Source organism: Guillardia theta (assembly GCF_000315625.1).
Source record: "Guillardia theta CCMP2712 unplaced genomic scaffold GUITHscaffold_44, whole genome shotgun sequence".
NCBI lineage: Eukaryota > Cryptophyceae > Pyrenomonadales > Geminigeraceae > Guillardia > Guillardia theta.
The window spans coordinates 217,696-344,580 of record NW_005434630.1 but is presented as its reverse complement, the minus strand read 5'-3'; the positions used below and the strand labels follow the sequence as shown (position 1 = coordinate 344,580).

Here is a 126,885-nt window from a genome sequence, read left to right as displayed (position 1 = left end):
CTGAGACGGAAGGGACTGATCTCGTTCTTACAGGAGGCCGCCAGGCGCCTATCTGCAGCAAGCTATCGCAATTGGGGGTTTTCGTGCTCCCGTGAGACAAAGTTCGGGGAGGAGAGGGCACTGGTCAACCTGGTCCACACGTGTGGGGCCGCCATGCAGGCTTGCGCTCTCCCTCCCCCTCTTCCTCGCGCTGACTCGTCATGGGCAGTTTAAAGAGGAAGGGGAGCTTCCGATCCTGCGCGTCCAGATGGTACAGGAGGAAGATCTCTGCTCCTCGGCTCATGGGCTCTGCAGGGAGATGGGAGGATGGAGTGGATCATGCTGTCGGGAGAGGATGGGGCGGCAAGAGGCATGTTCAGCGAGGGGCCGGTCGAGCTCCTGAGGTGGAGGAGAGGAGAGGCGACGACGGTTGCTGCTGAGAGATAAAGCAGGCACTCGTTGATAGCGCAGAACCTGAGGGAGCGAGAGGAGCAAGACTTCGAGGAGGAGAACAGGAGGAGGGGGAGGAGGCAGGTCACACTGCCGGACTACATCGCCGACTTCCGGAAGTCCCTCGACTTCTGGGGGGCAGCGGAGGGAGGGCGTCCGGAGCTCGCGCAGGGGGAGGGAGCAGTGAAGCTCTCCGAGGAGACGAAGCTCCTTGCTGAGGTCCAGGTGTCGCTCATCACCATGGAGAACAGCATGAAGATCGCAAGGGAGAAGCTGCTCGAGCAGCTGGGGGTAGAGCAAGACCTCGTCCGGTTCCACGAGCTTGAAAGGTGGGGGCTCCTTGCAGTCTTGCCGCCCTGCTGACTTGCTACTGCCCACAGCTGCCAGGAGCTCGGCATGTGGAGGCTACAATGGCTCTGTCCTCGTCGTGAGTACGGAGGCCAGAAGGAGGAAGAAGGTAAGGAGAGGAGAGGATGAGGGAGGGAGTGAGAGGAGAGGAGGAAGGAGGGAGGGGGAGGTGAGGAGGAAGGAGGGAGGGGGAGGAAGGGAAGAAAGAGGTAAGGGCCCCACGTATCCTACTCATGCCGATGAACAGACGTACAGCGCTGCTGCTGCGCTTCAAGGAGGACGATGATGATGTGCTTGTCTCACATGAGTGAGGAGCACAACAGGATGTGGCTGCTACCTGACGGCTCCTTCGTTCTCATCAACGATCGCGGAAGCTGCTTGCGAACGTTCGGAGCTGGTACGAGGAGAGCAGGAAGAGCAGGGAGAGGAGGGGAGAGGAGAGGAGAGAAGAGAAGAGGAGAGGAGAGGAGAGGAGAGGAGAGGAGAGGAGAGGAGAGGAGAGGAGAGGAGAGGAGAGGAGAGGAGAGTTCAGTATACAACCATTCTGAGTGTATATCTCCTCTTGCAGGCAAGCCGAGGATCAAGCTGGAAAGGGATGATTTGATTCTGCACCTGCTTGCTCGGCATGTGGCGGAAACCAAGACCTGAGACGTCACGAGCACGAACCTGCGATGCAACTCTCCTTGCTCATCTTCTCTTCTTGTTCCTCTCCGTTTATATCTCCCTCTTTCCCCTGCTATCTTTCCCTTCTCCCTCTCTCCAGCCTCCCTCCTCCCGTCCATACCCCGCTACATTCTTCTCCTCCAGTTCCCCACTCCTCTTTCCTCCTAGAATTTCCCCCTTGCCGTTACTCTCATTCTCATCAAGTTGCCTCTTCTCCTCCACCTCCGTGCTTTCTACACATTTTCACTGCAGCCTATCCCGAGATCCCTCTCGGTCATGTTTCTCAGCTGTTGCAGTCTTGTACTTTTCCAATCGAAGAATTAATAAAGTCAGCAGCACTTGTTAGATTGATTGAAGTTCATGCTTCCGACCTCTGCAATGTTATTCATGTTGGTCGCAGGGATGTTAATGGCAGATCCTATGAACAGCTCCCAAAATCTTGTGATCTTGTTCATGTTGGATTTCTACTCTCACTTGCTTCTCACATTCGACGGGAGGAACAAGGAGGCGAATGCTCGGGGCAAGACCAGGAAGAAAGACCAGGAGGGTAGGAAGTGCGGAAGGAGGAGGGACAGGGAAAGTAGAGAAGTGGGAAGGAGGAGGGGGAGGCAGGGAGGCAAGGGGAAAGGGATATTCGAGGACAATTATGACTCTCTACAGCAAGTGAAAGCATTTCATTCTCTACAGCAAGTGAAGCATTTCATTCTCTACAGCAAGTGAAAGCATTTCATTCTCTACAGCAAGTGAAAGCATTTCATTGGTTTTAAAGACATTTAGATTGAAATGAATAAAATATCCTTCGACATGTACAGCTTTACATTTCCCTTGGACGGGCGTCCCTTTCCTCCTCTCAGCTCAGCGGCTTTGGCTTCCTCTCTCCCTTCTCCTCCCCCCATCCTGGCTCTTGACGTCTTGGAGGAGGAGGAGGAACCCCAGCCTCACCGGCTCGAGGAAGCGCGCGATTGGCGCCGAGTGTAATGGCCCTGACTTCTCCCCGTGCAGGAGCAGCAGGAGCAGCTTCTGTGCTTTGACTCTGCGCAACTTGAGGGGTCAGAGACGCCATGGCGCGAACGCCTCCCTGCGGCTTCGGACGGATAACGCCCAGCCTGGCGGCGAGGTTGGGGGCGACTATGGGCCTGCCATGGCGCTTGAAGGCGGGCTCGGAAGGAGGGGCTGGCTTGAGCGAGGACTCACTAGACTTGACCGAGTCGCTGGAGCTCGTGTTAGAGTCTCTCAGCTTCGACTCCTCCGACGGGGACGCATGGCCGGAGCTGGTGGGCTCCTGCTGGTGCAAGCTCCATCGTTCTCCTGCCTTCCAGTTCTTTGCCTCTTTCGCCTCTTCCTGCTGGACCTTCCTCGTGCTGCCGTTGCCGTCTGGCGTCTTCTTGGCAGCTGCTTGCTCGAGGATGTCGTCGATTCGGATCCCCTGCTGAGCTTCCCAATCCGCCGAGCTCGCAGCTGAGGACAAGGAGGAGGAGGTCGGAGGCCTGCTGACGTCTTCAAGATCGATCTGGTCGGCACCCACCAAGGAACTTCTGCTCGATCCCCTCGACTTGATGGAGGGCCTTGCAGACCCTCGCCGAGCCTGTTCCGGGGGAGTCGGGCCGCGGCTGTACACTTCACGTGCAGTCCTTCTGTTCCTGTAGAGGTCGTCGACTGCCGACCCACTGGACGACATGGAGGCTGGAGTGCTCCTACCGCTTGTTCCCTGGAAGATAAGTTTCCCTCCCGACGTCCCGCTCTTGAAGTGGTGTTCCGCCCCTGGCTTCACATCGAGCACTCCGGCCTTCCCTCCCGGCGCGGACTCGTCGACTTCTTCCTCGCTCTCGTCGAGATCGTACTCATCATATCTCCTCCAGTCCTTGATTTCTGGCTTCTGCCGGATCTTTCCATCATCGCTCCTTGTCGCTTCAGGGTTCACTGTATCCTCCGGGAGTACCGGGGGATAGACACCCGCGGCTTCCTTCACGTTCTTGGAGAAGGCTGTATCTTCTTCCTCTTCATATGAAGGAGACAAGGGCAGCCCACCTGCCTCGCCTGTCTTCAATCTTTCATCTTCGAAGGTGGTTCCTTTTTCATCTCTCTTTCGTCTCAACCGTCGAAGAAACACGATTAGTAGGACCACTAGAGCCAAACTCAAAACTCCGACTCCGATCAGGGTTGCAATGAAGGTAGTCTGGGAGGTGGTGGAGGCTTGCACGTACGCATTGTACTTGGGCATCACATCCTTGCAGTAAGGTATGTTGCTATATGCGATTTCGGTGGCGGTTACTTTTCGGAAGTTCAAACATTTCGCCGAACTGTCTGTGGCTTCTATGGAGCCCACTGTGATGCCATAACTGCAGTTCCTCTGCCCCAGCATTCCTTCCTTCCGCTTCACTTTGATGTAAAATTCTGCACTCCTGCCGCATCAAATTGATCAGTTGAACCTTGCAACCAGCAATCACAGCCTACCTCCTAAGGTAAATCTTCACTTGCTTCGAGACCGAGTTCGACACGTCCTGCATCTCTGAGATGTAGTTGAGGTCTGGGATACATCCCTCAGAGACAAAGACATCGTAGACTCCCCCTAGAGCAGGAGTGCAACGTCCCTGGTCAAGATATTTCAGGATAAACTCGCTGCGCAAGTGTAAGCATTTACCAGACTGCAGGAGACGTTCCAGGGGCTTCGAAGGTTGAAGAACATCTCTGCCTTAGTGTTTGTCCCAGGATCTCCTGTGACATGGTAGATTTGCTCCTCAGAGCAATCCTCTCCTCTTGCCCATCGATCGCAGACTCCGTCTACCCGCTTCGCGTCACAGACGTCGGTTTGACAGAGGCTGAGGAACGATGAGACAGAAGTCTGCAAGAGGCTCCTCCTGCTGGTGAGGTAATCACCCACTACAGAGATAGGTCCTGATTGCGAGATGGGGAAGAGTCCGTAAAGGAACAGGAGCCGCAAAGTCCCTCGAATGAATGTTCCCAGGGGTGGCATGTCTGAGGTCTAGCAAGGAATATCAAGTTCAAGGCTGGGTCATAGCGAATCTATCAGGATCAAGAGCATGAGAGTAAGCTGCCTTGGCAAGGTTTACGTTGGAAGAGTTCGTTGCGTGATCAAAAGGCAGGCGATGACCGCGAATCACCATGAAATTTTCGGAACATTATGAAATCAACACTGAATCAAGGTAGGAGGACGAAGAGCCTGCAGAGGCGATTGAACAGAGGGGAAGGATCACGCAAGTACAAGCAGATGGGCGTGAAGCGATGGAGGGAAGTGTGAAGGAGAAGGCCGAGGGAGTGCAGAGCGCATGGTAACGGCTGCAGCCAGGCAAGCCGCCTGCATGGTCGGTTGGGGGTAAGACAACGGAACCAGGGGGGTAGGGTTCAATGTCAGGGATAGGGGATGGTTGGGGGTGATCAATGGGTAAAGTGGGTAGGGTAGTATGTGAACTCTTCACTGACGGGGTGAGTTAACAGGAATTTGATGGGTAGGGGTGAAGTATTGATGCAGGGTGGGTTGCTCATGTGGACAATAGAGGGTGGGGGTACTTTGACTAGTGATTGATGTAATCGCCACTCGGTAGGGGGTCATGGTTAGATTTTTTGAAAGAGGGGGTTGTGTGACTAGAAAGTAGGGGTACTTGAGATATTGGGTCGGCTATGGGTAGGAGGGGTGGGGTAGTTGACTGAGGACAGCAAAACCGTTGGCGTTCAAGAGAAATTGGGCAGATTCCCACCCCCCCTTTTGAGTATGTAACCACCCGGTACCAAGGGTTCTCACCCCACCCCTTGGGGTTTTCACACACCCGTTCGTTTCTGGTGTCAAGTACCGGTTACCAAAGAATTTCAAATCCCTCCACCCCTCATCCGGTAGATCAAGCCGTTACACAAGTAGTTTCACATGTACGGTATGAGGGGTGTAAGCTTTACAACGAACCGGTGTTATCCACGGAAAAAAAGTAGGTAGGGGCTTATACTTTCTGTTAGGTCCCTGCCTGTGTCGTGAGAAATAACATCTAGAAAGACGGGGTTCAAAGAGGGAAATACAGGGGTATATTTCATACAAGTGGGGTGGGGGTATGTTCTGTAGGGGTAGTCACGCGGGCAATGGCGGCAAAGGAAGTTGGCAGATAGGAGGAGGAGGGAGGAGAGGACAAGAGGGAAGGAAGAGGAAGAAGCAAGAAGGAAATGCAGAGGAAATGAGAGAGCTGGGGCCAGGGGAGGAAGACGAGGACAGAATTCTCGAGCTACTGGGCGGAGGAAACGAGAAAGTCAAGAAAAAGCGTGCGATGGGATTATTAGGATGTAGATGGATCATGAATTAGTAAGAGGAGAAGGGGATCTGACGAGATGTGAGGGAAGCTACATGTTGCAGGAAAAGAAGAAACTCTTGGGAATCCAAAGACGTTTCGAGGCACCACGTGCAGGAACTGACCAGGTTGTTGGCAGGTGTCTTTATGGAGGTTGCCAACGGTGAAGAGTCCCCCGAGCGCGTCCGCTTCCTCGTTGAGCTTGAGTTCGTCCAGTGTCTGGCCAGCCCTCACTATCTCGATTGGCTTGCCAACCAGGGGTACCTGAGAGACCCGAAGTTCATCCGATACCTCGACTACCTGCAGTACTGGAAACAGCCGCAGTACTCCAAGTAAGAACTTTCTGCCCTCCTCCTCGTTAGCCTTGAGGAAGTCTCTCCTGTTTCGATCTGACTGCTTCAACTCTCCTTTCACATTCCCCGCACCCCCTCCTTCCCCTGGGATGTCTTGCGAGCGATGCAGCATGGGTGCCCCCCCACCCCCCCCCCCCTTCCCTCTCCTTGTATTCGATGAGCATTGACTTGAAGGGCTCAGGTTTCTGGTGTACCCTCACTGTTTGAGGTTTCTGGACCTTCTCCAGCACGAGGAAGTAAGGACGGTCTTGACAAACGATCGTTCCATCTGCCTCAAGATCACCGACCAGCAGTTCTATCACTGGCTGTACCGTCGCAGGCACATCGTTGAGCCTGAGGCTACAGAGGCCGAGATAGCAGAAGCGGTAGGTGGAGGCGCCGCTGAAGCTGCGCCAGCTGAGAAGGCTTGAGAGGCTCGGACGGCCTGTACGGCAGTGGCTTCCCGTGAAGTGAAATCTGGGCAGCAAATTCTTAAATAGAAAAACAAACAAAAGATAGAAGCGGAGGCGGAGGGGGTGGCGTTTGTGAAAGTGACGAAAGAGTTTTAGAGAGACAAAACTCAATCCAAGTGAAAATCGCAGCGTTATGGCCGATCACTTGGGGCTGATTGATGATTGGCATAATTTTTTCAATGGGAAGGCTGAGGAGATCTCAGGAAATCTAGCCGAGCCGGTGGCTGCTGATCAAGCAAGTGCTTCCTGTGTGAAGTCTGTGCTAGAGGGCTGTGTATCGCTCTTCGAAGAATCATTCAGGAGGATGGAGGATGAGTTGGAGTTGCTGAGGCGAATCATCTACAGGCACAAGAGTCAGATGAGGAACAGCCTGCACCTTCGCAACCTAAGTCAGATGAGGAAGGCTTGTGAACGGCTCATTTCAGGGGGTCTCCGGCAGTTGCTCAATCAAGCGATCGACGTGGTGTCGCTGGATGCTCCTTGCAAGTCCCCGTCAACGGAGCTGATCGAGTACATGATGGCTAGAAGCGTGTCGAACGGCGTCTTGAGTCTACGGTTGGTGGCGCGCGCAGAGATGTCATTCTTGTCCTGCGAGGAGCTCATCAAGAATGCTCTCTTCATGCCTTTCGCCATCGCATGCTACGCCATCTCTGCTCGCATCCGCTACCTGGCAAAGGATATCAGGTGATTCCTTCTCACGACTTGATCGTAGCATGACCCCATCTGACAGCTCGAACCTTGTCGAGGCTCATCTTCGTCTAAGTGTATTGACAAGTCGCGTCCGCAAACACCCGAAGTTCAGTGGGAAGACTGTGAATGAGATTATGGAGGCTCTTGGTGGATCGAGGTGGCCCACCAAGTATGAGGACCAGCTCAACCAGCTGCTGGAGCTCCTGAATGAACGCCAGGTACTCAACTTGTAACTTGGCAAAGTTGACGCCTTGCTTGTCAGGTTCGGGATGTCAAAGTTCTGTCCGAGGCGAACGAGAAAGATATTCTGGCGGCTGGTGAGAGCAAGGGTAGAGAAGGATCGGTGGAAGAGATGTCGGACAACGACGAGGGAGTCGCTATTGAATTCAGCGCAGCTGTAGAACATACCACAGCGAAAGGGAAAGAAAGCAAGCCGAAGCCAGATAAGGTAGCGACTTCGAAGGATGTTGCGTCGGATATGAAGAAAAAGAGGAAGAGAGAGATGGAACAGCCCAAAATCACACCTGAGAGTGTCGGGAAGAAAGCAAAGGCGAAAGATTTTGGTGGGGAACAAAAGAAGCGAGAGCCGCTTGAATCGCAAAAGAAGAATCAGCCTGCTGAGAAGAAGAATATGTTGGATTCTTTGATGCCTGTTCGTGACACGGACGAGGCGCCGACGGAGGGGAAATGTAATCGTGATTCTCCAGCTAAAGGAAAATCTGCAGAAAAATCGTCAGTGCAGGGAAAGCTCAAAGAAAAACCGCAAGACAAAGTAAAGACTGGAAGCAGCGGAACGAGCAAGAAGGTCGTGAGCGCCTCAAGCGCATGGCAGCTGATGAAACAAAATTCTTCTGTTGCCACTCTGACTAAGATCAACAAGGTTGAAGGAGGCAAGAGCAAGGTTGCAGAGAAGGTCGAGAAACCAAAAGGTTTCAAGTCTCCCTCGCAAGCAGATGTCGCCAAATCTGCTCAAGCCAAGAAGCCCAAAGGGGGTGGAGGTGGAATCTTTGATTCTCTCATGCCAAAGTCAGAATGGGAGTGAGAGAAGGGGTAAGAGAGCATATGGAATGCAATGCTTGTAAGTGATTTAAGGAGAAACAACAAGAATATTGTATCCAAACGTCCAAATTTCGACACGAAGAAATCATTTTGTGAGAGGTGAACTGCGACCGATTAAGTCAAGGAATCGAGCAGCGGCCGATAGCTGGCAATTCAAAAACCAGTCGTCTCACCTGACTGTGTGAATCCCGCACTCTGTCTTGTCCGATCCATCGGGATTCTGCATATTCTGAAACCTTCCAGCCCGTTCCATTCCTTTTCTCTCAATCAGAATTTTCCAACCCTATCTCCTCCTCCTCCTCCTCTCACCGTACAAGAACCACTTCTCCTTCTCCACGCGCAGTGTGCTGTGCATGTCTCCTGCACATGGATCAGCCTCTATCGCGTCCTGTAAGCATCGCATGCGACGCTGGGACGTCACCTAAGGAAGGGTAGCCATCATCATGGAGGGGATGGTAGGGGACCTTGTGTTGCTCGATGTATTTCCAGCAGTCCTGACAAGCACTCACTCCAAGGCCATCGAAACAGCCAGCAGGCTCGCGACACACCTCAAAGGTCCAGAAAGCGATTGGGTTCATCTTCTCCTTCTCCCAGACCTCGAGCGCTGCTCGTTCGAAGCCTTGATCTCGTCTCCGCCCTGCAGGACATGAGCTCTCGGTAGCTTCCGCAGCCTCCTCACCGTTGATCCAGAGTTTGGTCTTACTCTCTCGCAGAGCCCGAAGGAGAGGCTCGACCTTCGCTACCCTGCAAGAAATCAGCCTCACATTGATCGGAGCGACGACACGACTTGTCGTAGGTCTCGATGTCTTCAATGAAGATATCGTCCCCGTACTGAGCCAGAGTGAGCGCTTCATCAGCGTGATAGGACTTGGGGCTTGCCTTCTCATCAAACTCCTCGCGGGTTTCGCATCCTTCGGCCTTGTAGATCACAGCCTGTCAAGCGTCATCATGCCGTACACAAGTATCAAGACTGTCAAAACCTTGAATCCGTAAAACTTCTCAACCTGGAAGAATACACGTGTGAGTACTAATGTTCTGACATGAGGGTTTCACAACCTTCTCAAGAAATTCGAGCGTCTCAGGAAAGAGATGCAACGTGTCGATGAAGACAATCTGTTTCATGGTGCTCAACATTGGAACGGAGTCACAACAAGCAGAGCAACAAATAACCTTCACTTTCGGAAGCAGACCAGACTTTGATGCAACAACTTCAGTGCCCTGCACGACGCATTCGCAGGTTGAACTACCTTGTGCAAGATGTGCAAGATGACGTCGTCCCCCGCAATCAACGCGGTCGTGAACACGGGATTCTCGTACTTCGCTACTGCAAGAATGAGATCGTCAATAGCCTGCACCGAGCAAGGTCAGCTTGTTGTGAGCCACAAACATGCGCTGCTGGAAAAACTACTCACTTGCTGCTCGAGATATTTCAGCCGAGACTCGAGGTGCAGTTTGTTGTGCTCCTTCACGAACATATCGAGCTTGTCTTGCATCCTCAAGACAAGCTTCGATGGTCTGGACATGCTGATTGTGTACGTCACACGTGGAGAAACGCAACGGTCAAGGCAAGATCACCTCTCCTGCTTCGTGAGCTTTCCTAGGGAACTCCGGAGAGATTTGAAATGTATGGTGGGAGTTGGACAGTATGCAAAGGTGTTTGCAACTGACAATGAGAGGAGGACCAAAATGATGCAACTTTTTCGCATCTGTGAATAAGCAGTCATTTGACAGAGGATAATTTCTGAAGATATCATAGTAGCAAAACAATTCCAACATAGATATCCTACACCAGAAAGATCCAGATTCCGTCTCAAGTTTTCACTCCATGACATACACTTGTCCTGAATTACTCTTCGTTTCCTTGACTCAGTTCATATTATCGCCATGTTCTGCGCGAGAATATTTTTCTCCACATTCAGCCTGGGTAGCAGCACCACTGCTCTTGTTTGTTTTGATTCTGCCAACGGTGCTTTGTGTTCTTTCTCCTCCTGCTCTCCTCTGCTCTCCTCCATCCCTCCATCCCTCCTCCTACTTCTTTCTCTTCCATCCTCCTTCCATGCTCCTCTCCCCACCTCTTCCCACCTCCTCTCTCTCCTTCCTCTCCTCGCATCTTGTCACTTCCATTGCCACTGGTAATCAATCTAATCACAAGGCGCATCGACCTACCAGTCTCAACACTCTCCCACCCCCCTTGGCGTCAGCAGCGAAACATTTGATCCAAATGTATATATTCTGTTTTGAAATTTTTAAACTTTTAAAAATAATTTCGACGAAGATACCATATATTTTTGTTTCACCTGAAATATACTCACCCCCCCTACCCCTGTACCACTTACACTGCTGTACACCCCAACACGTCAGTCCGGCCACTAGTCGCCGACGCTAGTGTGCTTGCAGTAGTAGTTTTTACTGCCTTTTGTTTCTCCTAGTTTTCTGTTGAGGCGGATTTGTTAGTATACCCCGGAGTCACTCAGTCTATGAGTCTCGGAGGACTCCGGGAGGCCCTGCCAAGGGCCCGCCGGCTCACTGTCAGCACTGTCAGTCACTGTGGTGCCGGTGTGGTAGTATGGTGCTCACATGGCTTTATACTTTTGTGTCTAGGTTACAGAACTGCACTTAGTGACTTGCGAGGCCTCTAGAGCGACAGCAGGTTGGGATACTCGAGGATGACGTCATCCGCCGTGAGCGACTCCCATGGCTCCTCCGGCACCCAGAGCAGCTGCCGCGGGAGAAGTCAGCAACCTCGTCATGTAGGTAGCAGTGGGCGGAGGAGGACGAGGAGGAGGAGAAAAGGGAGACCGAGGAGGAGATGAATAGAGCAGAGGCGGGGGGCGACAAGACGAAACTTCGGCACATCGGCAGGAATAAGGGGGCAGGGAGGATAACCTCAGCAGCAACGAGCGAGTCCTCATTCAGAGCTTCTGTTCCCAGCGACATGAGAGCCTGCGGTGCTGGGGGTGAGGAGGAGGAGGAAGGAACGCAGGAGGACAAGGCATGCTCACCTCCTTGAGACTCTTACTGTCCCGGATCTCGGGAAGCTTCTTACCCTCCATGGCGACAACCTGAATCAAGCTCTCAGCCGAACCGTAGCTACGGAACAGCAGACTGCTCTCACCATGGTGATCACAGCCATGGTGCTCTTGCCGATGTCCTCGAGCTAGGGAGAAGGTGTCATCACCAGCAGGAGCATGACAAAAAGGACAAGCAATGGAGAGCTGGGGACAAAACAAGCAAGAGGAGTAACCTTTGTCTCCGAGCTCCTTGCTTCCGACTTGTCCTTCCCCGCAACCCTGCAGGAGAAACATTATGCGAGGGAGACCGAAGGCTCATCGAAAGTCTGGAGGGAGGTAAACAGATCCTTACAGGTTGAAAGTCTCCCTCTCCACCTTTGCACGCTCCGTGAAGGACATCTGAGACGCCAGTTTAAACACAAACCCACGGATCGGGGAGAACCAAGACTACCTGCGAGAAGATGTTCTCTCCCTCAGTGATATCCTTGACGGTTTTCCTGACACGATCGCAAGCCCGTCAGGCAATGACTTCATCAGACCATCTCAGCTCACGTCTCAACGGCTGCTGACACCCAATCGACTTCTCGCCGGAGGAGCGCGAGCGACACATCAGACACAAGGCTCGCCATGCTCCTCTGACGCCCATGGTCAGCACCCGAAGGCTAAGGAGACTCCTCTGAGGCAAACCTGCGATCTGCTGTCGCAATCTCGAGCCAGCCTTGCTACTGTACCCAGGAGAGAATTTGGCCCTCTATTGTCACAGCACACCTGGGCCGCAACGTCACGATCAGCCCTGCACGGGGCAGGCATCGGCTTCTCGTACCGCCACTTGGACCTTGGCGATGTTGATACCCGACGTCCTCCCTTGCCGCGCATTCTCAAACATGTTGTACGCCATCGCACCGGCGTAGGCGACCCCTCCGATGACAACGACGTCGGTGAGAAGGGGGCCGTAGAAGAACGGCCTCACGCCAAAGGGAGATAGACCTGCGCCAGAGTTACAAGTTGAAGATGCCGGGAGCCTCCAGCCGAGTTTCAACACCTAGGGGGGAATATCCAAGAGGAGACAGGGGAGGAGGAGCCACTATCACGCCACCTCCTGCCATGAGCAAAGGTCATGATGCTGCTGCATCACAAGGAAACGGGGACGACTCAAGGAGGTGACGTACCTATCTGTCTCTGCGCAGAAGACTTCATCGAAGACCTCACTGACGCCTTCATTGAGCTTCTTGCCGCTGCTCCTGCGCGGAAACCCGATCCTGCTACTCTCCCTCCGCTCTTGGCTGCGAAGGCATCCCCAGGTGAAAGAAGAAGCGCTACCGTAGCAAGTGCTATCACGGCAACGCGCTTGAAACTGAATCTCGATTAGCATCGCAAAGCAGCAAACAAGGGAGTTCCAACCTGTCGACTACACCCCCAGACATGTTTGTCTGCACTAAAGAACTTCTTGAGTTTCTTCTTGAAGATGCAGCTTTTAGATCAACGTATCGAGGTGACTTTGTTGAACATCTCCTCAAGCATTTGTCCAAGTAGACAGGGGACGGAGATTTCGCTGTTTGTAACAAGAAAGCTGAAGACAATACAAGCAAGGACATTCCTAGGATAGGCTTCAGCCAAAAAGAGAAATGCTTCATCTGCAACGTAGAGTCAACAAAGTAAATCGGCTTTCAAGACATGTCCAATATGAAGTTATCATTCCCACACTCAGAAAACAACTCCTTCTTGCACACAGGAAACCACTGTCTTGTTATGTGGAGGAACACAACCCCTTGTTGCATGCAGTTCGTTCACTCCCTAATCCTCAACCTCCAAGTTTGTCATGCTATACCCAACTTGTTGCTCCATGCAGCTCACCCATGCATACTTCCTGGATTCTGTAAATTATGTTGGCCCTATGGTACCTTCCTCGTTCGCCTTCCTTGTAGTGCTGCTAGCTCCTGCTCCTCCTGTTCCTGCTCCTCCTGCTCCTCCTGCTCCTCCTGCCCCCCTTCCACTTCCTCTTTCCCCTCCACCCTGTCCTGATCCACCATTCCCTTTAAAACTGTTCTATCCTTTAATACTGTTATATGGGGTGGGTCATGGGGGACTAGTTACGTCCCACTCAAATGGTAGAGAAAACCTTATAAAATGGGGGGTGGGGGTGTCGTGAGTACCCCACTAGGAATGCCCCGGTTTAAAACAGAGAATGGGGAATAAAACTATTTAGAAACACGAAAACGATTGAAATGAGAACGGAAAGCAGCAGTACTGACCGACATTGCTGCCTCTCAATTCCCACTATACGAATACCTGAGGCGGATTTTTCCCCATCCATACATTTTTTTATCAATTATCGTGGTTGGAGTGCCGGTTTTCGCTGCCTCCTTCGTTTCCTAGTATTTTATTGAGGCGGGTTTGTTGGCTCTATCCTCCCCCTCCTTTGTTTGCTCCGGTTCGTCCTTCTTTTTCAGTCAATAAAGATCTTTTGGACAATTTATTCTGTTCTGTACACGAACACCCACTGGAAATCTACAATTTCTCACTGAGTATCAGGCTCGGAGACTCGGAGAATCGACCACTGCTCTGCTGAGCTCTGATATATAAACTGCGGACAGTGAAGCCTTTGCAGCCGCCTCGACCTTCATCTCGCAAATACTCCATTCAAACTTTGAAAACACCAACGTTGAATTTCATGAGATACAACTCGGAGTTTCACTGGGCCGAGGCAAGCAGCCGATTGATTCTTTCCCTGGCTTCCTTGTGGTCTATCGCCTCAACCAGCTGCGAACATCTGCAGCGGGAAAGTGTCAGGAATCAGTATTAAGCGAAATTCGGTAGCAAACCTGGCAAGATGTTTATGTGCATTGTCGTTGTCTCCCTCCTCAAGATAGAATCGTGCCAAGCTCTATCACCAACTCTCAAGTCAATATTCTGCGGTCTCTTGTGTATCCTCATGTTACCTCGCATGCGTTCAACTCGCAAATCCTGTCTCCAGCAAGAACTGCTGTTTTTACAGCAGTGTGCATCAAACCCAGACCAATTGCACATTTTTCACAGTCGCCAGATGCCTCCTTTGAGCCAGCAGCAGCTATTCGCTTGCACTCGTGAAATTTTGTAGAGCATTGCAACAGCCCTAATTGCAGTTCTGCGAAAGCACGGCAATGTGCATCTCCCGCCAAAAATTCAGCTATGAAATTGCCCATCTTAATGAATCCAGCCGCTACGATCATACGGTCATTCAGATCCGGTTCTTCGCATAGATGGCGGTAGCAGAGCCAGCAATCCCCTTTGTTCAATTCATCCACAAATTCAAGGAGCTCGGACAATTTTACGGGATACAACGAAACGAGTTGACCCAGTGCCACCACCAGATATGATTTGCTCCCAACAAAATCGAAATTCTTGCAATAAGTGAGACAAGATTTGAAGAATTCGAATGCCTTCAGATAATCTCCTTGCATCATGGACGAGTATCCGCACAGATATGCTCCTTTGCACGCACTTCTCTTATGTGAATCCGCAGCAAGAGCGATCTCGCCATAGGAATATGCTTTTCCCCAGTTCTCTAATCGAAGCTCAACATCGCCTGACAGGGACAGCAGGGTAAGATCCTTTGAAAACTCTGATAAAAGACTTACCCAGACAAGTGATAAGGGCTAGGCCACTTGCGTTGAATGCAACTTTCGACACTTGAAGTTCGGAATTCGATCCGAGATATCTGTCTCTGTAAGCCTTCAGGAATGTTTCTGTGATCTCTTCGTATGCATTCCTATCCTCAGGGAATTTACCAAGGAACGGATCTTTGGGCAAGACGTGCTCCTTGATACAAGTTTCGCGTTCTTCTACAGGAAGGGCTGGCATCGAAGTCAGTCGACATAGAATGTAGCTTGTACTATTCACATACAAATGTAGTATTCAGACAAGTTAGACAGTGGTATGCATCTGATTCAAGTCAATAAGCGATTTCATCTTACTAAGGGACGCACCCTTGGTATATTGCCTTCGCTTGGTGGACATCACCCACGGCAAGGTAAATGTCGGCTATTGTCCCTAATGCAACCAGTCGATTTGTTATGGCCCAATCTCCCGCTACCCACTGTTCTGGGCTCCCTACCCACAAGTGATTTCAAATTACACATCGCACATTCGATCGTACCATTCGCGATGATTTGACTTGAAAGATGGAAAGACAGTCTCAAGCTCTCTCTTGCATCATCTATGCGACACATGCGGAACAAGGCTTGCGCCTGGATAAGGTTTTGGAATTTGACAAGAAAGAACGAAAATGCACAGTCATTACCCGGTTACTCAAAATATCTGATTCCATATGCATGTAGCCATTTTTGTGATTCGAAACATATCCCTCAATGGTCAGCGCAGATTGATGTTGTGTTGTGAGCTCAAGAAAGATTTTCATAATATATTCGTCGTTGAAATTCCAGTTGTACTTGCGTCCCAATGGAGGACGGGAGTCCAAAAAAAACCTCATGTTTTCTGCTCTCTCTCTGGGATAAATTAGATCTCATGGAATGGTGAATTTAAGGCACGGACCTGAGTTTTTTCATTGGAACCGCTCCGGAAATCAGAAGCATGCACACTTCAATTGCGATCGCAGCTTCAGAATAGAAATTTTCTTTGAGATAGCAATCGCCGATGGTTTCTAACATTTTGTAAACTGTCGTCGGCTCCGAAGGGTCGAACATATCGTCTTCACCCACATCTAAATGCATGCCCTGTGCACAAAGGAGGAAGCATCATATACCTTCTGAAGCAAATCTAGCTTACCTGTACTCGCACAGCATGTGTGAGCATGATGTAGAAAGACTTCAAAGCCTACATAGACTCCATTAATCACAAACATCGAAGAACGAGTTTCTGATAAACAACTTTGGTATATTTTTCCACACTTATCAGAGCACAGGCGTGAGTTTCTCGAAGATTGAATGCTGGAAATGAGATAAGTACAGTGGTCCTTCATGCGATTAGCAGCACCTTGCATGCATAGAGGATCTTCTTGGTCTATCTCGTCCAACCTACTTTCAAGCTCCTAATATCATAATTTGTCAACCGAATTTATCAATGAAAATCAGCATTACCTTTATCCAAACATCTGGTTGTTTCGGATGGATGACCTTGATTACTTGGAATCTGAAATCGGCTACCTTATAGAACTGAAGCATCGATAGGATTATTCCAATAATTCTTGTCAGAGACGCAAAATACCTTCTTTTTGAGCTCCTCGTCTATTTGATTGCTTTTTCTTAGATGGTCCCAATAGTTCAAAAACCTGCAAGTTTGAGACCAAACACTTCAAAATGTCAGGGATTTCACCGGGAAGTAGTTTGCATGAAATCTTGGAACAACTCCATGTCGTACTCTCTCATTGATCTTCGATACAAGTCACCTAAAGTTCAAGCATCAAAGGTGTACCTCATGTACGTCATGAATGCCAGATCTGTCAGGTCAGAAAATATTTCTTCGGCCCTCGAACAACAATCTTGCAGAGTTTATGTCAGGTGTAATATGCTTGAAGCAACATTACTCACAGATGGTATCTCTGTCTCTGCCAAAATGCATACAAACATAGGCCAGGTCTCCCCACAGATGTCCCTCGCATTCAGGAGCCATGATTAGGAGGATTGGCTCCAATGCTCGGACGCGAGTGCACATCTTGAATACTTCATTTTGTTTCTGTCCGGTTTTGATCAGCTTGGCGGCATACCTTGCCACATCGATCATATCAAAGAAGCATTCGAAGTAGATCATGGGAAGCTCATCCCAATCCAGAGCTGTGTATTTGTTTGGATCGAAGTGCGGTCCTTGAAAATCTAGGATTGCCTTCCTGCTGTGCATCATACAAGTAGCCCTTCCACTCAACCTATGAACCGACCAAACAGGAAATAGCACATGTCAGACCCAACAAAGATAAATGGCTGAGCATCACTCACAGATTAGAGAACATTGCTTCATGCTCCGCACCCAATTGAAGCAGCAGCAGTTGACACTGCTGGTATTCAGTTGCTGATACTCCACCTTGTTTTTGAGCCATTGATTCTTCTACATTGGGAAAGAAATCACGATCCAAGTATTTTGCATGTCCCCTGAGAATCTTCGACAAACTGACAACAGCCAGGAATTCGGCGAGCGAACAAATCTCTGTTGTGCACGCCCTACTGCATTTAGTCCAAGTTTCCTTCCTCTTGATGTGCCCACAGATCCATGATGTGACATAATCTGTCAGATAGATTGCCCTTTGGATATCTCTTATAACTGTATTAAGAGAGACGTTAAGTTGAGATGTCTCGAGCACAGGCATTGCGCACCAAACGCGTTCAGGCAGGATAGCAGGAGCCAGCACTGTCCATCTTCTGCTCGCGTGATCATCGCCTGACAAACATGTGTATGTCATGCAAAAGGTCTCGGTAGGAACAGCTTACCATCGATAACATGATATCTGCAAAAACCGCTTGATTCAGGCACAGAAATTTGTCGTACAGCAAAGTCATGTCAATGTATTGCCGCGGCAAAGCTCTCAAGTAGCTATAATATGCTATACAGAGACTTTTCCAGTTCTTGTACGGCTTCAACCATTCTAAGAGGAAGACGTCAAGATAGGAACGAGTGCACACAGACTCCTCCTTACCGCGGTTCAACGTATCCTCTATTGGCTGAACCTTGGTCGCCATCCAAAAGGCCGGCATGAAGCTCTTCCAGATGCTGTCGCGATCAGCAAAGGACGAGAGGTTTTTGCAGCACATGCCTAGCCGAGCAAAGGAAGGGCCGTCGAGCTTCTGAGCAATGATAACCATGATGTCCTCCCGCCCTTCGATCACTCCCCATTTCTCTCGCGCCATTTTTGCTGGGTGCCCCTCTAGTTCGCGGAAACTTCAAAAAACGAAATAGTTGATGTATTTTATGAATATTTCTTCTAAATTTGAAAAATTGATGAAAAGGAAGTTTGTTACTATGAAATTTAATTTCACTTAACTGGAAGTCACTGTAATAGAGTGGGACAGGAAATGGACTTAGAGAGTGGGACAGGAAATGGACAGAAGGAGGGGTGATAAAAGACGGTCATGAAGGGGTGGTTGTCTGAGGGGGTAGTAGAACTGACACTATTGTTGAGTAAAGAATAAGTTTAACCGTTTGTAACCACTGCTTTCAGTCGGATTGGGCTAAGACGCTATGGCAGAGACTCATTCAGTGGGCAGGAGCGGGAGCAGGGGAGTGAGAGCGGGAGCGGGAGCGGGAGCGGGAGCAGGAGCAGGGGACTAGAACATTGTTGATGGTATCTAAGATACCTGAAGAGACTCGGAGTTCTCATGAACGATGAACACACTAGGTTAGAGTCATCTCATGAATGATTTGAAGCGTGATTCGGAAATGGAACTTGTTGTCCTAATCATGGCTCTAAGATTCAAGCTCTCACAGAATGCGCAATGGGCGCATAACAAGGTTGGTTCACCGTTGACGTAAGATCGATTCCTCCTCCTCTTCTGGGCTATAGCTGCCCATGACTGAGTCGCAATCCTCAAAAGGGGATGACAAGGTACCGTAGCATCTCCCGCTGAACTTCCATCTCATGCTCTGCCACAGTTGTTGGTGTCGATCTCGGGGAACTGGAAGATATGGCAGAACATACATGAGCAGGTGAGACAATTGTAACTAATCTTCCATGGTGATCGGTTCTTTTCAGTTTTTACAGAACGACTATCTACCCTTTGGCGGATTCTTGTGGAAATTCAACCAGCAGGTTGTGTTGAACGTCGAGAGCGACCGATCTCCCAGACTGAAGCATTAGGATGCACAGGAGAAAGAAGAAACTCTTAATATCAACAAGCTGCAGGTGACTTAGTCAGCTTAGTACTATCTCGGAAAGGATTTACACTCTGATACCCAAGGCTGAATTCCTGGAAGAAAATTCCCCGCTCTTTGATCCTTTGGCTGAAGCGTTGAATTGGTAACTAGATTCGCGAGAGAGGAAATGGGGAATCATTCAGCGTTCCAGGTGGAGGAAGCCCTTCCTGTACATATTCGTCTTCGAGTACGATGTACATGTGCGAGAAGAAGCTTGCTGAGGCCGGTGAGGTTGACGGGCCTGCACAGAAAGACAGCCAACACGATCTGATCAACAGATTGAGGCAGTGGATAAACCGAAGGTTGAAGATCACAGTGGTTTCAATTTTGTGCTGATCGCAGGAGCAGGTCGGCAGTATCCGGGGAGTGCCTCCTGCTGTGCGTGAACAGGGAGGAGCTGAATGGCTCCAAGGGAAGTGGAAGTGTTGGGTTGAGATTCATGTCGCCTACCTCCGCAAGCTCCGTGATTTGCATCTGTCATCCTCTCCCCTTTAATGCAGATTCAGGGTGCCCGCAAGTTTGTTGAGAAGCTGAGGACAGAGCTAAAGGTGTTTGTTGCGAGCGTATCGGTGGACTGTGTTTATGATTTCAGCAGTTGGGAAATCGGCTTGTGCAAATTTCTTCTGGCACTGTAGTGAAAGAACCTTGTGCCTTGAATCTTCTTACCTCAAATGGTGCAGGGCCTCTTAGATCAGAGCAGCGACGACCTGCAATCTGCTTTCCACAAGATAAGGGACACGCTGTTGAGCTCTGCCGTCTCTAGGTGATTGAACCGCATTCGTAGATGTATGTTGACCCGTCTATTCTGCAGGATCCAGGATTATCAGCAGCTGATGCAGTCGCAGCATTCGAATGACATCTATCGTGACAGCAGCACCATGTCCTAGTCTTCCACTGATGGCCCGGCGCAGGTCAGCTAGTGATCAGAGAGTCTATCGCTCTCATCTACCTAGCCATGGGCGTGCGCGAAGAAGCTCTCAAACAGTAAGTGATACCTTTCACATGTGCCTCCGACCGTTGAACTCTTGATTTTGACGTGTGGCTGCGCCAGGTATCAGGAGTGCGAGGGTTGTCTTGGACTGAACTCGTCGGACGGAGACGAACATGTGCCGTCTGCTCTGCGGGTCTACAAGTACGATTTTGAAGGATCGGACCTCGAGAACCCCCTCGACAGGAGTCATGTTGTCATCGAGTTCTTCCTGTCCAGATCTGACTTGACTGTCCATTAGCGGCCATATCGCCTCTTGATCTCTCAGGGAGACATTTCCTTGCACTCACTCCAGCTCTATTTCCTTGGGAGAGACGTCGAGCTGAACCTCGCCATGTCCCAACCGGTTCAGGCAGGTCTGCCCTCGACAAGACATGATGTTGTGCTGGAGAGTTGACGGCTCCCAGGTGAAAGAGGAGTCAAGCTTGTCAAGAGGATTCTCGAAAGATGTCTCTCTCCATGGATCGAGCCGGGAGCAGCTCGAGACAGACTCAAGGTGCTTTCGAGGAAGACTGGATGGTGGAGATGTGAAGAATTGACGCAGGAGAGTCACTTGTCTCCTCTTTTCATCGCTTCTCTTGCCATCAATGTCTGTCTCCACATGGCATCGACCTTCCTCGCTATACAGGCCGATGGGGCTGTCAATGTTTCTTATCACAGCAGGGAGAAAGCACTGAATTGCATCATCTCTGAATTCCTGCTCATCGCAAGACGCTACTCTATGGTAGCGGCCCCCTCCTGCCCTCTCGCCTGACTTCCTTGCTCTAGGGCATCTTGGGGACCTTACAAGACCTTGAATTCGATGGGACTCTGAATGCAGACGAGGAGGAGGAGGAAGCAAGCTCGTCGCGGGATAGCCCACTCCTCGACGACTTTCCACAGATCTTTGCGGTACGGGCGAATTTTTGGTGGAAGGGGGAGAGGTTTTGTTGCTGCTGCTGTAACTGATCTTGCAGTCCTCCCGAACTCCTTCTGATTGTGAGGAGGAGAAGCAGACGTTTCCCAGGAGGGAAGGAGGGGTGGAGAGAATTGCCGCGCAAGAGGGAGAGGCCTCCACCAGATCCCCGAAAAGCTCGTCAATGCAGTTTCTAAACCGATTGCATTTCTCTTCCAAGGTTGTATTTTCTGATACCTGAATCTATTCTTCGCCCCTCCTGAAACCCCTTCCCCCCTTCAGGTGAGCAGGAACGGATATTTCACCAGGGGAAGCTCCCTGCTAAACACCCTCCATCCTTCCCTGCGCCGCCGGACACCCAAGACCTCAAGTCCTCTGCACCTGGAGGGGAAGGAGCGGAACAACGAGGGCATGGTGTCCCCGCAACACCAAGTTGACACGGTTGAGGTCGAGACTTCGATCTTCGAGGACGTCTTCAAGCTCTCCCTCTCTCTTGACGACTTCCTTGCCATGCTGAACCCCAAGGACTCGAGGAGGAGGATCTCCGGGAGACTCCTCGCTGCGCTCAGCAGGAGGGGAGGAGTTGCTGATCTCTGCCATGATCTGACAGTCGCGTCCTGCGCCTTCCTCGAGCGAGCGGCACGATTGCGCATGTGCACTATCCTGCAGTACGAGACAGCGCTAGCGATGAGGAGGAGCAGGAAGTTGGAGGTGGCGAGCTCTCTTCTCCGTCGCTGCCTGCTCTTCCTCCTTGTGGACAACTGGAATATCCTGCTTCCTCCCGTCTACCACGAGCTGGGTGAGTGTCTGGAGCAGCTGCAGATGGTTCGACTGCGGGCAAGCTTGAGTCTGGTCCTGCTCGGAGCGAAGGGGATCACCAGGAAGGACAGGAAGAGGGCCGAGGAGCATCTGAAAGGGCTCTCCCGCGAGCCAGCGATGCTGAGGGATGTTGCTTTCAGCTCCGACTCGCTCCTCTCAGCTCAGCTGGTGCATGTGGAGAACTGCCGGTCCTCTTCGCTGTCAGACACTCCTGATCTAATGCCGCAGTCGTCAAGTCAGCGCGAGGAGCTGAACGACGTCGTCACGCTGGACTTGGGGGATGGGCTGATAGTGACGAGCAAGAGGGTGAGGGAGGAGGAGGCGGAGGAGGAACGTGGTCATCGGTTTGGTGAGACAACGAGGGAGGAGAGTGAGAAGTCGGTGTTGTTCGAAGTGGCACTGGGACAAGAGTTCAACCTGGACGTCGAGGTTACCAGCTCTGCGATCGACCCGCTCGCGATCGACGAGATGTACGCGGTGATGGACGTGATACAAGATGAGCATCATCCGGACGGGGAGGGCACTCAACTTCGCGACCCTCCTTCCTCCTCCTCCTCTACACCTCTTTCCTCCTCCTCTCTGCTCCTTCCAGACATCAACAGACCAGCGAGCATGCTGTTCGAAGACTTGGACGGCTCGAACGTAATTCTCCCCAGCGGCTCCATGGTGTTCCCGATGCTCAGCAGGAGCAGGGAGGCTAATGCCTCGTGTTTCCGCAGCAACGGAGCAGTAACTCTCAAGGGAGGCAAGAACCGAGTGATGCTGACTGGGAGCTTCCAAAGTGAAGGATGCTACAGGATCTCTTGCTTCGTCTTCCTGCTCGGCCACCTCCGGCTTGCGCACAAGTCTGCGAGCAACGAGATCTTCTTCGTCCGTCTCTTCCCTCCTCCTGCCGAGCTCAGCGTCTGGAGCTCCGGCAGCATCACCAAGGGACATGAACCGATCGTGCGCATTCAGATTGCCGCCAAGAAGATGGAGGTTGCCCGTTCCCAGCTGACTGTTCAGCTGCCGGACCAGCTGTCCCTCGGCCCTCTCTGCCTCCTCTCCGTCTTCGACGAGGCCCCGGAGGAGGAGCAGGTCAACTCTCGGAGGTTCAATGAGCTGTGTGCGAAGCGGGGGGAGGAGGTGCGATGGTCTTCGAGTCGTGCCATTGAGATCCCGACACTTGGAGCTGGGCAAGCAGCTTTCGTCCTCTTCGGGCTGAAGGTGGGAGAGGGTGGACAAGTCGGGTCCTCCTCCTCCTCCTCCTCCCCTTCCCCCTCCTCCTCCTCCGGGAGCAGCAGGACTGTCACCGTCCGCCTCGCTTCTTCCGTGGAAAGGAATCGATTCTTCCGCGTCGAACGGGAGCTGAGGCTGGAGGAGGAGGAGGCCTTTACCGTCAACAGCAGGCTGCAGTGGAGATCTGAGGAGGAGAAGATTCTGCTGCTCCTCCTGACATGCAACATCCCCATCCACTCCTGCTGCCTCCTCTCGCACCATCTCGCAGTGCCGTCAGGCCTGCAAGCCTCTCCCGCCTCTCGCCATGTCACTCAGCCTACCTGCATGGCCCGTGGAGACGTGGTTTCCCTTGTCTACTCTATCACTCGGAGCAGCGCAGAACAAGATGCTGGAGAGGAAGCGGAGGCACGTCTGGAGATCAACTTTGACGTGGAGCACGAGCACGAGCACGAGCACGAGCAGGTCCAGGAGCAGGAGCAGGAGGGGATCTACAAGAGACTTCACGGCAAGCAAGAGCGCAGCAGACTCACCTGGCAGGCGATGGTGAGGATGGGCGCATGGGACCGCCCGAGCCTCCGATACTCCTTCGCGGCTGGGCAGACTTGCGTCTTCGGCGAGCCCCACGAGGTGGAGCTGCAGCTAGAGGTGTGCTGGGGGCGGCACGAGCTGGGGCGTGAGCTGCTGTGTGAGCTGGTGGCTCGGGACGGCAGCTGGTTCCTCGTCGGTAGGACCAAGTTCAGAGTCGCCGTACCTGTGAGGAGGGAGGGAGATTCTTCTCCTCCTCCCCCGACGCGCTTCAGGTTCCGCCTCCTCCCCCTCTACTGCGGCAACCTCTCCCTCCCCGCCCTTGTCATCTCCAACGTGCCAGCGGCTGCCCTGCACAACGCTAGCGCGTCTTCCTCCATTCACGTGCTGCCCCGTGACGGGACTCGGGTGATGTGCGAGCTCTTTCCTGTTCCCAGCGAAGCGGCAGACGGAGGGAAGTTACAGCTGAGGAGGAAGGAGGTGGGGCAGAAAGGGGGGCGATGAGAGGACGTGGATGTTTGTAAGTAGCTCAGGACAGTTCGAAGAAATAAATATCAAGGTTCTTTCGGGTTTCTTGCAATTGACTTTCACTTCTTCTGCCTCTGGCCACCTTCCCTATCTTCGTGTACAACTTTCTCCCGATTTCAACTTTCCCCTTACCCACTTTCGTCCCTCGCTCTCTTCTTCTCTGCCCTTCTCTGCCCTCGGTCCTCCCTCGCGCCCTCCTTCACTCCCTCCCTCCTCGCTGCCCTCTTTGCTGCCCTCACCCCATTCACTGCCATAGAGAAACCTGCTGGACTGTGAGCTGGAGCAGGTTCGCACAAACTCTGACCGTCCCATCCACCGACGCGGACAGCAGGTAAGTATCCGACGGATGGTATGCGAGCGAGCAAACCTGCATGTCTCGTCAGACAACGTATCATACCATATCATATCAGATCAGATCAGATCAGATCAGATCAGATCAGATCCCTCGAGGAGGCACAGACAACAACTTGACACATCAACATATCTCGGCACTTTGAAACATCACACTATCACACCTTCTCACACCTCAACTCTCTCAACATTCCACATGCAAAACGTCTTCAGATCTTCATGGAACTTACAACGTTGCTGTGCCCTGACAACTTGTGCACTTCCTTGCCACTCACAAGATCCCAGAAGAAGATGTCCCCTGCACCTTTTGTCACGGAACAGCACCCTCCTGACCTCCTCACCTTTCTCCGAACCGCAGACGACATGGGAATCTCCTCTTGTCATACAAGCCTCCACCTGTACACGTGTGACTGTGGCTCTCACCACAACAACTGGTTGTTCAGCATGCTTGCGCTTCAAACTCTCAGACGTCAAGGAACAAAAACTTCCAACCATGTCAACGCGTACACATCTCACCTTGTACGAATCATTCTTGTGCCCAGTGTAAGTGTTGAGCAATTCCCCGTTCGACTTGTCGAAGAGACGAACCTGGAGCGAGGAGTGGTGAGGGGAGGGGCTGGATAGTAGCGACAACTATCACCTTGTTGTCCATACAAGTACACAGAACACAATTCCCATCGTAGGTGAACCTGCAGACAAGTCAACACGGAGGGCCATCAACTACACCTCAACGTATCGTCTTCTCTCCACGAGCTCACCTCACGCACGTCACCGCCTCCCCCACACAGTCCGAGATCATCTCCCCATGACCTGCCGGCAGTCACAGAGTTGCAGACCCGCTGCTGCTCCTCGCTCACGAATGTCGTAGATCCTGATCCATCCATCGACGCACCCCGTGCATATCTCAACTTTCTTTCAGAGTCGAGCGGGGCAGGGCTCCTGACGTACCTCATGCTCCCGCACAGCAAGCGATGTCACACTGTCCGTGAAGTCCGACATAGTCTGAATCGCATCCAGGGATCGAGATCTGCCATGAGAATTACGCTCAGAGAGGAAACGCCGGAGCTTCCGGACGTGCCTGCAATCGTAAATCCTCACTGTCTTGTCGTAACTCGCTGAGATCAACACAGAGGATTCTTCGCCTGTTGAGGAGAAAATGGTGAGATTCAGCGAATACATTCAGACATTGTGCACAGTCACCCGCAAACGAGACTGCATTCACTTTCAGCTCATGTCCTCGGAACTTTCGGATGATGTTTCCACTTGCTACATCCTTGTATCTTTGTCAAAACAACCAACCGCAGGATCTTGATTCACACACCCAATAGAACACCATCTTGTCGCCACCGCAGGAAGCCAATCGACTGCGAACCATCTCAGCATGATGAGGATCCTCCCTCCCTCCCTCCCTCTCCCTCTCCCTCTCCCTCTCCCTCTCCCTCTCCCTCTCCCTCTCTGTATCTCGCTCTCTCTCTCTCACCTGTTGTCATCGGCTACTGCAACGTCGTACACCTGCATGCATCTTCAGCCTCTACATCCCAGTCGTCCGACCGGCCACCTCATGCCCGTGCCCGAGGTATGACTTGATGCACGCTTCCTTATAAGGATTCCAGAGCTTAAGGACGCGATCTTGACCACACGTCAAGCAATACGCGCCATCCTTGTTGAAGCGAACGGCCAACACCTACAGCACGAGTAAGAACAAAACCTGCATGCCCGCATGATCGGCCGCGCTTGAATCTCTTCCATCACAGTGAGCAGCATGGACTTGAGATACGATATGGAATTATCTCTCTCGCTCCTTATCCTCTCCCTCACCCCTCCAACGTGCGCCTTCATCGTCGCTTTCCTTCCCGCCGGCAGCTCCGCCATGACGATTACTAGCTGTCGAGCCGAGCGCTGCCCGTAAATCCTTTGATGTAACGGAGTGTGTAACCGTCCTCACTTGCGAAGAGGCGACAAGATGCCGAGAAAAATGCAGAGGTGAGAGAGATAAAGGAGAGAAGGAGAAGATGAAGGTGAAGGTGAAGGAGAGAAGGAGAAGATGAAGGAGAAGGTGAAGGAGAGAAGGGGGAGAGGGAGAGGAGGGGGAGAGGGATGAGGGAGGACGAGGAAGAGAAAGGGGGAGGAGGATGGAGGTCAGGGTGGGAGAAGGGAAGTTGAGAGGATGGGGGGCAGGGGGAGAAGGGAAGTTTCCCCTGGTTGTGACATCACTTTACTCTTCTTTTGAATTCTCAACAAGTGAGGGCAATGATAACAACCCTGACGTGATTGCTGCAGTATGCATGTATTCGCTGCTTGTGTTATCGGCTTGATGTGTACTAGTTTGTACTTGATACACAGACATTTGCCAAGGCACTCTGGTAGAACTTGATCTTCAAAGAACAATCTTGAAATTGACTTGAATGTTTGCAGAATTCCTTCAGCAAGTCCAGCCCCACCTTCATTTCACTCTGCAGGTGCTGTGCATGTTCATGATGTTTGACCATCGCGCCCATCTTACATGGAGCAATCTTTGAGCAGAACCAGGCGATGATGCTAGGAAGTCAAGACTTCAATCCCATCATGTCGATCCCAACCCAGGGGCTCTTCCTCGCGCCCAGAGCGCGGTCGCTTGCCATGGGAAAGGTGCAAGAGATCAGGAGGGAAGGGTCTGTACTCAACGTTTATGCCAGGTCTGCCTCGACAGCTGCTATGATCAGTTCTTGGTATGCACGAGTGGTCTTGGGTACAGAGCCAGCCGGTACCACGGCAATCCGATCAATGGCAATACGGTAAAGGGAGTAGTGCTGTGAGGAGTGGGTAGGTGATGCTTGACTCCAGGCGGATGTGATTCGTGAGAAGTTCCCATACTGCCAGCACATTTATCAAGACTACTGTAAACCACAATGTTAATGCTGTACATCATGTCGAGGAGAGAGGTGGGAATGTTGCAAGGTTTCTCAGGAAAGTGTTTAACCTGGCTTGCGAATTGTTTATCTAAGACGAGAGCCGTATAGTCATGTTGGTACATTTTATGAAGTATCTTCCTATTATGACAAGTGAGTCGCACCCCCTGACTTGCGGACTTCCTGTCCCTCAGTTGTGAGGAGGAGAAATCGAAGAGCTACAACAGAATGCATGGAGCAGAATAGATTGAGAAACATGAGCGATTTCTGACATGTCTCTTTTAATTATTCGGTGAGATTTTGTACACGGCTGGATTGAACTTTGAGCTGGAATTTCGAGATTATACCCAAAAGTCTTGCAGTCTGCGAGATGCATCAGCAGAGTAGCAACGGGAAGGCAGATCGATGGTTTAGACAGTGAACAGAGGTGAGGAGGTAGAAAAGAAGTGACTTGCATCCTTACATCTTCGGCTTCTTCCTCCACCTCTCGTACAGATGCAACGAGGTGATTCTCATGCAACTTGAGCTGTTTCTCTGCGTCCTGCCGATCAATCTAGTCAGAACTACAAGAACCAGGCATGAAAACTTGTTACTGCTAGCTGCTGCCTAGCCTCGTTCAGAGAGTTCAGCAAGTTCACGTTCTCTCTCCTGCATTCCTACACATCCTCCTCGTCAGAGAGCATATCGCTCAGAACAGCCTGACCGTGAGCTGGAGGTTCAAGTTTTCATTTGCCTCCTTCGCTCGCTGTATTTCGGACTCCAATACGAGAATTCTTTGCTGACAAGTTGTCAGGTCCGCCTTCAAACTTCTAACTTGCAGGTCGTTGCTTTGGAGGATCTAACAGAGTCGTTACACATCTAGCAAGAACAGAAGGTGGGAATCCCACAGTTTCTATTTCTTTTCTTTTCATTGAGAGTTCTTGGTCCTTGGAAACATTCAAATCTTCTGCATATTCCGCTCTGCGTACTTTAGTGACAGAAGGCCATTGCTGTTGCGTACCGTCGCATCAGGTCGAGATTCTCATGATGCAATCTTTCTTTCATGTTCTCCAATTCCGCGTTCAGCTTGTCAATACTCTACTCAAAAATAATCACACAACTTGACAGATTCCTTCGCAGCACCTTCTTCTGAAATTCGATTGTTGCTTGGCGAACTTGCAGCTCCGAGTTGAGATCTTGCACGTTGGACATCAACTCTTTGATCTTCTCATTCGACTTGCTCTCTTGCTGCAAACAGCACATGATCATCACAAGTTTGACGCCTCGAAACAAGCAGGTCATTTCACCTCCTTCAGCTCGGCCACCCGCAGTTGCGATCCCGCAACAGCCTCTGAGAAAGTCTCTTCAATCTCTCTCAGTTGTTTCGCCCTCAGGCTGCTTGATTTCTCGATCTCATCGGTATAAAGATTCTTGCGTTTGAAAATCACCACAACATACTCCACCTCTTCCGATGCTCACCTGTAATCGCTTTATCTCCACTTGATTCTCTCGGTTCCTTTCATCAGCAGCTTGCTTCTCTAGCGTGAGTCGTTCGAGCTCTTGTTTCAACCTCGTCATCTCATTCATGATGTTCTCGGATGGCCCCATATTCTTCTTCCTCTCCTTCTCTATGATATCCTGCAACTCCTTGTTGGTCTTCATGGCACTTGCGACTGAGAACAGATCGTCACATGGCCTCGTCTGCAACATGTAACTTGCATGCGCAGCGCTCACCTTCATTCCTTAATGTCAGGCATTCCTTCTCCAGTCCCGTGCAGGCTAACTCGATCTCTTCCTGCAATTTCTCCCTTTCGTCCTTCTGCTGCTCGATGTCCTCCTCAAGTCTCTTGATGTACTGCAAGATCCTGCTCTACGTCAGATCCTTCTTTTACACAGGAACTCCTCCCACCTTCGTTGATCGACCTCCTCCAATCTTCTTCCAACCTGTCATACCAATCCTGTGATCCTGAGTTTGCAACTCGAACTAACCTGAAGGGCCGAAAGAACAAAGTTCTTGGACGAGGCGAAGGAAGTGATCTCATTGGGGATCGGCTTCCTTGCAACATTCAGCTTCTGAGTGCTCTCTTCAACATTCCGAAGATCTAAGATACCTACGGCATTCTTGTTCAAACTTTGAGCCGCCAAAGGGAGCGAGCCTCTTGCAGATCAGGTAGCTTGAACATGTCCTCCTCCTCCTCCTCCTCCTCCTCCTCCTCCTCCTCCTCCTCACCTTCATGTCTTCTGAGCTCCGATGCTGCGTTCCGAGCCATGATGATGAGCACTGGAGCACTGACCCTTGTACCTACCCGTGACTTCCATTCAAATGCATAAACATACCCCTCCAAATTCCTGTTGATAGCACCGGTACTTTGAACATCCCCACCCCCTTGTGTAACTTTTCAAAATGGGATCATTTGACGGCTCAACCGTTTGCCGCAGGCCGGCCCGCCCCCGCAATCACTGATCATCCGAGTCGGATTGAATGCCACGGTCACGCCGGTAGTACTCAGCCGCCGGCCCGGCCGGCCGCGGCCGCGGCAGACTCGGCGGCCCGGTTGAGCTGAGAGGCAAGTTTCATTGAATGTGCTGCACGGGCCCATTGAGTGGCAATCCGATGATGGCCGCGGGCAGTTCAAAGAGTCACTGCCGCGGAACGCCCGGTCACCCGGGTTACCAGGCCCGGTCACTGATCCGATTGACTTGGGCTGGGGAGGTCTGGGGCGGGTTTCCTACACACGGTTTGCCAGCCTCAGTTGCCAGTCTGTTGCCCTTTACTCAAAGTTAAGTTAAAAATCAGTACGAGGACAATCAGGAGCACTCTTCACTGTATTCCTGAGGCCGGCTCGGTTTCGTCTGACCCGGAATGCCATGCCGGTAGCGACGAGGGGTACGGGAGGGAGGACATGGCGAGGAGCCGCAGGAGGAGTCGCTGGGTGGACGATCATGGCATCGATGACATTGGGGGCAACAGGAGGTGAAAGATCAACTCTACCACCACTGCCTCCTCCAGTCCTACTCGTCTTCCTGCCCTCGTCATTAGTCCTCGTCCTCGTCCTTGCAACCAATCGTCGAGTTCATGCTAATGTCCTTTCCCCAAAGGTTACGCCGACTGGTGGCTGCGTGTTGTCGTGATACCTCAGTTGAAGATGCGTGAGGCAAGGTAGCGATGCTTTCAGCTGAGATCGGATGCCTTCCTGTTTGTCTTCTCTCGCGTGATCGGCTGATATTCCAGCTGCCTCGTCCTCGGAAGTCTCTTGCAGACTTGGCCAACAAAAGATGAATCGCCAGTTCTATCACAAGCGCAGGTTCGACCTGCTCCCTCCTGACTCGCGACTCACGTTGGGCAACTGCAACCAGATCGACATATACGTCTTCCCTTCATCAGCAGCTTGCCTTGCTCAGTACAGGTGACCCTGAAAGCGCGTTGGTTGAATCTGATTGACCTGTTAGGAACACGAGCGATCATTGCGAGCAGTTCCACGGGAAAGCATACATGACGTTCGAGGGGAACCCTTCGTTCGGTGCGCTCCTCTTCATTTCAAAACAACCCTTTGACAAAGACTGTTGGTTTCTTTAGCGAGCAAGCACAAGTTCTTGCAGCAGTATGCGCATCCGGGCTCTTTCTTCGGGTGTTTCTACTCCGAAGACCGGGAGAGGTTGTGTGACATGTTCCTGCTGGGGAGCAACGAGCTGAGAAGGGTCTTTAGGGTGATCTTCGAGCGGTCCTTCAGCTGGGTGCAGATGATGCTCTTAGGCAAGACGCAAGACCCTCTCAGTGCTTCGTGATGTGAATGTTTTCCAGCTCTTGGCCTGACTGTGGGGATGCTGTGCCTGATAATGGCGGTACGGCAGCTCGTCGTCCTGAGGTTGGAGGCAACGTTGGCATGCTGGATCTGTTGTGAACCTTCCATGAACAGCAAAGTCTTGACGGAGAATCGAGAAAGAGCACCTGAAGGTCCTGACTGCAAGGAGTTTCTCTCTTGCATGTACTTGCTGTTGACACTGTTGTCCTCCTTGTCTCAGATGTCACAGCACACACGCCCCTCCGCTTCGAGATGCTGGCAGGTCAGTCGCAAGGGCTGCCTTGAGTGTGCTGTGATGCTGGGAGCAGAGAAGGAGAGTGGACCCTCCAACCCCTTCATGTTCCAGTCGCCCACGGATGCCCACGATGTCGGATGGAGCGAAGAAAACGAGGAGTGAGTTGAAGGTGTAAGCTGGACGATGTTGAGATTGTGTTGGTGCAGGGGACGAAGGCTGGCGGAACATTACAACGTCGATATCAGACGCGCTCCGCCGCCTCCAACGCTAGTGGACAGACAAAGGGAGGGAGAGGGAGAAGGGTCTGAAACACCGGCCATATAATCTAGTTTGTAATGTAGAAAGTTCACAACTCGGTCGTCTCCCTCACAGGTTCTCCTCACTTCAGGAACTTGGTTGCACCCGTCTGAACTTTGCGCTTCACTTGAGAGGCCTGTTGACACATGTCATCATCAGCTCAGAGTTGTCAGACCTTGAGCTCTTTTCCTGCTTCAGCTTGGTATCTGCCTTGACTCCCTCGAACTTGTACACCTTCGCCTCTGTCAGAGCCCGCAGGTTCCTATCTCTCAACGCCCTCACCTGCATGAGACCGAGGAGGGCAGAGAAGGCGAGGACGAGGACGAGGCCAGGAGTGAGGTAAGGCTCGATGTACTTTGATAAGGCTGAATCCAGCGCTTGCGGGACCTGACAAGGCACTTGGTCAGTCCCAGAACATGAAAGATTGCAACCGCCGACCTGCTGCTTGGTAGCAATGAGATAGGCGTCGACAGCGACGCATAGGCCGCAGAACACCTGTCATACGAACAAGTTAGCGTCCTGTCATCTCCACACAGAGGAAACTCACCCATATGCCTCCGGAGACCAGGACTCCGTTGAGCAAGGTTCGTTCGGCTGCCATCCAGTGAGTTCCCTCAGAGCTCCCTTGAACAACTCACCTGCAAACAGAACCTTTGGATCTACTCTCCTCAGCTGAGGGAAAGTGTTAGATCGAGGAGGTACTCTAACACCTCCCCCTCCTACTTCTTCAGTTCCAGGAAGCGACGCTTGTCGCTGCTGCCCAGCCTTGCGGACTCTTTCCTCCCTGCATCGCACAGTGAACAGCAACAAGCAGCTCCTCGTTCAAGTCTGAAGGATGCACTACTTGCTTCTCAAGGCAGCTTGTCTCATCTCCTCCAACGCCAGAGCCCTGGCGTATGACGGTGAGCAGCGTCGAAACATCCTCCTTGTCCTCACCCTCGGGAAGGAGCTTCTTCAGTGTCCGTGGATGCCGGGGAGGAAGCGATCTGTGCAGATGCCTGGCAGCAACGGAGTCATCACAATCTCTCGCTAGTCAGGGCCCACCGCATCCATCATCTCCTCCCTCGCCATCTTCGTGGGTTTCCCCTTCTTGCCCAACTTTTTCTTGCATGGTAACGTTAAGACGCTGGCAGGAGAGGGAGGGAGGGATCACCATCTGCCGCCTCTGCTCTCTGTTCATCGGAGCAGATCCCTGAGAGAAGCACGAACGAGAGCATGTCAGCCTCCTCCCTGAAGCAGGAGAGTCTGCCTCCTCCCCACCTCGTCTTGCTCGAAGTCATCGTCATCGAGCTGCATCCTAACGGTCAAGCACGTCTCCCTCCTTCGGGACAATCCCATGTGAGCCTGAAGGCGTGCAGGAGCACAGCTGAGAAGAGGTGTCAGGTAGCGAGGGAGAGCGTGAAGGAGAGATGCCTCTGAAGCCGAGCCGGCAGCGATGGCGCGAGGAAGCAGGATACAGTTTCGAGATGCAGGAGGGCTGCAAAGGTCGCGATGAGCAAGAAGAACATTCGAAGCAACCAGCTGATCATGATACGTGACACGAGCAAGCGGACATGTGGCACTACAGAACATGCAAACGACCTGCCATGGCGCAAAGTGGGGCTAACCACGAAGTCGGGGCCCTGGGCCTTGTCGTCAGGACGAGGAAGGCAAGAGCAACTTGCGAGAGGGAGGAAGAAGGAGAAGGGAGACGAGGACGAGGCTGAAAGAGAGCAGGAGAGGTAACAGCAGGAAGGAGGTCCAGGAAAGGTAGAAAGCCATGCTATACCGCTGTTGCCTTGAGCCGGCCGCCATGGAATGTGGTGGACTATTTTACTCAACTATACCGTCGCAATGGTGGTCAAGGGGCGATAAATAGGAGCCGGGGGAGGGAGGGACGAGACGGTGAAGGGCGGAACGAGCGAGGACGAGGAGCGGAAGCAGAGACAGAGAGTGGGAAGGGAGGAAGGAGTGACGGGAGTCAGTGGGGAGGAAGGAGAGGCAGAGATTGGGAAGGGAGGAAAGAAGAGGATGATGAAGAATCCTGCAAGGGTCCAAAGGGCTCGACCAGCCGACGACAACCGGGACAAGGCCGTCCACAATCTGTGGAAAGGATGCTCAACTAGAAAAGATGAGAAGCAAGCCAAGATAGCAGAGACCCGGTGTCATCCTGCGAAGGACAGTGGATATACCCGTGCAGGGAAGGGAGATCCGATATGCGTGTTCTTCGCCCAGGGGAGGTTGACATGTGATCCCTGCAATGCGTATCCTCCTCTAACGTCCTACTCCTGACTGTCAGGTGCGACAAAGGTCCGAATTGTGATTACTGGCACAGGATCCCCAACAAGGAGGATGAGGACATGTTGGGAGCCGCTATGGACGTGTTTGGGAGGGACAGGTTCGCAAGTTCAAGGGAGGACATGGGGGGCGTTGGGTCGTTTTCAAGTACTTTACGACGCCCTATCCTTGGCTCCTGACTTTGCACAGGGGAGAATAGAACGCTCTACGTTGGACGTGTCAACACGAACAGAGAGGATGCGGAGAAAATCGTCCACGCCCAATTCTCAGAGTTTGGTCAGATCGAGAGCGTGAGAGTCCTGGCAGGGCGGAATTGCGCTTTTGTCAAGTACAGGTGAAGGGACCCGTATGCTCCTCCTCGTGATGAAGGACTTCAGGCTGAGAGCAGCGGCGGAGTTCGCGAAGGAAGCCATGGCGTTTCAATCCATATTCCCTGGAGATCCAGCATGCAACTTACGATGGGCCACAGAGGATCCGAACCCAGGAGCAAGACGAGCGGAGATGGACCGTGTCCAGAGACAGGCTGCGGAGCATCTCATGGTCCAGTCAGCGAGCTCAAACTTCAAGTACTTAGAGTGTTGGCAGGACAAGGGCGTCTGCCTTTCCGACGCGCCCTACAACTACCCGAGCAACTACAATCTCCCTATCAAGCGTCCTTACGGTGCTCTGAGTAGCGTCGGTGCATCCAAGAACACTTGTATCGACGAGTATCCAGACACGAATCAGCAGTTTGCTCAGGGAAACAGCAGCGTTGGAGGTGAAGGCGAATGGATTACATACATCACTCCGGACGGAATCCCTTACTATCACAACTCAGTCACCCAGCAAACAAGCTGGCAGGTTATTATGGTCGGTTATTTGATCTGTCAGAACTGATTGTTTTCTTTGTTTCCAGCTTCCTGAGGGTGCAGTTCTTGCTCAAACTTCCGAGGGCCAAGACGGAGGATCCGGTCACGTCGGAGCTTCATCGCTAAATCCAGACGACAAGGCTGAGAAAGAACCCGCGGGGCTAGATCTGTTGTTCTCATACGGGGACGAGAGTGACAAGGAAGAGGAATGAACTTTGAATTCTTGAGAAGAGCAAATTTCTTCTCTATCGTGTATTCTGCTTATTCCGCAAAGTTCTGCGCTCGTCCTCTCATCATGCATTGAACCCCGGGGGTCCTGGGCTGCCCGGAGGTCCGGTGCCTCCTTTCATTCCGGTTGGACCGCGATCGCCCTGTGATTACACACGAGGCTTATCCTAGGGAAACTTTGCCCCTCTCGACTTACCCCGACTCCTGTCGGTCCACGTGGTCCTCGAGCACCTTGCGGCCCCGGCGGTCCCTATCAAGGACAGTGACAAGGCAACAAGGCCAAGACTGCAGGAGCTTCTCACCATCTCTCCTTGAGGACCAGGAGGTCCCGGGAGTCCGTCGAATCCTGGTGGTCCAGGCTGACCGTTGATTCCGTTCCTTCCAGGAGCTCCTGGTCTCCCTGGCGGTCCTCGTGACCCAGGACGTCCAGGCTGCGGGGAATCGAGAGATCAGAGGCAAATCGATCGGAGCATGCAGCATGTTTGAATGAACCTGTCCTCTTTCGCCTTCAGGACCCGGGGGACCCTCAAGTCCGGGGGGTCCAGCCTGTCCCACGTCACCTCGATTGCCCTTTGCCCCTGTCCTGCTTTGTTGATGAGCAAGATAGCAGCGAAACTCTTTGTTACTCGCCTTCCTCTCGGGCCTTGGATCCCATCCTTGCCAGGGTATCCTCTCGGCCCTGGATATCCAGGGAGTCCTACAGGGCCTGTGGGCCCTTTATTTCCCATCTTGCCAGGAGGGCCAGTCGGTCCCCTGTCTCCTCGCGGCATGAGAGCAATGTTCACTTTTCTATGAGCATGCGTCTTGAAGTCCGCTTCGATGTTGTAGAAGTCATGTCGAATGCTCTTCACTTTCTTCAACATCTTGTTCACTGGATTGGACAGGACGAGTGAGCGCGTTGCGAACGAAGTAACAAGAAGCTCACCAGCGCCTTCAAGTGACACTGAGCTGAACTGACCGGGAGAAGAGCTTGTGCCAGCATCATTCATCGATCCCAGGCTTGGAAGTTGCTGCCATGCATAAAATTTCACGCCTCTTTCAAACCTGGCAACCATGAACGCACCTGCGCAGCCTCACTGTCGATGCCATTCAGGAGTTCTGCTCTATCCATTGGCCGCATGGTTACAATCAAGACCCCCACTATCAATCCGCAGGCCATCGCCGCCACCACCCCTCCCATCCCAGCCCGCTCCCTCTGCATGATGGGTGTCTCTTCGCGATCGACAAACCCTTCCCCTATCACCCTTACCCCTCCATTGGACCCCTGGTTTCACCCGCTCACCTTCACCCACCCCATACTTTAATGCTGATTATAGGTTCAAGGGAGGGGTGAAAGAAGGTTCAGGCCAACACTACCGGTTTGGGAAATGGCATGCAGTGGTGAGGGGGAGGGGTTGGGGTACCACAAGAAGCCTGGCCAATAGAGTCTGGTAGCAACATGTCAACACCAAGAAAACAATCAGGTGAAAACCTCACACAAGGATCATGTCATAATGAAGACTCCGAAGAGAAGGAGAATGAGACGGTCTCCGAATGGTGATCGTATGAAAGCACATTACATCTTGACGAGGCATACGGCTGCATCCAAGAAGACAAGGATTGCATCCCAAGGTTTGCGATCACAGGCAGCTGAGCCGTCTCATGTCTTGCTTGCTGGTCAACATATCTTGGTTTGACAAGATGGGTATGATTAAGTTTCTCAGGTAAAAGTCATTTGAAAATAAGCATTTGGTCTCGTAGTTGTCAATACAAATGCCATTGTGCTCAATTCTTTCAGCACCACAAAACACACCAAATGCTTCGGTGACTGGAGGAAAGTCTTTCAAAATCTCGATTTGATTGTCAACAAAAAGATAACTTGTTGAGCAGTCAGAAAAAGTCTGCAATAAGTCAGCATGAGACGAATTGTCCCCAATCATGTTGAACTTTATTCAAAGGGAAATTTGGTTATAAAACAATTTCAGAAACGTGCTGTAAACTGTGTGAATTTGGCCTACAAAAGCCATTAATGTTTCTTCCCCTTTCTCTTGTCTCGCTTTGTTTTCGGCAGCTTCTCCTTTTTGAGATGCCTGCACCGAAATGATCAAATCCATCGTCGAGAAATGTTACAAGAAATAAAAGACACTCACCTCTTCCGCCCTTTTCCTTCCTGCTTCTTCTTCTTTGAGATTGGTTTGTTGTCTTGCATGGGCAATGCAGGAAGACTCGAAGTTGCCACAGACTCGCTATGCAGCTGCTCCAAATCCATCTCCTTCACCTTACCACCAAAGTTTACCCCATCATGTTTCAAATACTAGCAAATTACCTCCACCGTGATTGCGTTTGCCTTTCCACCAAAACCAAACTCATAGTGATTGTTTTCTGCCCTTACCTCCTCCTCTCTATCAGACTCAGATTCACTATCGTCGATATCGTCACTATCATTATCCCCTGAGGAAAAACAAAGGCAAAATCACAAAACACATACGACAAATGTCAGACTGAAACAGTACCCCCGTTCATCATGTTTTTCATTTCATTTGAGCGTCTTTCATATGCATCGAGCATATCGCGCATTTTCTCTCTCTTCTCCTTCCTAAATTACAATCACATGCAAGCAAGAAAAAGATTTGATATACCTTTTCGCGGCCTTTTCTTTGTCAACTATCGATTTTTTCGCTGTCTCTCGCCTTTGCTCCTTTCTCTTGCGAAATCCAGTAACAAAAGTCCTGCAGGACAAAGAGGAACAGTCAGGGAAGCTCCCACCAGACGAGAAAGCTTCCTACTTGCGACTCTGAGGATTGAACACGATCTCCTTCACAGATCCAGGCTTCTGAGACCTTGCCCATGGTATGTAGTGTCCCTTCTGCACTTTGTCTGCTTCTGAGACGAGCTTTCCGAATCTCTTGTTCCCCCTGTTCTTCTCTATCGTCTTCTTAGGGCTCATCATCCTTCCTTGTTCTTTCGCCATGGCACGTGAAGTACGACAGTAATCTATCCGTGAGTATCCGTGAGTATCCGTGAACCCGGCGGCGGATCAGACCTTGGCCCACACTGTGACAGCCACGAGCTTGGGCCCGGGGCCGCCGGGCGCTCCGAGTGACATCGGACTGCTATCGCCGGATCACTGGCACATGGAGTTTCAGTGACCAGGCGACGCGACTGACCCGGCCCGGTGACCCGCTGAGCCGCTCGGAGAGTCACGCGGCGAAGTTCGAAGGCTCCGAGCCATTTACTAGCTAACTAGTTATCTCTAAGATGATCAGAGCAACGGCCTCAACCTAAAGCGAGCAACGTAGTCCGTGACCTGCACACAAGGCTCTCAGCAACGTCGCTTGTTTGCAGTCAGCATGTACCATTCTGCTCAAGAAAGCGTTGCATCCCTCAATCCAGGACTATGAGGAACATAGTCACTACCATGTACAGCAAATTTCATCCCCTACTTCGGTGGATCCTCCATGACAGAGGATCGGTACCGGCCAGTGCGCAGCTTCAACGATCAACCGGTCACCCTGAAAGAACCATTGCCTTGTTATAAAACAGCATCGTTGCACACAAGAAGTGAGTTGCCTGGTTCAATGGTTGCCGCTGTCGGCCATCGAATGATACCCAAGCAGGAGCGCGAGCGACAGCCGTGAGCTGCAGCAGAGTCAGAGGCATCGCTCACTTGAGTCTGCAGGGCACTGGACCTGCAGCTTGAGGACGCTGTTGCTGGGCAAGATGATCGGACGGAACGACAACGAATGAGGATTCAAAGGCTGCGAACGTGCTTGAGCGTTTGAAGGAGGGGGGTCAAATGACCGTGAAGAGGATGCAGGGAACTCCAGGATGCACCATGGCGCCACCAGCGGCCTGCAGTCGCAGCAGCTGGTAAGATGACGGTGAAGTCATAGTCAACCACAGTACCTGATTGTAGGCAGTGGAGCCAGTTGGAGTCGCTATGATGAGACCATCCCCCTTTTCGGCTCACTTCAGGGAGGACGTCAACATGAAGCGGGCTCACCTGGACGAGAGTAATGAGCTTGCCGTTGCAATAGCATTCTACGCTAGTCAAGAACGGAGAGGGGCCCCTGACGTTGTCACGGTCAGGCATCCGCCAGAACAAGGACAGGATGACCTGTCCAAGACCATGTCGTTGAGTGCATAGTAGATGAACTCCTGTTCAACAATCAGTTCCATCCTGCGAGGCCCAAGTCCTCACTTGTTTTCGAGCTGCTATGTACATCGTACACTTGAGCCTGACTCTCAGGCCGAGATGAAGGTTGTCACCCTGCCTTTGGAATCAATGTACGACGATACTCTTATACTCCAATACAGTCAAGATCTTATCCAAGACTTCGATGGCCTCTGAATGAGGAGTTCTCGTGATCATCCCCTGCGTTTGCAGATCGTCCAGTCAACCTAGCTTCACCTTCACAATTTTGCTTCCTACCTGAGCATCGAGCCACAGCGGGAGGACCGGAGGAACCTGACGAGGCGAGAGAGGTCAACATAACATGAGCGACCCATGCACAGGGTCTGGAGAGCTTTTGTTGATTACCGGGCCGTCAAACAGTGCGGAAGTAGCGATCACAGACCCATCGTTTCCTTGGAGCAAGGGTCATGAGTTCATTGCACTTGAGTTCTCCGATCGAGTACCGACAGCAATGCAAAAGTCAACTCGAGATAGCCTCTTCTGCATCTTCTTTCGCTGCTCTTCTTGCTTCTTCTCAACGTTCAATTTGGCCATTCCATCATCATTGTCCACCTGCAGATTGGTCAGATGTGCTCTTTGCAAGTAATGCCAAAGGAGGTATTCACCCCGAAACAAAGGAACACAGCTGACTTACATCTTCTTCATCAAAGTCTTCGTCGCAGGCCATCAAGTAGGACAAGTGAGGCAGTTCTCGCTTTATGCGACCCTGAGTGAAGATCTTAGAGGACACGGAGAAGAGTGGGCTTCGGCACCTCCACAAAGATAGACAACCGGAGCTGCTCAGAGCAGTGTCTGCAAATCCTTTCCAAAGCAAGTACACATTTCTGAGGTTACCAAATTTCAGTGAGTACAAATCACTTCCTTGTGCAGACTACATGATCAAGCCGCTTCACGTTCTCCCCGTCTACAGTTCTCCAAGCTGCTCCACAATATCACAGACATTTAACATGCTCTGAGAATGAGTTTCTCATCACCATCGCTCTTTTCAACAATGAGGACCGTCCGCGGTCTCTCAACCCCTGGTGAAGATGACAGTGTCACCATTTGGCTTCGAAGGGCTTTCAAACAACATTTCATGAGCATGAGATTAATGGTCTCCCGATTCTCGATGGCCTGGGGATCAAATCAACCCCGATCTTTCACGGGAGCTCTCGAACCTTGTTCACCCCGATAAACGTTGTCTCCTCTCCCACTGTGCCGCTCTTACTTGGACCTGATCGCCATCAGCGTTTCTACCTCAACCCCCCCACCACTTTCAACCAGTTCGGAAGTCATCCCGTTCGAACGAGTCAGCCTGCATGACGTTCACCAGTCAAAGGCAGAGGGGATGCAAGAGGAGGCTTCAGGAGCCCGGAGGTCTAAGACCTACCTCTTCATTGAGATCTATTTCTGATGATTCTTTCTGGCGAAGAGAGGAGGAGCTACACGAGAAACTCTTTCAGCCCTTGCAATCCGTCGGAAGGTCCGACACTCACAATTGAAGCTGCTCCATGACACGAAGCAAAGCTTCTCCCGCTGCGCCTCGTTAGCTGCCAGCCCACCATGGGCAGTGCATGCTGGCACCTTCAATCTCCAGTGTCCCCTCGCTGGCTTTCGAAGTTCTTTTGAAGGCCACGCAGCCATCTTTGGAATACTTGGGAAAGCAGGTCAGTCAAACTCTTCGAGTTCCATTGCAGTTACCGAGGTCTGGATACCCTGCTCCGCCGCGATTTCAAAGGGAATTCTCGACATATTCCTGCCAGCTCTCTCTCCCTCTCCTCCCTCTCCTCTCCTCTTCTCTCTCTCCTCTCTCCCTCTCCTCTCTCCCTCTCCTTCCTCTCCTCTCTCCCTCTCCTCTCTCTCCTCTCTCCCTCTCCTCCCTCTCTCCCTCTCCTCACTGGGGCTCTGCGACAAACTGAGCGCTCATTGCCATGTTCTCATCCCCCTTCTTCCAACCTGTACATCCAGGGCACGATCACCGGGTGGGAGCTGACCGGCCGCGCAGTGTCCTGACCGGGTGGGTACCTCTGGTATGAGGGGGATGAGTTCGGTCTCTCAAGAAACCTTGGGCATGTCGACTGCCGGGTGCGGAAGGGAAAGGTCGCACAAAAGGAGGAGGAGGGCGAGCTCAGATGAGGAGGGAGAAGAGCGAGGGGAGGAGAGAGAAAAGGATGAGAGAACGATGGAGGGACGAAAGACGAGGAATCTGTGCGAGCACGGGCGGCTCCGATCGCAATGCAAGGACTGCGGGGGAGGGGGCATATGCGAGCACGGGCGGCTCCGATCGCAATGCAAGGACTGCGGGGGAGGGGGCATATGCGAGCACGGGCGGCTCCGATCGCAATGCAAGGACTGCGGGGGAGGGGGCATATGCGAGCACGGGCGGCGGCGCTCGCAATGCAAGGACTGCGGGGGAAGGAGCATATGCGAGCACGGGAGGCAGCGATCGGGATGCAAGGACTGCGGGGGAGGGGGCATATGCGAGCACGGGCGGCGGCGATCGCAATGCAAGGACTGCGGGGGAGGGAGCATATGCGAGCACGGGCGGCAGCGATTGCAATGCAAGGACTGCGGGGGAGGGAGCATATGCGAGCACGGGCGGCAGCGATCGGGATGCAAGGACTGCGGGGGAAGGAGCATATGCGAGCACGGGCGGCGGCGATCGCAATGCAAGGACTCGTGACTGAGAGCTGTGCTCGATATGCAGGCACTTGAAATCCTTCCGGAAGTGCAAACTTCGGTAGCTACACCGTAGCCAGGAGACCCCCTCCTCTTCCTTGACGCTTACCACCACCCAGAATGACTTCAACAAGCTGATCAGTGACTTGAAGCGTCCTTCTTGGAGCACAACGTTGAGTTCTCCTCACTCTACTGTCAGTGTTCAGTGTCGGCTCGTTCAGACTGCATGTCAGTCACACTGGTAGAGCATTGGCAGCTTGTTGAACATCCCAAGCCCCCCTCCCCACCTCCCCCAAAGTGTCCGAGTTCCGAAAATTTTCAAAAGGGAAATAGTAGTTTAGAATACCCTACAAGAAATGTTTTGTATGCTTGACAGAGCAAAATTACCCTTACAAAAGTGGGGATTTAGGGGGGTCATGGGGGTGTCTAAACTTGGTCGAAAATTTCTCCGTCAGGGGTATAAAATTTGAGAGATTGAATCCAATTCTAAAGGTGGGGTGCTGTTTTACGAAATTTTGCCTCCAAACAGGGTGGGGTCCTTTGTCCACAACGTAATTTCTTGTTATGGCAGAAAAGGTTACGGCAGAGGAGGGAAACAAATGCGAATCCAGGCAGTTGCAGGAGTATGAAATCGGGGAGAAAGATAGAGAGATAGAAAGTTTAGGAGAGATGCTGCAGAAGCTACGGCCTGAAGTGAGATGATAACCTTCTAGCTAGGCACCCGCTGGGTTGCCAATGCAAATCGATCGATGGCGAGCCTTCGTTACGGGCAATGTTCACTCCATGAGTTGAAATCTAACAGCCTGCAGTGTTTGCCTGCTGATATTGCATTTCCTTGGATGTTTGATTTGACTTTACTGGGCGCATTGCCGTCTCGTCCACACAATATCGTAGACTTTCGTGAAAAGTCAAAACATGTCTCCTCATCTCAATATGCTTAAAAGAACATCACACAGTTGGAGAGTGATATCCTCGTTCTGTCGGTGATAGTTTTAAGAGAGTGAGCAGCATCGGATGTGTGACGACCCTATGGAGTTGTGTATCCCTACATACACATCCTATGATACATGATCCTCTCGATGTAAACATGGGACACTCCGATCAGTTTTTGCTTGTAAGCGCAACATGTGCAGGTGAACTGGTCCACATAATTGCATCCGAAAATAGTGAAAGTTTGAAGTGCCCACCTTTGATCTCTAGCTCAGCTAACAATGAGCTTCCCTTGGTTCGACTGCTGCGACTGCCGAACAGGGAAGAAGGGATATCCGCCAGATGGCCTTGGCAACTTAGGTAGGAAGCAGCTGCACTCTGAGCGAAGCTATGAATGATATCTTTCCTTCTCAGGCGCTGACAAGCTTTGCGGAGTTGGGATCACTTTCGTCGAGGACACCAACGGAGCGCTCTACGTGAAGAACCTTGTTCCCGACGGATCTGCAGCACGATCAGGACAGATTCAGGTAGAGACTGATTGAACATGGAATTGTGTACTTGCGAAGTATCACTGACTTGATAACAATCAGATAGGAGATGTTCTGTTCGAGGTGAACGGCACAAATGTTTACTGTGAGAAGCCAGAGGCCATTGGGAACCTGCTGTTGGGCACTGAAGGGTCGCCGGTATGTGTGCAGGGGAGCGGAGGTTTTCTTGATCCTTACGGTGTGGCTCAGGTTGAGCTTGTTTTCAAAAGAGCATCGACAGGAAGTCTTCATCGTGTGACTCTTTACAGGACTTCAGGTAGTTTGAATCATTGAGTTTCGACAACACACTCAAAGTTTTTCCGCAGCGGCAACATCTCCTGCAGCTCAAGCACAGGTAATTTCTATTCGACAAGCTGTGATTCAACAATCCAGTTGACTCTTGACCCTGACCTTTTTTTGCCTTTGCTTCTCTCCAGGGGGCAAGTTTACAGAAAGGCAACGGGTTTTCTTCACCTGCAAAGCGACTATAACTGCTTGCGACTGGCGCATGTTTGGCTAGAGCCAGGACGGTCTTGTTCGACCGTGAAAGGAGCAGATTTACCTGTAAATTCCTTATTTAGCTGTTAAATGAAACTGAATGATTAGCTTCAAGCAGCGAATCAGCATTTTACTTGCGCTGCTTGACACCATCTGACTGCTGCGGGGCACATCGGAGTCGAGCACCGAGCAGCATCTAGTCTACAAGATCCTTCTGTGTACTGTGCTACGCGGAATAGATTCCTCGTCTTCTTCTACACCTCCCGCAGGTTCAGCCATTCCTGTGGACGATATGACCTTGGACTAAGATAGTCAAACAAGGATCCGCGACGTCTTCAAGCGTTCAGCAAAAAAGTTGGCAAATTCTGAAACGACTACTTCTTCCCGAAAAATCTCATGCTGTTGTGTCTCTACAGCCTTACAATCTCATCCGTTTACTCATTATTTCTTCTTCCTCCTCCTCTCCATCGTTACTTCCGCTCATCTCAAGATTCTCCATAGCCCAGCGTCCTTGCCGCTGCACCCCTTGATGTGATGCGTGTGCCTTCATGCAGGCTCTCACAGCTTCGTCTCCTCCAGCTTCCGCGATCCTCGACTTGTTTCCAGGGTTCAGGGCCAACCATCGAAGTGCTCCACAGCCCGTCTCTTGTACTCCAGCGTGACTTGGATGCCTTCTCATCCCAGCGAGCAACGTTTGGATCCCTCCTGCCTCTCCGATACGTGCGGTGCCCTGCTCTTCCATGGCCAGGATCCCTAGCAGTCCATTACCCTGCTCTTGAACCCTTTCATCCCCACCGTGCCTGCTCATTCCGGCGATGATGACCTCTATGCCTCCCTGCTCAAGTATCTTGGTCTTGTACTCCGTTTGAAGGGAGAAGTTCCTCAAAGCAAGGCACCCTTGCTCCTGCACTTCAGCAACACCAAGGAGACTCCTCATGCCATGGATCACCGCACCGATGCCTCCCAACCCTGCGATCGACTTGACGTTCTCTTGTGCCCTTGCGCTCAGTCTCAGGATCTGACTTCCCATGGACTGAATCCCACCGTTCGATCCCCAAAGTCGCATGCTTTCTATCACTTGCGCGATCGCTCCCGATCTACTCATCTCCTTGTACTGTGCCTGCAGTGTTTTCTTTTCCGCCGCAGGTTTCTTCAACCAATCGCCCACAGCCAAATCCTTGCCATCAGTCATCGACAACAAGATCCTTATAATTTCTTCATGCACTGATTCGCTCTTGTTCCGATGCAGGAATTGTGCTAGCCTCTCCCAGTCCTTCCTCCTCTCTGCCTCGAGCAGCTCGAACTTGATGTCTCTCACCAGCTCTCGACTATCCACCTCACTGCCTACGGGCACAGCAGCAGAGTCACTAAAATTCACTCTGCCCTTCCGCAGAGAGCACAAATCTTGGTTTGCATTCAAACTGACGACCAACATGGCTGCTGAAGGTCTGAGGGACTGATCCTCTGAGATACAACAGAGCACAAGTCTGCGCATGATATCGTCCCCCTCCTTCTGTTGGAGATATTGCTCACGCAAGTCCTGGCGAGTAGGAGGCTTCTCGCCGGTTACTATGTTCATGAACACGAGCCCCAACGAGTAAACATCTGATGCTGACGTCGACGCTCCTCCCCTCTTCTTCTCCGGCGACATCCAGTCGATGGTGCCTGCTAACCTGGTGCTGCTCCTCGACGGGAGGATAGAGTCCTTTTCCTTGGACAGCCCAAAGTCAATATACTTCGGCGAACCCCGTCGGTCCATCATGATATTCTGCGGTTTGATATCCCTATGAACTATCCTCACTGAGTGCAGAAATGCGAGGCCTTCGGCAAGTTCCATCGCAATGCACAGTGCTCGCTCTCGTCGCTCCTCTGCTCCCAACGTCTGCATGCCAACCAGAAAGCCTTCCAAGGACTCCGGCAGCAGTTCAGTGACCATCATGTAAGAAGCATCTCCGTGGTGGTCGACCGTGACGGCCCCGACAAACTCTACCACATTTCTATGGTACATCTTGTGCAGGTTGTTCGCCTCCCTCATGAAGGCTGCGCGAAGTCGCTCGTCCCTCTGAAAGCAGTCGGAGTCGTGCGGCTCTTTTACTGCTACATCCCTGCCCTTGTACGTGGCACGGAACACAACACCGAAGCCACCCGATCCTAGAGTGTGCTTTGGCTTCCCACGATGATTCGTATCAAATTGAAGATCAGAGAACTCAATCAACCAAGGAAAACTGTGAACTTCTCCTTCATCTGCTTCACCCAAGGAACTTTGTATGACGCTGTCAAGATCTCCACATAATCCCTTGAGAAGTTTGTCGAGGCCAGCATCTTCCAGCAGAGAGCGCTTCAAATTTTTGATAGCTCTAAAGAGTTCGACCTTCTTTCCTTCCAACTGTGCTTTGAGCTTCAGAGCTTCCCGATTCACGGGATCGGAAGACAAGTCAAAACATTCGACATCACGATCACCAGCATCGGCGACGAATGTACAAAGGGATTTCAGCATGATGTCCATGTTAGCAAGAGCCTCCTCTAGATCTTCCTGGTGACAAGCACAACAGCTCTTCTGTGCATGATCTAGCATCTCGGAAACCAGAGTTTGTACCATGTTTACCAGACCAATCACGGATTCCTTGCCAGCTACAATGTGGCACGCCTCCTGATGGAGGCGCTGAAGGGATGAGCGGGCCATGTCAAGGATCAGGCTCGCCATGGAGGCTCTTCGCATTCAAACCTGATCCGCGTCTCTCTCTGCCCTCGCCAGCATGGTTCTACCTACCGCCGCATCGTGCAGTCATCCGATAGCAAGACCCATACGAGAGCGATACTGCCGAAACAGGCGAGCACGCAAACGATGAAAGCCAGGGTCCCCATACACCGCCTCCTGAGCGCATCCATCCCACTCCGCTGTCAGCGTAGCTCCATGGTGATCCGCCAGGTACCAGAGAAACCGCAAAGCGTCAGCATGAAGAAGACCATCCGTACCTGCAGTGAAGGGAAGAAAGGCCTTCGGCGGGTGATGGGTGCCATAACTTGCGCGATGATCGGAAATCTTCTGTTGGGCGGGGCCGGAGAGCGCAGAAAGTCCGACGGGGCTGCCGCTGCTGTTGTAGGGATGTGTCATCGTGAAGTCCAGAACCAGCCCATTCCAGGTGTGGGTGGAGAGGCCAGGGAGCCAAAGGTCGCCCATGTGTCGGTTGGTGGGGCCATGCTGAGGGACGAGGGTCCGGGTGTGTCGCAGTCCCTGTTGATGGAGCTTCGTGACGATACCAGCCTCCACACAAATGTCGCGAAGAACCACAGTACACTGCTCATGTGCAGTGGTCCAGAGAGCAGCGCGATGACGACAGTTGGCCAAATGAGAGACACTGCTTCCCGCCGATGGATCCAGAGCTGTAGCACAACGATCACAGGTGGGAGGCAGCCTAGCCGGGGGTAGCCCATGCAGGAAGCGATCGACACCTCGTGCGAGGTGGATGGGACACTGGTTAGAAGGGTGAACGTTGGTGGCCTCCATCAAAGAGTATTGCAAGCGCCGCTGTGGGTTCTGAGTCTTCCGAAGGAGGGGCTCCAGGGGGAAAGGGGAAGAAGGCTGACTCGCTGACTCGGGGGGATAGAGCTCCACAGTATAGCTGCCATGAGCCCGGAGGAGCCTTCAGCTGCCTGCACCTGAGACAATTGCGCCCGCCGCTCAAGATGAGGGGGAAAAGTCTGCATCAACCGTCCAGTGACTGAGCGCTGGGGGGGGAGAAAAGGAGGTCCGCCCGCGAGCTGAAAGAGCGCTGGAGATGATAGAAGAACAGTCCTCAGCTGTTTCGGAAGGCGCAACCGGGCCCGCCCGGCGGTTATTTTGATTAACTACCACCGTTATCGGTTATGGACGGTTATTGCGAGGATGGGTAGCTGGCAGGATGCCGGGGAGGGCGGGAGTGCGTGAGAGGGAAGGAATGTCGGCGAGGAGAGGAGAGAGGAGGGAGAGGAGGAGAGTCAGGGTGAGAGGATACGAAGGGAGGAGGGATGTTGTAGGCTCTGAGGAAGGCAAGTGACACCATTAGAGTGTCTGATAGACGGCACGGGCTGAAGACGATGGTATGAGGTGGCGAGCACTGGAGTAGAAATGGTGTCTTCCTGACTTTGATCTGAATCGGATGGTTTTCTATGCAGGTGGAGATGTACGGCAGCCTTTCATCGCATGTCAGAGGGGTATGATGTCAGGTTCCGACACGAGCTTGTTTGACAGCGGCATGGATCAAGGGCATCATTCATTCGTTTGCTCTTCCTGAAACTTTCGAGCGTTCGATGGATTCCTTTGCTGCTGGTTGTACCTTGGATCAGCTCCTTTGACATTGTGGTAGTTATTTTCGTGCAGAGGTAGAAAGAAGAACAATTTAGATCAGTGAGGAAAAATGGACTTGTTCGCAAAAGCGGTTGCCAAAGCTCAGAGTACCATCGATAAAACGCTGGGAATCGATGAAGGGCAGGCCAACGAAGCCATGGGTAAAGCCGGCAAGGAGTTTTGCTGGAAGTCTGAACTTCACCTTGCAGAGGCCTCCATGGAAGAGGGAGCGATGTTCACTCAGGTTGCTGGAAAGGTGCTTCCCAAGAAATTGCGGTGGTGATACTGATCGCTCGATAGGTGGTGGAGAAAATCAAAGTCAACCCGACTTCGTTTTCCACTGGCTACTACAAGAGGGACCGAAAAATCCCGAAACCAGATGATTTCTTTTCCAGTGCGTCTGACCTATCGCGAACATTCGGCTCTGACATGCTCTCTCTCAGATATCGGCGGAGACTTTGCGAGTCCAGAAGCTGTCAGCAAGAGTGAGATGAGCAACCACTCATCGCCAGATGCCAAGTCAAGGGGGTTTCAACGCGGAACAAACCTCAACAACGATTTTTCAGATGAAGGGTGGGGGCTGAATGATTCAATTGGTGCGTCGCCCAGCAAGGGCTCGGTTAAGGGAAACGCTGCTGTAAATGACTCTGAGCCTTCTGCTGCGCAACACAAGGTGTTCGATCAGAGTCCCTCCCGGTACCATCCATTAGAGCAAGGCTCCAAGGCAATGGACGAGAACCATTCTCCTTTGAACGAGGGGGTGCCTGCAGCACCCAACACGGTCCAAGCTGAAAGTGAGGAAGAAGTCAAAGAGCAGGAAAATGGTGAAGCTGAAGCTTCCAGGGCTGATGACTTCTTAGACTTTCCGGACCCTCCAGCGTTCTGGGATGAGGCTGAAACACCTGCCGATGCTCTTGTCACAGGTTCAGAGGAGGGGTCGAAGTATGAAACAAGCGCGGCTCCAGTATCAGAAGCGCATGTCACTCCGGCCGAGTCTTCAAGTCAGCCGTATCAGGAGGATTTGAAGGGAGCTGAGCAAGATGATTCTAAGCATGACGGGGTTCTAGAAGGCCCTGACAAGAATTTGACATCTTCCACTGTCGAGTCATCGGCGGAAAGCAATCAGGAAGATGGATCTCAGCTCGGGGCAGAGGGTGAGAAGGAGGCTGATCTGAATTCGAATTCGAATGAGGAAGCTCAGACTGTCTCTGTTGATCATTCATCTCCTGTCAGTGCTGAAAGAGAAGCTCCCATGGACAGCACAGGCTCTGCTAACGACACGACTGACCAAGAGGCCGTTGAGCCAGATGAGATCGAGGAGAGCAAGACTTTGTCTGGTTCTCCTGCTTCACAGGCGCAGAGAGGAGCGGGTTGTGCCGTGTGCAGAGGCAACGAGGAGGCGTTGAAGGAGGCGTTGAGAAGGAATCAAGGGATAACACAGGAGAGGGACTCTCTTCTTGCAGAAATGTCTCAAGTCAAGACTGAGCTCAAGCAGCTTCAAGATGCTCTTGCGCGCAAAGGGACACAGTATCAGGAAGAGATTGAAAAGCAGGAAGCTCTCGAGGTACGCCTGCAAGCTCTCTCCTCGATGTATTTAACCATGATTCCTCCAGGTCACTGTCCAGGAGAAGGAGGGGTTCATCCAGCAACTTCGGAAGGAGTTGAACACGCTGCGTGATTCCAAGGCTGACTCGTCGACAGTCTCTCAACAGCTCAAGGACAGCGAGTCTGCCAGGGAGCAGCTGATGGACGAAGGACGCAGGCTCATGACTGAGAAGCAAAGTCTGGAGAAGATCATCAAAGGGCTCCGAAAGCAGTTGAAAGACAGAGAGAAGGACGAAGAGCGGTACAAGGAAGGGAAAGCAGCTGAAGAAGCGAGGAAGAAAGCCTATGAAGAAAGGCTGGCGGCTCTCGGGGAGCAGGCGCAGAATAGTAAGATGCAGACCGACAAGCTCATGGCTGAGTGCTCGGACCTGAGGAAGAAGCTGCAAGGCAAGGAGAAAGAGATCGGTCAGCACGTCAAGAAGATCGCAGAGCTCGAAAGGACTGTCAAAGACACTCTTAAGTGCAACGAAGACTTGGCAAGAAAGCTGGAGGATGTGGCTTCAGACGCTCAGACAGATGCGAGACGAGCAGTGGAGAAGGAGAAGAAAGCGTACGAGAAAGAAGCCGAAGAGAAGATCGAGATGCTGTCCGATAGCTTGGAGTCCATGCAGGCAGCAATGAGGCGCCTCGAAGCTCAAAGCAATAGCAAGGAGCAGCGCCTCCGAGCGGAGCTGGAAGACGTACAGCAGCGATGCAGAGAGGCGGAGGAGCGAGTGCTAGAGCTTTCTTCCTCCGTTCCTGATGCCACAAGACCTCTCCTGCGTCAGATTGAATCGCTCCAGGTGAGTTGTGGAGATGAGAAGTGGAGGAGACAAGGAGGGAGGAGGATCCCTTTGAAAGAGCTCATTTCTTTGCAGACGTCCTTCGTAGACAAGCAGAGAATTTGGGAGCAGCTTGAGAAGACGCTCAGGCAGCGATGGTACTTGCACTTGCTGCTCACGTCAGAAGTGACTCGTGCGTTCAGCTCGGATGCAGAGGCTGAAGCGAGACAAGCAGTGGAGAGAGAGAAGGTACTGGAGAGACGTGGGATGTTGTGAGGGTGCAGGTAGAGGATCAAGAACACGAGGAGCGGGTAGAGGAGGACGAGGACCAGGAGGTCTGAGCAGTGGGGCAACGAAGAGAGAGGAGGGAAACGAGAGGATGTGAGCCCAGGACGAGAGTGACGCTCAACAGGTGGCTGCTGATCGTCTCAAGAACGAGCAGGAGAGCGTCGCGTCCCTTGAGATCCGTGTGTCTTCTTTACAGGTCTGCTCCTCCTCTCTCGCTCCCCCTGTGAGTTCTCTGTCAGGGCGAGGCCTCCCGCCTCTCGGCTGAGCTGAGAAGCCTCCGAGAAGAGCTCGAGATCGCGAGGAAAGCTGAGCAGGTGAGTCGAGGCGGACGAGGGGAGGAGAGTGAAGTAACGTTTCCCTAGGATGCAACGGCGGAGGTCGAAGTGTTCAAGTCGACTTCAGAGAGGCGCGCAAATGAGATCTCAGAGCTCAAGGCGAGTGCAGACCTCGTTGATTCTTGCTTGTCCTGGTTCTTGCTTGCGTGCTTGTTGTGCTCTCACCCTCCTGTCTGCTCTTCTTTCTGTCCGTCCTGTTGGCCTCCCTGCTGCCCTGCTTCCTAAGTTGACCCTCCTCGCTCTCTCTTTCCTCTCCGGGGCCTCCCCAGTCCCTGATCCCCCTCGTTCAGATGTTGCACCGTGAGAAGGTAACGGAGCTCGAGCTGAAGGCTACCCAAGACCGCGAGAAAGCAGCGGGTAGGAGGCGGTGGGGGGGGAGAGGAGGAGTTGATCAAGTTGCAGAGGAGAAAGCGATGCTGCAGCGACAGATAAGGTCGCTAGAGACTTCAGTGCAGGTCGATGAAGAGCGTCACTGGCTCAGGTGGAGGCGACTGACGTGAGGTTGACCAGACTATCAAGGACGTCAATTATGATCGCAGCAGAGGAGGATCCAGAACAGAGGCTGACTTGGGTGAGCAAGGAGGAGCAGGAGCAGGAGCAGGAGCAGGAGCAGGAGCAGGAGCAGGAGCAGGAGCAGGCGCTGAAACTATATGATCAGGTGGTGGCTACTCGAACTTCTCGCAAGACAGCGTCTTCGATGTCGCCAAGTTTTCCTCTGCCCATTCGCTGCAGGACAGAAACGGTTTCTCCTCCCTTTCTGTTGGCGAGTCTTTCTTTTCGACCGAGTCAGGTTGGGATCGAGCTGGGCTGAAGTTTGTTGAGCCTGACTTCCCTCGAGCAGATGGATCGAAGCACCTCGAAAAACACATCCTCATGCTCCAGCAGGTGCGGCAGACCATCCCGCCGCCTCCTCCTCTCCCTCCTCCTCTCCCTCCTCCTCTCCCTTGTTCCCCCCCCCCCCTTCCTCCTCCTCCTCCTCCCCCTCCTTGTCATCTTGTTGATCCTCTGCAGCGATGTGAAGCACTGGAGAACGAGAGAGACTCTCTCGCAGGTACCCTTTCTCCTGCTCCTGCTCCTTCTCCTGCTCCTGCTGCTCCCTCCTTGTTCATGAACACATGTATACTCAATCCCGTTTCCTCATCTTCCCCTCCTCTTCCCGTTCCTCCTGCTGTCCCTACCTTGACTGTGCCAACTAGACGAGCTCGCATGTGCGGTCACCATACAGCAGAAGCATGCGAAGGAGGCGGAGCTGCTCCCCATCCTGCAGGTCAGCAACATGTTCCAGTGTCGCTGTGTAACCTCCCCATGTAGAACGAGGTCACCTTCCTCCGACAACGACAGGTTCGTTCATCCTCCTCCTCGCCTCCTCCTCCCCTCACTCACCTTGCAGGAACTCGCGCTGGAGCTGCTGGGCGCCAGGGAGGAGGAGCTGGATGACTTGCGGGTACATAGCATGAAACTGACTTGCCTCCTGTCCCTCACGTTGCCCGTAGTTGACTGTAGAAGAGACCCGCCTGATCTACAGGTTATCCCCGCCCCTTCTCCTCTTCTTCCTCTCCTCCTCCAAACTCCCCACCCACCAACCCACCTGCCTTCCCTTCCTCCATCCTTTCAACCCCCTCCCTTGTCTCTCCTCCCCTCCCCCCTCCCAATTCCTTTCTACTCTTCTCCCCCCCCTCTCCATCTTCCCACCCTGTTCTCTTCCCATTACACAGTTTCTCACTCCTCTCGTCCTGCAGGGCGGAGCTCGAACGCCTAATGGAAGTTCTGCCGACGAGCGATCGCTGGCGGATCCCCACCTTCCCCACTTCAAGTGAGCGGATGGAGGAGAAGAGAGGAGACGAAGAATGAAGAAGGCGAGATTGGGAGTTGACCACCTTAGGAGCTGAGGAGAGAACGAGAGGAGGGCGGGAGGGGAGGGCAGAAGGAGGGGAGGAAATCTTGAGCAAACAGGCGTAGAGGAGGTTATGAGAGGTTGAGGAGAGGAGAGTGGAGGAGGGAAGGAAGTGTAAGGAAGTGTGAGGAGAGGAGAGGAGAGCACAGTGACGACACCGCAGGCACAGCAGCAGAAGCAAAGAAGGACGACGATATGGACCCGCTAGAGCTGCCTGACCCTCCCGCTGGCGGGGGAGGGACTGAGCGAAAGGGTTTGACTCGTGTAACTTAGAAGGTTTGAAGAATAAAATTGACTCGATCAAGAAACGAGCGGGAAGGGTAGCCGAAGGGCATTACAATACAACGACACTTGATAGAAATAGAGAGAGAAGGAGATTGAAGAAAAGAGAGGGAGGGAGGGAGGGAGAGGAGAGCGAGGGGGCGGGGGCGGGAAGGAGGAGGAGGCAAGGAGATATTCGATTGAGACACATTCGGTCCTTGGGTCCTCAATGGTTCCTGGGCCCAACAAAGAAATCGTCCGCAGACGTGTCAATGAAGATTTTCTCTCCCTTTCCTGACGCCTGAATCTCTAGTCAGCTCCCCGACTGCCTTGCTCCTCCTCCCTCACCCCGTTGTCGACGTCGTCCGAGATCGCCACGATGTTTGAGACTGCTTCAAGTTAGTCAACAGGCAGAGTCCTATGAAATCACCGGCACCGTTCTTGTCGTGGTCTCTAGGAGGACTCAGACCTACAGGATTCGAAGAATTTCCTCCTACATGTCGTCAGACGCCTTCTATCTGATCACTTTGCGCGAACCTCCGCCAGCCTCCTTTGCCTTCATCTTTGCGATGTACCAATCAGGAGCCTGCGCATCTCGTCACTCCTTCCTCATCATGTCCTGCACCTCCGCCATCACTCACGCTTGACATCGGGTAATGGGGGCAGAGTTCAGGCAGGAGGAAGCAGTCGTTCCACCACGCGTTAGGGTCTGCACTTGCTCCTCCTTGCTTCTTCTCCTCACTTGCCGCCCCTCCTGCTGCACCTTTGCAACAGTCAGAGATCGAAGAGCGTCAAGGAGGATAGGAGATACCCTGCCCTCCGCTCCCGCTCCCGCTCGATCCTCCTGCACCACCTGACCCTCCCAGCCCAGCGCCGCCCCCTGTGGCTCCTGCCGACTGTCCACCAACACCAGCTTGTCCTGACGAACCAGAGTTTGACGCCAGCGCAGCGTTGATGATGTCAAGAGGGGAAGGGATAGAAGGAGTTGACGACTTTTTGCTAGAGCCTGAGGGTTTGAGATCAACCAGCACGTCGGCAACCACAACCTCCAGTTCACCGCGGCCGAAGATGGAGTGTTTGAACTCATCCTTGAGCCTCGCTACTGCTCCTGGAGCATCCGCATCCGTCGACTCGTTCAGGTCTGCCAGCAGGACAAACACCATCACTCACTCGTGCTGACATCACAAACTTTGCAAACCTTTCCATGCATTCTCATCGATGTGGTAGGGGGTGTAATGTCCTGTTCCTGCCGAATCGTCAGAGGGCAGAACTCAAGTCATCTCATCATCTCACCGCTCGGAGCAGAGCCGGACGAAAGAGACTGAGACGACGATTTGTCTGCAAACTTCTTTGACAACGTCTCTGCCGTTTTCTGCACGATATCAGACTTCTGGGATCGGATTCAGATAGGGTGCTCTCACCAATTTCATCTGATATGAGTTCGATGCGTCTGTGATGATCTTGTTTGCCTCGCTAGCATACTTTGAGCTAACAGGAATATCAGACGACTTCAACCCCTCTCTCACCCTTACCTGTCGCTGCTCGCCGCCTCCGAATGCTGGCCCCCACCGTTTCTTCCAATGTTCCACCATGTTCCAACAGCGCCTCCAGCACCACCAACAATCCTCCTCGCTTCCTCATCTTCCAGTATTCCTGATCCAAGACCATCTCTGAACCCTTTCAGCGTCTTTTCACCTTCCCTTCCACCATCCTCCACTATCCCATGTGCTTCCTTCATCAACCCCTCCGACCACTCCCCCAGTTGTCCAGCCAGACCCACCCTCGTCTGATCGCCATGTCCGACTAGAAACACCACCACAACAAGTGCCATGAACGACGATCCTGCCACAAAGACTGCGCGGCTCATGCTGGGCCGCCCGCTACCTCCTCCTGCGCCCTCCATCTTACGCCATCCTGCCGACGCTCTAAAAGCGGAGGTGCAACCACATCCCCACCCATACCAATCAAAAAGTCAAACGATTTGACCACCCGGGTGGCCCGGACAGAGGCCCGTGAGCCCGGCCCGGCGCACTCATTCTTAGGTCTGCCTCAGAACATTCATTAGTTCTTTTGAAGGACAGAAAACTTTATATTATTGACTTGATGAATTCATTACGGGGGCAGCGACGAGATGGCGAGCGAGCAGGCGCAATGCAGGGCGATCAGGTTACGGCATGAGGGAGTGCATGTGAGAAGTACATCTGAGAAGTAAGGGAGGAAGAGGAGGAGGAGGAGGAGGAGGAGGAGGAGGCGGAGGAGGAGGAGGAGGAGGAGGGAGATTCAGAGGGAGACATGAGGCTTGCTGCTTTGATCCTGCTGGCTACATGGTATGCCTTCACCGTAGACAGCACCCTTGCCCCATGTCGCGGTAGAGTGAGTGACTATGGTTGTGGGAAAGCATGTCTGCCCGTGAGGTTGAGGGGTGGGAGGAAGGCGGAAGAGAAACCTACAGAGGTCGCAAAGTTATGGCAGACAAAAGAAGTGGATGAGCTGGACAAGATGTGGAATAAGGAGTTCATGAATGTCATGAAGGAGAAACTGAGTTGCAAACCGAACTGCACTTGCCTCGACGACTGCCTCAACCACCAGCCCGAATCGATCTTCACCACATTGGGGGATGCTGTAGGCAGGGCGCGACGGGAGATACAGGAGGCCTTTGGTCAAGTGGTACCTGAGGAGGAGGTAGAGGAACCAGTCCAGGCCGACGTCTTCGACGTCAGACAGCTGCTGATGACCGAGGAGGAGGACGAGGATGGTTTCGTGAGGAAGATGGTCAGAAACGCCCAGGTCTGGGACGAGAAAGAAAAGACCATGGATCCCGATGAGCTGTCAAAGATGAAGGAACGGCTGTTTGAGGAGGTTGAGGAGAAGATGAAGAAGATCTCGTCACTCCTGGACAACGAGCCGCCCTACCCCAAGACCGGTCCTCCGAACGCAACAGGGTTTGAGGATGTCCCGGGACTGTCCAAGAACATTGCAAACGAAGCAAGGGAGCTCGGTCTGAAGCCGAAGAACGTGCTGTTTGCCTGTAAGATCAGCAATATCTCATTCTGACACTTTCGATGGATCAGGTGAAGAAGTTTATGTTAGGGCTGAAGGTGCTTCTTGCTGATGGATGATGGTTCGATGACGAGTCTTTTTGCTGCAGGCCCTGGATATCTACATGGGCGAGAAGGAAGAAGAAAGAGTTGTCAACACTGGAGAGGGTGAGAGTTTCTCTCTATGGTGTATTCTTGCTGCTGACATGATGGTTTACAAGATGCTTCAACGGACTTTGAAAAGAATTTTGATTCTGACACTTTCGATGGATCAGGTGAAGAAGTTTATGTTAGGGCTGAAGGTGCTTCTTGCTGATGGATGATGGTTCGATGACGAGTCTTTTTGCTGCAGGTGCTGACTTTGCGTTTCCTCCAGGGCCGTTGATTTGGCCCGAGAGGATCGGGGGGAGTCGCTTCGAAAGTATCATGTTCAAACCATCCTAGAGCAGTCGGGAAAGAAGCTTCAATATGACCCCGACGGTTTGAACTTGTCAAGTTGATTTGACAGCCAATGAATGATGCTTGTTCTTTTCACATTTTAGTAGTCCCTTGGGTTCCTAAGAATGTGATGAGAGGAGACGGTGGAAGAAGCCTCGACGTTGCTGAAGTTTGTTGTAGGTGTCCTTGGCATTGAATGTCACTGCGGAGATTATCCTCAAGAACGAAAGCTACCTTATTGCGCGCTTCAGTAAGGAAGAGAGCACAATGGAGCAAGGGGGGGAAGGAGAAACGAGCAATGCGGGCAGGCAGACGAAAGTGAAAGGAAAAGGGAGAGTGATGAAGAAGAGCGGGAGAGGGAGGAGGAGGATGGAGGGAGTGAAAGGGAGGAGAGAGAGTTGCTTTGTTCTCCTAGAACTGAACGATTCGCGTGTAGGTCGAGCTCGGGCCTACGAGTTTGTGTGTATACCACGACTACTTGATCCTTTCATGGAGGTTGAAACGTGAGCAGCAAACTGGTAGTGACCTTGAATGGCAGGACAAGGAACTCTTTGACTCGATGCAGCTGAAACAGAATGTTGAGGTACTTGTAATTGTTTCCCCTCCTCTTGTATGCTGTGGTTGCACTTGATGGGTACAGCAGCAGCGACGATGACAGTTTTTTTCAGGCCTTTGTGCGAAAGGTCAAGTTCAGCAAGAGAGCTGATTTCTGCCTCAAGAAGTGCGATTGGATCGCAGAGTCACTTGTTGTTGAGCCCAGGCCCACCACCACGGCGGAGCTGCTGACGAAGCAGATTTTGAGGTGCGAAAGTTTGATTGCAAGAGATGTTGTCATTGACAGCTGCTGTCAAGCATCAACAAGAAATCGGTGATCTCGTTTCTCAAGTTCGTGGAGAAAGGTCAGCTGTCGAATTGGAGGTAGCCAAGAATCATTTCTATCAATGCTTGAGCGATTCCAACATGATCACGACTATGCGTGCAGCAACGCTAGTATAGAGGGGCTTGACAAACAAATCCCTGCCTCTGGAAAGGTTCTCAAACCTGATGGCTGCGGAAATTGCAGCTGATGGTGCTCATGATTTCTTGTAGGTGCTCAATACCAGCGACTTGGATCAAGGTGAACTTGAACTATTCTTGATCAACTTCTCTGACCGTCTTGCTTCTCAGTGTTCTGGAAAGGCCCACTGTTTGAACTGGTCCCCATGAAACTTCATGTCTTGAGACTGAGACAAAGATGGCAGGGGTTCCGGATTCCGAAGTATGAATTCGAAGAAGAGGTGGTTCAGGTGACTAGCGAGCATTGCGAAGTTCAAGTCGCTACCATAACACTCTTCGTCCGCACCCCTCCTATCACCCTTGCAGGAAGCTGTTGCAAAGAGGGAGAGGCTGATTAAGGAGGGGAACAATAGCTACGTACTGTTTGAGAAGATGGGGCGAATGTGAACAATTTTTACCATCCTGCTGCTTCACTTGACCTTGCGCCAGCCTGAATGGAAATCACATCCCCAAGTTGATTGCTCCGAGCATCATCAGTGACGTTGGGGTGAAGTATAACAATTCTTCTATGTTGATCACATGTCAGGATTGGTATGTGGAGGACTTTTTCAGCTGCGCGTGGCTGGGGTAAGACTTTAGTCGAAGGTTCAACTCTGATTCTTCATTGGAGGTATACTGGAAGATTACGAAGACTGATGAAAGAGGTATGGATCCTCCCTCCTCCCTCCTCCCTCCTCCCTCCTCCCTCCCTCTCTCCTCCCTCCTCCTTCTCTATTTATTCTCTTCCAGCTCCTACAAGTCCCTTATACCTCTCACAAAACATCTTCCTTCCTGTTTGTATTCCTGGCTTCGATGCAACCTTTGCTGTTCTGCTTCTCATTCCTTTCACTCAGGCACCCGTGTATCCTGATATCTGTCATAACTCCTCCGCCCTCTGCACTCCCCTCCATGCTGCTTCTCTTTCCAACCAATTCTTCTGCTGCCGAGCCCTCCTCGCTGCTGGCGCCAACCCCAACGCAAGGTAGCCTTTCTTGAATCTTCTCCCTCCTCCTTCTTTGATCCGTTCCTTCACTCCTCTCTACCTTCTCCCCCACCATCTTGTCGCAACGTCTTTGTTTCTCCCTTTCCTGTGTCTGACATTATCTGCTTCCTCGCTTTGCTCCTGCTCCTGCTCCATCTCCCGCTCCTCTTCCAACGACGTGTCAGAGATTCAATCGGCGTAACTCCCCTTATGCTCGCCGCCTTCGGCGGAGCTCCAAAGGTCAACATACTCTCCCCCTCCTCCTCCCTCGCACGCGTACGTGACTCTTGCTCCAGATCGTTCGCCTGCTGCTTGTTGCAGGAGCAGACGCCTCGCTCAGGAACCTAGACGAAGCGGTGAGCACATCCAGCCCTTGCTCGTCATTCACATCGAAGTCAGGACGCCTATGAAATCGTAGAATACATGTGGAAGGAGAAGATAGACGACGTCCCTCAATGGCTGAGAACGAGGCGGAAGGAATGCATGGATGTCAGTCTGCCCCCCGAATCCTTTCCCGAGCTCCCTTCATTGTCCAGTTTTCTTTCCTTCACTGGTCACCTCCTCCTCCTCCTCCTCCTCCTCGTTCCTGCTCATTGCGTGCTTGCTCTTCACCTGCTGTCCAAGACTACTCGGTCCTCGACTCTTCCCTGCTGCCCTCCCACTGCTTCCAAGTCTCACCTATGTTCATCTCTCCCCCCCCTGCTCCTCCTCCTCCTCCTCCTCCTCCTCTACTTCTCTGGCCATAATTCCACTCACCCTCTGCTTCCAGATCCTTCTCAGCTTCACCAAGACGCTTTCAGACTGCTCCATCCCCCCCGGCTCCAAACAGGTCTACACAATCTTGTACTCTTTCCCTCTCGTTCCCTCACCCTACTCCAGTCTCGAGAGTTCGCAGCGGCAGCGTTCGGGAGCGAGTATGTCGTAGCACCGCAAGAAGCAGAGGAAGGGGAGGTCAGACCATGAACGTGGCACGCGTTTCCCCAGCGGCTGATCGCGTGCTCTTGCAGGTGGATCTGGTCAGCGACTTTTCGGAATCCTCACACGAGGAGGAGGAGCGCGAGGAGAAGGCTAAGAGGTGGGAGGATACGATCAAGGCCTTGGCGTACGGCTACCACGATCTTCCAAAAGTTCGGAAAGTTCCTGACACATGAAAGTCTTCCAAAAATTTCTGACACATGAAAGCCAAAGAGGGACAATGATGAGGCTAGTCCTTCTTATCTCGCTCCCCTACGTTCCTCCTCCTCAGCGTTGTCTCGGACGAGTCGTCCATCCCCAGCTTTTCCTTGAGCCTATCTCAAAGTCATCTCCTCCTCCTCCTCCTCCTCCTCCTCCTGTCCACCTCTCATTCTCTTCTTTCAGTCTTTGCAGCTCACTAGCAGTGTCCTGCTCATCTGCTGATGTCCAGTCATGCCACACGCCCCTCTCCTCCTCCTCACTGACCATCTTTATCTCCTTCGAGCTTCTTGCGGAACTTCTCGTTGCCCTCCACCTTCCCGTCCTCTGGTCATCGAGGGCAGGCGGCATGAAAGAGTCGCTACCTGCTTCTTGTACACCTCATGCAACTTCTCATCTCGCGCCACCTTCTCCTCCTGCGCGGCTTGTCAGGTAGCCCAACCCCCCAGCCCTCACTCACGAGCTCCGTGACGCGCTTGATGAGCGACCAGAGTTGACACACGACGAGAAAGATGAACATGCACCTGCTTGCACTTTCACAGGATGGACAACCGATTGACGAGAACAGACCCGAAGGAGATGTAAATGTTTCTCTCCGCTCGCAACCTCTTGTTTTGATGTTCCATCTTGTCCTATCAATCCTTCTTCAGCTTCGAACGAGGAAGAGAGGGAGCGAATGCCTTCCACCCATCGGTGTGCGGGTGACGATGCTTCGTTGCTTTCAGGTAGGAGTCCGCAAATGCAGCTGAGAGCGAGACACCATAATCGACCAGTACCATCCCGACAGATACGTGAACCGTGAGCGAACGAGAAGACACAAAGACAAGGATGAGCACAGGAGCAGAGAGAGACGAGGAGGCATCGGTAGTCAGACTCGCAGCACTCCTATGGGCTTGTCTCACCTACTAGGATGACTCCGAAGCCCACAATGATTTCTCGTGAGAAGGGTACTTGAACGCTGCGAAGCGCTCATCGTCATGATCAGAAGCTCCTCCTCCTCCGTCAGACCTCTGGATGGCGCTCTTCATGGGTCTCTTGATGAAGGAGGGAGCAAAGGATAGCGCCATCAGCACGGCGCACACGGCGCACTCCCCGAAGAGCATGTACGAGTACAGCGCGTACATGGTGTCCAAACAGAGCTGTGCTAGGGTCGGAGAGTGGAGGGTAGTAGGGGCATTACAAAGTAGACCCTGGGGTACTCAAAACACCGGTGTTTTAAGGTTGAATGTATTAGAAATATAGGGGTAGGGTATTTACATCAAGATTCAGTACCCATGGGAAAAAGAATGGGGTAGGAATTATGATGGGTGGGCAGATGGGTGGGTAGTTGACCTGGTCATTAGCGGAGATGAGGGCTTTTCTCAGTCTAACAGTCCGCCCGGGCTGTGGCCGGCCGCTGGGCCGCCGGAGCCAGGCCCGGTCCCTTCCACCTCAATTACTGACAAGCTCAATCACTGAGTCACTGACTGGCGCTGTCACAGTGTGATCCGCGGGCCACCGAAGTAGTCAAAGGATTGATCAAAATTGTTGAACTTAGGAAGTACTACCCGAAAGTGATTAAATTAGTAAAGTAGTGAGTCTGACAGGCTCTGATACTCGTTAAGCAGCCATGGCGCCTTGCTCGATCAGGTTCTTCCTGATCAGGTCTTCAGCAGCATCTCGAATCTGCGGGTGAAGTCTCAGCCGATGATGAGGGGAGGAGGGAAGCATCGATCACTGAGTCTGCTATTGGCCGGAGGTGCAGGTTGAGATCCTTTCTCGCCTTCCTTCTTGTCAGTTCCCCTGCTGACCAGGACGGAGGGCGACTCACCTTGGCCGTGTTGTAGCAGGGCTTGTAGGTGATGGGCTCCATGGAATGTCGTGGGAGAGGAAAATCCTTGAAGCGTTTGTCTGAGAGCAAGTGAGCAAGCAATGAGGAGCAGGAGGAGGAGGAGGAGTTTGCACCGCTCTTCAACATGTTGGCAAGTTCCAAGTGGCTGATCCCCTTGTCTGAAGAGATCAAGTATCGCCCTGCGCAGAAAAAATCAGCCCCGCCATGGCATCCCCTTCCACTTCCTCTCTCTCTCGCTCCCGTTCCCACTCCCCCACTCCCTTGCCACTCCAACTCCTCCTCACCGAACGCTGACGGGTTCTCCATGGCATTGACATGCGCCGCTGCAACATCTCTGACATCCACACACCCGATGCACCTTCCTCCGTTGGTTCCGTTGTGCGAATATCGTCCCTGCAGCGCAGTCACATGGCAGGTCGCTGAGTGGAGGAGGCCCTGACGTCCAGCAGATCCTTGATGAGTTTCGTGCTCTCTGAATCTGCTCCAGGAGGGAATGAGAGGCAGCAGAGGCTGGGAGCGGGAGGAGGGGACCTGTTCGGTTGGAGAGTGACGGGCCGGTGAGGAACGAGGGGTTCATGGTAACGATGTCAAAGTCGACTTTGTACTCCTGCACAGGAACAATCTCAACGAGTGCGACAATGGTGATGAAGATGATAGATGGAGTTGATGCAGCTATTGCAAGCTCTGGTGGTGATAGCGTAGTTGATCAGGAAATGGGCAGGGAGGAGGAGAGGATTGGGAAGACGGCGACGAGCAAGAGCATAAATGATTGGAGTCGAGAGGGGACTGGGACGAAGAGGAAGAAGAGGAAGGGGAAAGAAGCTCCCTTCACCTGTCCTCCAGCATCCAACGCTTTCTTGATTTCCTTGGGATCTGAAAATCCACCTGCAGTCCAGCTATTTGAGGGGAAGGCGAAGGCACCCGCAAACAGACCGGCAACACCATAGTTGTGGCTGTTCAGAGCCGAAGCAATCCAGACCCAAGCAGCCTGTTCAGCGAGCGTCTTGCTGTACCTTCATAGAACATTCAGAAACTATTCCAGGGGACGTAGCTGCAAACCTGTATGCGTTGTCCTCAAGCGTTGTGTCGACATTCCAGTCATCTTCGCTCCATGCATAGTTTTCTGCCATAATCACTCAGAGAGCTGCAGGCTTGGAGGCAGTGCAGGTCTCACGGTCAGAAGGGATGTTGAGCGTCAGGATGGCAGCGGCGGAAGAGGTGATGACAACTCTTCTGACACCTCCCACAACCCTTGACCCTCGAAGGATGTTCATGGTGCCCTGCCGTGTTTCAGCTCACCCCTCACTAGCTCAATTCCCCGAGACCTTCACGGCAGGCTCGACTAGATCTGTTTCTGGATTCTGAACTTCATAGTGGAAAGGAGAAGCTGTGTGAAGCACAAACTTGCAGCCTGGAGGAGACCATTACAACGGAGTTGCAACCAACATTGTGTGGATGGGGGGAGGGAAAACACCTTTGATAGCTTCATTGAAGCTCCCATCGTCGAGCAAATCTGCCTCATACAACTCAAGCTGCAAGCAGACTACATATCAGCAGACTCCCGCAGAAATGCTAGCACCTTTGGGAAAAGCTGCTGGAGAGCTGCGACTTTCTGCGTGTCGTTGAACGTTCGCACTGTTCCCCTCACGTGGTATCCTCGCTTGATTAGCTCGTTGATCACATGTCCTGGAGAGAGACTGACGTCATACACTCTCAACTCTTCGTGCCATCATCGACCTGCTAGAAATCCTGAAGCTCCAGTAACCAGCACAGTGTCTCCAGGCTACCATCGACTTGAGTCAGAGCGGGACGTTCACAAGCAAGCATCAGTCTGCGCAACATGCCTGGGCAAAAGGTTCTGAAAACTTGGACCCCATGTGAGTCTCAGCAGGTGAAGCTTCCGAGCCTGGCTTACTCAGCAAGAGCCCTCCTCCTCGCAGTCTACTTCCTGCCAGGCCCCGTTTCCACCTCAGCAGAGCTCCTTCCAAGAACTCCACGGCCTCCACACACCTTGGCTCGAGAGCTCCTTGGCCGCTATGTTGGCCTCCTTCGATCCAAAGGGGCAGAGCTTCTGCAACCTATCGGGAGTGAGGAAGACACTTGTCCATCAGGTCAGAAGCACCTGTCGCGAATCCATTGTGCCGGCGCTGTGCTGACTTGTCTCCAGAAAGCAGCCTAGCAACCATGACTGAGCTCCCAGACGAGAGCTCGCCGACTGCTGCTCTTCCTCACCTTCTCTGCAGGGCCTGCAACTGCAGAAAACCAGAAAGCCCCGCCCCTCAACCTTAGGTTGTCGCTAACCTGGACGGGGATGCAATTAGATGTTGCCGTGAGCGTTAGCAATGCATTCACCTGGTACGCTAGAAGAGGACGAGGGGGCGAGATCTCATCTCTGGACGATGTCGCGCAGAGAAAGTTTGTGTTCAACAGAAGCACCAGGCAGAGCAATGCAGGTATGCATTCTGCCCTGACTCGGAGTCGCCGCGGGAGCATCTTTGCAAAATACAAGACGTGAGACGGTGAGTTTACATAAACGCGTCTTCCAGAAAAGTACAACATTTCTCGAATCCTTCTCTGAGATACAACATTGCTCGAATCCTTCTTTGAGGGGGTTCTCTTCCATCAAAGCTCCCTCCCTCCCTCCCTCCCTCCCTCCCTCCCTCCCTCCCTCCCTCCTTGCAACCTTCAGCCCCCGTGGTATTCCTGCATGCGACCCTCATACCGCACCCTCTAATCCTTGGGCGATCTCAGGGGTGATCTGAGCAGATCCTGTAGCAGAAACATAAAAGGTCATAGCGTTTACTCAAAGTTAAGTTAGTGTTACTAAGCTTGTTCGACCTTTTATGTCGTCGGAAGTTTCGAGGACAGCGGGACCATGTTGTGGCTACGTATCATCGGGGCCATGTTGTGGCTACGTATCAAGAAATTTACAGATATTCATTATGGAAGAGAAAATGAAGCGAAAGAATAAAGAAAATCCAGAAGAGAGAAGAAATGGTTCCTGCAATTAGCATCCGTCGAGCTTTTGCAGATTTGCGATGGCCGAATCAAGTTTCTCCACCACTCCATCCATAGAAGACAGGGAACGATCCGAGATGCTCATACACTGCCCCAACAAGGCCACCTCATCAGAGTTGAAGTCGTTCTTGGAAGTAATGTGCGCCCTTGAAGCCTCTGTGAATGCAACTACCTTGAGGAGAACTTCATCGTTGTCCCTGACCTTCCTCCCTTTTCGACGTTTGCTGCTCCGCTCTGGCCCAGCATAAGCACGCCAGACAGCCTGAATGACCTCTGCTGCCTTGATCTTCACATCGTCACGTGATGCCAACATCTCGACAGCTCGCAAGCACATGACCTCAAGTCGATGCTGTGAAAGTACCACATTTACGATGTTTGTCGAAACAGCGACCATGATCATGGCTGATATCGCAGAGAGCATGGCTATGAGCCGGCCGAAACGAGTCGATGGGAAGACATCGCCATAACCAACAGTAGTCATGGTGATCACGGTGCACCATACGCAATTGGCAAAACGATCCAATCGACTGTGAGGGACATCTATGAAGACCATCGGCCGTTCAAAGAGCATCAAACAGTACGAATAGAAAAGAATCAGCAGGAGCCAGAGCATACAAACCATATTGAAATTGGATGTGAGAAGATATTTGGATATGAAAGATTCCCCAACGACAAGCTTTGTTACATTTCCGTAAGCTCTTGCGATGTCACTGGCAAGTCCGCTGATGCATTCCCCATAGAAGCGCGGAAACATTCTGATACGAAGAAACATCACAACCATAAGGAACACATCAATCTGATAGGTGCAAGATCCTTCAAAGGAGTCATTCCAAACATCAAACTCGAAGTCCAAGAATGGTAGAGGCATTGGCAAGAGGCACAGCAAATCGAGAACAGCTTGCACGTAAAGGCCACATGCCTGAAGATTGACATAGGAAACAAACCCATTGTGCAGAGGATTTCCTCGCAGCCTTTCCTGAGCAATGGCGGCTCGATAGTATTCTCGATAAAAGTACATCGCAATGATGGTAGTGACGACAATTAGCACTTTCAACCAAAACGTATGAAGATCGGGGGTGCGGTCATTCGACCACAGTACTTCGTTCTCCCAAACAGCCACAACCATCCCAGCCAACGTCCAAATGTAGGCCCAGAAGAGATTCTTTGTCCGTAATTCTGCCCATTCGCTTGCATTCCTGTTGTATAATCTGCCTTTCGGAGCGTAAAGGACTTGATAAATCGCAACGGCTGCACTAAGAATTTCTGTCTTCGATTCTTCCGATTCAATTTTCTCGAACCTGGACCTTTTCGTTGTGGGGCTCTTACCAGCAACAGGTGACTGCGATCCTGATAAAACCCCTTTTCGTTTGAGTTGGTCCATCGATGAGAAACTGCTGTATGTCGTCAAGGCCTTCCTGGCCATGGCAGTGTCCTCCAACGTGATCCTCCCTACAGAGGCTCGGCGATTGTGCCGTGATCCGAAATTTTGGCTAACGGGCTAGAAACAAATACAGTCAGTTATGTCTAAGGTTCGGAAGACATGAAACAAGTAGAACGAAAGTGAAGATAGAACAGGAATTCACTTACACTCTGTGCCATTTCCTCAAGGTCGTCCAAAGTGCTCATCCTTTCTGAAATACAGTTGTCAAGGGAGTGTGCATCGCGATTCAATCATTCAAAATGCTAATGCTGGCAGCACTGTCAACTTTCGACTACATGCCAACGGGATATCAGGTACGAAAATGCATTTCAGAAAAGGAAGTCATATTTTCAACGCAGCAAATGAATGCAAATTGACGCAGAGAAGCTTTGCAAGGCAAGACGGCATCATGGCGATATACACATGAGAAACAATGCAGTTGAAGCATGGGGGTGGGCAAGTTGGAAGGAAGAGAAGAGCTTGCAATCATAGTGATTCGTTCGATCCTCTACCTGAGGTCTGCATTCCCGCCGATGCTATTTCGGGTCTATGTGTGTTGGCCCCTCATCCCCCTACCACTTGCACCGACTCTCAGTGCAGGACTCTCAGTGTCCGCAGGACTGCCCGGACCGTAGGCCGGGCCCCGGTCGGCAGGTAGTACTGAGCGAGTGTACTGAAGAATTAAAAGTAAATGTAACCTGTACACATTGAATTTAATCATGGTACAGAATTACAAATTATTTGAGTACATAGTTATTAAAAATTGATAGCAATATTTCGCTCAATTCACAACCATACCGTTCCTCAATGGTTCAATTCGTTGGTAGCCATGGTGAGATGGAAAGCTGAGTAGAAAAGAGAAAGGAAGAGGAGGAGAAGACTACGAAGATGCTGTCGAGATGGAGTGAATCAAATAAGAGAGAGAGAGAGAGAGAGGGATAGAGCAGGGGAGAGGGAGAGGGAGAGGGTCAGGGAAAGGGTCAGGGAGCAAGAGCAAGAGAGCGAGCGAGGGAGAGCCAAGGGAAGAGGGAGAGCCTGAGGGGAGAGGGAGAGGGAGAGGGAGAGGGAAAGCGGGAGCATACGAGGTAAGGGAGAGGGGGGGAGCGTACAAGGTAGGGAGTGAGAGGGAGTGAGAGGGAGAGGGAGAGAATATCACAAGTTGTATGATAGTGTGATGTTCAGTATCAGTCTAGTCTAGATTGTTGAGATAATTTATGTATGCCTGCGACTAGAAAGAGAGCGTCAAAAAGAGCGCAGCAGTGTGCTAACCTTCCATGAAGCTACCTGACTCTGGGAGTCGAGAGATAATCTTACTTGATTTAGTGCAGCTCAAGAGCGAGGAAGGAGCCGAAGCTGCTTCATCTCTGCTCATCCTCTTTACCCTTAGGGGGGCACATTGAATGGAAGCAAACAATGAAGTGCTTTCCATGTCAGTGCTACCAACCGAGTTGATCATCTGCATTCTATCGCAGATCAAATGCCCGAGACAGGTACGTCTTTGACTTAAAACTACTATCTTCTCATGCTGGTGGATCTCGTCACTGATACCATTCTCTTCTGACCTTGGACAGCTCTGTCTTTGCGAGGAGGTCTGCATGAAATGGAGAGACAGTTCGCAAATTGGGGAGTCTTCAGAACACCTTTGGAGCGGTGAATAAGCTTGTATCCTTGCTGCTTCCAGGGTCTGAAGCAGTTGGACGTCATTGCAGGTTTGTGGAGTTCTCGAGTCTGGCGATCAGAATTCTGTAGAGGCCTGATAGATTTCGAGACTTGGAAGCAAAGATACATCCTCCGACACCTCGACGAAGTGGACCTGACAAGGCGAGCCAAGTAAGTGTGCTGTCGGTTCCCGTGTGCTCGACTCACGTCCTGCAGTGCCATCGTCGAGGTCTCCATGAAGCAACTTGCGCTGTGATGCGAACGGCACTGTTGAGATCACGCTGACTTGTGTTCAGGTTTCAAAATGCCATCAGGCAACAGCAGATGGAGCAGGAGGTCAAGCTGGTTGCGAGGCTGGAGGCTCGCAGGTCCCAGCGCCTGCAAAGGAGGGGAATGGAAAGCTGAGCGGTCGAGAATCGCCGTATTCACAACCTTTTTATATCCTGTTTATTCGATTTGTACATTAGTTGATGTCTACGTTAGAATGTTCCTCTCGGAAGTTTTCACTGGCTTCAGTTGAAGCATCATGTGTCTGAAATGTACTTCACTGGAATGACACAGTTGTCTGCGACGGAGTCTTCAATGAAGTAGCAATCTTCTGATTCCTCCCCATGAGGATTGTGATGCGGCGATGCTGTAGACCAGGCGACGCGCTGACTGGGATAGACATTCAGCGATCTGCAAACGTCTCTTGACACTGTGAACTGGAGAAAGGAGGTCAGAGGGCGGCAGGTGCTCGAGAGCTCTAAAGTGTTACCATGGGTTGAGATTCATCGACGTAGCATTCCTCTCCCATCCCTTCCCTTCGCACAAGAGGCAGGATCATTACGTAATCATCTCGAATCTTCTCTACGATGCCAACGGTACAGAGATCGTCGGCCGTGAACTCTACAATGTCTCCAACCACAACCCCAGCATCGCTGCACATGGCCAACTTTGATGTTGCAGGCCGGACTCTCCCCGAAAACGTCGGTCTGAGCAAGAGCGATCGTCGGCTAGACAACGAGCATGTTGGCCTTAGGTTTCTTGAAGGCGGTGGAGCAAGGCCTGTCGTCGCTTCACGGGACCCATCTAGCACGAAAGTTGTACATGACGAGGTACCTGATGAGGTTGAAGCAAAACACATGAGGTCATGCAGTCGAAGGCTGCGATGGGGCTGCAGGGCAGTTGAGGAACTGATGACGATTGGGAGCAACACTGAAGCAACCTGCATACCTTGAAGTTATTCTATGCGCAAATCAATTCAGACAGAAGAGTGCTGTTCAAAACACTTCACACTGTCAATGCCATCCTCCAATTCTCTCCTCTCCTCTATCTCCGTCCGTCCGTCCGTCCGTCCCTCGCTCGCTCGCTCCCTCGCTCGCTCCTTCGCCCCTCCCTCGCTCTCTCTCACCTCCCTCGCTCCCTCGCTCCCTCGCCCCTCGCTCCCTCGCCTTTCCCCCTCCCTCCCTCGCTCTTTGCCCATCCCTCCCTCGCTCCCTCTCTCGCTCCCTCCCTTGCTCCTCCCTCGCTCCTTCGCCCCTCTTCTCCCTCGCTCTTTGCCCCTCCCTCGCTCTTTGCCCCTCCCTCGCTCCCTCGCTCCCTCCCTCCCTCGCTCCCTCCCTCCCTCCCTCCCTCCCTCCCTCCCTCCCTCCCTCCTCCACCTCTCGCTCGCCCCTCTCCCTTACCTGCCATGTCAACATCTTTTACATCTACCTCCCAGTCTCCCCTGATACCTCCCCGCAAACACTGGGCAAGGCAGGGGACGAGGCCCGAAGGTCCTTTTAAGCCTGAATGCGGAACCGCTGATGCGAAGACGAGGAGAGGGCAAGAAGAGAAGAGGAGGAAGGAAGAAGACTAGGAGAGAGGAGAGAGAGGAGAAAAGGAAAAGACGGGAGTCAGGAGAGGGTAGAGAGGAGGGAGGAGAGAGGAGGAGAGAGGAGAAATCGGGGATGGGAGGATATCAGGTGGGGGACATGCGTGACGAATCGTGGTACGCCAGGTGTCATGCGCACCTCAGTCTCGTTCAGACTCTTCACCGAGACACTTCCGATCGCGACACGATGCCTGTATCATCCGTTTGTGAGTGGGATAGCGCAAGGAAGGTGAGTTGTTGCTGCTCTTGCTGTTTGAAGTTCGGCGGTGATTGCGATAGTGATCTTGATTGTGATTGTGGTGAGCAGTCTCAAGAAATCCTCCTTTCAGAACTACGTCGGTGAGGAAAACCTGTTGTTGAGATAACATGGTGGTGACTTGTGTCTGTCAACCAGCCCAAGATGCATTCTTCCTCCGCGGATTCGCTGATGCTTACAGCATGGCAAGGCAGATAGTCTCAGGTAGAGCTCAAATGCTTTCAGCAACATCTTGCCGTCGAATCTTACTTACGAACTTGTGCCCAAAGACAACGGGGACAGTCCAGGGGCGGAGAAGTTTCATACGCTATACAGTATTCTCAACAAACGATAAGATAAGACAATTGAAGTGACTGAGCATTTCAGATGGTGTTCAGGAAGAACTTCGCATGCATTCATCGTATGCTCAGAAGTGGAATGTTGATCTGACCAGTGATGAAGAAGCTACTAGCGTGCTCCATCTGACACTCCTTGAAGATGTCACGCCGAACAAGTCAACTCAGGATTACGTGGATTTTGTGATGGAGATAGCGAAGAAAGATTCTAAGAAGATCTCGTGAGTTTGAATTCTACTCCCTCCCTCCCTCCATCTCTCCCTGCCTGCCTGCCTGCCTGCCTGCCTGCCTGCCTGCCTGCCTCACTCACTCACTCCCCTCACTCTTACCTCTCTTCTCTTCCTCCTCTCTCTCCCTTTTTCCTCTACCTCTCTCTTTCGTCTTCTGTCTCTATATTATTCTCTCATCTCGTTTGCCCCGCTTGCTTGCTGTCACCTCCATCTGAGCTCCTTTCTCTAGGTTGATCTGTGCGTCACTGACTCCATGCATGCGGCTGTATGCCTGGCTCGGGAGCAAGTTGGGGAAAGCGAGATTCGGTGAGAACGTAACAACGTTATGATAGCAACGATCCGTGTTTTGATTGCATTTTCCTGTGATACCATGTCATGCTGAAGATCGAGCCTTTGCAGGTGATGTGTCATCGGATGAGAACATTTACGTGGAATGGATCAACACCTACAGTAGTGATGTGGGAGAAAGAATGAGCTGTTCTGTGTGCTGACGAAATCATATGATGATCAGGAGTTTGAGGAGCTGGCAAAGACTTTGGAAGACTTGTTGGATGATTATGCAACCAAGGAATCGACGGACTATGAAGTGAGTGGCAGCAATCCGAATTTTCGTGTCGTTTCTACTTAACACGCTCTGCAAGGACCTTGTGCGTATCTACTCTAGAGCCATGGAGCTGGAGTTTGCTTTCTTCGATGCCCAGGTGGAATTCTGCTGGACTTTTGTCCTCATCGCCTCCCTATGATCCGGGTGTACCAGCCGGATTTGCCCGCCAGCTCGTTCGAGGGGATCAAACCAGGTGCGAGAGAGGAACTAGACATGATGTGGATGTTTGATTGTCTTCCTTGCAAGACATCTTGGCGGTCGACTTTGATCAGACGCTCACGGAGCAAGACACTACAGAGACAATAGTCAAGGTGAACACTTGCCGATGTCTGACCCTCCCATGTGTTTGACCATAGGAACAGACGGGCATCCACAACATTCCTGATGCGGAGGCGAGAGAAGCTCAGCTGCAATCTATGAACAACGTCAGCAAGGTTGTCAAAGAGCCTTTTGATTGCTGTTGATATCCCCTGTAGACTTTCTATGAGAACTACGGCAAGAAGATCGAGGGTCTCCTGGACGAGAACAAGCCAGCTGCAGGTGACAAAACTCGCTCGTCGCTCATGTGCAAAGTTGTTGTGGGAAGTTTTCAGTGGGTTTGATCAAAGTCGCTTGCTGAGGTGACATGTCCAGATGCCTACGACCCGCAAGCGCTTCGGAGATTCTTTGAGGGCCTGGCGGCCTTTGACAAGTGAGCTGGGAACTTGTCCGTTCGAAGTTCACTCTTGATGACAAGGCACGCTCTCAAGCCCGTGGAAGACTCCGGGCTCATCGCGGGGATCCCTCAACAAGGTCCGTGCTCGTGATCCGATCTTGACCTTGTTTACCTGCTGTGTGTGTTAAGATTGAAGTTGAAACTTTCGCTTCCTCTTTGTTTGATAGCGCCGTGTCCTGCCTTGCTCCCCATCCGTTCTTCCCTCTGGTGCAAGTCTCCTCACGCCGCTGCAGGGCTCATCGAGACGGGAAGGAATGTGCCGCTGCAGAAGCGAGCGATGCGAACTCTCCTGCATTCGGTGAAGCACGTCTGAAAGAGGACTCTACTGACAAGTCGAACAGGCCAGAATGAATTGCCACCTTCATGTTGTCTCTGTCAACTGGTCGAAGGATCTCATCAGATCGGTGAGGATGGTGGAGAAGGCGCAGGGTCAACAGCGTGACGAGCTACAGGCGTTGAGGAGGGGCCAGGAGGAGGAGGAGGAGGAGGAGGCGAGGAGGAGCAACTCGGGGAAGCATGAGAGGAGGGATGAGCTCAAGTTTGAGCTTCACTCACCGAACCTCTTGTTCGAGGATGGAGTTTCAATCGGAAGACTATCAGGTGAGATTGAGCATGAGGGTAGAAGACTGATGATGAAGATGGGTTTGAAGATTCTTCGTGATGTGATGAATGGGTGGTTGTGGTGATGAGGGTGGTCGTGTTGATGGATGATCAGAATGATGAGGTGGTGGAATAGCACGAGCAACAGGATCAGGAGAAGGAGACAGCGGAGGAGCAGGAGCAGGAGCAGGAGCAGGAGCAGGAGCAGGAGCAGGAGCAGGAGCAGGAGCAGGAGCAGGAGCAGGAGCAGGAGCAGGAGCAGGAGCAGGAGCAGGAGCAGGAGCAGGAGCAGGGGGAGGGGGGGGCGAGGAGAAATGGAAGAGCAGCAGAGCGATAGAGCGGAGGCGGATGGGAAGGAAGAGGCGGACAATGGTGAAGTGGCATGCAGGTCCTCCCTCAACAGCCATCGACAAGCTCGACATCTTCGAGAAGATTCTTTCGCAAGGTCCTCGCGGTCGATCAGGTACAACTTGTGGGATGCTTGGCACAGTCAAGAGGAGAGGGAAGGAGGAAGCAGAGGAGGGAAGACCGGTTGAAACTCGTGGATGTAGACGGGTGGGGGTGGGGAGGGGCGTGGAGCACAGGAGATGCAGGGAGGAGGGGGGCGGAGGAGGATGGAGAGGAGAGGAAGCAGGCAACTCCTGACTATCATGACAGTGTACGTGGGAGACTCCGTCACTGACCTCCTGGCGCTCCTTCGCGCAGACATCGGCATTGTGATCTCCCATACCCCATCCCCTTGCCTCCTCTGAACGACTCATCTACTCGGCCAGGTCGTTGGGAGCAGCAGCACCCTGCTCAAGGTCATAAAGGGGTTCAACGTCAGGCTCCTTCCCCTCATCGCGATCCTCAGAGGTTCCTCATCCACATCCTACTTTCCTTCCTCCTCGTCCTCGTCCTCGTCCTCGTCCTCGTCTATCACCTCGGTTTTCTCCCTTCATCCTCGTGCCCCTCCTCTGTCCTTACCATCGCCACTTCTTCCTTCTTATTCTCCTCTCCTCTTCCACCGGCACCGGCAGCAGCACCACAACCTTGAAATCCTCATTGTCGTCGTCTTTGTTGTTTCCTTTTCGTCTTCTCGCCCCTTCCTCCTCCTCCTCTCTTTGTTCCTCCTGGTGTCGGTCGAGCTTCTAAATCGTCTCACAGACACATCGAAAGATAAGGAGGGAGAGAAGATCCTGTTCACCGCTGACTCCTGGACTGACATAGACATGGCACTGTACGGATGGCGAGGATACGAGTAAATCAATAGCTGATAGAGTAACCAATGTGTCGGTGTGGGATTCAGGGTCCCCGGACAGACGTGTGCATTAAAGGTGTACCATCTCTATAGATGACCGGGAAAGCACCGGTCTAGAAACTCTCTAACCTGCCCAACAAGCTCCTCCTGTCAAACTCGTCAAAACATCGGCGCCCTCCACCGGCTGCCCTGACCTCTCTTGCTGATCTCCCGTCGTCCTCTTGCTCGCAGTCCACCACAAGAACAGGTTTCTCATCCCCCCGGGAGCGTCTCGTCAGTAGCCGGTCTCCCATCTTCCCGCCCGCTGCTCCCTGCATTAGCCACTCTTCGTGTCTCTCGTGGATTTGCTGCCGTCCTCGTCACGTGCCCCCCCCTTGCCCCTCAGCGCTTCACCTGCAGATAGTCTAGGGGGATGGACTTCTCCTCTCCCCTGCCCCTCTTGTGCAGCCTTCTCATGCATGTTTCTGGCCTGCAAGGAGGAAGATGGCGTCAACTCGGGAGAGGATAAGTAGATAGCTATACTTTCCCCGCCTCCTCGTACCTTGTGCGGAGGTAGACGTAGGCGTCGACCTCGCTGTCAGGATGAAATCTCTTCATCATCCACTCATGCCACTCACTGTAAAGGGCCCACTGCTCGCTCGTCAGACCGTCAGACAGTCTGGACGTCCGCCACTCTACCTCGACGCCATTGAACAGGCCTGTACGGTAGCAATTCGATGCTGCGCTCAAAGATCAGGTTCCTGCTGGGGTAGATGGGCAGCGCACCGAAGATCTCCTTGTCTGACGCCACTGATCGCTCGAGGATGACGATCTTTGACGGAGACGAATCTTTGCTAAGCTGTGTTTCCAGTCGGCTACTATTGAGTCAGGCATGCATCCCACCAACCCTCTCACCTCAAGAAGGCGTAAGTCTGAAAGGTGTACGCCCATCGTTTCGGATCTTTGTAGAACATATCCAGCAGGTTGTCTGACTTTTCTCCCTCGTTGCTGCTGATGGTCAGCTCCAAGAATGAAATCCCAATGGCAAACCTCGATATTTTCTGCCACTTGTCAACTGGTTCCTGTACAGTGGACACTGGAAAACGACTCTGCAGAACTCTGAGGAACGTGCTCTTTCCTGCCATGCTGATGAGCTTGGCGGACGGAAAGTGCACACGCTGACCTGCCGCGATATTCCCTTCCAACGAGATGGTCAGAGCAGGCCTCGAAGAGGTTGGATGGCGCTCAGGCGATGCAGGAGACGGGGGACTGGTCAAGGGCCTTGCAGAGGAGCAGGCTGGAGGAGGCGATGCTTCTGACAAGCATCTGTGCCTTGGCATGAGCCATGAAGTCATCCGGATCAACCTCCCGCATGTTCGCACTGGCAGCCAGCCGACCACGGGCTGCATGTTTCCGCCCTGGTTCCTTAAAAAATGCGGTTCCTTGTAAAGGAACTTAAAAAAATGTGAGCCGGTTCCTTCTATCTCATCGAAGAAACCGACTCAGATAAGGAACCGCCACTGTAAGGAACCGCTGGGTGGGTGAGGTGTATTCCTCTCCTCTTCCCGCCCTCTCCTCGTCCCCGCCTGTCCCCTCCCCTCCCCCCCTCCCCCCTCCAGCCTTCGCGAGCTTCTTTCTCGCGGATCCCTGACAGCCTCGACACATCATCTGATCCTCTCTGACTCACAGCCAAGATGCCTCCCAAGGGAAGAAATGTCAAGGGGATGATGAGCACGGGATCTATGACCCTTGATGCTCGTTTCACTCAAATGCAGCAGAGCACCACCATGAACCGTCAGGCTGCTGTTTCTGCCAGGTGATCCACCCTCTTCCATCCGTCCTTCTGCTCACCCGGGTTGGTGGTGTCTGCTTCCAGGCGCTTTCCAGCTCAACCTGCCCCAGTCAGAGGGGCACCTGTTCCTCGCGGGGCTCCTCGTGGCAGGGGCATGGCCATGAGAGGCCGCGGAGCGCTCAGAGGACGTGGCGCTCTCCGTGGCATCGCCCCGATGCGCGCTCGAGGACGTGGACGTGGAGCAGTTCGCGGTGTTGGAGCCACTCGCGGGTGAGTGCCCACAAGTTGGCGCAGGAACTTTCTGATCCGTTTTTCAAAGCGCCTCGCGCGGTCGTGGCGCGGCTCCTGTGCGAGGCCGTGGGAGAGGAGGACGTGGAGGTCGTGGAGGACGTGGAGGAGCTCGATCTGGCAAAGACGGGGAGAAGCTCGATGAAGAGCTGGACGTCTACATGGGTCGTGATCCGAACGTGTCGAAGCACCAGGCACTGGACGAGAAGCTGGACAACTACTGGGGTGATGAGAACAACAAGATGGATGCGGAGGGAGCCGCTGGTGAAAATGGTGCCTAAGTGTGATTTGCAGAGTATGCTTATCAAGTGTTCACTTTTGGTGGCTTGGATTCGGATCGTTATTGGACCGTACCTACGATTGATCAACAACGCGACGATTTGAATCACTAGAGTGAATTAACAGTTTTCAAGCCCTAAGCTCAAAAGAAATTAATTTGAAATGCACTACTTTGGTTGTTGCGCTGCAGATGTGTTCTGGTTTGGTTCATCAAGGATTGTCGTGACAGAGAGTAATTGTGCACAGAAACTATCGCGAAGAGCACTGTTTCATCACATGGCATTTGTAGATCCTGTTGCGATCTTTGCAATGCAACAAAGCTTGTTGGTGAGATAGGAATTCTTCAATCTTAATTTATTTAATTGCAATATTCCAAACCAAAAATTGTGAGTCACAGGCAATGAAACCATCACACACGCGTCTACATACATTCAATGCACAGCAGGGTGATAGACCTTTTAGCTGTGCACATCATCCGGGAGAGACGTGTACGAGTAGCTCTCATTAAACTCGCGCTCACAGCGCTGTTATGGCACTGTTCACAAGCGTCAGTTTTTTTTTGGCATTCTCTCCAAGACAGCTGGCCGAATACGGTCAAAGGTGTTCACCTTCCTTAAACAGCGTCTTGAATCCCTTTCAGGATTCTCTGGAGCTTCTCATGAGTATCAATGTATCCTAACAAACATCAGTCATCCCCTGATCACATCGTCACACTCCTCCAGCTTCGAGCTACCTTGACCATTCTTCTTGCTATGAAGAAGTTTCGTCTTCTCTTTAGGATACACAATCTCAACTTCCAACCATCCAGAGACGTGCGGAGTGGCCTCGCCATCAACCTCTACCCCAGATGGAAAGACTTTGAGGATCTCTGCCAACGGCGCTTCAGTGTCAACACCATGGAGTCAGCTCATTCCCACCCGCTTTCAGCTGGCGGTAATACTTGGCGTATCCTCACCCTCCACAGAAAGTCACAAGGACTCGCAGGTTGTTCGGCCTGCGCTCACCCGTTACTGCCACTATCATTGCGGAACCGGTGCAATGGCTTTCAGACATTCCATTGGCAGTACAAGCATCCACGAGACGAAAATCGAGGAAACATCAATGGAAGTATGTTTTGTACACACAGAGAGAGCATTAATCGGAGAGGCTGCACTCAATTGTCCATGTACAGAGCAAGTGTAGAGGTATAGCATCAGCTGCGAACCGATACAAACAATATAAAGATCATATATCTCTATATGACTTATGAAACCTCATTCATTGTATGGTAACTTTGAGTGAACGGGGCAGTTCTTATCCTACTTCAAAGTCCCTTCCTTTTGGCTTGCAAATCCCTTCCGCTCCCATACAACCAATTCGTGAATTCTTCTTAGCAAGAAAGCGTCTACATGATCCATCTTGTCTCGGAGTTTCTCCTCTTCTCACTGCATGGTATTGCATTTTTCATCAATTTTCCGTTCTCCTCTGTCTTCTCCTCCTCCTTCTCATGGTTTCCTTGTGCCGTTTCGCCGCAACTCACCGCATCGACATGCTGGGGACTAGTTTCAAGACCCTGGATATTGTGGGGGACATGGGGTAGGGGTCATTGAATTCACCGGTAGTATACCTCGATCCTCCTTCATGTACCCTACAAATACCGGTATTTGGTTGGGAAATAAAGGGGTATATTCAGATTGACGTAGGGTACCAAAAAGTGGAGACGGGTGCCTGAATGGGGGATGGGGGATGTGATTCGGTTTATAAAATTCATAAATGGATGTAGAAAGCGGTACTCTTCCAGAACACTTTATATCATGTCTGTACCATGTTTTGTTTAACTAACTTATTTAATATACTTATCTAAAAACTTGAATTTTATTTCTTTATGAAACATTACTTATCAATTCAAGCCTGTACCAGACAAGGCTTGTTCTATCGTTACAATTGATTTATGTCACTACCCCCTACTTTCTTTTCTAAAGGAGGGGTGGAGATGGATAACTAGTCTATGTTTGTTGGTAAACGTATGTGGGGGTGGGGTAGAGTGGATGCCTACCATTTCTCTGGGTACTCCAAGTCAAACATAGGGGTGTATAATTCTACTATACTTGGGGGACTTGGTTGGGGTAGGGTATTCCAGCAGTGCAGGTGATGCTGGTCGCGTGATGGAGAGATGGGTTGCTGAGTAGAGGATAGGAAGAAGAGAAGAGGGAGAGAGTGGGAGAGGGAGGATCAAGACATGGAAGCAGGATGCACAGTTGAGGAGTAGTTGCTGACTTTACCTGACTCAGAGCCAGCCTGTGCCTAAGTGTAAGTGCAGAGGAACTCAGGGAAAAGTATTGTTGTCTACAGAAGAACCAAATAAAGAGTGAATAGTATACAACCAGAATGATGGCTTAGAAGCGAGAGACCAGGGAGGAAATTCCTGCCATTCAGTGCCTTCTCATAGAGGTTGGAGAGGATCGGTTGGACAAGGAATACTATACGGTTATTGTTCAGCATGAAGGATGTAATTCAAGTGAAAATGTATGTTCAAATTTTCTACTTTCACATACGTGTGTATGTGTGTGCATAGGTCTCAGAATATCTTGAAAAGAACCTTCGAGAAATCAGTTGCTAAACGAGATTAATCATGATGCATGGCAACTCTATCTGAACAGCGCTTGAGGCAGGCTGCACATATCACAGGGCAGAAGTTCACCGTCGTGCTCTCGAAGCACGATCTCCTCGTTCAAAACGATTTCGAGCTCAAATTCAAAGCTCGATCGCCTTTCTCCTTGCAAGCGCAGCCGCGACATGGCGCGAGAGAAGTTTTTGGCATTTCTCCAAATGAAACAAATTAGCCATGAAACGGAGGACATCCTAGCAAGGTGTAAGGCGATGAACGAGCAGCAACTCTACGCTTCCTCCGCTGCTATCACCTCCTTCCTCATCTCCGAGGACGCGCGCAGCACCGAGGTCTACATGGTCAACGCGGAAGCCCTGCATGGCCTCGGGGAGTACCTGCGGGCAGCGGAGGTGTACAAGCAAGCTCACGAGTGCCTGTCGGAGGCAGAGCAGAAGGGGGAAGAAGGGGCGAAGGTGCTGCAGGCCATGGCGGAGTGCTACGGGAAGGGGGACCAGCAGAGGAAGCAGCTGGCAACGCTGCTGAGCATCCCGGAGGAGCTGAGGACGGTGCGGGTGCACGTCGAGATAGCGAAGCTGCAGCATCGGGCGGGGGCAGCAGACAAGGCGCTGTCGGCACTGAAGAGCGCGCTGGACGATGCGCCGCTGGCGATCGAGATGATCGAGGAGCTGGTGTGGGCGGGGCAGAGCGAGGAGGAGATCATGTCGCACTTCCGGTGCATGGTCGAGAAGGGGTGGCTGCTGGACTTTATCAGGGCGCGGGTGCAGCATGCCATGTACGACTACAAGGGGGCGCTGCATAGCTACAAGCAGGTAGCGGAGGCGTTCCCGGAGAACCTGGAGGTGATGTCGGGGATGGCGACATGCCAGCTGCACACGCGGGACGTGGTGGGGGCGACCAAGGCTTTCGAGCGGGTGCACGAGAAGGACCGGCACTACCTGGACAGGATGGAGGAGTACGGGAGCGCGCTCAAGGCCACGGGGTCGTCGGCGAAGCTCAACATCGTGGGGTACGAGCTGGTGAACGTGAGCCCGCAGAGACCGGAGGGATGGATCGTGTGCTCGATGTACATGGAGTGCCAGGAGGAGAAGGAGCTGGCGCTGGAGTACGCCGAGCGAGCCATCCAGGTAGCGCCGAGGAGCAGCGCGGCGCTGATCCAGCGAGGACGGATCCAGCTGGATGCGGAGAAGTACGACCTTGCGCTCATGTCGTTCCGGGAGGCGCTGGGGATAGCGAAGAGCATCCATGCGTACCAGGGGCTGGTGCGGGGATACATCGGGGCGAGGCGGGTGAAGGAGGCGATCACGACGGCACGGGAGTCACTGCAGCAGATGCCCAAGAACGCGCAGGCGTTCAAGCTGGTAGGGCTTGCCCTTGCGCAGCTGCCGGAGGGAGTCAGCAAGGCGAAGACGGCCTTCGAGCGGGCGATCCAGCTGGATCCCACGTGCCCGGAGTCAGTGCTGGAGCTGGTGGACATACTGGAGGAGGAGAACAAGCTGCAGGAGAGCGTGGAGGTGATGGAGCGCTTCGTGAGCAAGACAGAGTCAGACGTGGCGCATTGCCGGCTAGGGGACTTGTACCTGAAGCTAGGGCGTTTCCAGAACGCGCTTGTGTCATATCACAACGCGCTGTCAGCGCATCCGGGGATGGAGGCGGCCACGATAGGTGAGGGGGGGGAGAGGAAGGAAGGGGAGGGAGGAGGAGGAGGAGGAGGAGAGATTTGACGGGGTTGACGGCAGGGCTATCGAGGCTGGAGAAGGCGATGAAGGGGATCGATCCGGACGGGGACGGGGAGATGCAGCAGGACAATGACGACATTGATGGGTTCGGGTCGACGAACCTCTCGGATTAACTCAAGAGGTGGTACAGCAGGAGAGCTGCGATGAGATTTTAATTGCAAGTTCAGAAGGATCGTTACACCTTAACGTCACTGACTGCAATGTGTTGATAGCTGATTATTGATTATATCCTTAAATTGAACGAGGAAGGAGAGGCTGCTGATATCTTGACGGTCGAGTTTTAACGGTCCATAACGTCCATCCCGCGGGGTGTGGATGGGGTTCCCATGCTGTCGTATGAATCCTTCTCAAGCTCCCCGTCCCCGTCCGGATCGATCCCCTTCATCGCCTTCTCCAGCCTCGATAGCCCTGCCGTCAACCCCGTCAAATCTCTCCTCCTCCTCCTCCTCCCTCTCCCTTCCCTCCTCCTCCCTCCCCTTCCTTCCTCTCCCCCCCCTCACCTATCGTGGCCGCCTCCATCCCCGGATGCGCTGACAGCGCGTTGTGATATGACACAAGCGCGTTCTGGAAACGCCCTAGCTTCAGGTACAAGTCCCCTAGCCGGCAATGCGCCACGTCTGACTCTGTCTTGCTCACGAAGCGCTCCATCACCTCCACGCTCTCCTGCAGCTTGTTCTCCTCCTCCAGTATGTCCACCAGCTCCAGCACTGACTCCGGGCACGTGGGATCCAGCTGGATCGCCCGCTCGAAGGCCGTCTTCGCCTTGCTGACTCCCTCCGGCAGCTGCGCAAGGGCAAGCCCTACCAGCTTGAACGCCTGCGCGTTCTTGGGCATCTGCTGCAGTGACTCCCGTGCCGTCGTGATCGCCTCCTTCACCCGCCTCGCCCCGATGTATCCCCGCACCAGCCCCTGGTACGCATGGATGCTCTTCGCTATCCCCAGCGCCTCCCGGAACGACATGAGCGCAAGGTCGTACTTCTCCGCATCCAGCTGGATCCGTCCTCGCTGGATCAGCGCCGCGCTGCTCCTCGGCGCTACCTGGATGGCTCGCTCGGCGTACTCCAGCGCCAGCTCCTTCTCCTCCTGGCACTCCATGTACATCGAGCACACGATCCATCCCTCCGGTCTCTGCGGGCTCACGTTCACCAGCTCGTACCCCACGATGTTGAGCTTCGCCGACGACCCCGTGGCCTTGAGCGCGCTCCCGTACTCCTCCATCCTGTCCAGGTAGTGCCGGTCCTTCTCGTGCACCCGCTCGAAAGCCTTGGTCGCCCCCACCACGTCCCGCGTGTGCAGCTGGCATGTCGCCATCCCCGACATCACCTCCAGGTTCTCCGGGAACGCCTCCGCTACCTGCTTGTAGCTCTGCAGCGCCCCCTTGTAGTCGTACATGGCATGCTGCACCCGCGCCCTGATAAAGTCCAGCAGCCACCCCTTCTCGACCATGCACCGGAAGTGCGACATGATCTCCTCCTCGCTCTGCCCCGCCCACACAAGCTCCTCGATCATCTCGATCGCCAGCGGCGCATCGTCCAGCGCGCTCTTCAGTGCCGACAGCGCCTTGTCTGCTGCCCCCGCCCGATGCTGCAGCTTCGCTATCTCGACGTGCACCCGCACCGTCCTCAGCTCCTCCGGGATGCTCAGCAGCGTCGCCAGCTGCTTCCTCTGCTGGTCCCCCTTCCCGTAGCACTCCGCCATGGCCTGCAGCACCTTCGCCCCTTCTTCCCCCTTCTGCTCTGCCTCCGACAGGCACTCGTGAGCTTGCTTGTACACCTCCGCTGCCCGCAGGTACTCCCCGAGGCCATGCAGGGCTTCCGCGTTGACCATGTAGACCTCGGTGCTGCGCGCGTCCTCGGAGATGAGGAAGGAGGTGATAGCAGCGGAGGAAGCGTAGAGTTGCTGCTCGTTCATCGCCTTACACCTCGCTAGGAGCCCTTCAGTTCCTTTCACTGAGGGTTTGTGTCGGATTGGTGTGCTCATCTTCTCTCGGACCATGTCGCGGCTGCGCTTGCAAGGAGAAAGGCGGTCGATCTTCAGGTTCGACCTGGAAATCGTTTTGAGCGAGGAGATCGTGCTTCGAGAGCACGACGGTGAACTTTTGCCCTGTGAGATGTGCAGCAGCCCTGCCATAAATGGTCAAAGGTTTCTTGTCAAGGGCTGAATTCTCTACGAATCGGCTGCTCAGTCCTTCCATCGTCAATCTATTCGCTTTCGCAGACGTTTCTTCTGACATCTGTATTGTTCTCGCACTACATTCTACCGCTGGGATCGTCCAACTCTGGCGTTTTGGGCTCATCTTGCCCTTGATTACCATTGGTTACTCTTGTGCTCATATAGAACTCTCCTTTGCTCCTCTGTCTTCAGTCTCTGTCTTGCAAACCTTTGTCACAATTCCTCTGATCTGCCATAAAATCTTTTCTCATACTCGCAGCTCTGTCTCCCATGTCACCCTTCTCGCACATCCATCCTGCTTGCTCTTTCTCCGTTCTCCTCGTCTTCTCATCTTCCTGCTCCGCCATTGCGGTCCTCCTACCTTCCTCGTCTCCTCACTCCCTATCTCTACATTTTGTCAGTTCATTTTTTTGAATTTTCGATTTGGGACCACCCACCCCTTTCGAGGATCAATGCATCCTACCCGAAATTTGGTGGTATCAGATGGGGGTAATCACTCTACCCCCACCCCCTGATCTCAGGCCCATGCAAAATGCACCCAGCAGGCAGACAAAGTCGGAGGAGGTGGAGGTGAACAGAGAGAAGACGGGAGGACAGGACAGGACAGGACAGGACAGCAGAAGTCATGCCATGCAGACGGGCTGGTAGGAAAGATCTGAGAGAGTAGGCAGAGAGGAGGAGAGGAAAAGACGAAGAGGTCAAACGATGGCGTCATGACACTCCCCCTCGCAGAATCGATGCGACGACAATGGCAGCTAGTCGCCGGGATTGCGATCGCCCTCCTCTCCCTCGTGATCTCATCGCCGTCACGGGCAGGATCGACCCTACTGCTGAGACTCTCAGCAAGGCTCTACTCCCTCCGATCACCATCTCCTCCGGCTTGTTTTCCTCCCCTGCTGCTGCGAGGAGGGCAGGGAGAGGCTGGCAGCGACCAAGTTGCTGATCTGGTTCGCCGCGGCAAGAAGGCTATGGCGGGAGCAATGTTCTCGGAAGCAGCGGATCTCTTCTCAGCTGCGCTGCAGATGAAGGTGAAGCCAGAGAGCAGAAGTTGAAGGGAGGAAGGAAGAAGCATGGAGGATGGAGAACATGGGAAGAGGAGGAGGAGGAAAGTCTGGTAGAGAAGGTCTTGACAATAACGATCATAGGTCGAACAGCATGGCGAGATGTCCATTCGCTGCGCGGAGAACTACTTCCTGTACGGCTCAGCTCTTGCCCTGGTACGCTCGTCCCTCCTGTGCTGACTCTAACCTGTCCTCCGTGTGATCTATCCAACAGGAAGCGGAGCAGGACGATGGAGAAAATTTGTTCGGGCCGAAAGTCCCGAAGCATATTGCGTTGAAGGGAGAGGAGGAAGAGGAAGAGGAGGGCGAGGAAGGCGATGAAGAGGACGGAGAGGAGAAGCACGAAGAAGGGAATGAAGAAAATCGGGAAGGGAAAATTGAAGAAGCAGGCGCAGGCGTAGAGGAGCAAGCAAAAGTCGAGGAAGAGGTCCAAGAACAAGTGACGGAAGGGTTTAAAGAAGCACAGGCAGATGGAGCTATCGCCAGCGTCGACAATGCAACAAGTACGAGAGACTGATGGTGGAGGGGGGGAGGAGGAGGCAGCTGACATGGCCCGCACAGCTCGATCCAACGTGACTGAGGACGAGGAGACGAACGACCCTCGTACACAAGCGTGGGAGATCCTGGAGACGGCTCGTCTAATCCTGCAGAAAGAGCTCCTCTCCCCGACTCCCGGAGACGCTCCCGTCACTCCAGCAGAGAGGAAGAGTTTGAACCTCCTGCTCGCCGACGTCCACCTTCGGCTCGGCGACCTGAACTTGTGGAATGAGAATTTCGAGGAGAGCACCTGGGATTACTCGCAGGTAAGAGGGAAGGCGGGAGGAGGAGGAGGAGGAGGAGAACGGGAGGAGAGATGTGGAGGAGGCAAGCGCATAGGGTATGAAATGATGAGGAGGCTGATGTTTGAATCTTCTGCAGTGCCTCTTGCTCAGGAGAACTTTGTTGGACCCGAACGACAAGAAGTTGATGGAGGAAGCGACAGTGGAGGGGATGAGGAGTGGACGATGACGTGGGAGCAGGCTGAGTACATCACGGGGATCTCGATGCTCTACAAAGGAGACAAGCAAGCAGGCCTTGAACTTCTCAGGGAGGTGAGGAAGGAGAGGGAAGGAGCGAGTGTGAGGGAGGGGAGTAGGAGGGGAGGGGTGGAGGAGGGGAGGGGAGGAGGGAGGTTGGGGAGAGAAGGAGCAAGCGTGAGAAGGGGAGTGGAGGAGGAGGCGAGCGTGAGGAGGGGAGGGGAGGAGGAGCGGGGGCTGAAACTGACGTGTTGAGAAGGCGTCCGAGGTCTGCAAGGTTTTGTCGAGCAAGGCAGAGAAGGATGGCAAGAACTACACGAACATCCTACAGGAGATCGAAGGTGAAATCATCCTCTCCTATCCTTCCCCCTCCTACACCTCCCCTGCCCCTCCCTTCTCCACCCTTGCACCCTTGGTGAGACTCACGTGTCCCTGCCAGCCCGGATTCAAGAGGAAGAAACTGCAGGTAGGGGAGGAACAGCAGGAGGAGGGGAGGAGAAGCGGAGGAGGATGGTGTTGAGAGGGATGATTGGTCGAACAGGAAATACGACACTGTCTGAGATGATGGAAAAACTCAAGGAGGATGAGCAAGGTATCATTCAGCTTCCTCCCTTCACCATGTGACTTCGTGACAGACCCCGAACCATTCAACGAAGACGAGTTCGAGGTAGTTCTCTTCGTACCCCCATCCCCCCATCACTCCTCCCCCCCCCTCACCATCATCACCACTGCAGTCATCACAATCACTATCATTATTTTCATTTCCATTTCGTCGTTCGACCTGCTCTCCCTTCTTTGTTCCTCCCGCCCCCCCCACTGATCAACCCCTCCTCACAGGAAATGCAACCAAAAAGAATCGACCCAAATCATCACCCCGCAGTTCCTGCTGCACAAAGGAATGTCACTTCCCACAATGTTTCAGAAGCCCCGAAGGTACTCCTCTCCTTTCCCCTCCCTCCTGCTCCTCCTCCTTGTGACGACTTGCATGCAGGTGGAAAGCAGAAAGCGAACGGCAACGGAGATAGAGGGTGATTGCTGCTACTCGCTGCTGCTCCTGTGCTGAACTGAGAGCAGATGGCGACACGGCTGACCTCGAGACCCCGAGGAAGAAGACAGTGCAGGAGCTTTCATGACCCCCCAGAGGAGGTACAGGAGGTCAAAGAAATCATTGTGCTGGCGCGGCCATGCTTAGTCCCGCTTGCCCTTCAGCAGCAGGTCGAGAGGAGAAATTCCGCTCCTGGTTCAAAGATCGTCAACGAAGGAAGAGGAAAGAGAAAAGGAGGGAGTGACTCACCCGGCAAAGCTGCCTTGATGACTTTCATGGGCTTCTATACCCCTCTGTGCCACTCGCAACCAAGTCCCTCCTCCTTTGCCCTTGCCTGGGATAGCTGGTAGTCAGTAGATGTAGAGGAGCAGGTGCAAGAGCAGTGGCAAGAGCAGAACAGCTCGCACCCTGATCCTCCTCTTCTGCCTGGGAAGCTTGTTGCCTTGGGAAGGTCTTGTGGACCCTTGGGGTTCCTAAGAATAATTATTGATCTACGCATAATTCAATGTATGGCCATGTCTAAACGTCTCACTCTTCTTGGTGAAATCTGCAGCCTCGGAGAGAGTAGGAAACGAAGCCGCAAATTCACTGACAAGGAATGAGGTCATCCTATCCTCCCCTCCCTTCCCAACTCTCCTCCCTCCTCCCTCCTCCCTCCTCCCTCCTCCCTCCTCACCTGGTAATGGTGGTTTGCTTCTGTGGAATCTTCCATGGGTTGCTGTCTCCCTTGCTCAACAAGTTTCCATCTTGCGACTTGTCGTCCTTTACTGGCGTCTTGACTACCGGAGGTTCGCCAGCCCTCATCTCCTGCTCGACTTGCCTCGTCCTGGACTTCAACTGGACCTTGGCATTCTCTTCTTTCTGGCCTCCTCTTCCTCCAACCCCTTCCTCTCCTCCGAGGGACCTGATCCCTTGCCCTGCTCCATTCACACCAGGCTGAGGATTCGTACCAACCTGAATCACCCACTTTCAGGAAGAGAAAGTTTGAAAAGGACACAAACAGAACCTTGCTCGATCCTCTTCCTCTCGACATCAACAACTCCTTCTCCACGTCTTCCAGTGTTTTCGTCCCCTTCTGGAACGTCTGGTCCTCTTCCACCTCTACCACTTCCGTCCTCTTCCTCGGCGTTCCTGCGAGGATCCGACGTTCGATCTCTTCATGCCAGAAGGCTCCTCCTTGCACCTCTCTAGCAGAAGATGTAGAGGAAGCTTTGTCCTCCTCTGCCCTGGCTTCTTTCCCTGCGTTTGTCTCTAGCAACTTTCGCTCTACTTCGTCCATGGACAACACACCATGCACAACCCGAGCTTGCTCCATCTGCAAGACCATTCCCTCCTGTTCTGTATGATGGATTTCTTGCGGACTGGGCTCAAACTGTACAGATCGCATGCTCTCTGGGTGCTCTTGCATGTAGGGAGGATATGGGACCGGGTCAAGGAAGGACTGTCTCTGCAGTTTCAACAAGTCATTATCCAAACAGCACAACTCCGCAACGAGGCAATCACCATGTTGTAGAACGTGTCTTCACATCCTCTTGAAACGGCTTCAACCATGTTGGAGGGATTCTCGCTCTTCGATCGAGATCTCTCCCCTCCTACCTCAACGACCCTCGCGCGAGAGTTCCTGTATGAGGACGGAGTCTTCGACCGCTGCCTGTACGTTGTATCCTCGAACACCTGACAAGCGCGTTACCATGCTCGTCCTGCTCTCTTAAAACCCTCTCACCTCCTCCAGGCAAGGCTCGTTGGCCGTCCCGTGACTGGAGCGTACTCGAGAGATGGCGTCTCGTTCAGCAGGCGAGAGGGTCCTCTGTCGAGGGTACCTTGGTTGGTATCTCCTCGACCTCACGGGCTCTTCCTCCACGGGCCTGATCTTCGTCCCATTTCGAATCATCCCGTTCAATCTCTCTACATCTGCTCTCAGATGGTTCGGGAGATCTGTAAGGTTTTCTTTCAGCCGTTCGATCTCATCGCTGATTTCAATGATTCTCTTCAGCTCAGCCCATTCTGTTTCGTTCATCTCTGGAGGTCTGTTGTGCCTGTGCACAGGGCAGTGGGAGCATTCTATGACGTACCAAGGTTTGCCACGATAGCGATCGATTCCAACAGATCCCTTGTTCGCTGCAACCGCTCCACCGTTTTCATGGGCCAGGTCACCTCCTCCCCGAAGTGATTCTGTCGGATATGGAAGTTTCCAGCATGTTTCAACATTCTGTGCTGGCAGATTGGATGAAGGGTGAGGGGTCACCGTGACGGCCTGAGCATTGAGGAGGCAGAGGAGGAACGGTGTTATCAATCTCATTGGAACAAGGAACTTTCAAGAATGCTGTTGACTGTATGTGCGCGATGGAGGGAGGCAAGAGGACAAGGAGGACGAGGAGGATGAGTAGGACGAGGAGGACGAGGACGAGGACGAGGAGGACGAGGAGATAGCGTGCGCCGATCCCTTGTTGAATCCGCCCATAGAGGCTCAAGGTTGTCTTTCAAACATAGGGGGTGGGGTACTAAAATGAAAGGGGTCTAAAATCTTTACATGTGGTACAGCACAGTATTTACGTATGAAAAGAACGGGTACTATACATGTACATACCAATAATTGTAGGTGGGGGTCATCTTAGCAGGGGTGTAGGGGCAAGTTGCAGCCGTTCCAAGTTCATCATCGGCCCTAGACCGGGCCCGGGCATTTACCAATGCCGATCACTGCCGCAGTGCCGCACTGCAGTGCCCAGCCTCCGCCGGAGGCTCGGCCCTCAGCCTCCTGGTCGAGGAAGTCACTGGCAATGACCTTAAGTTTGGGGGACAGCAGTCGGCAGGATAAGAGACGTTAGACTTGTACTAGTCCAAAGTCACGCACTGCAGACGTCACATCGACCTTAGTTGTAACAAGACAGTTTTTGCTCAAGACCGAGTTTAATGCACACAAATCCAGAATTGAGGAGCACATGAGAGATAGACTGTATGCTCAGTAGGATGTGAAACCCAAGCATTCAGACATGAGAGCCGGGACCTTAGCAAGACGGTCGGACGGCTAGGAAAGCCGGGCGGCCCCCTCTTCGTCCACACACAGGCTACATTGGCCGCCTCGCAAAACACGTACGGTAGGTCGTCTTGGTTTACAGGAGAGTTTTTGTTAACTCGGCGCTATCTGACTGGCACGGCTGGCATACGTTCCATCAATAAGGGTTGGTTCTCACGCTGTCTTTTCTCTTCTCGCCGTACGGTATGGCCGCTATCATATGCGACAGTATCTCAGTGATCAGGGTCCGACGGTCCCTGACACAACGCTGAGTGAAAGACCAACTTCGGCAAGGCTGCATGACCTCTCTCTGTATTCAAATTGAAGTTAAGCCTCCCGTCGGACCTTCACACTCAAACTGGGGCCCCCGGGAATAAGGCGAGTCGGTCGGAGCCTCCGAACCCGGCCCCGGGCCCGGGCCGCCGGGCATCGTCACCAAAGCGCCGAAATGGGCGAAATTTCTCCTTAGAGAAGATGAGGTGGTCTACAGATGGTGGATGAGGAGGAAGAAGAGGAAGATAAAGAGAGTGAGGAAATAAAGATGAAATGAAGCCAGGAGAGATAAGAAGGACAACAATCGTGAAAAATCTAGTCAAGTGGAAGGAACGGAACAAATGTAGGGTAGTATACACAACATGCTGGTCTTGATATTCCTGTTTATGACTTTCGTTTACACGAAGAATGTTATAACAAGCAAGACGACAAAATTCTTCTAGAAGGACGGGCATCTTGATCAGTGGATACAATGCGTTGTCTTCGCTGAATCAGCAGTATCAAACAAAATGCCAGAGGAGATGATGGTGCGATGGGTTGTCCTGTCTTGTTTGGCCTTACATTCATGAGATAGAAGGAAAGCGCTCGTCTCAAGACCTTTGAGAGCATCATATGGCCGCACAACAACACTCCTCTCACTCCCCAGCGACTGGCAGCTGCAGGGTTCTACGCAGCGCCTACCTCGAAGGCACCCGATAGTGCGACTAGAGCCGCGGGTGGAGTCTGATGACGCTGACTTCCTCCTCTTCAGGAGTCGTCTGCTTCGCATGTGAGAATGCTCTCACGAACTGGGACCCCACGGACGATCCATGGCTGGAGCATCAGACTTGGTCTTAACCTGCCGAAGACTACTTCCCGCTGACTGTCATCAATAAGGTACCCGCAATGTCCCTTCGTGCAAGGTCGTTCAACCGGGAACGTTCCGCTCGCCAAAGATGCTGCGGCTGCTCCTATCTTGTCTTTCCCTCCTGCGAAGATGGACCCGAAGGTCTGGAGATCCTCTGCCTCTGCTCTCACATGAACGCGCATGTTCCACAGGCAAACAATGCAGTCGCAGAAGCCGCTCCTCCTGCTGGTGATTGAATTTCTCATTGACACTTTTGTCCTCCATCCCATTCTTGATCTCCTCCTCCTCCTCCTCCTCCCTCCCTCCCTCCCTCCCCCGCCCCCCCCCTCCTCTCATATTCTACGGTAAAAGGCGGTCCCGTGGAACCACCGCTCATGTTTGACAGCGGCAAGGTGATTCGAGCTTCATTGATCCCTCATACTGACGGGCTGGATAGCAGAATGTTGCACGAAAGGGTGCGAGCAGGTGATGTGATACTTGCGGTCCTGCAGTTCTCTGAGCCAAAGAGGCAGCAATGCTGGAAACAAACTCTTCTCAGTTGCCAAGAAGGGGCTCAACAACTACATTCAGGCAAGGATGAATGAAAGTTTTCTTCCCAGCGTGTGAAGAAGCTTGCAGTCTCTGCAGAGCACTTCCACCAAAGCTGCAGACAGCGAAGGTGAGTCGACCCTCCCCCTCCCTCCCCCTCCTTCCTACAGTATCTTCCTTGTGACACTCTCGCTTCCCTTGATTTGCTCTGTATATGCTGCTGTACAGAAGGCGGAAAGGATATCGTCTTCCGTGGCAGCTCGAAGGCGAAGAACGCGCCAGAGCAAGAACCAGGAACTGACCCGATCTCTCCGGCCTCACAGGTACGGCATATAGGTAGAGAGTCACTCGTATTTGACCAGGATTGTAGGTGTTGGCGATGTGGCATGATGCGATCGAGACGTCAGACATTTCAGCTCATCAACGATCTTCACAGCAGAAATCGGCTCATTCACAATCGACTTATCATCATCAGAGGCACACGTTCCAAGGATCGCAGTTGCAGGACTATCCTTCAGCAGGCCAAGCTCACGGTGAGTTGATGGAGCACCAGTGGAACGTTGGGAGGTGTCCAGCTTTCTTACCATGGACATGCAGAGAAAGGGACGCTGGACTCTCCGCTTGTAAGTTGAAGTGTTGTCAACATACCGTGATGCAATGGAAGTCGAAAGATTGTGTGGGAGGAGAAAAAGCAGAAGAAAGTGGAGGGGGAAGGGTTTGGTATTTATCTTTGCTCTACAGGCAGGGAAGGTTCAAGATGGATGGGAACGCCCGGTTATTTCTGCAGAGAGCGAAAGGGACGGGAATCGAACATTGAGAAACCAACATGACCACACAAAACATCATCATCATCATCATCCTCACATTCAGAGGGAAACAAACGCATCCAACCGGACCAAGAACGCTGAGGCCCACGGAGCGCAAGAAGTGACTTCTGACGAATGTGATGGTGAAGGATGGCTGAGAAGTGGTACAGGACGCTTTTGTCCAAAAATCATCACAAGAGAAGAATGGACAAGAAAAATCGTTGTGAGTTGTCAACATGATCGTCACCTTGGTTTTGAGGAGTTTGTGACGTATTATTCGTTCCCATGACGTGGCTAGTCCATTCCTTGACCTCTTCAACCACCATCCTTGCTGGTGTTGACACGTCATTTTCAGGAATGGGGCCAGGGAGCGAGAGCTCGTGTCACAAGTATGCTGACCGTCGTTGGATGTCCTTTGTAACACAACCAGCAGAAAATTCAAAGTGCGATGGACGAAGTCACTCGATTTCTCAGCCACCAACAGGTTCCAGCAACTGCCATGCTCGTTCCTGCTGATTTTATCTTCCACCATAGAATGAGATGATGGAAAGAATGGAGACGAAGATGAAGACTGTTCATCAACGGGTAAACTTCCTCAACCCTTGTCTATGCTGAACACGATCCATCCCAACCGTGATGTTCCTCTCTCGCTCCCTGGCCTCCTCTCCCTCTTGAGATGCTGACAACTCGTAGGTCGAGGCGCTCAACAGCAACATGAGCAAGCTGGGGACTTCATGGTCCCCCTCCTTGCTCAGTTACCAGCATCTGAATCTTACCAGGGCGGAAGCGAAAGAGAAAGAGATCAGCTCAACGCACGAGGTCGATGCAAACTTGCATCTTCTGCCTTGCCAAGTTTATCTTGACGCTCAGTGTGCAGAGGCTCAGGAAGTTGAAGGGGGAAGAAAAATCGCTGGTGGAAAGGATAGAAAAGCTGCAGGAGGAGATGAAGAAGCACTCCTCGGACCTTGCTAAGGTCAACCTCCTCCTCCTCCTCCTCCCGTCCTTGTTGATTGTCTCCTGGTTCAGGTGCGAAGAATGGATGATACGATGAGGAGGGCGCATGCAGAGTTGGCGGCAACAAGGTGACGTCAGCACTCATTGACTGTGACTTGCTCAAACTCTGCAGGGAGGAGGAGGAAAGCTTGAGGCAGGAGCTGCAGGAGCTCAAGGAAGAAGTCTCCTCGAAAGCCCAACAGAGGTCCCACCGATCCTGTCTGTTCCTACCTCGCTCACAGGGCGTTGCTGTTGACAGGCTGCTCCTTCAAAGTGAGGTGGTGGACTTGAAAGACACAGTTAACAGGAGGAAGACTGAGATCGACGTAGAGGATGACGATCGAGAGAATCTGCCTGAACTCTTTGGCCATGTCAGGTGATGGAGACGAAGCTACGGGAGCTGGCAGAGCGAGAGGTGGGTTCCTGTTCTCCTCTCTACCACAGCGTACTGAGAGGATGCTGCCGGGCAGTCCAAGCTGAGGGCGCTCGAGTTGGATGTCCGCTCCAGGGAAAGTTCGCTTGCTGAGCGGGAGACCCGTGTGAAGGTGTGCTGGACAAGGAGCAGGAGGGGGACCGATGATGGAGGACGTGGCAGGCAAGGGAGGAGTGGGTCGCCAAGCGAGACGGGCAGGTGAGGAGAGCTGGGGGACGGGTGGCTGGCTGATCGTATGACTCCCTTGCCCCTGCGCGTCAGGTGAAGGCAGTGGAGGCCGTCTTGCTAGCCCGGGAGAAGAAGGTAGGGGCAAGATCAGCCTCCTGTACATGCTCTCCCCTCCCCTCCCCTCCTCTCTTTTCCTTCCCCCCTCCCCTCCCCGTTGATCTCGTTCCGCCTTGAAGGTCAGAGAGATGGAGGACTCGAACCAGACCAGGAGGTCAGACATGGGAAGCGATCCGGAGATGTCGAGGTGGGCGGGAGGGTTCAGGTCTCCTTCCCGAAGTCATCCGGCACCTCAGAGCCCCTCTAGGTACTCGCACTTTCTTGCCGTGTGAGGACTGGCAGTAACTGCAGCGCTGCGACAGAGCTCGGCCAGGCTCGGCCAGCATGGCGTCGAGCTCCGCTGCCGCTATGCCGAGGGTGTCGCGGGTGAGTGAGCCTGAGGTGAGAGGGCAAGGCGTCAGCTCATCCTCCATGGCCCATCAGGACACGACGCCCAAGAGAGGAAGCGGCGGCAGTTCGCACATCCCAACGCAGTACGTGAACCCTTGGTAACCGAGTCTTCCGCCCAACTTGATCCGCAAATGATGAGCTTCTAACCCTGGCAAACTTCGGACTGCCGGCCGCCACCGCCGGCCGCCCGGCTCGGCCGCAGTCGGCTGCCAGGCTCAGGGCAGTGAACTTCGGAACGCTCGGCCGTCGGACCGTCACCCCGGCGCACCGGCGGTGCCGGGCGGCCGCCGCCTTATCCAACTCTCAGTCACTGACGGTCGGGCTCCGGGAGTCACTAGTAGTACTGTCAGTGTACTGAGCCTCAGTCACTGCCGGTGCTTAGTATCGACAATAGTTGAGTAATAAAACTCTCAATCGTTGAACTACGGTCCAGTGAAGTTTCTATTTCTGAGAACTTTTTACCCCACCCTCAATTTCGCTTCAATTTTGGGGGAAATACACCGGTATGATGAACGATACAATGAGATCAGGCACATCCCAAAATGCCAAAGGGGCCATTTAAAAAAGGTTATACAACAAAACAACGATTTCAACATTTCTGTACTCTTTGAAATATATGTTTTTTATTTCAAATTTCAACTACACATAACCATTTTGGATTTGTGAATTCATATTTCCTGAATATTTCAGGTTACCGTCGAACTTATGTAAAGTTTTTTCGATGCACAATGAACCCTTATTTTGAACTATTTATAACTAATTTGAATATTTCAAGGATACTTTACAATTATGATCTAGAATATATTTGCATTCAGAAGCAGAAAATTAAACATACAAAATTTAAAAGTTGTTGTAAGCTTTGATATTTTACAAAGATGGTTTTAGCAGCCCCCGTTTTTTGTCATGTGACCACCCCGGGGGATTCATCGTACCCCCACCCCCACAAACCTACTCCCTTGTTCTACTCCTCAACTTGGGGGTTCACCTCTACACCACCCCCGTTTTATCAACTAGACCCCTACTTTTTAGAGTGATTTCACCGGTAATGACCCAAAACCAATCACGTTTTACCCACATCACCGTACGCCTACCCATAGTTTTCTGAGAGTCGATGGAAGGGGGGGTGTTGGGGTATCGGAGGATTACGACTGGGGTAGGTTGGGGGCGGCGGTAGAAGAGACTCTTCAAGGTGAGCTTAAATGTAGACTAAATTGGTACGGGTACTCGAGAGGTCTAAAAAGGAATTTGCTATGTATAGTGAGGGTATGGGTGGTCTTAAAAAGCAACAAGCAACGCCAGGAGGGTTTATGTGGATGCTTGGGAGAAGCTGGGGTGCACACCGGTATACCATCCTTCCAAAGAAGGGGTGATATCTGACAGGGGTCCATGGAGACAGGGGAGATCGTACCTGTCAGGGGTACAAGGAGGAGGAAGCTGATGCAAGCCAGTGGGAAACGAGGGGGTAGTTGATGAGAGTGAAGTATGGCTCTGGGGGTAGGGGTACTATATATACAGTATGCAAGGAATTTTATTTGGGGGGTACGTAGGTAGGCGCAGGATTGCTGATGAATTGGGGTGGGAACATTTTTCGGGGGTGAGGGGTACCGTGCAAGGAAATGTGGGGGATAGATATGGGGTAGAATGACCAGAAAAACGGGGTAGGAGTGCTCTGGGTGGGGTACTGTATTAGTGGGACTGGGTTGGATGGGGGAGGTGATGAGGGTGTAAAGGAATGGTTGCATCTGTCATCAAGGTTGGCAAGCACATTTCGAACAATTTCACCAAATTTGTGAATATTTCGGTACAGTCTGATCGCCTTGGCTGTTGAAGACTAGATCCGAAGGTGTATCGATATTTTTATCAGTATATTTGTACTGAAATGTGCATCCTTGACAATACTATCAAAAGAAAATTTCAGAAGATGAAAAGAATTGAGGTAATTATTTGAATTATTCAAGAAATATTTTCGAAAGCTCTGACCAATCTGCCAACTTTCCAACATGTTGATCCCCCCGCCTCCCCTTTTGTATCAGCCACAATACACCCCTCGCATTACCCCACCCCAACAACAGAACCACCATCCCTAAGTACCCCACCAGACTAGCCACCACCCAACCCCCATGTTTTGAGATAACCACCCCTCGAAAAACGATAACACCATTTACACCCTGTACCAGGCTCACTTCAGGTCCCAATGGACCCTTACCTACCCAAATTGATCACGGTGTTTCCTATCACCCCGTAGGTATTACTACCCCACCCCTTCTGAATCTGGGGAACATAAAATATTTCCAGATTGTACGCTAAATCATGAAACACCCGTCAAAGTTTAGGACCCTACCATCTGTCATCAAGTCCAAGACCGGGTCCAACAATAGTTCACAAAGGGGTAACCCTACCTTCCGCTTGATAAACTTGAAACTTTGGAATGAAATGGGGAGATATTTCCTATACCCCCTGGTTCACCTCTGAAGTACCCCTTGACAAATACCAACCCACCTACCCAATTACACCAGATCGATTTTCCAGATACACCCTCCCAGAACTTTTTCCTGGGAAACAGATCCCACTCATAAAGGGCCCCTACCCCTTCTTCCTCAGCGAACCACCCCCGGAATTGGAAGGATTGCTGACTACCCTACCTAGTTCACACCTGATTATTCCTCCCCCACACCACCATGTACCCCACCCTCTGCTTTGAGCGTTTGTCACCCTTGCACAATGTCACCACCTCCACCACCGACCATCTTGAGCTTAAATTAAGACTTGCCAGCGGATCCTACGGGGCTAAAACTGTTTGTGGTACAAAAAGCTTATACTAGTCTCAAATTAAGCCCACCCTCACCTCCCGGTTTCCACCCACCCCACCATGGTCAGGAGGCGGAACCCTATTGTGAGATGTCGCGAACGAAAAAACGAAAGTTGGTAGGATAAGGACCCCCTACCAACCAAAAACCTGCATATGTTGTGACAAGAAAGGGGTATAGATTCAATTCTTTTTTACATTATTGGCCCATTCGTTCTTCCCCAACCTCAGCCCCCCTCCCTTGCCTCCTCCCATTCCCATCCCCCCCCCATCTTTCGCTTCCTCCGCACCATCGTCTGACTTCCCCGCAGCGTTTTCTTTCCTCGCTACACCTTTCCTCTACTGACTTGAAACATCTTCCTCCCATTATTCAACCTTTCTAGCCTCTAGGGGCTCAGCTTCAGCATTACAAGCTGGTGTCGGAACCATCGTCACTCGTATACGAAGTTCTATGATCTCGATACTCTTCCGGCCATTGGAAACGAAGCTGAGCTGAAGTGCTTTGATTGACAAAGCCTGAATTCGCTTGAATTCTTCTGCTGGAGTTTATTATTTCAAGTATCGTCGACCCACTATTCAATTTCTGCAGTTCATCTACCAACCAGTCACAAATCAAGAAAGACATCACATTTCTCCCTTTGTGCTTGTCTAGGTGAGTTCAGATGATGCATTTTGTTTAGAAAAAGAGTCTTTCTTTATCAAGATTCTTCATTTCTGACATTTTGTCAACCTAGATCCTTCTCTGATTCCCTCCTGTTCACAACGTGGTGGGGTACAATTTTTGTAGCCGAATTTCGTTGGACCATTGAAGTGGTTCTTTTTCGACTTTGAACCTTGATATCTTCGATACATGATGATCAAGCAAAGTCACTCGGATTCGAGTTTGCTGGATTCTCCCCATGGCACGAAGCGTGCGCCCCCATCAGGCCCAAGACTGCCCTTGGAAGATTGCTCACCAACCTCTCAGAGTCGCAAGAATGCACATGATGACAAGTATTTGCTGAGCACACCGGACAATGCAGACAGACAGACTTCAGAAGAAGTGGAACCCGAAGAAGTCAACACCAATGTTTGGGTGAACAAATTTTTGCGATATCTTGAAGACAACGGTCAAGACCTCCTGATTTCAATATGCACCCGATATAAGATTGCCTTTGACAAGACCATCGATTCCATCCCTTCAGGGATGTTGGAGCAAGTGGCTTACAATGCTATCTTCAATCCAGCGCTCCCCAAGAGTCCGGATGGACTGCCGATGATGCTAAGGGATGTTCCTGGGGTATCAGAGTTCCAAATGACGTTCCTCAAAGATTCAGTTGGTGTCTACAAGATGCTCAACGTGTCAGCGAAGCTAGGTGGCGCGCCCTTCTCCTTAGAGTGCAGAACTTGCTCCTATTGTGGCTCCTGCTTCTCTGGTCGATTCATGGATCTCGATTCGACTCATCAACGTGCCGGAGGGTACGACAGTTCCTCTGAGTATGGGGCAAGGTTGACAGTTTCTTGTACAGATGGAAAGAGATAACTGACAAGATTCATGCTGGGAAATTCTCATGGAAAGGCCTCAAGGGGTAATTTGGTCTTTTGATCGAAAGCTGTGTGGCTTACACATTTCAAAGATGGCGTCTTTGTGTTCCTTGTTTCACAAACTATGGGCAGAAGGGAACCATGGACAACGCCAATCGTCTGAGCATCAAGCAGGTGCGCACTGCAGCCTTGTGTGTGAATGTCTTTCTGAGAATTTCAATCGCAAGGTCATCAAGTGCAATCCTAGCATTGTAAGAGAGGGATACCTCCACGGCGTCCATGGAGCAACTACATCGTTTGCAACGGTTCACGTCAATTCTGGCAATCATCCTTCCAGCAAACGCAGATTAGACAAGGTAAGCAGAGGGCAAGGATCTTGGCATGTCCGATCTCATTCGCTGTGAGCAGGAATTTGCACAGAGGCAGAATCCCAAAAGGTTCCGCGCGATGGAGAAGATGAATGATCTCAAAGACCCCAACGAGGTGTTTCCAGCTCTTCTAGCACGTGTAATGTGTGACTTGTTTCCCATAGACGGGAGAAACTATTGAAGTTTTTGCCGACGGTGACTGGTAGGAAGAGCCTGCATGCCATCAGTACACCGTTGACTGTAGAATGCAGGTGGGATGCGCATGTGGTCGAGACGAGCCAGGACCACGTTCTTGTACATTACGTCGGAGGGACGACGGAGGAGGACGAGTGGATCCCAAAAGGAAGTGACAGGATCCGAAATTACAAGGTGAACTCAGCCGTTGGAATCAGCGTTGGTGCTCACCTGCTGCTTCAGGGTTTGCAGCTTCTCACACCTCGCACTCCGGCCAATTGCTGCACTCCTCAGGTGCAGGGACTGCGCTCGTTCCGATCAGCGACTGATACATGCGCAGGTTGCACCAATGAAAGACAGAGAGATCTCGCTTCCTCCCTGCGGTGCTCTGTCAGAGGATGGCTCGTGCTCCCTCCAGTATCGTTCCAGGTGGTCGAAACTTCCCAACATTTTCCTGGGGACTCTAACTCACATGACGTCGCAGCCCCGCCGGACCTCCAAATTCTTCTCCACTTCACTTCTCTTCGGCATCAGAGGAACCCATCTCAAACTCTGGATACTCTGACGATTTGTTGAGTTCTTACATTGAGGTTTGTTTGGTATGCACAGTGCGCAAAGATTTGCTGAAAGCCCCTGCGCTCCAGGATGAGGATGGTTGGAAGACTGCGAGAATGGTCCCAACTTCAATGGAGGTGGAGGAGAAGCCGATGCTCTGTGGTGAAGAGAGCACAGTTGAACTGCGGATTTTGTCGTACGGAAGGTTGCTGACGATGTGTGTTGATACTCGCAAGAATGACATCTGTCACAAACAGAGATCTCAACTTTCAGTGGTATGAAGGCAGTGAAGCCATTCCAGGAGCGTGCGGAGACAAGTTGGTCCTAGTGAATGCAGGTATGTAGCTTCAAGCGGTTGTCTGCGTGGCTGACCTCGATCTTGCTCCAGGAGAGATCGGAGGCAGGATCACGTGCTGTGTGTCAAACAGACATGGATCGTCGTGGGTTGCCTGCCCCATCCTTCTTCCAGCAAGCCCTCGGCACGCTAAAGAGGTGCTGGATAACATCGACAACCCCAAGCGATACCGTTTGGAGTGCAGGTGAAGTGGAGGATGTACGTGCAGCTTGAGACTGAACGGTTTCCAGGTGTGGTATCGTGACAGAGGGGTCGGCAACCATGCTCTGCCAGAACTCCTGCGAATGCGGAGCCGTGTGCTGCGGAAAGATCAAATGCCTCGACTTGCCTGAGGGCTGCTTGTTTTGATCATCAACTGCGAGAAGAATGCTTGTGTTGTAGTTTATCGTGCTCGCCATATGCCTTACTTATTGGATGCCGCGAGCTGTACAATATGGATGTGTCACTCTAGTTGCTTTGGGTCATTTTTTTTGTGTAATCTGCTGCAAGAGAAGAAAAAGGAGGTTCTGCATCGGTGCTGTTCAGCTAAACAGCCTAAAGCTTTGGAATTCTCTCAGATTGTGTTTTATGTCAGACTTTCTGTATTCCTGCACGTTTTTAATACAGTGAAGAGCTGACAATACACTGAACCCGTCGACAGATCTCGATCAAACGTCAACAAGAAAATTCAGGAATAATCAGGGAGAGATGGTTGCAAAGCCAGAGTTTCTAGGTTTCCATGAAGAGTTGGAACCTGGATGAAGTCAGGACATGACGAGAAGATTGCCTTCTGACCTCCCACGGAAGACATGGTTCAGAACCTCCTGCATCTTCAGCTCCAACGACTTCACCTTCCCCTGTAATTCCTCTACCTTGGCCTGCCGCCGTTCTTCATGAACTAGTCAGAGAATAGGAGGAGCGACCTGAGTTTCGCATACAATCTCCTCGAGCACCCTTTCTGTAGATTCTTCAAGATTGGTTCTCAGCTAGTGGACAAGAGTCGGTCAAGTCATGCGAGCAGACAATGCATCAATGCATACCGCTTGCTGGTTCGTGCTGACGTACATTCGCCCCACAGGTAGATACACATCAGCCTCTGGTTCCAAAGATTTCAAACCCTTCAAAGTTATCTTCTGCACTTGTTGCTGATGCTCTGCTATCTGTAGTTTGCCCTTCATCTGTCTGTACTCGTCCTTGGCTTCCTTGTACTGCGCTTGGTACTTCTGAAAGCTCTCCTTCTTGCTCTCTGACCCTTCTGGCCATGGCAGCTTCTCTCCAACGTCTTCAGTCTCGATGCTCCCCATGGACTGGCTCGCGTGCAAGGATCCCTTCTGCAAGATCTCCGAGTACTCAGGATCGATCGTCGGCTTTTGCGATCCCCCCCTCAAGTGAAGGCATGTTGGTACGTGTGCATGGCTGCTTGCGGCATGGAGAAGTAGAATCTGCAGAAGAGCACGGGAGAGCTTGCTGCTGTTGCTGATCATCTCTGAACAAGGGTGTCTTCGTCTAGATCGCCTCCTCCTCCTCTCTCTCCTTCATTTTCTCTCCCCGCTCCGGTTCCTTCCCTCCCGTGGAGCTTCCGAACCCTCATCCCCAATCCGAGTCCGCCCCAGGTCCGCCCCAGGTCCGCCCCGCTACAAGAATATGACAAGGTTGAAAAAAAAATTTCAACTTTCTCCTTATTTTTAGTCAATACAAATATTGGATTAGCTCTGAAACCCCTCTATCCCTCCCCTGTCCTAGATGGTACAAAAAAAGTATGAAGGTCTGTTGCCTCCATCAAACAGTACTGTACAGCTGCAGCCGCAGCTGATGCTTCTGCCGCCGAACTTCCTGGACCTGATGCTTCCATGCTTTTCGTATGCCGTCGCTCGTGCGGTTGGTGTGGTGACCTCTTCCCTTGCCCCATGGAATTACTTTGCTACTGCCAGGAGCCTTGGCAACATGACCGTCACGACTGCTGCACCCGCGGCTGGGGTGCTAGACCCCGACTGACTCAACGACGTCAGTCGAACTTGGAGATGACTGGAGGGTGGGCGATGGTCCTACTTGATATTTTTCATCATCTTCACTCAATCTTACACTACGTCACTCCAACTCAATGAAACCAGGAGCGCATCATGACGGCCATGGCGACAGTCACAACAGCCAAGGCAGAGCAGGGGGCCAACGCAGAGGATGCAGACTTGGTAGCAGCAACAACAGCGGCAGCAGTGGCAGCCTCGCGCGCTACACTTCCCACGGGAGGAAGCGGGCCAATGTAACCCACGTACCCTGCCTTGCCTGTCGACGCGGTGTCCTCCACCATGGTGGTATCGCTCTCTCCGTAAGGATGTTGAACGACAAAAGTGATGTAGGAGAACTTCCCGATGTTGGGGTACCAGTAGGGGGAAGTGCTCTCAGCTCCTGTTCGCCCATCAGCTCCTTTTCGGAAAGAACATCATGAGGAGCGCAAACTCACCGTAGGGAACTTGAGCGATACGAGTCTTCTTCTTGGTGTTGAAGTCGTAGACCCACACGTAGTCATTCTGATGATAGCCTGAAAGTACAATGAGCGTACATGGAAGAACATACAATGAGCATTTCAGCTGACTTGTGTCTTCTCCGATGAGCAGCTGACCGTAATCCTCGATCATAGCGACGTTGTCGGGGCTCGCAAGGCCTGCAACCGAAGGAGAGACGAAGAGGTGAGTTGGGGTTGGAGGTTGAAGGGTGTAGGAGGATCACGAGGGGAGGGGATGGGCGGGGAGGAACATGCTGTGGGTGCCAATCAAACGACATAACATACCATCGGCACTGCAGACCCCAGATGCATAACTTCCTCCGTCGATGAACCCCTGGAAACAGATGAGGAGTGGTAGACTTGTCAAATCGTACGAGTACCCTCATTGCAGTCACACTGTAAGTGCTGCTGTCAACGTCGAGCTCGTACACTGCACCGCACTTCTGCTGGGCTGATGCAATTGATCACATACGGCCAGTCAAAAAACTGTTCAGCGATACTCACGCAATCGAATGTCGCCAAGAGCATCTGTCATTCCACCGTCCACTTTGCTGATTGCTGTGTACATTTTGTTCTGGAAACAAGCAAGTCAGCACTACAGATCCTCTATTTTCGATTGCTTACAAGCGAGGGACTGTATGTGATTCCCTCCCATTTTTCAAACTCAATAGTGCAATCCAATGTTGCTGCAAATCGCCTAGATATTCACAGATTCACGGTTCAAGAAGAAATGAATTGATTAACCTTGTTTCAAGACGGGATGCAATTTTCTCTTTGCCAGCCTGCAGACACATTCAAGAAATGTAAACACAAGACAACACAAATATTTGGGAAGCACCTTGACTTTGACGCACTCTACAGCAGTGCTGGATGTTCGGTATTCCGAGTAACCGTCTTCGACACACTTTGAGGTAGTGGTGTTGTAAACTACAGTGTCGAACATGTCCTTGAAACCCAAATCAGAGCGATGTTGAGATAAACTTCTGCACTAAAAACCGTGAAGTTTGTCTTCGCATCAATTGCTTGCTTGATTTCAGCGTCTGTCACCTCCCCCGCCTGAACCAGGTGGTTAACAGACAGCGCATATTTGTGCAAATGCTTTACCAGTTCCTTCCATGCGATTGTGAATTCACCATTTCCTGTGCTCTTAGTCTGAAAGGACATGTCATCAATCAAGTTGCAATCGAATTCAACCAAATATTACTTGCGTGAATTTTGCACAAAACAGTCTGCCCTTGGAAAGATCGCCTGCGGTGGTTGCGACATACTTGGTGAAGACTTTATACGACCCATCATCGGTGATGTAGACGGTTTTCTAAAATCACAGCCTTACAGATGCACATTGTTTGATGGATAATTTCAACCTTATCAGGCATGACATAAGAAAGCTCGTGGCCTCTTCTTCCCATGGAATAATGCTTGACTGATACCGGGTCCTTGTCATTGTAGACAGTGACCTCCCAAGGAAAGCCGTAGTTGTAGGGATAGAACGAGGAGGCCCTGAGGTGATCATAATTATACACGATCAGAATCGCTTGAAGATATCGAATATTCATACCTCAAACTCTCCCATGTTGTAACTGGTGTCGGATCAACTGCATAATACAATAGGTACGCTTTCATAGATTGAAAATTGTAGTCTGTGGATGCCCCTGCTCCTGTGGAAGTTGTCCAAAGTCTGCCGTCTGGCTCATACTCTTCTGAGCCCAAGTGAGTGGACCAGGGCGAGACTGAAGATTTGAACCGTCAACTAACACTTGGACAGCATCGATACCGTCAACTCACCGCTACCAGCGCATGGGTTCCAGACACCTTGATGAGAGGACATGTCGATTGCCTTGGTGGACTTGATAGAAAGCGTTCCATCAGCAGCTTGATTCAAGATAGAGTGATACGCAACTCCGAGGCTAGACGTGTCATCCACGCCTAATGTGTTAGGAGTTGCCTCAAATTGCGTGATGCTATGAATAACATCTCCGACTTTGATGATCGAAGTGAAATCTGGGTAAGCGCTCACGAGTGCCAGTCCACTGGTAGCATCTTTCGCGATGATTTTTTGATCCTTGTCGATGTTTGCTCCGAAAATGTTGGTACCGAAGGTATCTCCCGATCGAGCGAGGACGTGATAATCGATTGCGGGCTTCCATTGCCCGTCAGTGGGGTGTGTGATGGTGACAGCGTTGGTCGCTCTCGCATGGTGCTTCTGGTCACCTGTGGAAGCTGACAGCTCCGTCCATGTGGCAGTGTAAGTGCTTGCTGCACAGGAGCAGCACAGCGATGCGACAAGCAGCAGCCGCAGCATTGCTACCCTCCTCCGTGACGCCCTCCCTCGCTGGTTTTATAGTTGACAAGGTACGACCCTTCCCTCCTTCCACACGGGTACTGGTACTGGTACTGGTACGGGTACGGGTACGGGTACTGGCACTGGCACTGGCACTGGCACTGGTAGTCGGTACGGGTACGGGTACTGGTAGTGCGGTAGTCAGTGGTACGGGTACTGGCACTGGCACTGGCACTTTCCCTTCCGTGTCAATTCTACGCCTGCTCAACCCGGCGGCTCACCTTGGCATGGAGAGGCTGAACTTTCGAATGCAAGGATACTCAGGGCCAAATATTTCTGGTTAATTTGAAATCATTGGGCAGCATTCAAGTTGAGCAAAGTTTTCACTGAAATTATCGGCGATGTGCAGGGGTGGCCAACAGTACTAACAACCCGGAGGGTCGTAGTCCCCCTACGCCTCGTCCCCGGTGAGTGACCGTAGTCAGTGAGCCCTACCCCCCCCCCGTCTTAGAAGGCTCTTAAGTTAACCAGGGGTCAATTGGACCATTTTTTTTCAAGAGCAGTGGTGCCAAGGGGTTTGAAATGAGCTCTTTTCAAATTTCATGCTCCTACCCCCTCCTTCAAGCCTTGAAGTACCCCAACACTGATCACCCTCCACTGCCGTTCACTGCGGTTGGAAAAAAAAAGTCTCGGCTCAGCCTGCGGTCGAGCCCGCCGGGGCCCGGAGGCTGCCCCCCGCCGGCGCGGCGTGCCACAGTGACATGGCCCTGAAGATCATCATCAGTGTAGCGGACCCGGACTTTGCCATTGAACTTCCGCAACTGCAGGCTCAGTGACTGGAGGCGGATGGCATGGGTTACGGGTTGGATCCTGGACTTCAGCATGTCACACTGTTTTTGACAATGACGGAATACCGGACCTCGCTCGGAGCAACTTGAACTGCAAGCTGAGCAGCAGCACAGCGGAAGACTCAATCGGTACGGTCCCCCTGATCAGACGGTCGGACTCTTGCACATATTCTAAAAATTTTAGAATATCAGTGCCTAGATATTCTATTTCTCGAGAAACCTTGTATCACGGCAACCAGTGGACTCTTACTCTCACATTCGGAGTGACATCAGCTGGAGAGTATCTGTGGAGTGACAACGGTAGTAACAGCTGAGCCTGGAGTCAAACATGGGTTCCGATATCAAAATGGCCTCTCAAGCCTCTCAAGCCTAGCCAAGCTCCCTGTACCTCGTCAGGGAGGGAGATGGACGATGCGAAGTCACAGGGGACCCACTTCAGCCTGAGGTCATCTGTTCGACACCAGAGACAGTCAGGGAGGGTTCACTAAATGAACAATCAAAATCAGGGAATATCATATCTTTTCACTATCATACCTGAATACTGAACTTCATGACAGGCTGAACCTCTGAGAACATCTGATGATGACATCAGCATCGAGCCTCGCATCATCCCTATGTCATGTGACATGGACGAGTCACAGGGATCCCCCGAGCAGAGCCAGGAGTCGCACAAGATGACGACGAGGCCACCAGATAGCTCTCCCACCATGATGATGAGTGTGGCAAAGAAGCTGAGGGGTGACATGACAGCGAGAAAATCTCGATGATGGAGGGATCAGTCCTGATCAAAGTCGCTCTGAATGTCAAAAGTGACAAGAGCTGTTTTCAATCCAACCTCAAAGCCTGTACGTGGCCAACCAGTGAGGAGAGGAATTACCTCATGATTCCACTGGTCAAGCACCGCGATGATTGAAGCGGCAAGCCTAGAGCACGGCAGATGAAAGCTTGAAGGTTGTGAAGACCGAGGAAGGGAGACGTCCCAAAGCCTCGTTACAAGCCACTATATTGTGATGGCGACGTGATGACACTGTCACGAAGCAACTCTACAGCAGAGTTGAAGAAATGAAAGGCAGCTTGAAGCGCCAAGCCTTCGCAAGACGAAGAAGCAGACGATCGGATGAAGACATACCTTGATCGAAGTTATGAAATGATGCTGCAGAAATGAAGGAGGCCCTAAGTCGCCAGGCACATCAGTGCTGATGGGCGCTGAGGAGAACCTTTCAGTACCATGCACAGCCCTACTGCGAAAGTCAAGTCAAGAGGCTGATCGCTTATGGAAAGAGGAATATCAAGTCTGATGAGCAAGACCATACAGCTTCAAGGCAGACGACCAGAGACCAAGCATGAGTCCACCTTGCTGTCAAGCAACAGCTCCCGCCTACTCTAGGCAAGGGAGGGAATACGGCGGCGACGACGCGCGAAGAGTCAACCGCAGCAGGCCATTTGAAAGGCATAGTCAAATTTGACAAGCCTGACACCGTCAATGGAGGCGCGGCAAAGCAACAATGCTGGCATCGGCACACAAGAGCCAAGGGAGGGTGTTGAAACACCTGATAGGAGGAAGCTTCACCTCAGACAATGCCAAGTAATCGACGTGGCTCAAGTGCACAGATGCTTAGAGCCTCGGAATGCATCCATGAAGAAGACAGCAAGAACCTAGGACTCGTGGATGGCAGCAGGAGATAAGCGAGTCAGCTTATATCAGTCCACGACAGGACAGCAGATGACACGGTGGTAGGATATGGCTACGCTCAAGGGGAGATTGGAAGCATCACCCCTGAAGTCATGGACATGGGAGAACAAGGGGTCTGATCAAAGAAGACAGTACTATCATGATCATCTTAGCGGAGGACATACAAGGAATGCACGAGACCACCTCCAAGCATGCTCCTACGGAGACACAGGACCTGTCAAGGTCAAGGGAGCAGCTACATCAACTTCACAGAGAGCGTTGGATGAGAATCGAAGACCTCGTCATGTCAAGCCTATGACTCTTTCTCAGGGGACCCTCAAGGTACGGAACCAGGCCTCGGACCGGTCGAAGAATCATATCGCAGATAAGAAGCGTAGAGTACCGGTAGTCGTAGTTCCTAGGACCAAGCGGACCCTATTTTAGGGACCGAGGAAGAGGAAGAAGGGCCGCACGCATTGGCAGGACAGGGAAAGGAGAACGAGGTGTATAGTCTCTGTGAGACTGGGTTGCTTGAAGTAAACAAGCTTGACCATCTATACCAATCTCTTATCTCCTCCGTTTGTTCTCTGTATCCTGATATCATTCCTGCGCGGCCACCATTCGTGATATCTATTACCACTGCTACAGAAACTTGCAGTCGGTGCTATCACTGTCTACTTCGGGTGTCACTGCTACTGTGACTGTGTCACCGTCTGTGGAGAGAAGGTTACTGGGAACTTCAACATATTCAGACGGTCCGATCCGGGATCGGACCGTCTGGGATGCGTTGCGCTTTCTGTGGTGGCTGGCGCCGGAACTTGCGGCAAGGACTCGCTTGGCCATCATTGCGGGTGCATTTCGGTATGCGTCTCATTCCTTCGGCGAGTCGCCGAGTCGGCGGCGGCCACAGCGATGAGTCCGGCGGATATCCGGCGCTGTTAAGTGAAGGTTCAGTGGGGGACAGCGCTGCGGCACTGAGTTGGCACCGGGCAGGCGATTGTCCTCGTACTGATCTTTAACTTAACTTTGAGTAAAGGCAGTGACTGCCCGGCGCGGCGGCAGGCTACTACGGTAACCGTTGAGTCCGACGGTCGAGCGGGCCCGGGCCGCCCCGGCCCGGTGGCACTCAGGGCGGCCCGGGCTGTCGGCGGCGAGTCTGTTCACTCGAAACCCTTCCAATTTCCCGAAATAGACAAAGCAAGAGGCGCCGCTATGTTCGCCGGGTACCACAAGCTGTCGATGGATCATACGCGATGCAAGCAGGCGAACCATATGGGGATGAACACAGCATCATGGCATCCTGGGACGTGAGTATACATCGACCCTTCCGTTCTTCCCTCTGTCCCCTTAGATGATCGTGAATGGTACATGTAGATCATTATCAGGATGAGGTGATCTGAGTTGTCATCGTCATCTCATCATCAAAATCATCATCACAAGAATCAAAAGCAACATTCACATTGAATCTATGACAATAATCATGAACTCTGTGCTTATAGCATCGACAGAAACCATAGACATTGTGATGTTTCTTTTGCGTGCTGACCACTCTTGTCAACAAACGAATCTCATCGTTTCCCCAGATGCAAGGCGGCGGGTTACTCACAGCTCATGAACCAACACAGTCTTGGTCCATTCCAGCGTCAGGTCAGCAAATGTCTGCTTGGGCGAGCTTGAAAGGGTAATTTATCTTGTAGATGTGGGTGAAACCGGATGGGATGTCACCGAGCCAGGTGTGTTCCTGTTTGAAGTCTTCCCTTCCTCTCACTGACTGCGCTTCTCAGCTTGCCAACTACAAGATCCCGTCCTGGGCTGATCCTCACTACAGTGCTGCTGGAGATGATCGGAACTTTGGTTAATCATCCTATCCTATCGGCGGTAACGACCAAAGTCGAAAACAGCTAGTTGTAAATTGTATCTATCTTTGTTTGTTTATCTTTTTTACCCAACGGAATGCCGTGAAATCCATTTGCCGTTCATGCTAGACAAAGAATAAATGGCTGAGATTGTTTTTCGAAGCTGAGATGAGTTTGTTTTTAGTTTACAGCACAAAGTTTGTCATGGAGCTAATTTTCGACCATAGCTCATTTTTTGTCCTGATTCAATCGCTTCAGCAACTCATCCATCGTATTCACGTTGTTCTGGCACAACACTTCAGTTCCTTGTCGGTCAGCAGGCAACGACATGGTACCTCGAACTTCTCGAGAATGTTGGGATCTGCAAGAGGGATCGCTCCCTGCGGATTGACGTAGCTGCTCGCAACTCAGTCTCATATCTCTACACCATCAACTTGTCGCTTACCCTTGCATGTTGATCGGGTTCCCAGCTGGACCCCTCCGTCCGTTGGGACCTGACGGGATTCCATCAATGCTGCACCTCCTCCCTCTATGTCTGTCTCTTACCTGGTCGTCCGTTCTCTCCCCTCAAACCAGTAGGACCAGGCTCCCCTTCTTCTCCTCGCGGTCCTCGCACTCCTTGTGGACCAGGTACTCCGGGATACCCCTGCTATCACGTCACCGACTGCCCGCGGGTGGTTGTAGCAGGACGGCACTACCTGTGGACCCATGCTTCCAGGCGGCCCTGGAGGGCCAGGAGCTTTCTTGATGACAGCGAGCGACACAGAGAGCTGGTTCAATCGCCTATTGAGATCCTGCCAGTCTCTCATCTCGTTCTCCCGCGCCTGCAGAAACAGCGTCACGATCACGAATAGAAGAAATTCTTGTAAGATTAGGCCTTGACCTGAGCAACTTTCTGCAAGTTTGCGTTGTCCCCCGTGGTGATGCGGCGGCTTTCCGCCAACAGCCTTCGTTTCTGCTCTACCACGCGCTTGCGAAGACCATCCACCAATGCCTCGAATCGAGTCTTCAGAGCCTGGACATCCAAGTAAGACAACATTCTTCAGCAAAATGTGAGATGCTCACATTATATTTCTCATGATAGCTCAGATCCAACCTAGTAATTCGGTCCTTCTGCTCCTGAATTTTCTCGTGCGCAGCAATCACATCCTTCTCAGCCTGAAGCGCCTGGGCCATGGCTTTCTTGGCAACACACAAAGGCGTGTCACTATGCTTGATAGGCCCATCACAAGGAATCGGCTTGATGTTAATGCCGAACTTATATTGACCTTCCAAGGGATCCTCGTTCCCTCCCAACCCATAAAGACTCTGAGTACTGGCTGAAGCATCCTTCATCGAAGTTGCTCCTCCATATCCCATTGGGGAACCAGAGGAGACATCCACCTGCTGCCCATTCGCAACTGGAACATATGCAACAGGCATCGAGATCGTTGTATCCTTTGGAAACGCCGTGCCTTCAACAACATACTGATTCTCTGGTTGCACAGTGGGATCCTCCAACGGCTCCGAATGCACTACACCCAAGCTTCCATCTAGTGCCTCTGTGTCCTCTGAGAGCTTGGTGGATTGAGCGTTTGGCACAACGTTCATCTGGGTCTGCTGTTGTTGGACTTGCTGTACGCCATTCACCACCTCGACGACTTTGCCCTGTGGCGTGAGGAAGAACTTTGGCTGTTGCTGAGCCAGAGCCTGTTGGTTCGCATTCTGAACAGCTTGAGCCTGCTCTTGCGGAGCCTCAAAGAATTGAGGTTGAGTCTGAGGGATGTTTGCCATCATGGGCCCACCTTGCTGCTGAACCACTGTGGGTGCCGCCTGACCAACGCTGGTAGCAAAATACTGATTTTGAGATTCCGGAAGGCTCTTCGACATCGGACCAGTCGAAGCTTGGATCAGGGTAGATTGCCCAGCAGCAGCCGAATCTCCGTTCTGAAAGAACAATGGCGACGTCTTAGGCATGCCTAACTGTGACTGCTCCGCTGCTGCTGCGGTTCTGGTATCATAGATCAGAGGTGGAGGCTGAGTGAAGTACTTCCGAGACTTTGCTGACAAAGAAGGTTTCTGTGACAGCTCCTGGAGCTTGGACCATGCTCTCTTACCCGCCTCTACTCTGGCCTTGAGAGATGCTCTGGTTTCCTCCTTCCCCGCCTTCAAACCATCATTCACCGACTTCTCAACGTGTGAACTCATCGACATCTGTGGTCGGGGGAAATTGGACGCATCATCATGACGCTCAGACTGCTTGGTTTTCGCCTGGAGAGTGCAAAGAGAATAAGACAAGTCAGCGAGAGGATGACGAAAAGAGGAGCACAGAAGACATCGAAGATGTGACAACAACGAACAACATCATTACCAGCTCGTGCAGATGCAGCGACTTTAGCCGTGTAACAAGGTCACCCCCAGGACGAGACGCCTCACTCCCGCTGACATAGCTTTTTTGCTGCTGTATTCTCTTCGCGAGAGATGGATTGATCTGCGCAAGTTTTGACTCTTGTCCGGTGTGCTCCAGGTACTGCTGCAAGGCATCCTGATCACTGTACTCCAATTCCGTTCGACCAAGTGATGAGAAAGAGGGGTAAGCCTGGGGACAACGAATGGTCACAGCTCCATAAAACCACTGCAGGAAGCTCAAATTTCTCTTGTCATGATCGTATAACCTCCCATATCACAACGACGCTGCAAGGAACATGACATTTCATACACAACAAGGAAGGCAAACATCAGTCGGCGACGAAAACATCATTCATATTCATCGTGATTATACTCTTGTTTTCGATCTTTTCTCACCATGAGAGCGAAAAATCCCACCGCCGACGCAGCCATAATTGCCGCGCGCCATCCCACCAGCCTCCCCATGGCTGTGACCCTTGGTGAATCACCCCTACCCCTACCCAACCTTTGGTACCTCACCCCGGTTACTTACCGGGTCCACACCCCCAAGGCACGATACTAACAACGGGGTAGTGAAATGCACACAACCCCACCCTCTAACCATCGAAGGCTCATAACCTGAGAAGCCGGGCCCCGGCCGGACCTGGGCCGGTGGCAGTGGCGTCACGGTACAGCCGGGCGCCAAGAGTCATCGTCACTGAGAAGTTGGCCGGGCGGCAGTGCCCAGCACCCTCAGGTCACCCGGATACAGTGTGAATGGTACACCGGGGCCGCGCTGATCTGATCCCGGCCAGCAGAATTCCGAGCTCAGCACAGTGTGTGATAGCGGATAGTGGAAACTTGCAAGAAGTTTACTTTTCTGTCAAGCTCCTCGGCCGCTTCTTCCGATTCAAACTGCTCAGCTTTCGCCTCTTGTCACTAAAACTTTGCTTCTTATTCTTATTCTTCTTCTTCTTCTTCTTCTTATCCCAGTACTTCGCATTCCTCCTGTAGAATTCGTCCGCTATTTCCTGTGCTTTCACATATTGTGGCTCCTGCACCGAATGAAAGTGAGCTTTGAAAGCCATGGGATCAAGCCTGTTGCCTTCAGTATTTCTTTCAGAGGCATCAATTCTCGTTTTGTTGGCTTGTATCCGTACGTCTCACATATATCTGCCAGGTTTGGATCATCACTGCAAAACATCATGAGCACTGCTGCATGAAGAAAGGGCGAAATTCACATTTTGATGCCGTCTTTCATCATCTTCTCAAACGCTATGTTCTGGATCGAGACCATCACAAATGAGGATTAGAACCAAGTTATGGTACCCTAGGATGGAAAAGGTGCGGGGCTGTTGGCAACCATCAGCACATGACTCGTGTCACATTTTGCTTTCTCACCCATCACTTTCATCTCTTGTTGCGACGGTTCACGACCGGATATCTAGCAAGAGAGGTCGTCAACCCATGTTTCATCGGCGTCGAATCACCAGGTCGTCAAACGTGTCGTCCTCACAGTATGGGCGGAAGCTATGTTGAATCCTGCAGCCAACCAGTCAGTCCTCGTTGCGGTCGAAACTTTCCGTTACCATCCGTTTCTTGGAAGCCACTGGTGGGCCCCCCATTCTATAAGCATGCATTCTATCCGCCAGTACGAGTCGCCTCCTCTACACGGGGAATCAGAGGACGCGGTAGATTTACCGTCGCAACCTCGGGTCGTATAAAGGATGGTCTTCAGCAGTAGATCTCCGCATAAACCTTCTTGCAAGGTGGAGCGGGGAGATTCCACAGTCTGGCTGCAGGGTACCAGAAACAGCAACATTGATCAGCAGAGCAAATTGAGAGTGAAGATCCATTGCCTTGCAGTTGGGCAAGTGCTTGTAGGTGTAATCATAAACATTTGGGTCGGCTCCGCATCGCAACAAGATCTGGCGATGAGATGAGTGACATTCAGCGGCTAGAAGACACCTCGACCTCAACGGCTAACGGATATCCTTTTTCTACCGCAAAGTGCAACGCAGTCCTCCCCTTGGAGTCTCTGATTTCTGTTTTTGCCCCATTTTGCAACAACAAACAGAGCACATTCATGTGCCCCGCAGCAGCAGCCACCATCAAAGCAGTACGGTTCAGAAACTTGCTGTCTATTGAAACCTGCAGATGATAATCTCTTTCAGTGTACTAGTCTGATTCCTGGTTGAGTTGAGTTACTTACTTGACCGCTTTGCAGAATCGCTTCCACCTGATCGATATCACCTAGATCTGTTGAACAATCAAACTGTCACTGTGTTGAAGATGACGTGCGGGAGCCTACTTGCGGCTTCATAGAGGAACATCTCATCTGTATGATCCTGAGCAGCATAATCCAAGAAATTGAGGAAATCTTCCTGCAATGGACTCGTCATGATCTGATGGGAGCTCCAAGCTGAACCTTGTGCATCTTCGCCATTGGGTCGTTCTGAGATGATATCTCAGGATCGAGTAGAAACTGTTTCCTGGCCTTCTCAACTTCTTCCTTAGTTGGACGCGTGGAATATCCGCTATCGAGTGATCGGGGATTATCCATCCTCCCTCCCTTGAGCCTCAAAGTCCTCGTCACTTGCTCTGTACCATCGCGCAGTGGGAGTTGCTGCTGAGCTGTAGCATCTTTCCATCTCAACAAGGGAACACAATCATGTGCAGCAAGAAGCACATGAGCATGGCTCTCGTGCTCGACGCCTCCTTCTCCCGTCCTCACCTTCACTAGCGTCCCCACTATCGCCGCTATCAGCAGCCGCATCACCATAGTTCCAACATGCCGCCCACCCCCCACCCGCTACCCCCCTATCTAACTCATCTTCCTGGAGTACCCTACCCCCTTTCTCAAGAGTCTGATATCTTATGAATGACCCCCCATATCTCTACTACAGGAGCGACCACCCACCGCTCTCATGCTTACACCCCTAAAATGTACTAACCCCACCGGATCCATCCCATGCATCTCCTGATGTAATGGAGGCGGCGAGAGCGACAACGAGGGCAGTAGCGGAGAATATGGCAGGACAAGAGCACCATGGCTGAGAGCACGTCGAAGATCACGTCATTCCGATGACTTTCACAAGTTTTGGTTTGATCTTGCTCCTGCTCATGTGCCTTGGAAGCCTGCTTCCGCTTCAATGCCACAATGTTCACGATGGGAGCTTGAGCAAGCTTCTGGAAGAGAACTGCAGTTGTCGTTTCCAATGCCTTCGAGGAGGCGAAGAAGAGAGTGGTAAGGATGAGATAAGCTGCTGGCATGCATAGTTTGACTGTATCACTCAGCTTCAACAACGAAGAGTACCAGGTTTGCGGTTTGATCGATTACCAAGACATTGACTTCAAAGAAGGCAGTACGTCAGAGTGAATCGAAAGCAGAGACAAAAGAAAACGATACAAGAGCATGAAGAGACAGCAGAGGAAGGAGAACAAGGTCTCGAAACACAAGCTCGGTTTTCTTACTGAAATCAAAACCCATGTAGCTGTATTCCCCTCGGCGAATCCTGCTCAATCGAATACGTTTACGGGGAGGAGCTCTGTTGATATTGATATGGAAACAGTGAGGTTTGATCAAGCACGTATACGTCTACATTGCTTAAAGTAGCGTAGAAATACAGATTCTGCCGGATATTTCGTTTCAGAAACCAACTCGAAGAAATTAGACAGCCTCAGGTTTGAAGTGACCAGTCTGAAAACCTGCTGTGTTCTGAAGCTTGCGCTGCAGGAAAGCAGTTGAAGGGAGCGACTCTATTGTCAACCCCATGTCAAGAATTGACAAGCTTTCTCGGCTTGTTGACGAAGGATCTTCAACCTTCCGGGCGTTGGGGAGGAAGGGGAGTCAAAGCGAACATCGAAACGACGGTGGTGAAACCTTTCATTCTCTTTCTTTGTCACGTTGAATCATTCTCCTTCAGATCAAGAAACATCTCTCTTCTCAAGTATTTACAGGAGCAGAAGGTCGTTTGTCAGCGAGAGAGAAAGAGAGCTCGTCGAGGCTGTAGAGGAGGTGCGGCGAAGTGCACCGGCGAATGAGTCGATGCGGTACAGCGCTTTCAAGGAAGACCCTTCCAAGCCGATCATCCAGACAGATGAACATACGAGGGAGGACTTGGATGAACTATGGACCGACTTCCAGTCTCGGTTGGAGACGAAGTATGAAAGACTGAAGCACATTGTAGTTTCACTTATTGTTCTGTTCAAAGTTTACTAGGAAAGGAACGTGATTCAGATTCCTCAGAGTAAGCAGAGATATTTCTGAGACCGTTGAAGTTGTGATTGACAGCCTGACCTTTGTCCTGTCAGGTCAATATTGAAGAAATTGCGAATGGTCTGCTCTTTCTACACGCCCCGTAGTCCAACCTGACAAGTTTGTTTTCAGGAGCACGCTTCCACCGAAGCCAAAATGTTGCCATACAAGTGCATGTCGAAAACATCAGAGCTGATGTGCTTCATACAGGACTTCAAACACATACAACTCTGTCTCTCTGGCCGATTCTCTCCGAGAGTTCACTGACAACATGTACCTCGGCCCTTGCAACGGTCCCCTCCCCTGACCCGGACATGCAGGGACGGATTCACGTGGGAACAGAACGAGAGACTCAAGGCAGAAGAGCTCGAACTGCAAGCGTATGATCTGAGCGCTGCATGCAGGAATACCTCTCCACAAAGTTCTGGACCCCGGGATTCAATGCCGACGTGGGGTGCTCAAACATCCTGGTGGTCTTGAGTTGGGATTTTGATACTCTCTTTCTTTCAGCCGCATGGACCCGCGTTTCTACACCCTCCATACAGCACATGTCAACCTCACTGAGGAGCAGGTGACCGCTCGCCGGGCATGACCTTGAGTAGGGAGTATGAGGGGTACTGGGCAGGTGTCGCTCAACATTCAACTCCGTCAGGCGGTCCAAGTTGACGATTTGCCGCGGGTGTCTTAGTTTTCAACATTGGAGACTTGCGATGCTGATTCATGGCTGGAAGATCGAGGAGACCATTGCTTCTGGAGCAGACATCAACCTGCCGATGCCGTTCTACAAGTTTTATGAGCACTCGGAGGAGAGTTCAGAGTACCAAGAGGACGCTGGGAAGTACGATGTAAGAGAGAAGGGTGCCTCTGAAATGAGCTCACATGTCACTTGAAGGACTGTTTGCTGTGCATGGTTTGGCCTCCCTTGTAATCGCTCTCCACATAGTCTAGCTCGAGACTAACGCATTGAAAGGCATTGGGCCGCGGCCATGGGCAGTGTACCCACCTTGTTGAAGCTGGTCAACATTTGAAAAGGTTAAACCTGCCGATGACTCAATGGCAGGTGGAACTGGGGGCTGAGATCAATGCTTTGGACTCTATGACGAAGAAAGGAAGGCTATTTTGTGAAGAATCGTGAGCATCGAATTGTGATGCAAAACAGGATGATCATGTATGAACCTTCGTTGTAGCCTTTTCGATCAGTGGAGGAAGCCCAAGAGCGATGAAGAATCTCGCAAGAAATGGAACCTGCAGTATTTCTGTGAGACGTTGTTGGCTCTCTTGACCTCAAGTGCACATCAGATACAACATGACGGCGCTTCATTGGGCTTCCATGATGGGCCACATCGAGTGTGTCAGAACCCTTTGCCAGCTCGGCGCAAACGTCACCATGGTTGACGTGCGGTGACTCGGAGACGAGAGGTTTCTGGAAGCTCTGACGTGGAAGTCAATGCAGGAACAGGACGGCGATAGAGATCGCAGCCTACCGGCAGCTCGTGGACCCTCCGAACAACTTCACGACCATCTTGTCGATTCTCAAGGAGCATCTCAAGAAGCAGGTGCAGGCAGAAGCGATGAGAGAGGAGGGAGCGATGAAAGGTGCTCGCGGTGAATGAGGCTTCTTGGATCAGGTTGGAAGCGATTGGCCTCGATGGTGGCCGGCCTTGTGTGACGATGGGCTCAAAAATTGGACGATGCCCGAGACAATGGAGCAAGCTGAGAAAGAATACGTGCGCACTATCTCCCTCCTCCTCCTCTGCCACTCACGTTGCCCAGCCGGAGATCGTCAAGCTCGCGAACGACTTGGTGGCGTCCGGGACGAGGGACTTTGACGTTGGTGCTTCCTTGCAAGATTACGTTGAGTGACTTTCGCTTCTCAGGTTATATACAGAGCCATCGAGGAACGAGAGGATCCAACGATAGCGAAGAATGAGGAATATGATTCAGAGTTGTCTGAAGCGGATTATGAATACTTCGACAACAGCGATGAGACAGTGACAATCTTTCTCTCTTCTCCTTGCCCTGCTGGACTTGTTTCTTCTTTCCCCTTCTCTCTCTCTCTCTTCTCTCTCCCTCTCCCTCTCCCTCTCCCTCTCCCTCTCCCTCTCCCTCTCCCTCTCCCTCTCCCTCTCCCTCTCCTTCTCCCTCTCCCTCTCCCTCTCCCTCTCCTTCCTTCATCTCCATATTTATAATACCGCCGATAATTCCTTGTTCTGCAGAAGGTCAGACGATATGTCAAGGGTAAGCCTTTTCCCCTGGATGAAATTTTCGGAGACAAGATTCGCTGATTACGAGTGTGTAATAGCAATAGATTTAAAAGGTTAAATGAAGGATTCAAAATGGACGGCAACGAGTCAGTAGAATAGCTTCAAGTTCCTTGTTCTGTATACTTGTATCACAATCTTTCGGATTTGGTCATTGATGAGGGAAACAGGCGAATGACAAACAATTTGAAACACCTTTACATCCCAATACATTCACTACATCTTGTCTCATCTCATGGCTGGTGAGAGAGTTACTCATTATACATACATTGTCATGTTCCTCCAAACAGTTGTCAGGCACAGGAGGGAGCAACTTGTAGAGGAAGCTGTTTCTGTTCCAAGTCCAGGACGACACCGCTGGCAGCTGCTGCTTCCCGCCACGGATGTGAAACTGTTTGTCGGGCACTCTGAGCAGGAAGACGTCCCGTCCTGACCCGCGAAGAGGCCGGGGGGGCAGAGCTGGCAGCTGGAGCTGGCGATCGAGTCTGTGAAGGAACCCCGAGGGCACGCAGCACAGCTGGAGGAAAGTGAGAAGGAGCAGGAGCAGGAGCAGGAGCAGGAGCAGGAGCAGGAGCAGGAGCAGGAGCAGGAGCAGGAGCAGGAGCAGGAGCAGGGGCAGGGGCAGGGGCAGGAGGTGCACGAGGAAGGGGGGGAGAAAGAGGAAGAGGTGTTGGTGATGGAGGAAGAGGAAAGGGAGAGCATCAGGCTACCTGGCCTGTGCAGGGACTTGCGCGTAAGTTCCTCTAGCGCAGGGCAGACAGCCACTGCTTCCTCCTCGTCCGAAGTAGCCAGGGGTACAGACACAAGCTGCAATGTCGGCAGCAGAGGAGGAGGTGGTGTTGGTGAAGTCAGGACATCGGGTACACGCTGCTGGTCCCACCGAGTCCTTGAAGAATCCAAGAGCACAGCTCGAGCACTTGGAGCCTGACTGATCGCTTCCTACCTCGAAGTATCCTGGGACGCACGCGCAGTCTGCCAGTCTCTGCGAGCCCTCCTGGGTCGTGGAGGTGCGAGGAGGGCAGGACAAGCACGAGGTCATGCCCGTCCTGTTGGCGAAGGAACCGCGGGGGCAGAGGGGGCAGGAGGGACCCTGAGTCATAGAAGCCTTCATGGTCCCCAGGGCGCAGGGCTGACATGCTGCTCCGACGTTGCTGTAGCCTTCCTTGCAGATACACGAGACGTTGCTGGAGGCGCCCAAGGCACTGCGATGGTCGGCGCTCGGGCATCGCTGGCAGAAGGTGCTGCCTGCCAGCTCCTGATAGCTCCCCGTCACTGAAGAGGTGGTGTTTGAGCCGCATAGCTTGCACGCTGAAGATCCAGCGGCATCTGAGAACGAGCCGGAAGGGCACCTGGAGCAGGCATCGCCCGCACGAGCTGAAAAATTCCCTGCGCTGCAAGGGAAGCATCCTCCGCCACTTGTGGTCTCATACCCGGGCAGGCACTTGCAGTCGCTGGAGCTCGTTGCTCCTGCTGCTGCAGTGGTCTGCTGCACAGGACAAGAACGGCAAGAGGAGCTGGCATTGGAGCTTTGATACGTTCCTCTTGCACAGAGTGAGCAAGAGGAGGAGGGGGAACTTGCAGAGAAGCTTCCTGGCTGACAAGCCTGGCACATGTCGTTGCCGATCAGCCTCTTGGAGAAACCTTGCTTGCAAGAGGAGCAGCCAAAGGAAAAGACTCCATCGGCAAGGGTCGACAGCCCTTCAAATCCGATGTCACACAAGCAATCAGACGAGAGTTTTGAGCCCGACAAACGTGTCGTTGTGTTGACAGGACAGCTGATACATGTTGTCTGACCGGCCGACACGCTCACCTTTCCTTGTGGACAAGACATGCAGTAGGTCATCGCAGACGTGTTTGCAAACTGACCAGCAGGGCAGTCGGAGCATGCGTTGTTTCCCAGAAGCTGTTTGAACTTTCCCGCAGCACAAGGGGAGCACATCAGACCGCTTGCTAGCCCTGAGAATCCAGGAGGACAAAGGCAGTCTGACGCAGAAGTGCTGCCGCTGCCAACGGTCGATGACTGTACAGAGCTGCCGGAGGTGATGGTGACAGGGCAGGCCAGGCAGCTTGTTTGCTGGGGGATCAGCTGGTATTGACCTTGCGGGCAGAGGCTGCAGGAGGAGGAACCGATCTGATCGTTGTAGGATCCTTCCAGGCAGCTGGAGCAGGCGGAAGATTTTGACAGGCTGAACTGACCGGGAGAGCATGCGGTGCAAGACTGAGGGCCAACATCAAACGGCACGAGGTCGGTCACGACGCTGAAGGGGAAGAGTTCGCTGACATGCTCGAAGGGGAAGGAGACAGGCTGGGAGGTCGCGTGCTGCGAGAACTTTCCTCCAGCGCATGCTGAGCAGAACGTCTGCGAGGTAGCCAGTGCGTATGTGCCTGAAGGGCAAGAGGTACATGTGCTACTTCCGGTCTCGGGATGAGTACCAGCAGGGCAGGTAGAGCAGACGGTCCCAGCTGTGAGAGGCATGACCGAGCCTATATGCAATCAGAGAAGGAAGAGCTGGGAGGGAGCTGGGAAGTCAATGGGAAGGAGCTGGGAAGTCGCTGGAAAGAGCTGGGGAGACGGGGAGGAGAGTGTGAACTTCTCACCTGTTGGGCAGGCGGAACAAGGACCCGCCCCAGCTGAGTCCTTCACACGCCCAGCTGGGCAGGGGGTACAGTCAGTCAGCCCGTCTGCGGTGATGTGATGACCGCTGGGTCCGTAGAAACCCTCCCTGCACTGCGAAACGATGAGGAGGAGGAAGAGGAGAAAAGTACAGGAAAGGAGCACAGAGATTGGAGGTACCGGAGTGGAAGTGGAGGAGAGGACAGGAAAGGAGGAAAGAAGGTGTTGTGAAGCAGTACAAGGAAGAGGACGAAGAGGAGAAGAGGAAAAAGAAGAGGAGAAGAAGAGGAGGGAGGGATGGGAGAGGAGGAATTCCTACCGTGCAAGCATCTGCTGTCGTGCTACCTGAGACATCAACTTTCCCCGACGGATCTCGAGTGACATGATAGCGAGATGGACATTCTTCGAGAGCGTCAGATAGTCACAGAAGCAACAAACAAGTCTCAACCGTAACACTGCGACGCTCCTGTCTCCGCTTGATACTTCCCTGCAAGCAAGTTTAGACACGTCAATCTCCATCATCCCCCTCTTACCAGGCTCACAGAGGACACAAGACGTTCTTCCTGTGTACTGGTTGTACTTTCCCGCTTCACACAGCTGACAGGCTCCATCTCCCAGGCCACTCTTGTAGCTTCCGACCTGGCAGACTTCGCACTGCTTGCTGACTGCAGTCGACAAACTTGGTGACAAGGGAGCAATTTGCAGTGCATGGACTTCACCAGCATTTCTCGTGAAACCAGCATTGCAGACGCAATCATTCTCACTTGTACTCCCCAGCAGAGCCGATGTATCCGAGTTTGCGGGGCATGCGCTGCAAGCCCCAAACCCCACTACCGCCTTGAAGTATCCTCGCGCACAAGCCTGACAAGTGGAGGAGCTTGACCCTGTCGCCTAGTCAGCTGGTGACATGCATGAGGGATATTTTCTCACCTTCGTACCCCTTGTCACATCTGCAGTCAGTTGGAGTCTGCGACTGAGGCGACAAGGTCGTTGCTCCAGCTGGACAGGCTGCACAGGTCGAGGACCCAGGAGCTGAGCTGAAGTTGTAGATCGTTGCATGTCAGACTCTCGAGCATTTCCATATGGTTGATCTACCTGTAAAACCCCAGCTGGCACGGAGAACAGAGTATGTTTCCCTGTGATACAGGGACAGTCAGGAGAAGATGGAGCAAAGTAGAGAGGAAGATGATGATACCGTGACGCTCTTGTACCGCCCTGGGGCACAAGCTGAGCAGTTGGAAAGGAAGACATCGACATACGACGAGGTTTGAAAGTGAAGTGATCCTGAAGTCAGTTCGTATCCTTGCTTGCATGAGCAGTCTGAGCAAGAAAGTCAGCGGTGCGATACCTCTACATGCTCTACTAGAGCACATCGACGAAACAGGCAGCCCAAAGTTTGAAGAAAGACAAGGAGGAGGCTCGAAGACATCGAGGGGGGAGCTATCAACCTGATAGAGCGACGGCTCCTGGCAGACTGCTGAGGAAGGAAAGAGGACACTGTCCTGCGCACGATGTTTGCCCTTCTACACCGTTGTAGGCCCCAGCTGGGCAGAGCTTGCAGTAAGAGCTCCCGTCCACCTCTGAGAAACTTCCAGCAGGGCAAGAAAGGCACGAAGAACCTCCCAGCTCGCCCTTGTATGTCCCTTTCAGACATTTGGCGCAGCTTGTCTGCCCAGCTGGACCCACGTATCCCTCGATGCACTCGCACTGCTCCAGCCTGATGCTGCCGCTCGCTCGGGTGCTGAGGAGGTTGGAGGGACATGCGAGGCAAGAGGAGCTCGACCTGAGGGGCTGGTAGGCGCCCTTAGGGCAACTTGCACACTGGAGAGACGCGGTCGAGTTGCTGAAGCCTCCCGGAGGGCAGGGCAGGCAGGAGGAGGAGCCAGGTGAGGGCTTGAAGGATCCGATGGGACAGGAGCTGCAGCTGCATCCTCCGTCTAGCCCCTGAGATCCGCCCGGACACTTGCATGCTGTGACTGAGACGCTTCCTTCCGCTGAGACCTGCCCGTTGAACGGACAGTCAACACACACAGATGCTCCAGGAGAAGGCATGAAGGAGTTGGGAGGGCAGACTGAGCAAGAAGTCGCTCCTTCTTCCGCAGCGAAGTGACCGATTGGACAATCAGAGCAATCAGTGTTGCCCGCAGAGCTCTTGAACTTTCCGGGAGGGCAGAAGGTGCAGGGAGATAGAGGATCTCGACCGTCCAGAAACATTCCTGCCAAGCACAAGCATTCGTTATCACTGACACTTCCTGGACTACTGGTCATGTTTGCTGGGCATTCTAGACATCTGCTGGTCCCTGCCGTCTTCTTGTACTCTCCTGCTCTGCACGGAGCGCATGAACCTCCGGCTGGCCCGCTGTATCCTTCTCTGCAGACGCATCCTACCATGCTCGACACGCCGACTGAGCTGCTCAGAACGAGCTCCATGCTCACAGTGGTAGAGTGTGGGGGGCAAGGAGTGCAAGAGAGAAGCTCGACAAGGGAGTCGTTGATGAACGTAAAGTTTTCTCGCACGCCTTGTGCTTGATCGAAGTTGCTCTTCATGCCCAAGGAGAACGTATCTATCGGGCACTTGCTGCAAGACTGCCAGCGGATCTCGTGGTGGAGGCGTCCAGTGCACTGATACCCAGGAGAGATGTCACAAGATCGTGTGCAGCCATCCAAGTCGTCAAGGTTTGCGTCGTCGCATGCCTCTCCAGCCTCTACGACGCCATTGCCGCACCAAGATGATGGAGAGAAAGCAAAGATGACAGAGAGGATCAAGCATACTGTGACGATGAACAAGAGTGCCCAGAAGGTTCTCGATAAGGTTCGAAAGGATATAGAAGTCTTGATTTGAATCATGGGAAGGCTTGAAAACTTCCCTATGATTGACCTTCCCTTGGAAACACTCTGCACCGCCACTGGAGCATCGTAAGCCTGTGTCTCGACAGTTTCTCCTCGCAAGTGCGCGATCCTGTCACCTAAAGGAACAGGATTCCAGTACTCCAGTCTCTCATATCGCTCTGCCGAGATATCTTCACCCATCGCTGACTTGGCGCTCCTGGCCATGGTTGACAAGTATCAGACTTCAAGGACACTCCGCCATGCCTGTCGTCGTGGCAGGGGGATCACTTCACCCACATCCGATCTACCTCTCTTCCCTCTTCCTGCCTCCTCGCCATGCTCGCTCTTGTCCATGTAGCTCGCCATGGCCGAGCGGTTTGACTTCAACTACCAACATACCACCCCACCCCCCACCCCCACCCCCCACCCCCACCCCCCACTCCTCCTAGTGATACCTCTAGGCTAAGGTCAACCCCATCATTCTTGTTTATTCGGAACTGAGGCGGGCTCCGAGTCGGGCTCAGCGGCTCCGAGCGGCTCGGAGTCCGATCACCCGGGCCGGGGACTCCCAGTGAAGCCGGGACGACGTTGAGTGCAGTATGGTTGACGATTGAGGGAGGCAAGCCTTAGAATCGATAGCATACTTCATTAGACACACGAACTTAAGCACAACTGAATGAGCGTCACGAGCTTTAAGGGATCCATGTGCAGGACTCATGGGCGCTCCCAACCCCGCTGGGCCGAGACACTCTGCATGCAGGAGAATCCGAGGCTCTCGTGACCTGGCCGCCGCACAAGGAGGGGCAGGGAGGGGATGGGCATCTGTCCTCTTCCTCCTGCTGCAGTGAGGGGAGGGGGTTAGGAATGATCCAGGGGGGGAGGGAGAAGGAGATGATAAGAGTAGGAGGAGGGAAAGGTAGACGGACTGAGGTTCAGAGGGGAGGAGGTGGGAGGGGAGAGGATGGATGGGGTCAGAGAAGGAAGGAGGGAAGGGGGAGAGAGAGGGAGGAAGGGAGAGGGAGAAGGAGAAAGGGAATTGAAGGGGGTGGACGGGTTACCGAGGTCTGGAGCACTTGGATCATCAGCTGATCGTTGATGACTTTGCCGGACAACTCAGAATCATTAAGACGCTGAACGGGATGATGGATGGGGGAAGGAGCGACGAAGTTGGGCTGGTCGTTGGTCCTCGGGGACAGGAAGATTGCAGGTGACTTCCTCTCGCGCGTCTTGATCGTCTTGATCCTTGAGTGCTCTTGCCTTGAGGCGTCGCGACCCTTGGAGGCCCGAGGGTGCGGGGAGCTGCGATCAGGCTGCTGCATGAAGCTGGTCAATGACAGGCAAGAGAGCGTCAAGCAACCTCTAAGTCGAGCGTCTGAGCATACAAGTCTGGTTCGATAGAGTCGTCATGTTCGTCAAGGGCTGCACGAGCTTTGGAGGGAGTTGCCCAGTGCTTGTTTTCAGCTCCTCCCTGTTTATCGCGCATCTGAGTGGGCGTTGGCTTCATGTAGGACTCATGCAGCTCGTTGGAGCTAGCGCTGCGAGGAGAGAAAAGATCGTCCTGACTCGACTCAGAAGCTTCTCGGGGGGTCAACATCACAGGGCTTTCAATGGCCGCAGTCGCTATGCACTGAGCGCCGGCCTGGGAGGACGGAGAGATAAGGGGAAAGACATAGTGGAAGGAGGATGAGACCTCGGCCGCGTCCTTCCAGAACTTGAGCTGACCTTGGTACCTCCTCTCCACCTCAAGGGACTGTAGGGAAGGAATCTTGAAAGTCAGCTCAAAGGTACAGTCGTGATCATCATTACCTCCTCGCTCTTCATGACAGCCACACTCTGAAGCCGCTGAAACGGGTGGTCAGTAGCTCACGCGGGGAGCATGAGTCCGTACCTTGTTGCGATCGTGTAGCCTCTGATTCTCCTCTTCCAGCAACGTCACGCGCTCCTGCGGACAGCTGTAAACTTTCACCCCTCTTTGACTATCTCACCGTAAGCTCCTCATTTTGTTTCTGCAAACTCTTGGCGTCCTTGTCTTGCTCGGCCGTCAACGCCGCGTGCCTTTCAATGACGCTTTCCAGCTAAACGATCTCAGCTCAGACTCATCGGAAGGAGAAACTTACCAGCTGAGGGAGAGAGAGTGTGCTTTCTTTGGGATCCTGGTCCAAGGTCCGGCCCTCGTCCTCTACATCAATTATGTGTTGTCAGACAGAGGGCATGAAGGCATTTCAGTCTTACCGTTCAATAGGGTTATGAAATAGTACAACTGGGACCTAGCCATTCTCAGATGCGCCTTTTGCTGCTTCATGTTAGTCCTGGTTGGCAGAAATGTGAAAAGAATTCTACAATCTCGTATTCGGTGTTGACGTGCTTCAAATCCTTCTTCAACTGTTCTACCTCCTGATTTCGGTGTTTGAGGTCTGAGAAAGACAAAGGACGCTTTACCTTCTGCGCAGCCGTAGTCTGTCGGGCGCGCAACTTAAGCTCGCTCGTAGCAACAGAGTTCAGACTCTGTGCTTCTGTCAACCTGTCGTCAACAGATCAGTCGCAGGATTAACTCCTCCATGCAGGGAAACACTTCTTGGACAGAGATTGAACTTCAAGATTGAGCTCAAAGATCTTAGCTTGCAGTTCAGAGGCAGCCCTGCAAAGGTTTGTTTTACAAGATCGTTCACGGAAGTAATTTGACGCACTTGCGGTCATCACAAAGTTCATTGTAAGCCTGCTGTAGCTCGTCGAAACTCTGAAATGGGGCTCAGAACTTGTACGTCATGATATCAGACTTTGCTAACCTGCTGCAGATATTCGATTTGATCTTTCTGATCTTCTGTCACTTCCAACAAATTTGTAATCTAAGAATGATTGTCAGTGCATAATAGAAGCGAGTGCTATTCAACCTTCTCTGATTGCATCTTGCAGATTGTTGGCCAATCTGTGTCCTTCACACCCTGCTTTGTGTCAAGTTGAGCACAAGTACTTGATCAACTCAAGGCCTTGATACCTCCTGATCCTGAAATTCAGCTTGAATCTCTTCGGCAAACAATGTCGCTTCCAACTGATTCTGGACCTGTTGATTTCTTTCAAACTGTCTATGTCATGTTTACATGTGCATTCTAACCTCATTGAAAGAATGTAGCAATTGTTGCTTGTCTGCATCTAGATCGCTGCATTTCCTTCTCAGGGTAAGAACCTCGTTCTGCAGAGCATCTTTGTCCTAACATAAAAATAAATGCTGCCCTCAACTGCTTTTGCATCGATACCTCATCGAAGTTTTGTTTCTGCGAACTGGTCCCCTCCCCCGACGAGCATGAGATTGGATTCGAGTTACACTCTGCATTGTCTTCTGAACGATATTTCCTGATTTGATTCCCGATGTTCTCCTTCGACCCTTCGGATGTAACCGAGCCATGTCTGTCATCGTCCACATCGCCACCCTCCTGTTGCGGGCCCTGCCCGTCTTCAACAGCAGAGAGGCTTTGTCGACCGCCCTTCCTCAGGTTCGACTTGGATGTTCGCTGTTCAGAGCATGTGAGAGAGGTTGTGGTTCTAGAACCTTTCAGCAACCTGGTTGGGGAATGGGCCTGGACCAGCCGCCGTAGGCATCCGGCTTGTTTGGCTTCACCACGCTGTCAGTGCATGTATACGAATATGAGACAAGAATCATGACAAAATCACAACATTGAAACCACACAAACATCGCAAGACTTCCTACAATCGCATTTTCCGCACGACAGTGAGAAGTTTCATTTCGAATTTCCCATATTGCTCACTGCGTTGCAAACAGCGCCACGGGTGCACAAATGATCATCAAGGAATGTGTTGGTTCAGAAAGCAAGAGCAGGAAACATAGAACATGCTTCTTCTCTGTCATCAGTGACAGGAGACTCGTTGCCTCCTGGTTGCGGCATTCTGAGCCATTTCCCCGCCTCATTCTAACATGTACCCTCGGTTTGGGACACCCCCTACATCTCTGAATTTCTCCTTCTCTACCCAGGTATTTTTAATGAAAATATGGGGTACTCGTCAACACCCTACCCTCCATTTCCCATTGGGTTTGAATGGGTCCGATTCTACACGCCTGCCGGCCCCATGGTTGTGTGCAATCAGTTGCTGTTGTCAACACTCACAGACAGAGTTTGCCTCCTCCCAACGTCCTAGATTCTTCATCTCTTACCAGATCCTTTCCTCTTTCCTTGCATTCTTCATCTCTCCTTGGATTCTTCTTCCCTTCCCCGACCTCTCTCATCACCTTTCCTTCTTTCACTATGCTGCAGTTCCATGTAGTTTTGGATTTGCGTGGCTGTGTCAATGTCCATTCTTCTGCCAGGGAAGCGACCTCCTGTTGGAGCAGATTCTGCTCTGCCAACGAAACTTGAGAGCAAGTTTTGGCAGTGAATTCTC

The 126,885-nt window shown here is 52.3% G+C and overlaps 47 protein-coding genes across 47 annotated transcripts in view; 20 read left to right on the top strand and 27 right to left on the bottom strand.

Annotated features, from left to right (window-relative positions):
• GUITHDRAFT_110260 (hypothetical protein) overlaps positions 1–1,425 on the top strand; it is a gene marked incomplete at both ends in the record, with an annotated part of 3,172 nt that extends 1,747 nt beyond the window's left edge. Inside the window, 6 exons of the mRNA XM_005830729.1 lie at positions 34–132; positions 209–250; positions 295–383; positions 432–758; positions 810–886; positions 1,346–1,425. Coding sequence (XP_005830786.1) covers positions 34–132; positions 209–250; positions 295–383; positions 432–758; positions 810–886; positions 1,346–1,425 — 714 coding nt within the window. The remainder of the gene's footprint in view (positions 1–33; positions 133–208; positions 251–294; positions 384–431; positions 759–809; positions 887–1,345) is intronic.
• Positions 1,426–2,290: 865 nt separating this feature from the next.
• Positions 2,291–4,414, bottom strand: GUITHDRAFT_140245 (hypothetical protein; the record flags this gene model as incomplete). The annotated part of the gene is made up of 3 exons (XM_005830728.1): positions 2,291–3,842; positions 3,895–4,031; positions 4,082–4,414. 3 exons carry the CDS (start codon positions 4,412–4,414, stop codon positions 2,291–2,293), a joined length of 2,022 nt encoding a protein of 673 aa, XP_005830785.1.
• A 1,483-nt stretch (positions 4,415–5,897) lies between these two features.
• Positions 5,898–6,390, top strand: GUITHDRAFT_56682 (hypothetical protein; the record flags this gene model as incomplete). Its single annotated transcript, XM_005830727.1, has 2 exons — positions 5,898–6,061; positions 6,264–6,390. Coding segments are annotated over 2 exons (291 nt in total), but the record flags the coding sequence as incomplete, so codon positions are not given.
• Positions 6,391–6,667: 277 nt separating this feature from the next.
• Positions 6,668–8,266, top strand: GUITHDRAFT_110257 (hypothetical protein; the record flags this gene model as incomplete). Its single annotated transcript, XM_005830726.1, has 3 exons — positions 6,668–7,218; positions 7,265–7,442; positions 7,487–8,266. 3 exons carry the CDS (start codon positions 6,668–6,670, stop codon positions 8,264–8,266), a joined length of 1,509 nt encoding a protein of 502 aa, XP_005830783.1.
• A 32-nt stretch (positions 8,267–8,298) lies between these two features.
• Positions 8,299–9,991, bottom strand: GUITHDRAFT_95252 (hypothetical protein; the record flags this gene model as incomplete). Its single annotated transcript, XM_005830725.1, has 13 exons — positions 8,299–8,538; positions 8,593–8,643; positions 8,705–8,777; positions 8,832–8,920; positions 8,963–9,027; positions 9,071–9,114; positions 9,163–9,216; positions 9,264–9,287; positions 9,340–9,396; positions 9,454–9,477; positions 9,531–9,632; positions 9,696–9,807; positions 9,859–9,991. Coding segments are annotated over 13 exons (914 nt in total), but the record flags the coding sequence as incomplete, so codon positions are not given.
• A 927-nt stretch (positions 9,992–10,918) lies between these two features.
• Positions 10,919–12,718, bottom strand: GUITHDRAFT_110255 (hypothetical protein; the record flags this gene model as incomplete). The annotated part of the gene is made up of 12 exons (XM_005830724.1): positions 10,919–11,002; positions 11,170–11,226; positions 11,286–11,345; positions 11,399–11,440; positions 11,528–11,573; positions 11,647–11,693; positions 11,746–11,791; positions 11,847–11,929; positions 11,982–12,062; positions 12,118–12,281; positions 12,464–12,648; positions 12,696–12,718. The coding sequence occupies 12 exons, from the start codon at positions 12,716–12,718 to the stop codon at positions 10,919–10,921; spliced, it is 918 nt and encodes a 305-aa protein (XP_005830781.1).
• A 1,267-nt stretch (positions 12,719–13,985) lies between these two features.
• GUITHDRAFT_163757 (hypothetical protein) lies at positions 13,986–18,127 on the bottom strand (the record flags this gene model as incomplete). Its single annotated transcript, XM_005830723.1, has 18 exons — positions 13,986–14,064; positions 14,117–14,178; positions 14,234–14,859; positions 14,912–15,165; positions 15,260–15,383; positions 15,430–15,520; positions 15,574–15,778; positions 15,825–16,006; positions 16,059–16,106; positions 16,370–16,444; positions 16,497–16,560; positions 16,605–16,661; positions 16,704–16,770; positions 16,820–17,115; positions 17,222–17,543; positions 17,597–17,660; positions 17,711–17,865; positions 17,917–18,127. The coding sequence occupies 18 exons, from the start codon at positions 18,125–18,127 to the stop codon at positions 13,986–13,988; spliced, it is 2,982 nt and encodes a 993-aa protein (XP_005830780.1).
• Positions 18,128–18,656: 529 nt separating this feature from the next.
• Positions 18,657–24,079, top strand: GUITHDRAFT_110253 (hypothetical protein; the record flags this gene model as incomplete). The annotated part of the gene is made up of 19 exons (XM_005830722.1): positions 18,657–18,728; positions 18,781–18,822; positions 18,870–18,923; positions 18,970–19,026; positions 19,075–19,119; positions 19,175–19,233; positions 19,282–19,330; positions 19,380–19,432; positions 19,479–19,593; positions 19,637–19,699; positions 19,811–19,893; positions 19,942–19,994; positions 20,042–20,114; positions 20,182–20,311; positions 20,360–20,474; positions 20,526–20,614; positions 20,663–20,842; positions 20,887–21,009; positions 21,296–24,079. The coding sequence occupies 19 exons, from the start codon at positions 18,657–18,659 to the stop codon at positions 24,077–24,079; spliced, it is 4,239 nt and encodes a 1,412-aa protein (XP_005830779.1).
• A 268-nt stretch (positions 24,080–24,347) lies between these two features.
• Positions 24,348–26,326, bottom strand: GUITHDRAFT_140239 (hypothetical protein; the record flags this gene model as incomplete). Its single annotated transcript, XM_005830721.1, has 14 exons — positions 24,348–24,365; positions 24,408–24,470; positions 24,685–24,752; positions 24,796–24,850; positions 24,971–25,042; positions 25,095–25,143; positions 25,213–25,264; positions 25,312–25,357; positions 25,403–25,569; positions 25,655–25,727; positions 25,776–25,818; positions 25,935–25,966; positions 26,013–26,138; positions 26,273–26,326. The coding sequence occupies 14 exons, from the start codon at positions 26,324–26,326 to the stop codon at positions 24,348–24,350; spliced, it is 918 nt and encodes a 305-aa protein (XP_005830778.1).
• Positions 26,327–26,417: 91 nt separating this feature from the next.
• GUITHDRAFT_110251 (hypothetical protein) lies at positions 26,418–27,349 on the top strand (the record flags this gene model as incomplete). Its single annotated transcript, XM_005830720.1, has 6 exons — positions 26,418–26,437; positions 26,735–26,817; positions 26,870–26,913; positions 26,978–27,082; positions 27,130–27,228; positions 27,278–27,349. The coding sequence occupies 6 exons, from the start codon at positions 26,418–26,420 to the stop codon at positions 27,347–27,349; spliced, it is 423 nt and encodes a 140-aa protein (XP_005830777.1).
• Positions 27,350–30,174: 2,825 nt separating this feature from the next.
• On the top strand, positions 30,175–31,261 carry GUITHDRAFT_163756 (hypothetical protein; the record flags this gene model as incomplete). The annotated part of the gene is made up of 9 exons (XM_005830719.1): positions 30,175–30,295; positions 30,421–30,481; positions 30,554–30,626; positions 30,679–30,728; positions 30,772–30,842; positions 30,899–30,977; positions 31,029–31,075; positions 31,124–31,187; positions 31,239–31,261. Coding segments are annotated over exons 1-9 (573 nt in total), but the record flags the coding sequence as incomplete, so codon positions are not given.
• A 518-nt stretch (positions 31,262–31,779) lies between these two features.
• On the bottom strand, positions 31,780–32,952 carry GUITHDRAFT_110248 (hypothetical protein; the record flags this gene model as incomplete). Its single annotated transcript, XM_005830718.1, has 12 exons — positions 31,780–31,792; positions 31,832–31,890; positions 31,939–32,043; positions 32,095–32,151; positions 32,204–32,250; positions 32,295–32,328; positions 32,380–32,440; positions 32,501–32,545; positions 32,593–32,654; positions 32,701–32,760; positions 32,810–32,848; positions 32,917–32,952. 12 exons carry the CDS (start codon positions 32,950–32,952, stop codon positions 31,780–31,782), a joined length of 618 nt encoding a protein of 205 aa, XP_005830775.1.
• A 717-nt stretch (positions 32,953–33,669) lies between these two features.
• GUITHDRAFT_72753 (hypothetical protein) lies at positions 33,670–34,809 on the top strand (the record flags this gene model as incomplete). The annotated part of the gene is made up of 4 exons (XM_005830717.1): positions 33,670–33,875; positions 33,935–34,080; positions 34,123–34,267; positions 34,311–34,809. 4 exons carry the CDS (start codon positions 33,670–33,672, stop codon positions 34,807–34,809), a joined length of 996 nt encoding a protein of 331 aa, XP_005830774.1.
• A 318-nt stretch (positions 34,810–35,127) lies between these two features.
• On the bottom strand, positions 35,128–35,998 carry GUITHDRAFT_110246 (hypothetical protein; the record flags this gene model as incomplete). The annotated part of the gene is made up of 4 exons (XM_005830716.1): positions 35,128–35,152; positions 35,206–35,259; positions 35,312–35,440; positions 35,502–35,998. The coding sequence occupies 4 exons, from the start codon at positions 35,996–35,998 to the stop codon at positions 35,128–35,130; spliced, it is 705 nt and encodes a 234-aa protein (XP_005830773.1).
• Positions 35,999–37,014: 1,016 nt separating this feature from the next.
• Positions 37,015–37,959, bottom strand: GUITHDRAFT_110245 (hypothetical protein; the record flags this gene model as incomplete). The annotated part of the gene is made up of 6 exons (XM_005830715.1): positions 37,015–37,078; positions 37,139–37,266; positions 37,315–37,439; positions 37,502–37,584; positions 37,628–37,717; positions 37,775–37,959. The coding sequence occupies 6 exons, from the start codon at positions 37,957–37,959 to the stop codon at positions 37,015–37,017; spliced, it is 675 nt and encodes a 224-aa protein (XP_005830772.1).
• Positions 37,960–38,561: 602 nt separating this feature from the next.
• On the bottom strand, positions 38,562–39,060 carry GUITHDRAFT_52824 (hypothetical protein; the record flags this gene model as incomplete). The annotated part of the gene is made up of 5 exons (XM_005830714.1): positions 38,562–38,627; positions 38,678–38,746; positions 38,790–38,840; positions 38,895–38,945; positions 38,992–39,060. Coding segments are annotated over 5 exons (306 nt in total), but the record flags the coding sequence as incomplete, so codon positions are not given.
• Positions 39,061–41,344: 2,284 nt separating this feature from the next.
• GUITHDRAFT_72724 (hypothetical protein) lies at positions 41,345–41,845 on the top strand (the record flags this gene model as incomplete). The annotated part of the gene is made up of 1 exon (XM_005830713.1): positions 41,345–41,845. One exon carries the CDS (start codon positions 41,345–41,347, stop codon positions 41,843–41,845), a length of 501 nt encoding a protein of 166 aa, XP_005830770.1.
• A 1,083-nt stretch (positions 41,846–42,928) lies between these two features.
• GUITHDRAFT_140231 (hypothetical protein) lies at positions 42,929–44,103 on the top strand (the record flags this gene model as incomplete). The annotated part of the gene is made up of 6 exons (XM_005830712.1): positions 42,929–42,974; positions 43,093–43,131; positions 43,186–43,298; positions 43,362–43,457; positions 43,509–43,575; positions 44,066–44,103. 6 exons carry the CDS (start codon positions 42,929–42,931, stop codon positions 44,101–44,103), a joined length of 399 nt encoding a protein of 132 aa, XP_005830769.1.
• A 183-nt stretch (positions 44,104–44,286) lies between these two features.
• Positions 44,287–44,787, bottom strand: GUITHDRAFT_58448 (hypothetical protein; the record flags this gene model as incomplete). Its single annotated transcript, XM_005830711.1, has 1 exon — positions 44,287–44,787. A coding segment is annotated over one exon (501 nt), but the record flags the coding sequence as incomplete, so codon positions are not given.
• Positions 44,788–45,348: 561 nt separating this feature from the next.
• On the bottom strand, positions 45,349–45,951 carry GUITHDRAFT_62407 (hypothetical protein; the record flags this gene model as incomplete). Its single annotated transcript, XM_005830710.1, has 1 exon — positions 45,349–45,951. A coding segment is annotated over one exon (603 nt), but the record flags the coding sequence as incomplete, so codon positions are not given.
• Positions 45,952–46,581: 630 nt separating this feature from the next.
• On the bottom strand, positions 46,582–47,581 carry GUITHDRAFT_153171 (hypothetical protein; the record flags this gene model as incomplete). The annotated part of the gene is made up of 1 exon (XM_005830709.1): positions 46,582–47,581. The coding sequence occupies exon 1, from the start codon at positions 47,302–47,304 to the stop codon at positions 46,582–46,584; it is 723 nt and encodes a 240-aa protein (XP_005830766.1). The 5' UTR covers positions 47,305–47,581.
• A 612-nt stretch (positions 47,582–48,193) lies between these two features.
• GUITHDRAFT_110240 (hypothetical protein) lies at positions 48,194–53,279 on the top strand (the record flags this gene model as incomplete). The annotated part of the gene is made up of 20 exons (XM_005830708.1): positions 48,194–48,284; positions 48,333–48,379; positions 48,424–48,517; positions 48,567–49,687; positions 49,737–50,510; positions 50,586–50,738; positions 50,902–50,973; positions 51,017–51,091; positions 51,140–51,226; positions 51,403–51,469; positions 51,515–51,567; positions 51,623–51,683; positions 51,771–51,854; positions 51,903–51,997; positions 52,338–52,379; positions 52,424–52,453; positions 52,503–52,556; positions 52,606–52,637; positions 52,852–52,925; positions 53,170–53,279. 20 exons carry the CDS (start codon positions 48,194–48,196, stop codon positions 53,277–53,279), a joined length of 3,216 nt encoding a protein of 1,071 aa, XP_005830765.1.
• A 214-nt stretch (positions 53,280–53,493) lies between these two features.
• GUITHDRAFT_110239 (hypothetical protein) lies at positions 53,494–55,170 on the bottom strand (the record flags this gene model as incomplete). The annotated part of the gene is made up of 11 exons (XM_005830707.1): positions 53,494–53,568; positions 53,616–53,656; positions 53,704–53,760; positions 53,805–53,853; positions 53,909–54,030; positions 54,079–54,273; positions 54,325–54,408; positions 54,466–54,513; positions 54,561–54,639; positions 54,689–54,755; positions 54,800–55,170. 11 exons carry the CDS (start codon positions 55,168–55,170, stop codon positions 53,494–53,496), a joined length of 1,188 nt encoding a protein of 395 aa, XP_005830764.1.
• A 596-nt stretch (positions 55,171–55,766) lies between these two features.
• GUITHDRAFT_110238 (hypothetical protein) lies at positions 55,767–59,911 on the top strand (the record flags this gene model as incomplete). Its single annotated transcript, XM_005830706.1, has 24 exons — positions 55,767–56,282; positions 56,339–56,365; positions 56,416–56,473; positions 56,527–56,607; positions 56,658–56,726; positions 56,851–56,870; positions 56,924–56,993; positions 57,159–57,238; positions 57,282–57,326; positions 57,412–57,545; positions 57,596–57,661; positions 57,726–57,774; positions 57,833–57,860; positions 57,911–58,029; positions 58,106–58,182; positions 58,229–58,275; positions 58,326–58,366; positions 58,633–58,760; positions 58,946–59,000; positions 59,057–59,116; positions 59,160–59,249; positions 59,530–59,589; positions 59,640–59,711; positions 59,768–59,911. 24 exons carry the CDS (start codon positions 55,767–55,769, stop codon positions 59,909–59,911), a joined length of 2,136 nt encoding a protein of 711 aa, XP_005830763.1.
• A 4-nt stretch (positions 59,912–59,915) lies between these two features.
• Positions 59,916–61,057, bottom strand: GUITHDRAFT_163753 (hypothetical protein; the record flags this gene model as incomplete). Its single annotated transcript, XM_005830705.1, has 9 exons — positions 59,916–60,049; positions 60,100–60,154; positions 60,201–60,249; positions 60,299–60,349; positions 60,394–60,457; positions 60,504–60,565; positions 60,614–60,678; positions 60,836–60,891; positions 60,942–61,057. The coding sequence occupies 9 exons, from the start codon at positions 61,055–61,057 to the stop codon at positions 59,965–59,967; spliced, it is 603 nt and encodes a 200-aa protein (XP_005830762.1). The 3' UTR covers positions 59,916–59,964.
• Positions 61,058–61,532: 475 nt separating this feature from the next.
• On the bottom strand, positions 61,533–64,323 carry GUITHDRAFT_110236 (hypothetical protein; the record flags this gene model as incomplete). The annotated part of the gene is made up of 18 exons (XM_005830704.1): positions 61,533–61,598; positions 61,744–61,823; positions 61,878–61,943; positions 62,049–62,157; positions 62,205–62,242; positions 62,296–62,371; positions 62,597–62,649; positions 62,698–62,777; positions 62,824–62,887; positions 62,939–63,044; positions 63,090–63,175; positions 63,239–63,296; positions 63,344–63,450; positions 63,502–63,547; positions 63,773–63,842; positions 63,887–63,939; positions 63,997–64,065; positions 64,117–64,323. 18 exons carry the CDS (start codon positions 64,321–64,323, stop codon positions 61,533–61,535), a joined length of 1,434 nt encoding a protein of 477 aa, XP_005830761.1.
• A 448-nt stretch (positions 64,324–64,771) lies between these two features.
• On the bottom strand, positions 64,772–66,741 carry GUITHDRAFT_163752 (hypothetical protein; the record flags this gene model as incomplete). The annotated part of the gene is made up of 3 exons (XM_005830703.1): positions 66,715–66,741; positions 66,370–66,413; positions 64,772–66,280 (listed from the first exon to the last, which is right to left on the bottom strand). Exons 1-3 carry the CDS (start codon positions 66,725–66,727, stop codon positions 64,772–64,774), a joined length of 1,566 nt encoding a protein of 521 aa, XP_005830760.1. The 5' UTR covers positions 66,728–66,741.
• Positions 66,742–67,629: 888 nt separating this feature from the next.
• On the top strand, positions 67,630–68,266 carry GUITHDRAFT_110234 (hypothetical protein; the record flags this gene model as incomplete). Its single annotated transcript, XM_005830702.1, has 4 exons — positions 67,630–67,692; positions 67,884–68,032; positions 68,078–68,113; positions 68,158–68,266. The coding sequence occupies 4 exons, from the start codon at positions 67,630–67,632 to the stop codon at positions 68,264–68,266; spliced, it is 357 nt and encodes a 118-aa protein (XP_005830759.1).
• A 119-nt stretch (positions 68,267–68,385) lies between these two features.
• Positions 68,386–68,789, bottom strand: GUITHDRAFT_110233 (hypothetical protein; the record flags this gene model as incomplete). The annotated part of the gene is made up of 2 exons (XM_005830701.1): positions 68,386–68,565; positions 68,619–68,789. The coding sequence occupies 2 exons, from the start codon at positions 68,787–68,789 to the stop codon at positions 68,386–68,388; spliced, it is 351 nt and encodes a 116-aa protein (XP_005830758.1).
• Positions 68,790–69,847: 1,058 nt separating this feature from the next.
• GUITHDRAFT_72832 (hypothetical protein) lies at positions 69,848–71,165 on the top strand (the record flags this gene model as incomplete). Its single annotated transcript, XM_005830700.1, has 9 exons — positions 69,848–69,945; positions 70,024–70,055; positions 70,111–70,176; positions 70,242–70,286; positions 70,339–70,404; positions 70,450–70,528; positions 70,767–70,851; positions 70,957–70,995; positions 71,049–71,165. 9 exons carry the CDS (start codon positions 69,848–69,850, stop codon positions 71,163–71,165), a joined length of 627 nt encoding a protein of 208 aa, XP_005830757.1.
• A 2,618-nt stretch (positions 71,166–73,783) lies between these two features.
• On the bottom strand, positions 73,784–74,820 carry GUITHDRAFT_140223 (hypothetical protein; the record flags this gene model as incomplete). Its single annotated transcript, XM_005830699.1, has 6 exons — positions 73,784–73,843; positions 73,891–74,043; positions 74,090–74,165; positions 74,238–74,394; positions 74,462–74,550; positions 74,591–74,820. 6 exons carry the CDS (start codon positions 74,818–74,820, stop codon positions 73,784–73,786), a joined length of 765 nt encoding a protein of 254 aa, XP_005830756.1.
• Positions 74,821–75,369: 549 nt separating this feature from the next.
• GUITHDRAFT_140222 (hypothetical protein) lies at positions 75,370–76,036 on the top strand (the record flags this gene model as incomplete). The annotated part of the gene is made up of 3 exons (XM_005830698.1): positions 75,370–75,491; positions 75,552–75,737; positions 75,787–76,036. The coding sequence occupies 3 exons, from the start codon at positions 75,370–75,372 to the stop codon at positions 76,034–76,036; spliced, it is 558 nt and encodes a 185-aa protein (XP_005830755.1).
• A 611-nt stretch (positions 76,037–76,647) lies between these two features.
• On the bottom strand, positions 76,648–77,057 carry GUITHDRAFT_110229 (hypothetical protein; the record flags this gene model as incomplete). The annotated part of the gene is made up of 3 exons (XM_005830697.1): positions 76,648–76,709; positions 76,768–76,902; positions 77,039–77,057. 3 exons carry the CDS (start codon positions 77,055–77,057, stop codon positions 76,648–76,650), a joined length of 216 nt encoding a protein of 71 aa, XP_005830754.1.
• A 1,785-nt stretch (positions 77,058–78,842) lies between these two features.
• GUITHDRAFT_110228 (hypothetical protein) lies at positions 78,843–80,491 on the top strand (the record flags this gene model as incomplete). The annotated part of the gene is made up of 2 exons (XM_005830696.1): positions 78,843–80,304; positions 80,379–80,491. The coding sequence occupies 2 exons, from the start codon at positions 78,843–78,845 to the stop codon at positions 80,489–80,491; spliced, it is 1,575 nt and encodes a 524-aa protein (XP_005830753.1).
• Positions 80,492–80,658: 167 nt separating this feature from the next.
• On the bottom strand, positions 80,659–82,373 carry GUITHDRAFT_140220 (hypothetical protein; the record flags this gene model as incomplete). Its single annotated transcript, XM_005830695.1, has 2 exons — positions 80,659–80,786; positions 80,879–82,373. The coding sequence occupies 2 exons, from the start codon at positions 82,371–82,373 to the stop codon at positions 80,659–80,661; spliced, it is 1,623 nt and encodes a 540-aa protein (XP_005830752.1).
• Positions 82,374–83,530: 1,157 nt separating this feature from the next.
• Positions 83,531–85,760, top strand: GUITHDRAFT_110226 (hypothetical protein; the record flags this gene model as incomplete). The annotated part of the gene is made up of 10 exons (XM_005830694.1): positions 83,531–83,578; positions 83,696–83,767; positions 83,826–84,114; positions 84,173–84,414; positions 84,544–84,702; positions 84,887–84,968; positions 85,169–85,219; positions 85,263–85,294; positions 85,619–85,655; positions 85,702–85,760. 10 exons carry the CDS (start codon positions 83,531–83,533, stop codon positions 85,758–85,760), a joined length of 1,071 nt encoding a protein of 356 aa, XP_005830751.1.
• Positions 85,761–86,163: 403 nt separating this feature from the next.
• On the bottom strand, positions 86,164–87,971 carry GUITHDRAFT_140218 (hypothetical protein; the record flags this gene model as incomplete). The annotated part of the gene is made up of 5 exons (XM_005830693.1): positions 86,164–86,260; positions 86,349–86,626; positions 86,679–87,119; positions 87,176–87,346; positions 87,396–87,971. 5 exons carry the CDS (start codon positions 87,969–87,971, stop codon positions 86,164–86,166), a joined length of 1,563 nt encoding a protein of 520 aa, XP_005830750.1.
• A 4,192-nt stretch (positions 87,972–92,163) lies between these two features.
• GUITHDRAFT_153168 (hypothetical protein) lies at positions 92,164–93,518 on the top strand. Its single transcript, XM_005830692.1, has 10 exons — positions 92,164–92,221; positions 92,266–92,337; positions 92,392–92,458; positions 92,509–92,547; positions 92,603–92,677; positions 92,728–92,763; positions 92,827–92,868; positions 92,970–93,097; positions 93,153–93,216; positions 93,274–93,518. The coding sequence occupies exons 1-10, from the start codon at positions 92,175–92,177 to the stop codon at positions 93,340–93,342; spliced, it is 639 nt and encodes a 212-aa protein (XP_005830749.1). The 5' UTR covers positions 92,164–92,174; the 3' UTR covers positions 93,343–93,518.
• A 5,244-nt stretch (positions 93,519–98,762) lies between these two features.
• On the top strand, positions 98,763–99,642 carry GUITHDRAFT_153167 (hypothetical protein). The gene is made up of 4 exons (XM_005830691.1): positions 98,763–98,872; positions 98,925–99,004; positions 99,056–99,206; positions 99,253–99,642. Exons 1-4 carry the CDS (start codon positions 98,784–98,786, stop codon positions 99,368–99,370), a joined length of 438 nt encoding a protein of 145 aa, XP_005830748.1. The 5' UTR covers positions 98,763–98,783; the 3' UTR covers positions 99,371–99,642.
• Positions 99,643–99,730: 88 nt separating this feature from the next.
• Positions 99,731–100,485, bottom strand: GUITHDRAFT_163748 (hypothetical protein; the record flags this gene model as incomplete). Its single annotated transcript, XM_005830690.1, has 4 exons — positions 99,731–99,755; positions 99,797–99,879; positions 99,925–99,987; positions 100,042–100,485. The coding sequence occupies 4 exons, from the start codon at positions 100,483–100,485 to the stop codon at positions 99,731–99,733; spliced, it is 615 nt and encodes a 204-aa protein (XP_005830747.1).
• A 614-nt stretch (positions 100,486–101,099) lies between these two features.
• On the bottom strand, positions 101,100–103,806 carry GUITHDRAFT_110221 (hypothetical protein; the record flags this gene model as incomplete). Its single annotated transcript, XM_005830689.1, has 15 exons — positions 101,100–101,407; positions 101,463–101,540; positions 101,595–101,663; positions 101,790–101,838; positions 101,885–101,955; positions 102,009–102,078; positions 102,129–102,201; positions 102,249–102,286; positions 102,343–102,450; positions 102,501–102,560; positions 102,609–102,656; positions 102,709–102,819; positions 102,869–103,004; positions 103,063–103,234; positions 103,290–103,806. The coding sequence occupies 15 exons, from the start codon at positions 103,804–103,806 to the stop codon at positions 101,100–101,102; spliced, it is 1,908 nt and encodes a 635-aa protein (XP_005830746.1).
• A 3,711-nt stretch (positions 103,807–107,517) lies between these two features.
• On the top strand, positions 107,518–108,164 carry GUITHDRAFT_110220 (hypothetical protein; the record flags this gene model as incomplete). The annotated part of the gene is made up of 4 exons (XM_005830688.1): positions 107,518–107,612; positions 107,889–107,952; positions 108,003–108,038; positions 108,090–108,164. The coding sequence occupies 4 exons, from the start codon at positions 107,518–107,520 to the stop codon at positions 108,162–108,164; spliced, it is 270 nt and encodes an 89-aa protein (XP_005830745.1).
• Positions 108,165–108,389: 225 nt separating this feature from the next.
• On the bottom strand, positions 108,390–111,014 carry GUITHDRAFT_140213 (hypothetical protein; the record flags this gene model as incomplete). The annotated part of the gene is made up of 9 exons (XM_005830687.1): positions 108,390–108,446; positions 108,497–108,557; positions 108,607–108,655; positions 108,708–108,807; positions 108,860–108,985; positions 109,045–109,176; positions 109,227–110,411; positions 110,512–110,739; positions 110,946–111,014. 9 exons carry the CDS (start codon positions 111,012–111,014, stop codon positions 108,390–108,392), a joined length of 2,007 nt encoding a protein of 668 aa, XP_005830744.1.
• A 553-nt stretch (positions 111,015–111,567) lies between these two features.
• On the bottom strand, positions 111,568–113,310 carry GUITHDRAFT_140212 (hypothetical protein; the record flags this gene model as incomplete). The annotated part of the gene is made up of 10 exons (XM_005830686.1): positions 111,568–111,701; positions 111,930–111,972; positions 112,019–112,070; positions 112,118–112,195; positions 112,230–112,456; positions 112,497–112,679; positions 112,741–112,787; positions 112,840–112,912; positions 112,957–113,154; positions 113,263–113,310. 10 exons carry the CDS (start codon positions 113,308–113,310, stop codon positions 111,568–111,570), a joined length of 1,083 nt encoding a protein of 360 aa, XP_005830743.1.
• A 633-nt stretch (positions 113,311–113,943) lies between these two features.
• Positions 113,944–116,649, top strand: GUITHDRAFT_110217 (hypothetical protein; the record flags this gene model as incomplete). The annotated part of the gene is made up of 17 exons (XM_005830685.1): positions 113,944–114,104; positions 114,150–114,212; positions 114,265–114,404; positions 114,455–114,692; positions 114,743–114,778; positions 114,843–114,867; positions 114,919–114,944; positions 114,997–115,059; positions 115,107–115,166; positions 115,297–115,357; positions 115,518–115,631; positions 115,847–115,917; positions 115,974–116,036; positions 116,086–116,187; positions 116,240–116,342; positions 116,415–116,513; positions 116,560–116,649. The coding sequence occupies 17 exons, from the start codon at positions 113,944–113,946 to the stop codon at positions 116,647–116,649; spliced, it is 1,515 nt and encodes a 504-aa protein (XP_005830742.1).
• A 656-nt stretch (positions 116,650–117,305) lies between these two features.
• GUITHDRAFT_72803 (hypothetical protein) lies at positions 117,306–121,875 on the bottom strand (the record flags this gene model as incomplete). The annotated part of the gene is made up of 5 exons (XM_005830684.1): positions 117,306–117,564; positions 117,914–117,963; positions 120,211–120,322; positions 121,172–121,585; positions 121,691–121,875. The coding sequence occupies 5 exons, from the start codon at positions 121,873–121,875 to the stop codon at positions 117,306–117,308; spliced, it is 1,020 nt and encodes a 339-aa protein (XP_005830741.1).
• Positions 121,876–123,138: 1,263 nt separating this feature from the next.
• On the bottom strand, positions 123,139–126,087 carry GUITHDRAFT_110215 (hypothetical protein; the record flags this gene model as incomplete). Its single annotated transcript, XM_005830683.1, has 19 exons — positions 123,139–123,162; positions 123,549–123,803; positions 123,848–124,129; positions 124,181–124,240; positions 124,297–124,332; positions 124,379–124,432; positions 124,476–124,565; positions 124,608–124,669; positions 124,723–124,783; positions 124,831–124,884; positions 124,930–125,011; positions 125,063–125,128; positions 125,178–125,227; positions 125,277–125,336; positions 125,382–125,432; positions 125,486–125,551; positions 125,603–125,698; positions 125,745–125,999; positions 126,049–126,087. The coding sequence occupies 19 exons, from the start codon at positions 126,085–126,087 to the stop codon at positions 123,139–123,141; spliced, it is 1,743 nt and encodes a 580-aa protein (XP_005830740.1).
• Between the last annotated feature and the right edge of the window lie 798 nt (positions 126,088–126,885).

Bases quoted from the DNA above. Each gene is read 5' to 3' on its own strand.
- GUITHDRAFT_153168 (XM_005830692.1), top strand. From the start codon at position 92,175: ATGGATGATACGATGAGGAGGGCGCATGCAGAGTTGGCGGCAACAAG. The intron at 92,222-92,265 runs GTGACGTCAGCA...CAAACTCTGCAG, and splicing joins GCAGAGTTGGCGGCAACAAG to GGAGGAGGAGGAAAGCTTGA. The intron at 92,764-92,826 runs GTGAGGAGAGCT...CCTGCGCGTCAG, and splicing joins TCGCCAAGCGAGACGGGCAG to GTGAAGGCAGTGGAGGCCGT.
- GUITHDRAFT_153167 (XM_005830691.1), top strand. From the start codon at position 98,784: ATGGTCCCAACTTCAATGGAGGTGGAGGAGAAGCCGATGCTCTGTGGT. The intron at 98,873-98,924 runs GTTGCTGACGAT...TGTCACAAACAG, and splicing joins CGGATTTTGTCGTACGGAAG to AGATCTCAACTTTCAGTGGT. The intron at 99,005-99,055 runs GTATGTAGCTTC...ATCTTGCTCCAG, and splicing joins GTTGGTCCTAGTGAATGCAG to GAGAGATCGGAGGCAGGATC.